A 144,179-nucleotide genomic window follows, 5' to 3' on the forward strand; every position below is an offset into this window, starting at 1 on the left:
CAAACTCCGGGAGTGCAGCGAACTCCAATTCGAGAGGTTTGTTTGCCTCTTCAAAATATCTTAAGGAAAGATGTTTTAACCTTTTTTCCGTTTCTATCCAATATTTTCCCAATCATAAAATGTTGACACAGCGGAGTTTATTTCACTTTTTTAGTTTGAAATTTCAGTACTATTTCACAAATCTTTCCTCAATTCTTTCAGCATATCGGATTTGTTTCGTCCGTCCGTCTCTACGCAGCTCTGGTCTCCGAATCTGACTGCTCTACTGTGAATTTTAATGAAATGTGGTGTTCCGATTTTCTACTAATTTTTGGGAGGGGGTTTAATGTCTCGAGTAGCAAAATTAAACAGTCATCGGAAATGTCAAGTTTTCCGAGTGCTAAAAATGATTGACATGGAACAGATGACCAGATTGGCTCGCTTCGGTGCATGCGAGTGGTGCATTCGCATGCATCAGATCCTTGCAAGTGTGAAATGCAAAGAAATGTCAGCACTTCGAGTATGTCGTGGAGTTCCCAAGCTCAGATGTGAAACTGTTATTCTCGTGAATGATCATTTTTTTCGATGCCAAGAGAATACGATGTAATGCGAATGGCTTTAATAAACGAAACCTGCTCGTTAGAATCAGAGACTCATCACAGACAGACCGCGTCTATAACAAGCGATAAAACAGAGCCCTGAACTTCGGTTCATTCAGCTATCAACGCAAAAAAACAACGGAATTTCTTTCTTTATGATTGGCGGCTGGAAAACAAATTCACTTATCTTTACTGTATTAATACAGGCGCGCGAGCACGTATGCAAACACACGCACACAGTGTTCGATTCAGTATGGAATGCTGGATAGCAGAACTTGAATTTCGTAAAATTTCTATTTGGGATCTCACAAATTGTAAAAATTATTTTGATATAAATTGGACACAGCGTTATTCCCGATGGTCATTACACACCCGGCGAACAATTGCGTAGCGTGCAGTTTGTTCCACGGATGATGCTTCTCCTTAGCACTAACGGGTTATGCCAAGTAACGACATTTTCAGGGGAATGCAAGATGAATTGTTGCGAACGTTAATAAAATTAATTTCAACTTGAAAAAGCGAACTTTTTTTTAAAAGTTTAAATTGGTTTTCTTTTTCAACCTTCGTGTTTGCGAATGTCTTTTTCACAATGCAGGGAATCCCAACAGTTCGCCTTTATTTGCCAATGGCTGCTGCAACAGCAGAAAACAGAACAACTGCAGGCAGCAGAAGCCACGTAGAAGAGCAGCACATGGAGAACTGCTTATTTTGCTCTGCCACCGCACGGTCGATATTCAAAATCGCGTGACCAACAGGAGCAGGCACGGTACATGTTCGCTGTAACGAGGTGGACAGCAGAATATTCAGACTGGCGAGATTTAAACGCAAAACCAAATCTAGTCTCTCTCGACATGATCACGAGGTCTGATAGGGCTAAACGTTCCTCGCCGCGGTGCAGATGTTGATCCGAATCGGGTAATAGAAATTCTCGCGCTTCTAATCCCAATCTTCGAGGAAGCATTTCAAGCGAGGAATCTCGGAAATTTCGATCACAAACGGGCTGGCACGCGCAGTCGGATGTTAAACAACAAAATAAGGTTCCGCCACTTCGCGATGGTAACGTAATTAGCCTCGTAAGGGAAATGGCAGCGGAGGCCGTCCGGTTAATAAACTCTTTCGCGTGTATGCGACGTAGGGTAGAGCTTGCGAAAATAAGAAATATGACACCACCGTCGGTTTACCGAGCGCGCACACAGACGCACAGATGTCTCCGTGTGAAATCGATCCGCACAGTTGGTCAGACGATGACAGGCACCAACGATGCGATGCACGAAGTTGAAATGAAGGCAGTTTCGCCACCTCGATCACTTCACCCCGTCACTTGATCAAAAAAAAAAGTTTTTTTTTGCGAAAGAGGCTTCCGAATTTCTTAGCCACGAAACCGAAATTTTGAAGAAAGGTTCGAGACGAGTATTTCAGATGGCGAATCTTTGTTGTACGAGAAACAGGCGTTGGCGGCAGGGCTTTTCTTCAGGTGATCCCGCCTATTAAGCCATAAATCCTTTCGACGCATTTTCGCATTCGTTTTATAGCAGCAAAAAAGTAAGAAATCCGCTGCCAGAGGAGTATCTATCTTAGGAATAAACGATCTTCTCTCATTAGCTTATTCGGAAACAACTGCTGTTTTCTGTTAATCACATCCCCTTCCGCTGTTTGTCATCTAAGACAGTAAAACAGGATGTTTCGAAATCAATTCTAGCTTATGAGCTAAGCAACGGACTTTAAATGCTCTCATCGTAATTCCCACGCATTTTAGAGATTTGTTTTCTGCGAGATGTTTTTTCTAATGGTAGTTAGAAAAAACGTCTCGCGTCAATTAAATTTAAACCAGCGAGTTAAATATCCTAATGCATCGCATCGTTCAGTGGACTGAACACCAGATTTTCCGAACTCCAGAAAAAAACTGCATCGAAGTTAGGAATCTGATTTTCCAAATCTTTCCAAATTTTGAAGGGGGGGGGGAACTGATTGACAGCTCTCCTATTTTATGAGAGGATTCGGAAAGGCCTTAAAATACAGGAGGGGAGACTAAACTTTGAAGAAATCTGATCGAAAATATCAGAAGTGTAATTTGACCAGACGAACTAGCGGAAACCTGTGGCGAAATGTTTAACGGAAAAACCTCATCGACTTCGGTGGGATTTTCTGTTGCTTATAATCCAACGAAAGCATTTGAGAATGGCATCTGCTGCATCTCACCGAGGGGGCTTTCTGTAACTGTGGAAAGAAGAAATATTTGCTCTCCGATTTCTCTCGCTATCTAATTAAGAAACTTCAACAGTTGTTTGTTTGCAGCGCGAAGGTTTTGAGACCTCGCGGCAGCTCTTGTGACTCGCGTTGTTTTTCCTCTCCTCCGATGACGTATTGATCCGAACATAAATATTTGCTCATTTTAATATTTCGTAAACAGGCGGGCAAGCACGGTTCATCTTCTCCCCCAAGAGAATCTGCATGCTGGAAATTTATCGCGGTGCACGGTCACAACCCCTCCCTTAACAGGCCGTGCAGTTTTCCCGTGAGTCGGCGCAAGAATTTATTATTTATAGAATCTAATGGAAGTACGTCAAGTGAACGCTGAGAAATATTCGAGCAAACAGAGACGTCCGCTAATTTGCTTTTCGGAGCCAAAGCAGCTTCAACGCGAACTAAAAGAGAATTAAAAATGCGAAACAATTGCGACCTGCAGAGAAAAAACGAGAAGTTTTTCCCTGTTTAGCGAATCAACAGGCGCATTTTAATGGCATTATCCAGCGACTTTAAGACAAGCTTGTCACAAAACCTGAAATGTTCGTGCTATCCGCACTCCTCCAGTCATTTTTTCCTTCTTCTTTCACCTATTTAATAAATTAAGTTACGAACTTGAGTTCTCTGCTATTAAACCTGTCACTGAATCAGCGGCTGAACTGAAACAGTGTTTAAAAAACAATTCCCCCCCCCCCCCAAACCTTCCAGCATGTCCACGAACTTAATCTAAAAGAGGACGAGAGAGAGAGAGTTACAGATTAGCCTTACAGCGAGGCTCTCTTTGTGAGGCCAAAATTTCGTAACGTTGTTTCTTTCACCTCTTGGATGATCGAATACGAAACGTGATCATCAAAGAGGAAACAAATACGAACCTTCTTTTTGTCCTCCCCAATACTATTTTCTGGATAAATACATTCTTTCTTTCTTTTTACATTTAAGTGAAGAAGAACAGGGAGGAGAACACTCGTTTTCTCTGAAAAAGCTCTAATAGCGACCCCGAGGGTTTTTATTTATGAATCGCGTCGATCGGATGGGTCATGCAGCATTTGATCGCGACAAATCCGAATCTCTAGTAGGGGGGACGATTCTCATATCTACTTTATCGTCACTTAGCTTCCTTATTTGGGATCATGAAGGAATTCGATCCAAATCGTGTGACGGGACATTTTGACGGCTGTTGGGAAGAAAGAAAATTCAGAATATTGATTTCCTTGGGGCAAAACGCGACTCCACAAAGGGGTTCTTGAACCAACAATTAAGAAAAGGAAGCTCTCAACGAGGTCTGAATTGGGTAAGAAGTTTTTCTCTTGGCAAGTGCAGGTCACGATTTCAAGTCTTAAAAAGGTTATTTTTACGTATTTGAAAGGGCGTCGCTACTGAAGTGGACGTTCAGTTTATTCCACACCCCAAAAGGCCCTCTGCCTTTCAAGGAGAAGAACAAAAATACCTGGAGAAGCTCCGTCAATCCAATTCACGCCACTTCAGTTCATAAACAAGCTTTTAGAAATTAAAATCTTGTCGGACAGTTGGATTTATTTTCGTCTCAAAGCAACGAAAACTGCTTTCTTTAGATTTTAGTAAGCTTCGAGGTGTTGTTTCAAAGCTCCCAAAAATAAGGCTGCTTTTTTTTTAATGCACGCATCGAATCGAGGTTTTGATTTCACAAAGGCTGAGAACGTCTTGCGAAAAAAAAAAATCGAAATTATACTTTAAAAGTGTGCCGGAAGATGGCGAAGAATAAAAGAAAACGCAGTTTTGGAAAGTTCATCCCTCCGACCCGTCAAATGCGAGTTTGTTTGCTGTGCATCTTTTAGTCGAAGAGAGAGAAATCCTTTCAAGCCGTAAAACAAACACCCCCCCCCTCTTGCTGGCTTACGGGTTTCCCCTTCCATCCGAGGAAAGGAGCTCGAGAACACACAAAGATGTCCGGGGCGACGAACTTTGTAATGCGTATTCTATGTACGAGCGATTTCACAAGCCACTGGCCCGCCTGCTTTGTGGAACTTCGGAGATTAGCGGACCGACCCCCAGATACACACACAGCAGCTCTTGGTGGTCGTAACCAATCGCAGATCTCGCAGCTGCCACACTTGCTCGACAGTCAGAAGGGAGCTAAAGGCGAGAGCGCGCTAATTCCCGCACAACTCCCGCCTCAATTATCCCCAGCTTCTTCCCCCCCCCCCCAGCCGTGCCACTGATCCACCCTCCCTCTCTTAGTCCGTGGCGTACAAAGTTTTCTTTCGTTATCCTCTTTCTTCGGCCCACCGCTTTCTTTATTATGCCCGAAATGCACTGCGCGGAGATTATTTTCACCTCGCGAATGTCGCCGAGCAAAATGGGATCGAACGGAAGCTGCGACTACAACACGAAAATCCATCCGATTTTCTAAGAAATAAAACTTAAAATCATCAGAGTGCAGTTTAACCGAGACATCTTTTGATTTACGTCAAAAGATGGACGTCAAATTCTTGAACCCTGCGTCAGATCTCTTCTGGAAGTAGCCCCGCTTTCTTAATCTTCTCCCCTCTAAGAAACAGCAATCGATACGAAGTTATGTCCGCCATTGCAATTAAATTGGGCAAACTTTTCTCATTAGAGCGTCAACACGTGGCATCCACCACGACTTCAAGACAGAATTCTTAAGCCTTCCATGAATGCGATATTCGGGACTTCATCCGAATGGCCGAGATGAACAATCTTCGTTTATTTTTTTCTTTTTCATCCACGTGCAACGTGAACCTACTAATCAAGATTCCAGCAGTTAAGTCATCCAGTAGGAATATTTCTGGACTTGCTCGTCATTTCTTTACACAAATTAATATCGATTTTTCTGCTACTTCTTGGATCTGTTATTATGATTACCTCATCATTTCCAAAAATCTTAATTTTTCTTTTCCCTTTCGTACCCTTTATTCCGTAATTACACTCGCCTTGTTATCGATTCTCTTTCTGTTCGTCATCTTTCTGTTTTGCTTTTCTTTTTTTTTTTAATTTGCTTTCCTATTCATCTTCCGCATCAACGTTTTCATTCTGCGGAAAGAAGCCACAGTCCTAAAGACGATTTATTCTCGAAGATTACTCTTCAGAAAAAAAAAAGATCTTTCTAAATACTCCCGTCGGTCTTTCAAAAGGTTGGACAAATTATTAGTGACACGTGTCAAAAAATGTTAACTTGCTGGCTCGACAGAAGCTAATCCTGGATGACATACGAAAACAGTGTTTACAATTTAATTAGCCTGTTTAAGAGGAGGCCTCCAGATGGCGATTACACTTGCTGGTCAGATTTCTTTAAAAAAAAAACAGAGAAATACTTCATGAATCCTACAGAATTCCTAAGAAGGGGAGGGAGAGAGAAAATCGAGGGGATATACAATTTGGATTAAGAAACGGCCTCATCTTACAGTCATTTTCCATCTACAATTTAGTAGAAGTGAAAGCTGAGAAGTTCGGAGTAGCAAAACTCGACAGTCAGCTGACTTTGGTTTGTCGTGAAGTCTCGCCGAGGAAATGTCACGAGTCGGAATTCAAAGAACACCCTTGAAATTTAATGGAAAATTGAAATGCTCGATGATGAGAGATTCAAAATCAGTTTCGTATAGCGTCGATCGGGTTGAAAATTACAGGCTTTTTAAATACTGTTTTTGTTTTCTGCTAGTTTTAGGGAGTTGAGATTAGCGCGAGCCCCTCCAGATTTCCAAAATGCGGTGTTGGATCTCAGGCGAGCGGAGACTGGCTCGGTTCACGTAGGACGCCAATTAATTTTTCATCGTCTGCCTTAAAACTTACAGATGTAGATTTCGCACAAGCTCCGTGCCGAAAAAACAGAAAGCACCTTCAAACACGACTGTGAAGTGCGGAGGGAAAGAAAAAGGTCCGATCGTAAAATTCGTGTTCGCATTCGATAAGTCGGGGAATGAAATGACGCAGAGGAGAAATCGATAAACAAGGACGATGCTTCCGTAGCGACGCCAACAGGAAATATTAGACAACCTAACTGATATCCCCCCCAACCTCTAGGTGGGGGATTAACCATCAACACGTTTCTTATTACAGACAGGCGCAATAAGCAGGATGACGGCTGAAGAGATGACTGTTCATCGTTTAAAAAGTCCAAAAGAGATTTCTAATTTACAATTCCCCCCCACACACACACACTCAATCGTAGGAAATTCAACGAATTTCTCAGGGGGACAACGTGGCCATTCCCCTTTTATGTTCCTAAGAATTCGTTTCCTTAGCTTGGCCTTAATTCTTGCTCCTTCCTTCATCACAATTCAAGAATGTTGCGAATAAAGCCGTGACGTCCACACCTCAGAGAGCAAAAAGGAATTCCGGTGTGCACGAGACGTCCTCGGAGCGACTTTCCTGTATCTGATGAGAGGCGCTTTTCACGAGCAACGCAGCATTGCTTAAATGCATTTCCATCTGTTAATTGCGTGTGCTCTTATAGCAGGTGGGCTACTTGCAGGATGGAAAACCCTACTTTGCGGGAGGGAAACCCTCTCATGGGACTGGTCAGCTCATCTTGACATGAAAACCTTGTAAAGATTTTACAGACGTAATTGGAACCCAAAACATTTCAGACGTTCTAATCAATTTTGCGCACTCAAAATGTTCTTTCTCGGCGATTGGACGCGTCACGTTTCTGGAAGTCACTTCCAGAGTATCCACGAACAGCGCGGATTACAAGTTTTCGCGAGGTGCTTTGTGAGGAACGAAATGGAATTTAAAGTTATTCCAAGATGTGCTGCTTGAACATAATGAGGATCAAGGTCCAGGAGAATTATCGCAGACCCGCACAACAGTTGAACCGGTTCAAGCCTCAATAGCGAGGTTTAAACCCAGATTTTTCTTGGTGTTCCGGATTGAACCTCAAAAGCGACACTTTGCATGGTTACTGAATGCCGATGACCTTTTGCATTGCACGTGAGTGCTTCTGCTTACAGCATGAAGCGCGCTTCGTTGATCCACAAAGCTGCGAACAGCATCGATGTCCGGAACAAGCGAAAGGCCCGAGTTGCGAGGCTGTTTAAACGCCGGGTTCAGACTTGCTTGAATTGCAAAACGTAACCGAAAATTATTTGGCTCCAGCATCATTTAGGAAAGTCGCCAATCCCTGAACTGCAGAAGATCTCTTACCTCACTTTAAACCCTTATTTCAGCGCGGTTTTCAAGCTCACATTTCTGAGCGTCGAAACTCGAGCAGATTTCGCTTTTCTGATTAATCTTTTCAATTACGATTGCGAACGAAACGTAAATCGCGATCATGCAACCAAAAGAATGAAATCGAAATGCGTTATATGCAACCCCCCTCGCATGCTACTTCCGGCGCATGCGCATTCGTACTCAGTAATCTGTTCATAGTTTGACGTAAAGGCATCAGAAACAGCTGGATACACCGCATCCCAGTCGCATAACGTTACTTCATGCAAACGTCTCAGCTAAGAGTCCTTGCCCTTGTGTAACACCAGTCGGAAGCACCCGAACCAATCGAAGTTGAGGCCAAGCCGAAGTATTGATCAAGTTCCCTCTCGCCATGGACTAACTGCGGCTTTACAATTTTGCTGCCACGCGATATTTCAAAATTTAGAAAGAAGTCTGTTGATTGAAGTTTCATTTCGCGTTTTTCTACCACATCAACTGTTCTCGTCTCTGTTAACTTGGCGAATGATTATTTTGATTCGCATTTAGCGAAACCGAATAAATTAACAGTTTTGCGAATCCTGCAGCAAAAATGTTGTAAACATGCGAAACTTGGAGGAAACTGCTGCACATTTTTTTCGTTAGACAGCTCGGCTATTTCAATTCACTAACTATTTGCACGTTAACAGCGCAATGAGATGCCCTTCTGAGTTTGCGCAGATGATCGTCTTTCGAAATCTATTAGTAACACATCTACGCTTCATCAGCAAACAGGGAACGCCATACATTAGGGGAAAAAAAAAAAAAAATTTCTCTCAAAGGGACTGAATGTTTTTGTGGCTGTTTCGTCAGTCTTCAGATTTTTCTAAGTACTCCAACGCAAGTATTGTCAGAAAATGTCTTTCGTCTTTTCAAATACCCCCCCCCCCTCTGGATTACAGCACAGGGTCTGCTGTTCTTACATCTGCCCACTTAACCATGGAAACTAGTTTTCCATAGCAAGATTAGAACTTCCTTCTGATGCAGACATCCCTTTTGTTGCCTCCCACACGAGAATCGTTTTTGTTTCTATTGAACGTTCCCCAAGGATCGTTTTTCTCGGGCATGTTTCGATGTGTAAATCTCTCTTAAACGAACCTCGGGGTTACTTTTCCCCTATGAAATGAGAAAAAAGTCTTTAGCAAAAAAACAAAATGTGTCGACGATGATGTTATTAGTAAAAATCACTTCTGTTCAATAATAATACTAACTTTTTCTGTCTTTCTGATCAAAATGAGGAGGGTCTAACTACGGTCCGTCAACTAACATGCCCAAGTACTTCTTTCCAACTGATAAAATGTAATTTAAAAATATTTTGATGCACTTAACGGCGATGCACATTTCGCTACTCTTCACAAATATCAACGCTGGAAAAATAAATTGCGTAGATGCGATTTTTGGGGCTCTAGAAAGAACCCTCCTTTGCCCTTAAAGATAGGGAAACATTTCTTAGTACAGTCAGCGTGTCTAGTTGGCCCGATCCAAGAGTCTTCAGCCCCCAACAACCGCACTCTAGGGATGTAGACTCTGCCTTCGCATGGATGTTTAGCGAATGATTCTAGGTCGGAGGTTAATTTCATCCCCCTGTGAAAGACCATACTTCCGGGGGAGGACTGGAATGGCTTCAAAGTTTCACGTTCGGTCTCTCGATCAGGATTAGCTAACTTTAACATACCAAAAATGCGTTTCCAACCTTCCATGGTGGGGATTCACAAAGAAACTTGAAAATCCTGTTCGTGTTTCCTTCTTCTGCGCGACTTTCCAATGCCCGCTCGAAGCGAGCACATTTCATTTAAGATCGCGAATCGTGGCCAGGAATTCAAGTCCGGTATTTCGTTTATGAGAAGACTTCTTTCCTTCGACAGATAAATGCGTCGGAATCGGCGATGCCATCACCTCCGGGTCGAAAACGTCGTTACAGCAAATTAAAGATGGACAAAGTACAGCGAGGAGACGGCAAACACGCCGTCAACATTTTGTTCATCTGTTGCAGCCGCGAGGAAGGGGAGTGTGTGCGCTCGTGATGGACAGCAACACGAACGAAAAACAGACTCGTTAAGGTTACACGCGCAACAACTTAAAGCACCCTCCTGGGAAATATTGAAGGGCAAAAATGAGATCGGAGCATCACACCGGCATTTTATCTTCAGACAGCAGCGAGAAGAACAAGCCCGGAGCAGCTTGTTCCGGGCGACATCTTTCTCTGCGTGTCTTAAAAACCCTCTGAAGGAAAATGAACGAATGGCTTAGCGAATGGATAGACAGAACGTCCTACGAATGGAATCAAATGTCGTTCTTTACATCCATCATCCAGGAAAATGGAATCATTTTTTTACCCAAAACCACCTCCCAGGAACGCATTACAAGCCGCAGCATTCGTTATGGTAATCGCTGCTGTGCGCCCTTGTACAAGGGTCGTCTAATTTCGGAGCACCGTAAGGAGGACGCCGTGGGCTTATTTTGTGGTAGATGCATCCACTAACGATAAAACATTGGAAATGAAACTCAGAAACGTCGCTAATTTTTATTCTCAGAATTTTATTTTGAAGGACTCAAAATAAAATATAGTTTAACTGATGACCGAGTAGAGAGCGCTTCTTCAAATAGTGTGACCAGAAGAACGTCCCTTCTTAGCTCATGCGGTGATGTTAACGATGCCCTTTGGGTCGAGTCTCGATAGATGCAGGGACTGTTAACGGTTTTTCCCTACTGAAGGTGATCCAGCCGGTTTTTCTACCGAAGACTGTTTTTTTTTTTTATTTCGCCCCACAAATATGCGCATACCCTTACTTCACGCGCACACTGTTCTCACAGCCTTAACTTCTCCCGTTAAATGGGGTGTAGAACGAATATTTTCAGATATCAACGCAGCTGCGTTCTTTCCCAGAACCGCGCGTGGAAGATGTCCACTTGGCCATCCTGCGTGATGAAGACAACTGAGCGGGACTCGTAGAGCGGCTTGACACTTCGAAAGCCGTTAATGCTGCAGTGCCATCGCCGATTACCATTCAATACGAAGAGCCACCAATACGCCTGAGTTGTCGCACGCGATGTTTGGCCGCACTTCTGCTTTTGAGAATTCTTTCCGGTTTTAACATTTCAACCGATACAACTCTTGCACTGAATCCAGATCTGGATTAGTAAGTTGATCTACAACACTTTTCGTTGGCAATCACGATTTGGTTTTGTTCGGATCATTTTTGCCCCACTCAGTCGGTAGCTCGAAGATCTTCCACGGCAATTCGATTTCTGTGGAAGATCTTCGAAACACAAATGAGTAAAATATGGAAGAATCTGAGAAAGATCTCTGAAATCACTTAATCGCGACATCAGCAAGAAGCCGAGATTTCTACCAATCCGGTTTGGATATTCATCAAATGAAACTGCTAAGAAAATGACCAACTCGTTCTTCTGGCGATCCTTTTGGATTTTTTTTATTCAACTTTTTCTCTCTCGAGCCGCGAGGCTGCATTTACAAATTTGAGGCGTTCACCAACGATTCGTGCTGAAGTTCGTTCGTCAGCCTCCTAATGACCCTTTCGAACCCATTGATCATCGTAAATCACATTCCAGATGGATCTCGACAAGAAAAAAGCTCATTTCAAGGGAGGGGGAGGACAGAAAAAACGTGCACTCATACCGATCCGACAAGGAAGTAATACGTCACACTCCTGCATCCCCCTCGTAACGACAACCCACGATTCGAGGCGGACATTCGAGAACCCCAGAAACAAATGAACAAGTGAGTCACGTCGTCTGTTTTGTGGATGCTGCGTTACTTTACGACAGCTGTGGACCGCTTGTTGCTTACTAAGTGTCCGGCGACGGGGAGCCGCCGTGAGGGTCATCAGCACGTATCAGCGAACACCGGCAGCTGGAGGGTGATGCGAAAAATGTTCGGGAGAAGGACCAAATGTCGCCAAAAGCAGCTGCTTTTTTATGGCCCTTCTGATCAAGGGGTGCAAATGGCCACGTAACCTCCTCCCTCGCGATAATCCCAGAATTAATAAAAGATGGGAACTTTCGCCTCTTATGACTCCGCTGCCATGACGTCCGGCTATCACCGACTCAAGCAGTAGTATTGGCTCGCAATGTGGCCGATGTTTTTTCATGCCCATTAATTCTGAGTGGTCCCATCAGGTGTCGCATTAAGTTCGAAATTCTTCGCTGGAAAATCACGCCGTTAATGAATTAGCGTGCGAGGAGTGCAAATTGGCATTTTCAAATGCAAGCAAAAAGTCTGCAACGACAGCAGGAAGTAATCAACCGGGGGGGGGGGGTATTCTTTTTACCTGCCCGAGATATTCTTTCTCATCGATTCGACGCAATAATTGCCAAATCTAATTTCAGAATTCTGTCTCGATTTCAGTTCGCTCTCAGAGTTCATCTTAGCGATCGATTTTCAGGCAGAAACGAACTCGTTTTGAGGAAAACAGTTCAAGATGGGTGGAAGAAAATCGGGCGCTCGTTGTAGCCCCTAAAATCGACATTTCTGTGAAGAATCGAAGTTCATGATCTTTTGGGGATGAAACCATCCCCTGAAAATCTGAAATGGAGCTTTATTTGGATTCTTCATAATTTTCTTGATGCGAATCTTAGTTATAAGAAATTACTGAGGGAGTCGCGCGCAGCGGCGGTCCTGCTTCATCTTCGTTGAAAGCGTCGACTCCAGTGAAAACCTCTTCGGGAAAGCATCCACTTCGGTTTGAAACCTTCCTTGCTGCCTCTAACTAGACGGATGGGTTTCCTGTTTCCATGGCGATAACGGGTTCTGCTCGCGTCTGCCTCCAAGTGGTGATCAGCGTGTTCCCGCTGTCATCCGAAAGACAGTCAAGCTGCTGGGCCGAGAGTATTCAGTTGAGTAAATTTGCCTTCGTTTGTGCATCTGTGTGTCCATTGGCTGCTTTTCAAATTGCGAAATCGAAATTTGAAAATTTCAAATTTCCTAATTCACGTGGCATTCACCAGAGGCAAGTTTTAACTTCAACATTCAAATTCGTCAGCGGTGCCTTCGAATTCGACTGCAAATGCGTGGAATCAATTAAAAAATAAAAAATAAATAAATCAAGCTAGAAGTTCAGATTTCTAAAATCAAGTCTTCACGACATTCGACGCTGTGAAACAAAAGCCTGAAATGCGCTAAACGGCGGTTGCTGACCTGAATGCTGTGAAGTGCCTTCGGTAACACTCCGCATTTAAACCCCTCGAAATTTTTTACGCTCATAACAGCCCTTGAAAGGAGTTTTCCCATTCGGCTGGAAGGTGTTGCCTCTCGCGTTTCTTGGGAGCGAAAGCTAATTACGAGCAGCTCATCATCGAGAATGATTCGTCGGAACACGAGAGACGATGTCGCAAAGGCGAACTGATATCCGACTAATACGCTCTGACAACGGACGTCAGCTGAAATGCGATCCATCTGTCTGCTAATGCGAAGGGTGGTCAGGTTGCTCGGCTTTAACTTACTGCCGTCATAATTGGTTACATCACTTAACCAAATGAAAGTGCGCAGAGCATCTCGCGCCAAAAACCAATCCTTCGGTGAATATTCCGTCCTGTTCGGAAAGTCTCGCATTTCCTCGTTTTGTTGCTGAAAATATCACCGAGAGATTAAAAAAGAAAAAAAAAATGTTTTCGAAAGGAGGCCTCGTTTTGTCCATTGCACGAGATCTCGAGCTGCTTTCAGAGAGGTTTACTCAAATGATCGCGTGCCAAGTAATTTTCTGTCGAATCCAACACAATCACGTGACTCTTTGTGAGACCCCTCCCCTCTCCCAAGCCTGAAAAGCGAATAATTCCCCCGGTTTACAAAAGGTGCCGTCGTCAGTTCTGATCTCTTGCTCTGGCGACAACCACCTCGCTTCTGAGACGGCTCTTCACACTTCAGTGTTCGCGTTAGCCGAGGCGTGCGATCGACTCGAGCGCAATAAAAACAGAGCTTTGCTTTCCCCTAAGCTTACATCGGTGTGCTGAGAGCTCGTAATTCCCTTGACGACTGGCTGTCCTTTAATCAGAGAAATCAAGAGGCTGCGTGGGTGTGCGAGACGAAGACCTTCAATAAAAACAGACGTGCTTGGCTCCGAAGACCAATCCCAATCCTTTCCCCAATTCTAACCTGCGAATGTTTGCCGACAAATTTCGCATCTAAAATTAAAAAAAGAAAGGCGCGTTCTGGACTAGTCACCTCGTCGCGTTTATCTCGTTGTGCTCCCAGCATTCCACGCAGCGATTCGAATGTGGATCCAAACGATTCATCGCTGACTCGTGTCATGTGCTGCGTGTTCTCCGGACGTTTTTCAATTTTCAGGAATGAGAGCTGACGCGCCCCCCTTGCCGTGGTGCAACATCGTCTAACCTCAAGGGGAATAACTGATTTAACAAAAAAGTTCGTCGCGTATTATAAGGGATTCGAACTCGGGTCGTTCCAGCAGAAGTATAAATGTTGAAACTCCTGGAGACTGAAGCTGCGGGGGGGTACAAAATTCAATCGGCTATCAAGCCTTGTACGAAGTGTGGATCAGCCAATGAGTCCTCTTCGTTCAAAGCAAGAAATTTAAGATCTGTCGAGGATTTAACTCAACCCACCTGAAAACATCTTGGAAATGCATTCAAGACTAAACGAAACGTGTTCGGAAGTGCTTCTCGATCCGCCCCATGCGCGAGCACTTCGATGCGTTTCCTCGGAGGCGTCGAGGATCGCGGCATGTTAACACCGCTTCATCGCTTTGATCCGATCATTCTTAGGGCTCGGAATTACGTTCCGACTATGCATTCGACCGCGGTTCATTATTCATATTCATTCTCTTCCCTCCCCCACCCCCCCACCCACCGAAACCTGCGCGTTCTGCTTATTGGCGTGCAGTCGGTGGATGTCTGGCGAAGTGGAATTGTCAACAATTGCTGTCATTTGATTAATCGGCTGTCTCGCTGCAGGCAACCGATGGAGATGTTGACACACGAGCAGCGTGGCTTCGCGGGCCTGTTTGTTCAGGACGCCACTGATCGCTTTGTTCCGCTCCGTGCTACAATCCCGTTAACGACAGACGCATCCCATTGTCGTCTTTTCGGAAGGATTTAACCTTATTTTCAGTGTTGTCCTATCGACACCCTCCCCCACTTCACAACGAAGCGAACACCGACTCCGTTGTCAATATCGCGGTGATTTAAAAAATGATTTCAATAAAATGAAACCAACAGAATTAAATTTTCGTAAGAAGCAAAAAAACTGATTTCTCAGGCGCAATTGACATTACTTACTTTTACCCTCGCTAGATGTCGCCTTCTTCCACTGTTGGCAGTAAAGATTGCGTTTTACTGGGAAGCACTTCTTGGGTCATATTTGTGCTTTTTTTTCCCCCCTTGCTACGAGTATTGCTATTTTTATTACTCTGCCAATGACTTCTTACCATGCTAAGAAATAACGAATCCTAATTTACTATTTGATCATCTCAAACATGATTTTGTTAAACTCTAAGAATTTTTAAAAATTGCAAGGAAATGAGGTCGACAGTCTCACAGAAGTGAAATTTCGCAACGAAAGTCTTTTTGCTTAGCGAAAGATTCTCCTTCGCATCAGCGCAATTCTTCTTGTGGACGATTTTCTTTTTCCCATAATTCATGAGGTTGGGACTGAAGCCAACATATTTTGAAAGGGAGTCCGAAATTTCATTCGGCTCCAATCTAAATTATAATAAATAGAGCTAAAAAGGAGGGGGGAAGTTTAATTACCAGTCTTAAACCTAAGACTGTTTTTTTTTCCCTTAGGTCTATGGAGCAAGCTCTGATAACTTTTTACAGTTCAGACTGGATGTCTGGTGGTTTTCTCGATGTCATCGTGCCAGTGACAATCCAATGAGCTCTCACTCGGATGGCGATTCGCTTTGAAATACGAGACAGAATTTAGACAAAGGTTTGATGAACTGAACCCGGTTTCAGTTTTTGCATTCCAGGTGAATCTCATTTGGCCAAAATGTTTCCGCTACCTAAAGGTCCGCCCAAAACTAAAACTGAACGCAGTCTGGTGTACACTTTAAAACAAAATTCAAATCGGTTCCATCGGACTCGAGAGGAATTATCCTTCCAGTAACTACGATCCAATCGGAACCGGTTCCAGTCTAAAGCAGGTTCGAACTATCGATGATTTCGAAGCTTTTCACTCCCTGCGAAGTGAAATTGAAACAAAGTTCCAATAAGATCGGTCCTACCCGAGTCCAGAGAAACCTCCGCCTACGGACGGACCAAATCCACGTAATGGACGCTCGTACATTTTGCGAAACGCTCCTAAAACGAAACCGAGGAATGTTTTAATGCATTTTGCCGAGAACTACACGTCGTTTGTTCGTGCCGTTATTGTGTCGTGAAACGTCTTCGAACTGCGGAGGAAAAGTGTAGTCGTCTCGTGCATCAACTTCAAAAAGAGCGCATCCGAGAAGGTTCCGCTTATCTCGCGCGTACAGCGGTTTTAATAAAAGTCAAAAACGAAGTGCGCGCCGACTTCAGCACGTTTTAAATGTCCGCTTTATAGCAAAGCGCTGCGTGTTTGGGGCCGCGTCAGATTTGGAACGGAGCTTCGATAAAAACAGACAAACAGGGGGCGATTGTCGTTTTTATGGCATCGTGGGGGGGGGCAACAATAAAAGCAGGCAGCTAAACATGTTAACCCTGAGCGAGATCATAGAGGATCTGCCGGATGCAATAAAGACCACTTACGGAAAAGAGTAGGAGAGCGACATCCGAAATTCCCGCGATTATTTCTGGTAATGTTCGCATTCCACACTTGCTGCATCTTCACGAGTAGCTCTGACGCTTTTCTCTCCGAGCCCCTGAATTTTAACGACCGTAATACCATGCAAGCCACTGCTACCCTGGCTGGACAGTGACATCTCACTCGTAATGGCAGGATAAGCGTGTCCCATCTTTCCACAAAATATCGAATTCTGGTTTTGATGAACAATTTTCCCATCCCAAAAATGCTTCTCTGCGGAGACAGTAGCGCCATCTCTCGTTGATGTGTAGCGAACTCGCTAGGATACTTGGACCGAATGATATTCTCGTGGAAATCTTTACATCCCATAACTTTAACGTGTAGACCAGTGGTTTCCAACCCTTTTCCACTCGCGTACCCCTTTTAAACCCAATTCTATAAATTGTGCCCCTTGTTTTTTAAATATATACTAACGCGTTTTGTTCAGTGCCTTCTATCTTGATGTGTAAAATGGTGGAAATGAGTTGGGAAAGGAAAATTACTACACTGAAAGTACAAACCGCAGATTTCATTTTACAAGATTCGTAACACAGAAACAAGGCGAGCTTCGTGTTAATTATTGATAACGGTGATCAAGTATTTAAGAAACTTTAGATTAATCGTTATTAATTATATTTATTTGTGTTTCTGAAAAGTCTGTAGTAATTGGCATACAGATCACTAGCCGATCGAAACACTGTTGGTGAGCTTGCTTTGATGCGCTTAATTTCTTGAAATCGGGATCAAAGATGCAAGATACAGGCTTAAATCAGGACTCGCATTAAGCTTGTTGCGGTCTTATTTTTATGAAGGTGTAAGAAGAAAAAGCTCTCTCCACTAGTTCAGTATTAGTAAATGGCAAGAGGTGTTGAAGTGTCTCCATTCAGTGACGCACTCAGGATTTAATCTTGGGTGGCGGGGAGGGGGAAGGTCTAGAACTCAAGATTTAATCTTGGGGAGGGGGGGGGTCGAGTTAAGTAGACGATTTCAGAATGCATACGACCTATAACTGAGCATCTGCAATGATCGCCAATACATGATACCCTGGATCTCCTCTGGCCCGGCTCGGGCAAACGAAGTAGCGCTCGTTCCTCCCGAGCACTACTTCGCCTTGCGTTCACAGCGGCCGTGATCCCGAGAGCTCGAGGGTATTCCCACCTTATGCGACCGCTAATTCATAAGAAGTATAGAATAGAAGACATAAATAATAATAAAAAAAGAATTTTAATTAGGAAAAGATTTTTGGAAATTTTTCTAGTGCTTTTTTTTCTTTTGGGGGAGCCAGGGCTCCTTGGCCCCCTGCCTGGGTGCGCCAATGTCTCCATTAGCGGATTCAAAACAACCTTTAATTGTTCCATAACTAAGTTTCGTAACAACTCAGTTATAACAACTTTACTTGTTTTTCCGCCATTGCTGATTATTTTTCGTTTGCCCCCTGAACGGGCCAGCACGTATCCCCGGGGGTTACGCGTACTACCGGTTGGGAACAGATGGTGTAGACCAATCAAAAATAAAATTAGTGGTTACAATTATGAAAGCATTAACTGTGACGTTAAAGTATCGATGGGACGATTATTTGGTGTCCAAGGCAACTGGCTCAGTAATGAGACAACTCCGAATGCGTCTCTCCAGCTACAGTCTCAATTCGCAGTGGCGTCCTTCGTCCCTTTTACGATTGCAGGAACGTGAGAAGTAAATATAGCTGGCCAGTAGTGTCAATTAGACGTGTCATTTGCGCTTGCTTTCAAAATTGAGTCAGCGGTTACTTTAGTCGTTGCTACCCTCAAACGACTGGCTGGAATCCGACCTCGGATTATGCCCTTCCCAGGACAGAGCGAATAACGGCCACTGCGAAGCTTCGTAGCGCAAATACATCAAAAGCAAAAGGAGTTTTTTCACGTGCGTTGTAGGCGAGATGAAAAGGAATTGCCACGTGTTACCTTGAAACGCACCAAGTCGTTTTAGAGAGGAGGGGGGGCTTTCAATTTTATGGTGACAGACTGTCGCCTAAAGAGGTTTGAGCGTCAGTATTAACCGAAACGTATACAATTTTCATTGATTTTGCTGAGTATTGAGAACCAGTGCCGACGGACAAGGAAAAAACAAAATACGGTTTGATGAGAATGAGCGGTGCGTAGTAGCTGCAGCAGAGAATCCTTTATTGTGGAATCATCTGTGGAAGAAAGGATGGCTGCTGACAGGTAAACATGTCCACTTTCTCGCGACAGTGCGAACGAGGAGGTTGCGATTTTATTTGGGACCAAAGAGGACGGTGCTTTTGAATTTCAGGATGTGCAAGTAATGAGGACAGCGTTTTTGTTTTGAAAAAAATCTGAATGTTGCTATGGCGAAACATTACACAGACCGTGCTCTAACAAAGAACGTGCAAATCGCTTTCGCGACCTTTCTCTTGTTCATGAAAATGAATGTTCAAATAAATCGGCTATAAATTTAAAAAAAAAAACAATTTTCAGCTCAAGATGCCTCTCTGGAAAGAAACCGAAATAAACAATTCCACCATCCATTAAATTTTAAGAAAGGGCACAAGCTAAGCGATGCGAAGGTTCCTATTCAAACCCTTCAATTTGTCAGGTTCGTTCGTTTTGTTTTTATTAGAAACGACCCAGCAATTTGGGTCATCGCTAAAGCTCGTGTTTAGGAATAAAAACTGCTGAAATATTCCAAAACACGCATTTCTACTTTTTTTTTTTTTTTTGAGTACGAAACCACAAAAATCTGATTGGACTAAAGTGAAATCAAATAAAATCACTTCCGGAATACAAAAGTGCCTCAAGATTTCAGTGAAAATATACGACAATTGCGCATTTCTTTTGACATTTCACAGCATGACGTCTCGTGGGTTCGCTTCTTCACTCCCACTGGTCGCTAACATGAAGTCGAACTCTTCACAAATCCAGCGCTGATAGCAGGACAAGCGGCATCGCGCTAAGCAAACAACCAGCTTGTTCAGACACTAAAGAAGATCCGAATGACTGACTTCTGAGCAGGGTTGCTATGCTTATTGGGGATTACTCATCTCAGACGGAAACCCCTCATAGTTCCTCTAAGCAGAGGACATCGTCGATACCTGCTGAGCTCCGTGGTTTCTCGAAATATGGAGACGAAGCGAGAGATGGTTCGGTGGGGAGGAGTCTGATGGAGTTTCTCGGTTGGATTCCACGTCACTCAAGTTTTCTTCCTTGCTACGGGAAACGATTTGAACCACCAACAGAATCCGAAGAGAAGAGAACAGAAGAAAGGATCCGACAGGCTAAGAAAATTGGAATTTTCAAAAACTGAGGATGGCGATTAAATCGCCTCTCTCAATGTGGGGGGGGGGGTTCCTCAGTACAACTGACAAGCGCTATTGGAACGAAGGACAGAAAATTAACGAATACAAATAAACAAACAAACTGAGATATTGTCTTTCCTAGCACTCGCTATCTTTCAAAAAGAGACAGAGAAAGAGATCATTCTCATCTGGAACTCAAAGTCTCGAAGCTTGTCCTGAGAACTTTCCATCACCATACATGCAAATAATAGAACAAGTTCCGTACTGCTTATAGTATCGAAAAGCTTTGAGATTGCATCGCGTGTTCCATTTTTGGCAGCTTCGCGACCTCACCTTCCATTTCCTTCAATTCCCACCAGGAGCTCCTCTGCCATCAACCAGATTGACTCACCATCCGATGCGTGCAGCTTGAAATCTTAACATTAGAAAACCTGGCTCCTCTTCCTGCGACAAAAGGGAGCCAACCTGAATATTTATTCAAGCATCACGTGGAAATTTTCATTTTCTCGTGGTTTTCTGTTATACTTTATCAAATATTTGAAATGGCTTCAAAAAAAACATTTCTAATAATCATTATTATTCAATAAGCGTATTCTAATAATTTCTAGATTGTCTATTAACCCGCGCTGCTGAGCAGACATTGCGGCTCTATTTGCAACCAAAAGAAAGAGGGGGGGCGAGGGGTTAAGAGAAACTTTCCCTTACAATTTAATGGTACTTTCGATCTGAACTTGACGCGAAACAATTTGATCAGCGTGGCTCCACAGAAAGGAAACTACATCATCGCACGAGGAAAAACACGTGAGGTGTGCTAAAGCACGTCTCTTACGGAAGACGCGTTAAAATTAGATCCGCTGCAGTCATTTAAGCGGACAGTTTTGCAAGTAATTCTCATCTCGGTTCGCTAAACGAAATGTAGCCCGAACACCCCTTGAGGGCACATCTCTGGAAATCGATGATGATAACAGCGCAAACATCTTCATTTCGCCGAGTAACGTTTTTTTTTTTTTTTTTTTTTCAGCAGCAAATGGCAGAAGGGTTTGCCACCTCGGACCGCAAGATTCGCCAGAGGGATCGCATCAGCGAGCGTCTAAGAAAGCGATGAGCTCCACGAGAACGCTTCCTCCATCGACACGAGATGAAAATAAGAACGGACATTGAGTGACCCAATCAGCGCGCAGGCGAGTTCTCCCAAGTAAACAAATCGTTTAATACGAAAAATGAGTCTCGAAAATGTTTTAATCGAGAAAAATATTCCCACGAAACAAACGTTTGTTTGAATAGTTCGGGATTTCTCGATGCCCCTTTCCTTCAAGTTTTTAAAGATTAAGTGCAACGTCCCTGAGGTCTGCAGGCGGCACGCAAGTTCTATCCTGCCATTCCTTAAACTCATTCACGCGGACGCCTCTTTCCAGAGACGCATTCCGCGAACCCACTCTCGACGCAGTTCTCTTATTTCTGACTCCCCCACTTCCAAGGAAGACTCTTCGTTGCAAGACTCGGTGAAAACCCCAATCATCGGCATATTTGCACGTTCTCCAAAAAGAAGTCAAAACCTGGCCCAAAGAATAATTTTAGTTTGTGCAGCGCAAACTAAAGCTAAGCGTTGCTGCTTCTTTTGGTTATTCCATGAAAAGCGAAAAACTGAACCAAAAAGATTCATCGAAGCTCGTTTAAAGCAACGAAAACCACTTTTGAAACCAACACTTGTCAAGACTTGAAGAAAATTTTTTATATTCCTTAACACGTGTTAATATTCGCTAAAGACATTAAAATTAAAAGGAAACGCAACCGACCTCCTCCGTCCGATGTATGCAAACGGCCGAGTTTTGTATGTTTTCTATCGGTCGGATGCATCGAGCAAAATTCATTTCGAAAATATGCGCGTTTGTCTCTTTAAAATAGTACGCAACTTACGGGGAACAAACGCTGTCCTCGGCATTCTGAGCCAAATCAACTCGGTCAGCGTTTCTAAACGGCAGACAAATTCTACAGCAACCAAATGTTTATGAAGAGACCGCTGATTTGGGCGAATACAAGAAGCGGCATTTGAATCGAAGGAAGTCTCGCCTCGAAAACGTGTGCATCGCTGTGGACACTAGAGGACGCTCTAGTCGTTGACAAATGAGGAAATAATTTAGCCGATTTTTATCAAATTTACTAGCGGAAAGTAAATGTTTCGAAAATTTTAATACAATTTCCTCGTATCATGAATAATTCATCGCGGGTCTCTCGCACAGAGCGTGAGAGACCGCGTTTACAATGCACCGATTATGGGGTGTTTTCGTAAAGTAGTTTTGAGGAAGATTATTGTGTGGTATATCGCTTTCTAAAATTCATTCTCTTCCAGGCCCGGCGATATTTCTCTTCAATAAAATTCCAAATTTGGACTCCCATAAGAAAATAGCCCTTTCGCGGCGCGGAGCTCACAACCGTAATGAGTTTTCTTCTGTGGCCCGCAATAAAACAATAAAAATAAATAAAACAAAAACGGCTCGAAAACAAACGCGCACGTTTGCTATCGCAGAGCGAAGAATTTCAACGAGATAGCGGCGCTTAGTTTTAAAACGTGTTTAAGGAGGGAAGCGTTTAAAAAAACTCAGTTCGATGCATTTGCCCCAAACTCAATTACCTCCGTAATTTCGCTGTGGAGAACTCGGTTTTGAGATGTTGTCTTAAAATGACGACGTTTTCGCGAGTGCGAGAAATTTTTAAAAATATTTAGCCCATCTCGGGTTGGCGATCTAACGATTTCAGGCTGATGAGATTTTCTAAACGAAATATCCTAATTTTTTCCTTCTCGAATTTCACCTCCGCCATTTCCGATATTCGTAAAACGGTCGAGAAGAGCGCACAAAACTGTTTCACCTTAAGACCTAGAAATAAAGCAAAATGCGTCTCATTTAGCGAAGTCGCCAACACGTCTGGCGACTCGAAACACCGGAAATGTTTACGCGCGTCCAGAGAGTTCATTCCATGCGAGATGACCCCCGCGTACAAAAAGGGACTAAAATAGCTAACGCCTCCTTACGGGTGCAACTGGCCCCACAGCTCCTGGAAGACGAGAGAAACGGGCTATCTAAGGAGGGCACAAACAGGAAACAGGCCCTGCCTGATGGCTTTCGTTGGCGTACATCCACGATTCATTACGGAGCCAAAGTCGCGTCGTTATCTGGTTTGCTGCACACGACACCACACCGAGAGGGCAATATCGCAAGTGGCGAGTTTATTTGCGGATGTACTGGAGTGACATTTCTCAACCATCGAAGAAAGACGAACCAGCGATGTTGGAGAATCGGAAACAAACACTTTAGAATTACTTCTGAAAGCTGTTCATACTTCCACGCAAAAAAAGAAAAGAGAAAAACTATTCTTCTAATAACATTGCAGGATAACAGCAATGTTATTAGTAGAATAGTTTGTGTGCCATCGGGGGTCTATTTTACGTAGCACGCGAGTGTGCAGACAACACGGTCGTACAGCATTTATAACATTGCGAGGATTTCAGTCGGCAACGAAAGAAAAAAAAGCCAGCGAGAAATCAGGTCAACAAGACTTATCGTTGCATTAATCCGTTCTCTTTAGCTACAAGTGAGCCACTTTGTTCTGGTGGCTGTCAGACACACACCATTTACCAGGAGGGTCAAATTACATTTGCCATGACAACAGCACCTGTCAGCAATAATAGTTGCTCGTTTGTTGCCAGATGCACTTATAATTGTGCAGGTAAGAGATCCGATAGCGATGTCGCTTCAGATCAATACCTTCTTATTCCCGGAGTCGGGAAAAGAAGGGGGAACACGAAATGACAAAACAGCTCGATAAGTGTTGGTGACATTAGCGTTGCTGCTTCAGGTACCGAAGCAGGATAAGTGGTGCGTGCTGGCGTTTGGAAATTCGCCAATATAAGAACTCCTCGCAGATTGGCGACGTGTGCAAAAAAGCACGAGGAAGTTACAGCGCAGAATGAAAACGCGATTACGATTTTATATTTCGCGTTGCTAGGTTTCAAGAAATGTTACCTGAACGGGAATGTCGTCCCCTATTTGCGGGCTCAAAATACCGAAGTCGCTTCCTTATCAGCCATCTTGAACTGAAAAGCATCTCGGAACGGCGTTCTTCCTACTGGCTTTCTTTTAATTCAAAGGGCAGCTTTGTGTTCTTCTTCTTGATCGGGTTCCGGTTTGTTTGCTTGGCAGAATGGTGACGTCACTGGGGTGAAAGGTCCCTTCTTGGATATAAACTCGTCTCGTGTGCACACTTCGAAAAGATAAGAAAGGGATCGCATCAGAACATTTCTAATTTAAGAAATGCTGCGAGGAATCGACTTGCAAGAAATGAACAGGCGCGTTCTGAGAAGGTATCGCTGAATTTGTAGGAACAATCTTAAGAAAGATGGATCCAAAGAGCCAGTTGTCTGAAAGAGGAAATTTTCGAGGTGAAAATTTCGCAACTTAAATGAGCAGCGCAAGATGGACGAACACGCGAAGGCGACTTAAGAACAGAATTGTTCGAAATGGTTGAGATTGAAAAAATTAAAACAATGGAGGAAGGAGAAGAAACTCGCAGCACGTGGAGAGACAGAAATCATTCTGCATTTAGTTGTCACAGAACTTCAACCCCCAACGTATTTTTCTTCGTGCAAAAGAAATAAATTTCTCGTCAGCGTTTTACAAACTTCCGTCCGTAATGTTTGAAGAACGCCGTTTACGCTCTTCGGACATTCATGGGATCGAAAAGGAGAACGTGGAAAGATTGCAAGTCAAACGAACTCCTAGAATGGTTTTCGTCTAGGAATTGAGGGATGCGAATAAAGAGACGAAGCCGTTAGCCGAAGAACGAACAGCGCAGATGCTTATTGGCTGACCCCCCCCCCCCAGAAGAAAGCAACTTCTGCAGGATTTTGAGAAAAGTCTCACGAGAAGTTTGGCAAGGGAGGAGCAGCTTCGATCCACCCGACCCTTCGTTGAGGGCACAGAAATATGCCGTAATTACTCCTGCGTAGGAGATTTCCAGGGAATGCTCGAGTTGGACTCGTTTTATTCGGTCAAGCTCGATCCAACCTGCGCATATCTCGAATGCGACATTCGAGATATGCTCGAGCTTGACCTTCGTGCGTCACTTACGCATCTAATGGGTCACCGCGACAAGCGTTTCTTGTGCTGTCGTTATCCTTTGATGCGATCTTTCTCGAAAGGTCCTCCTTCCCTTACGTGCTAGAGCCCCCCCCCCCCCCCACAAGCAGTTGCTGTTACGTTATAGAAGTCAAGCAGGTCATCTCAAGAGCACTCTTGGCGCGAGCAGCCTCACGAGGAAGCAGCAACGACAAAAGAAATTAAATAACAGCAACGTTACGAGCTGGTCGAGTTTACAGTTCGTGCACGAAGTGAGCGCACTTCCGGTCCCGTTTCCAAGAAAGAAATTTTTCCTTTGTCTTCCTTTATTAAATGCGCATCTCATTTTCCAACTGCTTCACCGACTGAAGATTCGAACAATTATTCCCTTTCAGTAGCAAAGTTCGCGATGGTTTTTTTTTTTTTTGGTGGAAGAAGAACGCGGATGGCATTCGGCTGATCCTACAAGCAGATGCGAGATTAATGATCATCCTCATGAATAAAGTGAGGATAAATTTCACTTCGGGCTCCGTCTCAAGAAAACGAAGCGACATGGAATGCGACTAATGTACCTTCTCCGCCAGGGCTGATACGTGCACCCCCCTGTCCACATAACCAATTTGATAACACGACAAAAATAAATCTTTTTCTTTAAGCTTCGTTTCTAACTGCCTTAAGAAGTGCGGCTCTTCAGCTCGGGGGAGGCAGGAAAACAGTTTTTCCTTCTTATTTATGCAATTAGGAAAGTTTTAATTTTTTCTGGGCCGACTGAAAATAGGAGCAGCCGCTGTTCTTTGCCCGAGAGTTACGTTAAAAAAACCGATTAGTTTGCAATCGCGACTTCATTCTCCTGCCTTTAAGTTGCGCCGAGAATTGTGTTGCGAGGGCCCAATCAGAGCACACACACACACTCAGACGAGACGAAACTTGAACAAGGCAATTGAGGTCTAGTGTTATAGGTTCGAATCCCGCTGCAGGTGGCCAGGTTAGCTAATCATTAGGTAGACGGATCCAAGCCTGCAGAAGTGGAACCCTTAATGAACGGAGATTCGTAGGCGAAAGAGCTCAACTGCTTATCGACTACTAAACTTGCGAACTGGTTTTAATTTATTTTCTCCAACGCGCGTGATTGCTTTCTACGAAGTTTCGAGTCGCTAGTGCAGAACTTGTAGCCCGGTCTTATAGCTAGAACCTAATGCGTTGGGTACAATCCAGTTCCCATGAGAAATTCGCATCTTTGAAGAATCCTCGTGGTGGGCCTTTCGTTGCTTTCAGACTTGGTGCAGAATCTTGAAGACTTCCATTCCTTGAAGCCTTTCTTCTACCAGTTGGAAATCCCGTCCCTGATCCTCGCCTTTCGTGTCAATTAAGTGTATAGACGCGCTGTTTCGTTGAAGAATCCCGCGAGTCTTAATGTACCCATTTCTCTCGATAATTCAAAAAAGTGTAAAAAACCCGAGTGTTTGAGATTCCCCCACGAAAGTTCCCTCCAGGGTTTTGCATTTCGTTGGCGTTCCTTACTGCCCCCGTTTTGTGTTATTCGGGTCTTCGGTCTACTCTTCTGCTAACCTCAGATGGTTTGCAACGCAGAGTATGGGGAGAGTTCAATTTGCTTAACGTTAGGGTGCGAACGAGTTCGATGTTATTGAAACTGTTTCAACCCGCGATTACGATGGAATCTTATCTTCTTCGAAGAGAGGAGTCTCGGAACCCATTCGGAAGAGGATTAATCGAAAGTAATCGTTGAACAAATATTACGTGTACAGCTTATTTTGACAACCGGAAAGTTATCTTCTCTTTCCTTGGTGGTCCCCCCCCCCCGTGTCTAAACGATTTTCCAGAAAGGCAAAAGAAAAGACGTTTGTTTAAATTCGCACGAGTTTTAAAGTCTATGACGTCAGTAAAACACGCAGCGAATCATCAACAGGAATGACAAGAGGCCTTCCTTTTTGATCTTGCCGAGGGAATTTCTCCCAAATCGGAGTTGAAAACAAAATGAAGTTCCTTCCCAAAGGGGAGTGGACGACGCCATTTTAGCCTTAACTATCTGAAGATGGATGGGGATGCGATCTCCACTCAGCCGTCACAATGGTATCAATGATTTAGGGCATCCGGGAAGAGGCATTTAGACATTGGCAGTCAACTTGATCGTTACTGTGAATTAACTCGCGAAGGGAAATCCCAACTTGCTTGTGCAAACATGAACTAACCCAAGAGCAGACTGAAGTTAGCCTTAAAAAGTTCCTCCGGTCTGCAACCAGAATCGAAAGAAAACTCGGTCTGAATGGCATGTTTTTGCTCATCGGTAAGAAGTCATTGTAATGGCGATCTTTTCGTCTTTTGAGGTTTCCTTCGTTCAGAAGCAGCGGATGTTACAATTGAGGTCACAAACCCTCACAGATTGTCATCGAGTTCGAATGCTTCCAAAACATTTTCGCATTTTTCTGGTTGAAAGTCGAGTTAAGAATGCGAGCAACTTCTTAAACATTGATCAGATTACCGGCTTTTAACAAGCGCGTAGAAAAGCATACTGGAGCGGATCCCGCGAGAATGATAAAGAGAGATCCTCGCAAAACATTCTCTCTCTCTGGTGCAATTTCAAATTCAACACTTGAGCGCGCTCTAGTGGGGATTGTCGAATTAACGAAGACATTTGTAAAGTCGAGCCAATTAGGAAGTTCTCCTCTGGGACTTCTCCGCAGCAGAACCGACCGAGCTATTGCAAGCGAGGCTCGCCAATTAAATCCTGCGGCTTCTGCAGATTGGTTCAGATACGGAGAGGATTTTTGGACATTAACTACGAATTGCGCAGTTTCCCAGAAGCGGAGGCAGTAATGCCAGCTTTTAGTCAAGTCTCGAGCTAATGGAACATACCCGTGTACTCGTCGCTTTCGCTTCCTAATTTCTCTCCTTGCACGCTAATCAGATGTCGCAGCCAAGAATGTCGAGCATTCAAAATCGGTTAGCCAAGAATCGCTTTTACGGCGAGCTGCGTCATTAAAGTGCGACTTTTAATATTTGCCGATTCGAGGGAGGATTTACGGAAGGGGCTCTCGGAGAAAGCGGAGTTTTATCTTTGCGTTACGAAACGGGAGGTGACTCGAAAAAGAAACTTCAAAGTCGAGGGCATTTTGTCATCAGGATGTTCTCGCGTGTCCAGCTTTGTTCCGAAACAAAAGGAAATAACGACTTGGGGATTCTCGGTGAGGATTTCGTTTCTTAAACGAAAGCGCCGCATTAAAAATTCGAAGCTTTAGCTAATCAGCATCGGTGATTAACCTTTCGTGTTTCTGAATCTCGTTCCCTCGTGTGAAGCGTCGGTTGGAAAGATCTCAAAATGGCCTCCTTCCGCTCCACCCCACGGTAGAGGGCGCTTCAGCCAGCGAGACGCCCGAAGTCCTTAAGAGCTGCACGATAAAAACAGAAGGAACTGTTCGGGCATCGCCTTTTAGGATGAGGGAGGAAGAATCTCTTTCTAATAATTTTGTTCTGCTTTCGAGGCTATCAATTACCTCCTCGGCAGGGATGCTTTCTGCGAGGGAAGATCCGTCGATAATCTTGCCATGCAAGCGATGATTCGGGCAAATGTTTTAAATTAGATCACGAGGACTTCACCGCTCACAAAAACGGACCTTTTTTTAACGTTTAAAGCCAATAACGAGCACGCATTTAATCACGTGCAGCGTGTCTCCGAAGTCCCGCAGTAATGAAGTTGCAAAATTAAACCGGCGCACGTGAAAATCGTGATAAATGGAGAGTTTAATCGAGTATCGGAAAATCTTTTTCCATAAAGGGAGGATTCGTTTGGAATTAAAAGCGGTAATTGTGCCGGAGATCGACCGAATGGAAGCGGGTTGAATTACGAGATGGAACCAATAAATCTTTGTCACGCCTTTCGCTGTTCTTCCCGGGTGAAACAACAGCTTCCAGTTACATCAACGTCGCCCGCACCTTGCGCAGGTTACACGGCAAACCTGCACACGGAGGTTCCTTCCCTTAAAAGTTCGTAATCCCACCGAAGTCTCGTTAGCATGTTCGCCCCGACGCCGGTTCGGGAGTGATCTTAAGATGCGAGATGGGTTTCCAGAAATCCGCTCTGCCCGACTTATGCATGCTGCCAGCCGACGATAAAGGTTTTCAGTTTCGCATGCGGAAACCGCAGCGTCGATTTTCACACGAGCGAAAAGATGCATTCTCGTGCAGCGAATATTAATCCACGAGTTTGGACGCGATGCTTACCCCCTCTTGATGGCGTTCGCTCTCCCCCGTAACCCGTCAACTCTCGAGCAGCTTCTGGCCCGACTCATAACGAGGGAGGGCGTGTGGTGGGTTTTGGGGTGCAGGTGGCGGTAAAATATTTCTGGCTTGATGACCATCGTTCGCTGCATCTGCAATAGATGGAAGGGGGGGGGGGGCGAGGGAGAAACAGAAATGCGGTTTTACAGAAGGATTTCGCTCGGAACCAACCGACATTCACAAAAGGATTCGTGGAGAGAAAATTAATTCAAATATTCGTTTATTTATCTTCAGTATTCGTCAGTTTGGTACGCTGCCGCAGTCCTCAAGCCATTTATTTCTCCGCACAATCACGAATTACGTTTTGAGAAAACGTACCGTGGGAAGAATAAAAGTTCCGCCTCTTTTTCGTGCTGTTTAAAACGCATTCGTCGAGACTTTTCCATTTTCTTAACAATAAGAATTTATTGGCCACTCCCTCCCGTCAACATTAGGCGAAAGAACATCACCGGATGATCGCTGCGCTTTGAAAAGCGCCGACGCCTTCATCGACAGAAAAAAATAGCAAATATTATCGAAATTTGCAGGTCAGCCAAATCTCTTTTTTTTTTTTTTTTTTTGGGCCTATATTTCTACCTTAGAAAGGAGGTACACATTTTGAGAAAATGTAAGAAAGACTTCAGACAATTATTCTTAAACAATATTAGAATCTTGGTTTTAAAAAATGGATGTTCAGTCCTCTGTTGTGATTGCATTTCTCATTTCTCTGAATGTGTGACGACCTTATAGTGAAGCGGACGATAAATGCCGAGAATACGATTTGCCGAATACCAGGAATAGAACGCTATCAAAATAATTAAAAAGTGCGCTTCGTTAAACAGAGCACTAACTCAACTTAAAAAAAGCTTTTATCCTGAACGAAGACAATAAAAGACCGCCTTCGTTCGTCCGAAAGATAAGCGGAGTGGAAGAGAAAACCTCCGGTAGCTTTTCTTGCTCGTACGCCAGGAATAGTCTTCGGGTGGACGTTAAAGGAAGATAACGAACGCTGAAAAGTAGCCTGAACACACACACCGCCGGGCCACTCAGGATATAGGGACGCGTGACGTCAAAGCTCCGCTTGAGCGGGTTTTTGAGAGGAACTTTGATCGTCTCTAACAAGGGTGGTCGCCCTCTAGCGAGAGAAAAAACTGGGGAAATGCTTCGATGTCCTTTAATTGCGTAATCCGCATTTCAGTATCGAAAAGCCAGCAATCGTGAAATTATCCCCGTTTTGATTCTTTCTATGCATTGGTATAAAATCGCTTTGGCAATGTTTCGCGAAACCTCAAACGGGAAGTGACGTCATCACTTCTCTTTCGAGGGCATTTTAATAACGTCCGAAAGGCATCTCCATTTGTTCACCTCATTTATGCAGACGTGGTTTCATCTCCTTAGGCTTCATCCGAATTATTTCGGATGAACCCATTCGACTTTATCCGAATTATTTCCCTCGTTGAAAAAGTCATTACGCACGAGTGCTCGTTCTTCGGAATCTCCCTTTAATTGCGTCTAAGCAATAACCAATTCGCCCCCCCCCCCTCTGCTGCTCGGTTTGGTCCCCGTCGAGCAAGAGAGCTGATGGCGCAAACAGACGATCCGAAGAGCCAACGGAGGAACTCATTTCGGTGGTTTTGCAGTAGACGAAAGTCCCATCAGAGCTCTTGAAATTGGGAGCACGTTTGTCGCTGAGGGGCCCCCACCTAGCTCACGAACTTCCCCAATCCACCGGGGCCTGGTTTGGTTACGTAGAACCGTGAAATTAAAAACTTCCTCCTTGAAAGATATAAACCGACAGATTCCTCCCTTCTGCGAACAAAAATATTTTGGGGGTATTTAAGTTGGAATCATCCAAGAGATTAACAATAGCGAATGTCACTGACGGACGCATTTTTCAGCCCATCCTCGTAGTTTAGTCGATTGGAGCAAGCAATTTGGGTTTTTCCTCGCTTACACGAAATTCATGTTCTAAATCCTGCAAAATCGACTGTAGAACACGCGTAAGCAAATGAAATGCAGGCGTTTCCAACTAAGCCAGAAAGTATTCGATTTCATTTGTGATTAGTGGGTCAAAATCGATTCGTGTCTGCTTCTTCGAAATGAGAGCTCATTTCTTCGGGGAATCTCTCTCGCACGCACGCACACACACGCGTACAAAGCCTGCGAATATCCGCTTGCCAATGAATGAATGACCTCCAACGAAACACGGAAGGGGGACGACGTTAATTCCCGCTAACCTCAAACGCTTAATTAGAATGAGCCCATAAAATTGCGTGCGTGGGAGGACACTCGAGCGAGAGGCTCTCGTGGTCCTGGCTACTCCCAATCTTAGCTCGTGATCTTCGAACACGTTGCCATAGCAGCGCTTCGGCACGAAACTTATGACGTCTTGACAGCCGCCATCGCCTTGCAGTGGAACCTTTTGGGTCAAGTGCTCGGGCAAAATTTTCGTTTTCATTTTCGTTTTAGCTTTACTCTATTAGCGCGGAGCTTATCCGCTGCACGTGCGATTCTGCATGCGAATGGTGTCGGAAATGAAATAATCGATTCCATCCGGAATGTATGAGAACACCTCGGTCATTATACGGCTCGTCTTCCCTCTCATTCCGAAGCCGTATTACATGAACTGCATTGTCTCTGGACGACGATACGACTCCTCTCCCCGTCCTTTCATAAAACTCAGCTTTTAACCTTCGGTTAGCATTCACGATAACGCCGAAGTGCCAGACTGGGTTCGTACATGTTTGCATTCGATTTCGTTGTTGCATTTTTGGCCCCTTCAGTATTCTTTACAAGATTCCCCACCCCCCAAAAAAGGCACTGTGTGGAGGAGGAATACAAACTTAATTTCAGCGAGCACTCGTAGATCAAAATATTTCGCTCCGTTGAAAGCAGTCATTACTTCCAATTGGCTCCAGTCAGCCTAAGGGAAGTTTCCGTATTAAATTACGGTAATTAAAATAACTAAAAGCAGTTTTATTTTTCCCCGTGTGGTGTTCCGTCTGCATCGAGCGAAGCTACAGGAGTTTCACTCACTAGATGGCGCTACTGGTATTTGTAATTAAAGCGGTACGAATCGTCTGGGGAATAAACTTTCATCGCGGCGTCAGCCTCTCCCATTTTGTTCGTCATTATGGCTGCGCGCGCTCACACACACGCGCATGCCACCTGGGGAGAATATGTCGATATTAATAGACTTTAATCACCGGCCAACTTCCTGCATTAACTTCCAACGCTTCGCTGACCTTGCCATCACGAAGCGGGTCACAGTCCATACATCATCTCCGCCGTGTCATCCTCCGTCCAGGTGCAACGGTTCACTTGATGGCTACCGACATGCTTCTCTGATCTGACGTCTCGGGTTTTTTTCCCTTCCGCGCAGACTTGCACGAGACTGAAGCACACAGCGACACGCGCGTACATCACCGGACTGCGCTCTCGTTCCAACCTCATGCAAATGTGATTAAAACATTTTCTCTCCGCTTTTTTTTCCTATTCCTACGAGAGGGGGGGGGGACCGGTGCCAACTGCTTTCCTGAAGCCCTCCTAGTTAGCAAAAACGCAACAAGCTTCCTCCCCCTCTTGCTCGTGATATCGTCTTCCTTGTAAGCTTCCTAAATACTGCAGACTCGATTTGACCCCGCAGTGCGAGCCGCCAATATTTTACGGTAATTGTGGAGAGCGCGGACAAATCCCACTTCAAGAAGATCGAAAGAATTATCAGCTATGAATTATGCAAAGCGTGATGAAGAAACTCGCACGGATGAAGGACGCTGAAAAACGCAGCGGTGGATGAGCGAATGGAGAAAAAGAAAGGGGGGGGGATCGCCGTTGAAATCGATTTTAGATCTGCGGCCGATGAAGCAAAAAGAAAACAAAAAACTCTCCTCTTTCGAATGAGCGAGTTTTGTTTTTTCAACGTCCTCGGGTTTACTGGGAATGTAAATGGACCAAATGCAATTCGATTGCAAGAAATCATGTCGAGGGACGTCCGTGTTTACGATCCCCCTTGTTCATTCCCGAGTCAGTGATCCTTTTGTTCCACCCTGATCTGTCAGTCCATCAACCGAGGCTTTGATTTGCTGATCCTTAAAAGCAGAGGATCACTTAGTGGTTCACCAGAATTGAGCGTAAAGAATTTGGTCGGTGGATAGTTTCCCGAAAATGTTCATGCAGCCTTAGAACACACACAGGTTACCGAGGCCACCAAAACAAAAGTGCAAAATGCCCTCCCATACCAGCGATGCGCTTTCCAGTCTAATTACAATCGTATGTTTCCGTATTTATCTAATGATATGCCGAATATTTCTTTCGCTTTTCAGTAATGAGTCATCAATAATAAAGTTCAGTAATCGATAAACTATTCGCACAACCCCCGTTGAGGAAATTTCGCCTCAACTCGATTGCAGGCGAAATGCCAGCAACCTCTCTTAAATGTTGTCAGGTACGTCCAGATGGAGAGTTGAATCCCTGCTCCAAAAGTCGTAACCGCTTAGTTTGGTTGCCATAATTAGATGGCCATAAAGAATGCATGCATTGCACGTCTGCATCTCATTGCATGCCCGAAATCCCCATTGCAAGAAATGGACGCAGATGAGTCGGTAGAACACCAAAGGGTGGGGTGGAGATTAGAAGAGTGAGCGATCCTGTTAAGAAAGACGAGGGCTTTCAGCATCGAATGGTAGCAACTTCAGCTTGATGAAGACAATTCTCTCGACACAGACCAACCGCGGAGAAATGACGTGTGGGCGTCGCCAAGTTCGTTAAATAGACATTCGATCGCTATCAAAAAGAGCTATTCGTAGAATCCACATCACTGGGGTGCGCAATACTCGTAGAGCAGCCTCAAATCGGAAACCTTACTTAATACAATACCGAAATTTAACCAAAATAATTACGATTGGAAAGCATCCTCCTGCACGTGAGGCTTTTAAACAGACCCATCTGAATGCTAAAACGTAAAATGTACAAAGCGGCATGAGAGCGGGATCCTGGCGTCAAAGTTACAGATTCTGGCTTGCATAGGTTGCTTCGTGGTCCCCCCCCCCCGCACCTCCAAATTAAATCTGATGGCGCATCCGCGTCTAAATTAATTGTGGACTCGCAACATTACGTTATTGACTCTCGAAGCGGCATCGGCGAAAAGTAAATGGATTGAGTCAACAGCAGGGGGATTTCTCAGCGCTGCCGCTGGAGAGAAGGTTTCCGTGCGTCGCACCTCCCAAAATGCAATCTTCCTCCCCTCTCCGATTAGTATCGGTGAATCCTGCGATGTTTCTGGACTTCCTTAAGGCTTTCTCGGAACCGCGCGTGGTACTAATTAATCACGGATTGATCGCCGCTGATGTCCCGGGCGAGCCGCTAGAAACAGAGAAAGCAATCTCGGTTTCATTCGAGGCGCTTTTAACTGAGCGGGATTAGGCTTAACAGCCGTTTCGACATTCGACGAAGGTGGACGATTCCTAAAAAGAGTTCCATTTTATGAAAGTGCTTCCCAAGGACGTCCTGTTGGGACATTCTTAGCTGAGGGCGAGATGATGAAAAGGGACCCCCCCCCATGTTGACTTGCTGGAAGGCTCTCCGAATGAAATAGCGTCTTCCAAAGTACGAATCGCTAATCCAGCTTGAATGCAGTTTCTGATATTCAGACTCGGTCTTTCCTGAAGTGTTGTTGAGCTCTTTGGCGATCCGAGCGCGTTTCGTAGATGCGAAATGCCCGGCAGACAAGTCTTTGAGGTTCAGTGCGGTTTCGTTTTTCTCCTCATTCGGATTCGATAAAGTCGATCGCAATGGGATGCGTTCCTTACGAGGTTAAGAGCTTGAAAAGCCTTCAAAGATTCAACTGGAGATTGGAATATAAAAAAAAAATCAACAATTTCTTCAAATGTTTCCTTCGTTGACGATTTAAACCGCGATGGGAATCCTCTCCCGAAGAAGAGTCTGGATTCGGTTTCTGCTTCGTCCTGATAAATTCAGCTTCTCGAAACAACTACTCAGACTTATTCGGGCAAACATCTTAAGTAGTCCATCCATTCTGAAGTTGCGATTTTTTTGTATACTAAGTCAATTTCGAAAGTTAGTTTCAACGGCAAAATCTTCGCCCGTTTGGTCGTAAGATTTCAGGCTGTTGTTTCACATTTTCGACGCGCTTAACTTTTTATTAGATGTGTCACAACTGGAAATGCGATTTTGAAAAATCTGAAATTTAAGAGTTGCAAACTGAAAATGTAAACATTTTATTGTTTACAGGGAGGAACGCCATCGTTTTCTAAATATTTATTTGTGCCGAATGAAAATCCACGTTTCCAAATCAAGAGAAAAGCTGTGTGCAAGTGTAGACTGAAGTCTCTAAATCCTTCCTACTAACTACGTCGATAACTCATTTGTGACAAAAATGGTGCGTTTTTGAATAAGTGCAGCTCCTATAGAAAAGTTCGTGACATTTAGCACTTCTGCAATACTTGGAAACAGCAGTATTTCGGCTCATACTTTTATTCGGCCTTGTGACGTTCGTACAGCTCTATCAGATGCGAATCAATTGAGGAAAACGTTAAGACTCGACCGAAACTCCAGGAGGAAGTCGCACCACGATCGTCTCTTCGTATATGGCGATGCTTTGCCCGATATCTAATCTTGCATTTAATCTGCGCGAGCCAGTTTAATTAAAACTGGTCGAGTGTTCGCGTACAAAGGCTATCATCACGAGCGCCACAACAGCGCGTGTCGCTACAGACACCTGGTCGTCTCCGATATGACTAATCTCTAACCTGTACACACACGAAAAAACCTACTCCAACGGCGACCTCCATTCCGGATCAGGAATGGCACGCCGACAGCACGGCCCTGAATCATTGATCACAGGGACTTAAATTATGTTGCATTGTACAGGCAGGCCCGAGTAGCCACGCGTGCTTGCGTGTTCGGAGCCTTGTTTGTGTGCACAAGGAAATAAGTCCATAATAAATGAAGCCACCTCGAACCGAGTTTACCTTTCAATGAAGGGGGATTGTTATGCAAAACACAAGTCATCTCTTCGCCCCAAATTTCTCTCTCGGCACACAAATTCCATTGTAAAATCCAAATGGAGAGACTAAACAAGCAGCGCGCGCGCACACACACACACTTTATTATTGCGATTTCTAAACGTTACAAATATGAAATATTCATCCCGAGTTGTTGCCATAGAAACTGGCGTCGCTTTTCCGACTTCGTGTTAGTCTCGAAAACCACCGTGAATGGACTGTTAAACGAAGAGTTTTATTTGTGGCCGTAAGAAGAGACGATTGTTGAATCAAATAAGCCCACAACACACGAGAGAGAGAGAAGCACTGCAGGAAGCAGCAAAAATCATAAAGAATGGGCAAAGAGAAAAATGTCTCTTTCCATGCAAAAGCACGCGACAAAAAAAAAAAAAAAAAAAAAAAAAAAAAGGAATCCTCGTGGGTTGGTTTGTTGTGGTTTTAGCGATACTTGAAGATGCACAAGTCACAGCTCATAATATAACAGCGGTGAAATTCATTACGAACACACTTTAACGAGATCATCAGTAATTACGGTCCCGTATCATATGGGAAATGGCTGCGACAAGTTTATTTTTTTTTTTGGGGGGGGGGTTCTTCCTTTCTGTAAGGATTTGTGCGTTTCAGTAAGAAGTTCGGAGTGCGATGAAAATTCTTTTTCGTTGTTTGACGAGTGGGATTACTCGTACGACTTTTACACGAGGGGTTCCCCTCGGATGAGCTTGAAATCGGAGGCACTTTTAAGAAGATGCTGCTCTACTCGAACACGAATTACGAGGGGTATTCAAATTCCTAATTACGAATTAGAAATTTCCTCATAACGAAATCGCCGGGACGGTTCGACCTTTGCAGATTGGCAAAACTTCGTGTACGAAAAGAAGGGCGGGATTGTTTAAGAAACTTGAATAGGGGATGGTTATTTCCATAGACCTGCCCTCTTCGTCAACTCTACTGTTTTCTTCCCCCCTCCACAATCAGCTCTTTCCTTTCAAAAAATAAGAGGTCGGGGGGGGGGGGGGCTGAAATATCTGCGCAGATCCAAACTCGAAGCACCGTTAAAGACGCAGAGTTTAAGATCTTTAATTACGTTTCCACGCAGAACCTTCCCCACACGACATTTAATAGCATCGGAAGACGTCATTCACGGTAAGTTTTATATGATGACAGCCGCACGACCCCCTTTTATGAGCGTGTGAATCGCACTCCCTTGAATAAATCGTGCAGCCAAACGTGCTAAAAATCTTGCGAACTGTGAAGAGATTGTAAAAGACGGCAGAATAGGAAAGCTTTCGCTCCAAAATTTATTCGTTGGTCTTGTAAAGAAAAAAGAAAAGTGTTCCGTTTAGTGACGACCTAATTAGGTTGGGAAGGTTGCTCTCCCTTTACGATATTTTGAATAATATTTTATGCCACGGCGAGCGATTTTGTTGTCTTCCCCAGACCGCTGCTGCCAACGATAATCGTTATTTCTAACGAGAACGAAATTATAAATAAATAGAAATGCAATAAAACTTTGCGCTAATGCACGCGACTGAGCTGTTTCATCTGCTCGCTGCAGTTGTCAAGCGGCAAAAAACATTTCGCTGCAACTGGAATTACTTGTACTGCCCTCTAAGGACGGAATCGATAACGTATCGTCGCTGTCGGTTTAGCTTGCATCGCATTTAACTTGCTCATCCGGATTAGTTGGAATTATCAACGAGGACAATTATTTTCTGCTCACCCAAATCACCTTCGATGATTTTGAGACGCTCCACTTCTCCTTCCCGAAAAGACGATTTGTTGGTTGAAATGTGAAGAAAGGAGTTTGTTTTCTTGCGATACACACACGGGTATTTAAATGCACCAATATTCCGATGAGCGAATACTTTATTTGGGGGTTTAACAGAATTTTGGAGCGATCTGTCCAATTCTCGTCTGACACGCGCGTCTAAAAACGTTTCTCCTGACGATTCTTTCTCTGAAGATAATTCAATTCGAGGATGTAAATGATTAATTTCACGTAGAAAAGGATGGGGCTCCCAATTCTCGGCCATGGAACGTGAAGAAGATCCTTTCTTTTCTGGAATGTACTTTGGCTGAGCATCGTACTGGCGATGCGATTCAATGGGACAACACCAACTTCGAGATAGTCAATTGACGCGTTTATTCGAAGAAAGGCTGCCGAAGCCTCACTCTCGGAGAGTCTAAAATTCTGGGGAAAACATTCTCAGTGGGAGTCGGTGTTTCTTAAATAACTCGATCCTCGCTGCTGCATCCCCGCTTGTTTTGGATTCCACTAAAACGCGTCGTTGCTCGAGAATGAACGAAAATGGAACTCTTACTGAGTTCCATCTTCATTCATTGCAGCTTCCTGAAAAATGAAATGGTGTGGAAAAGAAGGAGGGAAGATTAAAAATGTCGCGCGTTAATATAACGAGGAGTCTGAGCATTTATTTCGGCTCAACGCATTTTAATTTGCGCACATTCAGCCCGAGATAAGATGACGAGGTCTTCTCCTTCCCGAAAAGACGATTTGTTGGTTGAAATGTGAAGAAAGGAGTTTGTTTTCTTGCGATACACACACGGGTATTTAAATGCACCAATATTCCGATGAGCGAATACTTTATTTGGGGGTTTAACAGATGTGGTACCGCCTGAAGTCCCGTCCGAACAGAAATGCCACCGTCTATAAAAGTAATCATTCGCAAAGGGTGCTTGCTCTGCACGCGAATTTCCGGACAGCCGATTGTTTCATCATCTGCTTTGCAGCCGAGCACTGCAAAAGAAACCAAACAGAAAAAGGTCATTTCGACCATACAAGTGCTCGCGTTGTGCAGAGAAGAAACCTTTACAGAGGTAGATTTCTTTCCCCCCGCCGATATCAAAAGGTCAGTCAGCCCTTCAGCTCTGGATTAGAGCCAAGTTAAGAGCTTTCACTTAGCAGATGGGAAAGAAGTGCCGCGACAGAAAATAGCCCCGTTTAACTATGGATGCGATGCGATGCACTGAACGCTTTCGCTCTCGAGGAACAGCTGGCGTAATTACGTCATGACCTGCAAGCAGAATCGAAACGAGACTTCTCGCTCCTTCCTCACCCTCCCCCCCCCCCCCGCTTCACGTCGCCATGCAGCTCAGGAATTTACTACTTCTAATTAAAAGATATGCAAAGAGCCCGGTAATTAAATTTTTGATGATCTTTCATCTCCGTGCTGCTTTGCGGGGGTGACTATGCGTAATTATATTTTCGTGTGGCACAGCGCGCGCGCACACACACGCACTATTAAAAGTGCGATTTGCTTCGTCCGATGTCTGTGGCTAATCACCAAGCGCTTCTGCACAGAGCTTAATGAAATTAGGGCGCAAAGAGAAAGATACCTGCAAACATTCGGCGCGATGACTGTTGACTGGCACGTGTGGAGCAGCAAATTTCTTGGGCCGTGGCTAAGTGACAGTTCTAAGCTGGCCTTCGACAGAAACAGAGCAAGTTCCAATAGGGCAGAGGAGAGGAGGCAGACGGAGGAGAGCTAAAATGCAGCACCTCGAAAGAAGAATTCAAGTTGAAAAATGAAGGGATTCAAATAATAGAAACGTTATGCGCTAAAAACGGAACAAATGCTGGAGGAAGGCAGAACTTGACCTGATCAGCTATTATGAAGCCATAAAGAATGACTTGTCTGCGAATTGCACAAAATGTTGCGTTGATAGCGCCACCGTAAACGCAGCGAGTGCGAATGGAGACTCCTTCAAAAAGGTAATCGGAAGTGTACACTCGGATGACCTTCGGATCGAGTTGCGTTGACTATTCAAAGTGCGAACATCCGTAAAGGGAACATTTCTGCTTTTTATAGCGCAGATATTTTTCCCGACTTGCTTTTTCCGAGGCAGACAAGAAGTGCGCAATTGCGAGTCAACATTAATGGAACCAAACAGGGAAAAGTGGACACACTCGATTAGAGGCAATCAGAGATCGTCTTAAGTAGTCCGGCCCGGCACGAGTTTGTATCTTAAATGCATTTTAATTCCTAACATTTCGGAAATGTGGCTCGTGATGCAGAAGATTTCAGCTTTGGTTTTTTTTAATAAAAATAAAAAGAGCATCACGCGAATGGAGTGTGCACTGCACGTGCAGATTTACAAAATTAGATCGGAATGCGCTTTTCTTAAGACAACGAAATCAGAAGAACATCGCGTTTTATATTTGGGTCATTAAAATATCGAGTCAATGTCGGCAGACGATACTGAACCCATGTTCCGTATGATCTGCCGTATGTCAGTGATGCTCGAACGCTACTGACATACGGTTCTATTTCTCAATATTTTTTTTTTAAAAAAGTGAACTGTTGTTAAGGATGTGAAATATTTTTAAAACCGCCCGTCGTTCGCTCCTTCTGCGGACATGAAAACGAAATCAAGTGCAGGAGGTGAACGACCGGACGTTTTACTTCAAAACCGAACTTCCCTCGTCGAGGAAATTTTATTTTCGAAGCAACGCCTCAAATTCGCAATTCCTATTCATAAAAAGGAGTAGTCGGACTGTGTCACTTACTCGAGGATCAAAGTTTAAACCATTACGGGAGAAAGATCGGATTTCCAGAAGCGCTATTGATTTGCGTGTCATCTCGCTGACCTTAACACACAACCGCATTTTCCCCGATGAGCTTTCTTTTCGGATAATGGATAGACGGACTACTCTATCAAGATTGAAAAAAGAAATGTTTTAGGAGAAGAAAAGTCACAGGAAGATAAGATGTTCTAAACTAAATATATCAACCGAGAATTCACCCCGCGAGTAACACGAGATACGGCAGAAAGGAACTTGGCACGCTGCCATGTCTGTTAAACCTGATCAATGACCTTCCCATTCAAACCGCTGCACAACAGAAATTACCTCAATCCGAAAAAAGATTGGATAAGTTTTGGCGAGTTCCCCGGGGGAGGTGCGAAAATGAAATATTCCCGAATAATTTAGCCGCGGTGAACACTTTTACTTTACGATATAATACAGCGGCATCCCGCAAATGCAATCTCGGCCACTTTTCATCAAGCAAGGAAAGCTTTTTTCCCCAAATCATTGTAATGCAGGTCGGTGCGTTCACCTGCGTGTGTTCGCAGTATTCTCGGCCAGGATATCGATTATGGATTTGCAGATCAGTGCGGAGTCATTTGCTGGAGGAATGGGCACTACTTTTATGTGAACCCCCCCCCATCGAAGTTTGAAGGGTGGTGGCCGTTACTGTTGTGGGGGAGGCCATTCTCGAACCTTTTCCTGGAGAAAAAGGTGGAACCGTCCTGGAGCCACTTCAGTCCTCCTATAAGCAGAGTGGTCTCGCTACGGAGATAAAATTCACTTCGCAAATATCCCTTCCTGTTGTGTAATTCGAATCGACGGCATGTTGGTTCGATAGCAGATACACCAATCACTTGGCCATCACCAGTCAGTCAAAATTACCTTTTTTTTCGTCCGTCGCTACGAAGCAGCAGTGTTCTTGTACGGTGATGGCCTGAACATTACCCCTGGTTCTTGCTGCATACTCAACTTACCCTTTCAATGAAATTATCGATTTCAATGGAAGCGAGAACAAGTAGTACTCAAAAAAAAAAAAAAAAAAACGTTTTTTTTGCAAGCCAGATGAAGCAAATTTACGCAGATGAAGTCAGTTTGTGCGGATAAATCAATTTAGAAATATCGAGTTGTGGAGATCTTTAAAAACAGCCAAAATGAGCCTTTTTGGGGGGAGCATTTAGTGACGATTCATTTCTATCTTTATTCAATAATTAAAATTACTTTAAGAAGATTCGAAACGATCCCATAAAAAATTGCGCCAATTTCTATTATGAATTATTTAACGTAAGCAAGCAAGCATTTTATTTTTCTCGAGCGATTTTGCTGCTCGAGTGGGAGCCATCCCGTTTTCAAAAGGGTATTTTAGATCGACGCAGTTCCCCTGAAGAAAACAGCAAGTTCATGAAAAAGGCAGAGAACATAAAAACCTTCGATCTTCCAAAAAGGTTATCGCGTCTGTTTTAATTAGGAGCTCTTTTGTCTGTGTGTGTGTGTGTTGAGAGAGAGAAACATTAATTACATGCTGACTTATGCTGGTGCGACTCGCAAAAGCAAATGGCGAGCTGCAATGACACAGTAAACAAAGTCCCTCGGGGCCTGTTTACCAGCGCGATCATTATTACTGCAGGCGCACGCACGTGCCAGTGCGTTCCACTTGCGACGCTTCTTCTTCGTCCGACGACGAATTCTTCTTTTTGCTCATCACCACAGGGCTCGTTTCACCTCCTCCCCCCACACCCTCACGCTATGCGAGATGTTTGCGCGTTTCTTCCGCTTGTTTAACTGCTTTATTCACAATGGACGAACATTGAAAAAAAAAATCCGTAGACGGTTTGGCGAGCAATTTTTGTTTGCCCGCAGCGATGAAAAGAAATAGTTTCTGATTTCACGTGGAGAGCTCAACTCCTGAGTGGAAGTAAAAAAAAAAATAAAAAATAATAAAACTTCATTAAACTTGCCCTTGGGGTGGGGAAACGTTTGTTTCGTGTGCAATTCGTCTTATTACTGAGAATAAACTCCTCTCGAAGAAGTCGCGTAAGATTAACTCGTACAAAGGAATCTCGATTAAGTGCATTCCAGTATTTTTGTTGCAAATCCGCTCATCAAAACCCCCGTTCCTTGGGCCACACCAACGAGCTTGTTTTTAGCATTGAAATTGTAAGTTTCGCAGTACAGCATGCGACTGACTTCCCAAATAGCCTCAGAGCTGTGCAGAGAAGCTACCTTGCTGTGATTTCGCAATTCAGCTTTTCCTTCAGCAGCAGCTGGTCAGCCTTACTTAATTGCGACCAGACTGTGTTAATTAGCAAATGTAGGCGTGGTCCAATTTCGAGTATCTGCTGTGCCTACTTATTTTTGGGTGGAGGTGTACCTTGCGTTGTGCAACTCAGCAAAGGGATTCAAATCTACTTATCGATCTGTTGTGTTTTTATGCTTTCAGTTTTTCCGTTTTCACTGTTCCAAAATGGCAATACAATAAAGAAGTGTCCTTCACTTTCATAATTGATTGCAAGTAAACTGTTAGAGAACCACCAACAAGTGTCGTCATTGCCTTTTGAATAACTTGTAGAAAGAAAATACCTGCGTGTAATGCGTTGTGTTTACAACTTTGAAAACATGCTTGACAGCTGTTTAGTGCACGGCCCTGTTCTGGGTTTGTCTCGTATTTCTCCATCGCAAATGACGAAAGCAATCTTCACCGCTCGCTGGAAATGTTTGACGCCTACGCTTCATTCATACGGCGATTACAGGAAATTCCACTCCTCCTTTCAATCGCACGTCAGTTGGTAAAAGTGGAGTTTGAGTATCGAACTATTTTGCCTTTGCCAGCACCTTTTGCCGTATTTCCTTAATATATTAATATCGATCGTAATCTTTGGTGCTGCATAAATTTACTAAAAACGAACCTTTGCTGTACAAACCCTGCCACCCTGGATCTGACTGCGTACTTGAAATGCTCTGCTGCTCGTTCCCTCCAGGAGCGAGCTGAGCATCGTTAAAGTTCTTCGGAAATGAATCCCCACACCAATGCCCGATTTACGTCTTCAAACGCACCACAGAAATCCCGCAAGATGAAAAACGTTGTTTAACAGTGTAACAAATGGCCACCTTCCTCGCCGATTGAGACGGGGGGGGGCAACGAAGCTCTTTACAGTTCGTTTCAAAACATCGACTCGCATATTTCGCGCAGTCTGGAGAACCTGTCCTGGTAAGGAAAACGCTGCGGTGGCGAACTCACTCCATCGACGCCGTGCAGACAATCGTCATACCCCTTGCAAATCATGTGCGCATTCCTCTGGAGAGTTTCGTCTCCTCCGGGAGCAATGAGAGCAAGTTGCTAATCGTGTCCGATGTTGTCCGTCGTAACGAGCTGCACGAGGACAGAGGGGGAAGTGGCCATTTCGCGTGAACACCCTTCGGTATCGATGCAAATCTAATTAATAAGCCACGAAACCGAGCGCGGTAATTGATGTGTTTACCCCTCGGCAGGTCACCAATCCCTGCCCTTTCGAAGAAGAAAGATCCATTCCGAGAAAGAAAGGGTCGAATCGTTCGTTTCGTTTTTCCTGCACCGAACACGCACAAAGATGAACTTCGTAAGGTTTCGATATACTCTCGGAAGGGTCGCAGTCGGGAAATAAAATTATCGAGACATTATTTCTACGTCGTCTACGGAAATAGAAAAGTGAGGAGAACAAGTTGCTACAAAACTCCTTAATCTTGGAATATTATGCCAAAATCCTGGACGAAGTTGGTGTCTCAAGAAAGCCAAGATTGAGAACATCTGGAAGCATCTCAACAAATAACTTGACGGTTGGTCGAAGATAAATCATTTAGAAGTAGTTTTCTGCGAAAAGGCACGACGCTGCGCAGAATTAACTTAAGCTTCAGCGATAAGATGGCGCTCAAACAAATTAAGAGAGATTGGTCCACCTGCGTCGCTCTTCCGAAACAGACACCAGGTGTCGCACAGGTTGATAAACGGAAAATGTTATTCGAACATTACTCCGAGATTGCGTTCTGCCGAAGCTACTTAAACCGGTGCGAGGGCATTAAGAAAGCAGAAAAGTGGAATGCGAACGTGGACTGCCTCCCAGCACGTGCAGTCTTTCCCTGGGAGAATTTTAATTTAAAACTTTCCATAGCCTCGAAGCCAACCTAATTTTTGACATGAACAGAAACAAAAAATTGTCGCTATCTTACAAAAACACTTCGCCTAGAATTGTTTCCTTAGCAGTTCGTAGAAACAAATTAAGTTCTCGAAGAAGATCTTTAAAAATATTAAGTTATTACATTAACGACTAATCACGCTATGCTGGCGAATCCATCATCACCTAATAGTGTTGACACGAGCTCTGTGCAGGTAGTCGCGAAAAATTCGGAACTAGCATCAGTTATAATAAACTTTATTACATAAAAATATGAAATGCCTCAAAATAATCGGTTAGATGAGGAATTTATGAAAGTGATGCAGACAGCAAATCGCGATATCACAAAAGAGTTATGAAAAAGGATCTCTACACACGCCGGATAGCAGAGGAGGTAAAAATATGAAAAGGACACGAGAAAAGCTCTGTTACAAGCGTAGGAAGATCCGACAATTTGATGTTTGAACACGACTTTAAAAATTGCGCTACACCCAAAGGGAAGAATAAAGCAAGCAAAAGAATCTCTTTCTTAAATTAATAAGAAATTATCTCTTAAAGAAATTTTTCTTGTATGAATGATAAAAGTAAAGAACGGGGTTTGGTCAACATGATTATCGGTAATTGCTAAGTAGAAAACACGTGATTCCCAAACGGCAATACGTCACCAATGGGCGTCACGAAATGAACAACCACTTTACGAAGTATGGTGGTTGCGATTTCGATTCTATAGAGAGGATGAAGCACGTGAGTCACCTGTAATTCCATGTATCTTAATTTAAAAGAAATCTTTTGAACACGGGAAATTCATAGAACAATTCAAGGTTGCTTCAGTTACTTCGCTATTTCAAGGAGGCAACAGAAATGAAATCAAAAATTACTGACCAATCAGTAATTTTTGATTTCAAGGGTTATTGAAATCCTAATAAAAAAACCCGATTAAATAGCTACCTAAATACCACATCTTTCTACGCATCTAAATCAACACAGTTTAGATTCAGATTCAATACCGAAAAAAAGCATTAGTGTATACCGAAACGATATTCGAGGATTTAGAAAATCGGAGTAACCATTATATTTAAAACTAAGTGACTTAGCAATAATGGACTTAAAATTAATACCGAGAAAACGAGATACTTCACGTTAACAGATAAGCCAAGTACAATAGAACCATAAAATTGCGTGCAACGAAATGTAGTGATATCCACCATTGTAACTGCAGCTTAGTGGAAAAAAACAAAATCAGGCAAGTATTTGGGCCTCCACATCGATACTAACCAGAGATGGAACTTCCATATCTCATTTTTAAATAAATAAGTTGAAGATCGTAATTAACAGAATATATTGGGTTAAAAAAATCTGATGCTACATTCTTAAGATGCTTATGCTATTCCTGGGTAAATTCCTCACTGCATATGGTATCGCCTATTGGGGTGGAGATTACTGCAACAATCTGCTTCCTTTGATACGAAGACAAAAGAGAACAATTAGAGTCATTTCCGACTTCACATACGCAACCAATGACCTGTTTGCCATTAGAGAACTTCTATGTTTGTTGATTAACACTGGAGAGTTTCTGTACTGCATATAATGCAGCCTGTGGTTTATTCTGTGAACGGAACTTGCTTCGTTCCCAAATGAAATCAAATCTATAACCTCAGAGTATGTGTTCAGAAAAAGATCGAGGGACTACCTCGTGTTGACTTTCATTTTAAGCGTATGTTATAAGATATAACTTACCTATCGTGTCCAATTATGATATTCTATTATTACAACGAGTACAACTCGTATGTACGATGTTAACCGAGTCCTTAGAGATACCGTCACTGGATTTTGGAGTGAGTGTATCGCGCAAAGTCAATTTTCTAGTATCCAGTATGGCTACGTCCTTTGGTTACACATAAAATAAATAAAATATTGCAAAAACTCACCAACTTATTTTAAACATTTGTGCAGACCATGTAAATTATGATAATGCATTTCACCCTATTTGTGTATGCGAGGAAAATATTTTTTTAATTTGTTTATACCAATCAGCTCAAAATAAATATAAAAACCAATAGAAAATGTTGAAAGTATATTTGAATTGCATGTTCAGAAAATATTACGTGTAATATTTTATGTGCGATGAGAACAATAAACTTTATCATTGTCAAATTAACGACTTATCTCCTTAAAAAAATTGTTTATTTCTTCTCAATCATTAAACGAAAAAGCGAAGATTGGGTTGAGGATGGGACATTTGCTTGCCTAATCCTCGAAGTTATTGGAAATTATTAATAATAATAAAAAAGAAAGAGTCGTACAAGCAGCGGTGCGTCTTTCGGTGGAAGCGCTTCAAGGAAGAATAATTTGGTTGTAAGCTAGCAGATATCCCCGAAGACGCCCCCGTCGTAAATTGGAAACATCCGCGTTAGCGATGACTAACTTGACACCAGGGTTTAGCTTCTCCTCGTGCTATTTACCCAACATGGAAGGAACTCCCCAAGGACGCCCATCGACGTCATCTTAAGCAAGCGATGAACTCTGAAGTGGAGAAACTTTATCGTCTTTAATAGTCCCTTTATTGACAACCGCAGCGATGTCAGCAAGCGGAAGAGTCTCTCGATAATACAATCGATCTCGGGACAAACTTTGAGGCTGCAGACACGCGCGCGCACGCACACACATCAAATCGTTACTTTAATCGGCATTAAATGGGAATGGCGACACGAACGAGACTCATGTTGACGGCAATTTGTTTCGGAAGAAAATGAGCGCATCGCCGTCACTCGTCAACGACACAGAAGTGAAAACGCCGTCCGTTCTGAAAACCGAAGTGGATTTTCAGAATCGGTTTGACATCGCCCTCAATGACCTTTTTTTCGGCTTCCTGCACTCACTTCTGAACAGTGCAGAACGATGAACGCGATTAAAATCGCTCACGATTTACCCCACCCCGCCTGCTGATGGACTTCGTCGTTTGGTGTTTGTGGACCTTCGGCCTTTATTGCGAGGCAATTCTGCAAGAAAAGTGCGATTTGAACGATAGAAATTGCAGAACGGCATAAAAAGGAATGAACGAATGTAAAAACGTGATGGCAACAAATGCACCACTTTCATTGGAACTTGGTATCAATTTATGAAGACCGCGCAAAATGGCAGTTTCCATGAAGTGTACTCCCCCCCCTCCGATTGGCAATGAATCGGACTGAAATCACTTACAGCAGTCAAAGTCAGAAAATTTCCCTGTGGGTCAAAAGGAGAGAATTTGGAAAACCAAAACTCGTCGGTGGAGAAGTCTTCCAACAGATATTCTATCACAGATGCAAAAACAGCTTAAGTTTTTTATGGATGAATTTGGCGGTGTTGATATCGATTGAATTTATGAAAATGAGAGTAGCAAGGGAAAAAAAAACTACACAGAAAAGTTATTCTAATCTGGTGCTAACAGATGGCGCCACATTTGCTGTTACAATTTTGTATGTTTACCACAAAGTCAAAATAGGAAATCATAATTACGTTTCTTGGCAAAAACAGACGTGTTGCTGTAAGGATGCATTTGGAAGGAGGTCGCGGCGTGCGCGTTCAACGAGGAAAAGTCACAAGCGGAGGCTTTTTTTAACCGATGTGAAACCAGCCGGCCAGAAATGTCAAGAATCTTTCCTTTTTTATTTAATTCACGCAAAAGAGTTTCTTTCTTTGTGAGAAATCTGATCGCCAAGTATTCCGATTCGATTCCCCTCCCCTTCAAGGACCCCTCTGGTAGCGAATCCGATCGGCTGCGGGATTTCAAACCGTTTAAATCTTAAATTCCCCGCGCCCAAAAACAGAAATTAGCGCAGTCGTAACGAGACGAGCTTTAATGAACTTCGAAGGCCTCCACCATCCAACGCCGTTCCTGCGTCCATCTTTCACCAGCAGATGGCGTTTCTTTAAGCCGAATCGGAAGGGACTTTAAGAGATGCTAACAATAATCGTCCCTAACGGAGCGCCATTAGCGGAGGATGAATATTATCGTTCTGCCATCTGCACGCGCGCGCGGGACTTCATTACCGCGACGTGAGATCGTGTTGCCTTAGTTACCTTCGTGTATTGTTAGAAGTGTCGCGTGCTCCAACAACGAAGAAGGCACCCAACGATGCTCGCCGATTATTCCATTAATGTTTTATTCGCCGTAGGACGGCTTAGAGGAACGTGCGCAGGGTATTAGAAATTTTGAGGCATTTTAACTAACGGGGGCGCTCATCAGAGAGAAGAGTAAGTTACTGAATGCGTTTGTCAGAATTTAAAAAGCATCGCACTAAAGACAACTTTGAAACGCGGGTTATTAAGAATATTTTCTTCACGTCGTTCTTAAGTATGTGAATGAAACCGATCCCCTGATTAGACTGACGGTCGTTTAAAATCTTCGAAATTATATTTTGTTTAAAAAAAAAAAAAAAAAAGGACATGTGACCTGTTGAAGTGAGGGGGGAGGCTATTTTGAATTGTAGGGAGCACCTTTATGGGAGGCTGAATGTCTTATCTTTTGTCTGGACGGGAGGCTTTTCGTCCCTTAGTGGGTGCACCAAAAGAAAAACCTTTTTTCGACTGCAAACGGAATTCAACCCACCCTGACCGAATCTCGAACTCAAAATGGAAAACCGGTTTCGCTCCTCGTTGGAAAAGAACGCAAAAGGAAGCCTCTCGGAAGCGAAATCGCTGCGAGTTTCTACACATTCGGGATACGAAGACTTCTGCGACCCCTTATTCCTACCGTCCTTCCCCATGCGTCCGATAAAATAAGCACAGAACCACTTCGATGCACTTGGGTTAATCCAGAAAGCCAAGAAGTCCGGGGGGACTTCGTTACTCTTTCCGCACAGAAATCGTTCGTGAAAGAGCTCCTCCCCTCAGCGAAGTCTTTTTCGAGTGTTCTTAGATTCGAGCAACAACACGTCCAACACGGTAAAAAAGACGTCTCTAACGCGCGTGAATAAAACGCTCCGTCATCTTCATCCAAGACGAGCAGAGCATTACATTTTCAACCGCCGATGGTCTTTAAGGCTTCAAGCAGACAGCGAAGTCCCTCTCGAGTTGGACGGAACGAATTCCGCATGAGTGCACTGGCGAAGCACGCGAGCTTTTCTTCTAGAAAGTGAAGTTTAGAACTTCTTAGCAAATCCAATGTCATACGTTTTACGTGAATGCGACCCAAATCTATAAAGAATCGATGAACGAAGAGTTAAATCCGCCGGAAATTGCTCGACAAACAAACGCTTTTTTTTATTGTTCCTAACGTAATTCACGCGCGATTAACTCATTCCAGTATTTAGGTTTTATTAGGAAAACTAAAGAAATTCAAACACGAGCACCTGAGAGGCGTTTTCCCTTCAGCCAGGCTGAAGCGAGGATTCAATCCAGTTTCGCTGGAATGAATGCGCATTTTAAACTTAGAGCATCGGCGGAATTCGGATTGAATTCAAGGTCGCCGATCCCAATTAGAAATCCAACGCGAGAGAAACGCAACGTTAACACAAATCTATACAAACCTGGCCGAACGACCTCCGGATCTATACTATTCCGTTTCCTAACAGCGTCATCATGGCTGATGGTGAGCGACTCAAGAGAAGCACGCCAACCTCTGTTCATTCCTTTCAAGAAGCGGGGAATCCTTTTTTGCGCGCTCGCTCCAAAGATGTGACCTCGTACCAAGCACGGAATTCAAGTGCTTTATACCGAACTCAACGTAATTTACGCGTGTACTTTCCGTAAGAAATACTTCAAGATTCCCCCGCACTCACCAAAGAAAGGGTGGCGAGACCACCACGCCGGGCGATGACTTTTACGAACATCAACGCTGGCATTGGGATTTGAATCCACAAACTGATGCCGATTGGACGAAAAATAAAATAATAAAACCCCTCACTCAGCTAGTCGAGTGGCAGATTATACTTGATGACGAGGAGGACGAAGCTCACTTCAGAAGAAGAAAAAAACTCAGCTGACTAAGCCCGCTCACTTTCTCTGGGGTGAACGCACTTAAATTTCGAATCGCAAGCTCGGTTTTGAGTTGCGCTTAACAAGGCCCTTCTTATCTCATTAAGAGCATCGATGAAACGCCACGCGAAGGCACAATCGGGGTTTGATGTTACAGTTAGGGAGAGGAACGCGAAAACTCTTCCCACGGATCCTGTCCACTCCCCCATCGGAGCGTTATTACCGGGAACTTGCTGAAACAAGAGACGGGGGCCAGGTAACGGCAGCAGTTCGACTTTAAGGATGCTTCCGATTGCTCGGTAAATAATGGCTGCAGAAGTTCCTCCTTCGTTCACTCCATTACTTCTTGCCGGTCGATGCGGGCGACAGAAAAATGAGGGTTGCAGCCATCTTGGCTGCGATCTTGCATCGGGGATGCACTGCGTTAATTTTAAAGTTAATGAGCGGCAATTAAAACGTGACGTCACCGACTCTGTACATTACTGGCGAGCCAGTCTTTAAAGGAGGCGCAGAAAAAAAACGCACGCGCGGTGGAAGTAGCAGCCGAGGCAATTAGTCCCGATTAGGTCTAATTAATATCACTCGCGCTGGAGATCCGATTAAAAAGTCGCAGAAAGTTCGGACGGCGAAGAATCGCTCATTAATTTCATAAGGAATTCGAAATAAGCGGACGAAGCCAACACCACCGAATTTGGAGCGGAATTTCGATTCGCCTGTCGATGTAATTACTCGATCCTTCTCGAATTCGGATGACAAAGAGTCTTCAGATTTTTTGCATTTATGCCTTTCATCAACTAACTCCTTCAAAATATTTTTTTTTTTACTTCTGTTAACAAGATGTCTCCATTTCGATTCTGTTTTCATCTTCATCAGAAAAAAGCAGTCCTGGAAATTTCCCCTTATTGTTGAAAGGAAGAGGAATTGAGAAATGTTTGGCCCCCCACTTTAGGTGGTCATTCACGTTTTGTTTCCATATAAGTGGGTCTAATTACTCGACGTTACTGGTTTTATTTCATTTCAATTTTTTTCCCCGTAAAGATGCGGAGGCACCTTTTTGCTATAGTAACTCAATAAGGCAACTTGTGGAGAATGTTTCCAAGCAACATTTCCTAGTGTTCCCTTGGTTTAAAAATGGGAATTGCTATCCAATATTCTTAGCTGCATCCATTATGGAAGATGCGCTTCTATTTGAGTTAAAAAGAAAAAAGTTCCGCTTAAAAACGAGAAACCTTCAATACCGAAACTTGATTTTGGGAAACACTAGAACAATTTGTTTTTCCAAATTAAAACTTTTTTTTTTTTTTTTTGAGAAGACACTCGTGTGTTAAGCTTTCGTTCATGGGTTGACCAGCATTTTCATTTAGGTGGTCTGCAAAGTCGGCAAGAAAATGGACAGGAAATCATCTAGTGTCGCCTAACATGCGGGTTTCTCCGCCATGGCAATGCTCCCGCTCACTATCGCGTCGCATGCGAAGGAATTTCTGGACGACTTTTACACGAAACGAATGCGCCACCGAACAGGACATTTCATGTCACCGCCAGCTCAAAATCTCTCCTTGCAGAGTTCGTTTATGAAATGCGAAGGTTTAAGGACGCAGCGAATATTGGGGGCGATGTGTCGAGTCTGAAAGTAACCACTTGATGGAACCAACTGCAGATAAGAGGGCTATTTTTGTGGGGGGAGGGGGGGCGTCTTAGAGAAAAAGATTGCGTTATCGATGATGCTTCACTGCACGTTCCCATTTCAGCACGCACTTTACTCGCAACATCTTGGTGCTGCCTCGAGAAATGCTGCGCTGCGAGACAGAAAGGAGATGAACCGGAGCGGAGTTGGTGCATCCGCATTGCGAAATAAATGAGTCCGCTCGTTTTGGTGCGTCGAAGACTTCCCAAAACGGGAAGAACAAAAAACTGCCGCGGTGTCAAGTCGCACTCTTCGTATCCCTTCATTCGTTTCTGCCGCTTTATAAACTAGGCTAGTCTGGGGGGTGTTTGGGAGCTGCTAAATCCCTCGAGAAACCTCCATTTGGTTTGAGTAACAAAATGAGCTGCATACACTACGCTGCAAAAGTTATTCACGCGTTCTGAAATGCAAGTGGCCTGGCACAGCAAGGCAAGGAGAACGCATGGAAATGCGCCCGAACTGAACTCTTGTGGGTGGGTGAAGTTAATTTGGGAACGAACCGAATTCGTGGTTGTTTTTTGAAATGGCGACCTTCGACCAGTTCTTGGTGCTCGAGTAGGGGATCCGAGGTCAATTGTGCTTTGATATCATTAGAAGAATGGTAAAAAGCCAACCACGGAGTAACAGTGGGGTTGTCTCCTTGCGGATCCCTCGCGATTCCCATTGAATAGACAGCATACAATTGGGAGTTGAATTCTTCGAATCCGACTCCAAACTGATGGAGTGATAACCGCGAACCATTCCGATGGCGGCAGAAGCTTTGGAAACGGCATATGCACAATAGTTCATATTCGAAACTCGACCCGGTTATGGCAATGAATGGTGGCGCTGAAACGCACCACCATTCATTGCCATTCTTTGTTCGTTGCGGCACCAAGAAATGGTTTGCAGCGATTGGAATGATTTTGGCTTTTGTTTGGACATAAAAAGCCTTCTGAACAAGCTTGGAGCGAAAAGGGTTTGAGCAGGTTTTGATCTTTAAGAATATCCGAGATAAACTTCGGCAACGGAATATCAGAGCCTGTAACCTCAGGTGTGTGTAGTCATGAAAGGGATGGATCAGGGAAAGAAAACCCGGATGAAAATGAACTGCGTCTGCTGCGCCTTACTTCGTTCGGACGCACTGGATCAGCATGAGACGAGTACTTGAAGAATTTCAACCCCGTTTGCACACGATTATGGTTTAAGGAGTCCTCAAAAAAGGGTTCAGCTGGCTTAAAAGGACCAAACTGTCTTTCGAGGCTTCTTCGCCCCATCGATGCGTTCGCATTTCTTCTGCTTTCTGAATTTCGGGCGTCAATAAAAACGCTAACCGAAGTGCGATGAACAAAAATGCTTAAGTTGTGCAAAGGCAAAGAAGGTCACGAGAGAGGGCGGCTTCTACCAAAGATAAGATTCAAACCCATAAATGGTGGTCCTCGTGTTCTGACGGTGTTTTTGGAAAGCTCTCCGAATGAAGATTTCGCGAACAGAGAGAACCGCGAAGAACGACAGTTCAAGTGGTGACGATAGTTATTACAATAAGAATTCCCGTTGTGATGTGATCAGCTAATTGTCTTTTTTTTTACAGTGACGCTTGGAGACGTCATGTGTTCCAATCGTCGCTTCGCTACGGCTTTGTTCCTCTTTTCTCTGCAAACCAAAAATTAATGCTTTCGCTAACACGTGTCAGCTGTCAATCGTTTCCTTAAGCCCATCTTCTGGTGAAACTTTATGGTCAAGTCATCCTCACACCTTGGCCAAGAGCACATTACGGTCAGCGGGAACCAACCTACTGCACACATACGAATCGGGTGGTGTATGCGATTCCGCTGTTGAAAAGCAGTTTTAGTTGTTAATATTCCAACCCCAAACCGTTGGGATCCCATCGGGAATTTGATGTACCAGATGGGCTGAGGATCACATCGCTCGGGGGGGACCGGAAACTGAACTTTAAGCTATTTCAGACCGACAGTACCACCCCCCCCCCCCCCCACCCCCCCCCCCCCCCACCCCCCCCCCCCCCCACCCCCCCCCCCCCCCACCCCCCCCCCCCCCCACCCCCCCCCCCCCCCACCCCCCCCCCCCCCCACCCCCCCCCCCCCCCACCCCCCCCCCCCCCCACCCCCCCCCCCCCCCACCCCCCCCCCCCCCCACCCCCCCCCCCCCCCACCCCCCCCCCCCCCCACCCCCCCCCCCCCCCACCCCCCCCCCCCCCCACCCCCCCCCCCCCCCACCCCCCCCCCCCCCCACCCCCCCCCCCCCCCACCCCCCCCCCCCCCCACCCCCCCCCCCCCCCACCCCCCCCCCCCCCCACCCCCCCCCCCCCCCACCCCCCCCCCCCCCCACCCCCCCCCCCCCCCACCCCCCCCCCCCCCCACCCCCCCCCCCCCCCACCCCCCCCCCCCCCCACCCCCCCCCCCCCCCACCCCCCCCCCCCCCCACCCCCCCCCCCCCCCACCCCCCCCCCCCCCCACATCTTGTGTTGCCACCAAGGGGTCTGTTTCTTTCATAGCCTACCTCTGATGCAGATCCACCTCCTTCGTTCCATCCATCTCGCTCGGGATCTTCTTGTCAACTTCATTGGAAAGCCCTGCTTTGATGAAGTCATCTGTTCCTTCGCCACCCCACTCACTTTTCAGAAATGCCAGAATGGAGCAGGTTGCGCTGCTGCTTATCGTGCCTTCGCTCACTCAGTTCGGTATTTCGACTGTGAGATGGTCTTTCCTTCTGAATGTAAAAGTTTCTGTTTTCATCTCGCTCTGTTGTTAAGCACGTTTCCCCGCCTCCGATTAGTGTTCGACGTAAAAGTCTTCATTTGGACTTTCTTTTCAGGAGTCTCCAAAGTGTCCACGATTGGTCTTTTCCAGTGCTCTGTTGATGCAAAAGACGCTGTTCATGTTGACTCTTAGATGGCGGTAATTATGACAAGTGGGTAACTTAGCAACCAGGTTGGTTTGGATCCTCAAAATGCACGCATATTTAGCCATTAACGGTTGAACCTGGGTCGGGGAGAGAGCATTTCCTCGATTATATTTGAAAACTCGACGAATGCACCTGCAGTGAAGGTACCTTGCTGAGGATGCGATCATTGGCGTAGTTGTGTCGCGAGTGTGCATATTTTTGTGGTATGCAAAAGCCGCATTGGAAGCGAAATCGGGACAATAAAACAAAAAGACAAACAAAGATTAACAACAGCAGAAATGAAGTTTATGAGAAAAACTGCAAAGTATACAAAAGAAACGAAGATATTATGAAAGAATTAAACCAAGAACCAGTAATTGAAAAAATTAAAAAAAATATAAACATGAATGGATGGAACACGTTGAAAGAATGAAAACAGAAAGATTACCCAAACAAGCCTTAAAGTACAAGCCATTAGGAAAAAGAAAACCAGGACGTCCTCTTAAACGATTCAACGATGACTTCTAAGGCCGGAACAGGCCATGCTAGGCCTAAATCCTTGACAGGCATGATGATGATGCATTGCACCCCAGAGTTCATTTCGATGTCTCATCTATTTAGAGACCGACAGCAGTTCTTTATAATATTTTTCGACCAACTGGAGTGTGCGAATGTGGTCGAAGCCGAGTTCCTGATACTCCCCTGCGATGTTTGAAGCGTACGTGTTTAATTTTTTTCCAGATCAGCGTAAATTGCATCTCATAGTTGCAAGAGCCCACCAGAGAGAGACTCTCAAGCCACTGGTAATCATGAAGGTCTCATTGAAAAAAAAAAAAACACTGGCTGGATTGCAATCTTTTTTTTTTTACCTTGATACTATGGATAAGTTCGTAAATTTCGGTCAATGGTTTCTTAAAGAAACTGGTTAAGACAAATTTCTACATGAGTTCTGTTGCAATTTTTATTTTCATCAGTCGCCTTTCTTTTAGTGTCCTCATAGCATTTTCCAGTTCAATCAGAGTTTATTTCCTTCTAAGCGTTGCTGCAAGATTTCCACCTGATTTTGTCCGATATATTACCGGAATTTCTCCCTAGGAACTAAGACCTTTCATTAGTTCGTAAAGAAGACACATTTCTTTAATATGACTCTTAGTGGATAACACACTCTAAAAAAGGGGGGGGGGGTACGAAACAATGAAAATATCTCCCCCAAAAAAGAGAAACGAAAGTAATATTAATAAAAACTTAGTTTCAAAGAAGCACACCTTGAACAACCAGGAAGGTCTTGGTAAGCAACGTCTACTCCTCGGGACACTGAAACAGCAAGACCAGTACGAGCGTGCATGCAAAGAAATGGAAGAGAAACGTCTGCGGCTCACGGAATAAAAACAGTAAGAATAAGTGCATGTTCATCTTACGCATTGATAAAGTACGAATGCTAATCACAAAAACAGACACTTAACCCAAAATAAACAGAAAATCATCACCCCCCCCCTAGAAAAACAGAGGGAGAGAACTGCAGACACATTTCCAGAAACACTCAAAATGCCGCCTTCATTAAAAGTAAAATAAAATGGACTCCTAAACGAAAACAAGCAAAAATAGCTGTAAAAATAATAGTAAAATAAAACTATGAATAACAAATCACCATTTCTAACATAAACGGTAAACATAAAGCAAACAACATCGTTTCCGGTGACGTCATCCACGTGACAGTCCTTTTAAGTTCATGAAATTTATCTTTGACATCGTTCTCCTCATCTTCTGTTAGCGCAGAACCCTTAAGAACCGAAACATCGAATAAATGCCCACAAATATCTACGGGGGGGGGGAGTTTCTACGCATGTTATCCTGCACCGTAAAACCCCGCCATTTATTTCCAGGCCTGTCGTACGTTCCACTACAGAATATTATTATTACGTGACACCTCCAAGGAGTTCTGCGGGTTTTCGTGATCAGATTTCTTTCGTAGCTAAGATCCGATTGTTGTAATTTGCTTTGCGTCATCGACCCGCGTTGAAAGAAAACTTAATTCCGGCTCGAAGTCGTCCATTTCCGACCGGTTGTGAGCAGTCCGATTTGTGAACCGAGTGAGAGAGAGAGAGAGATTTAACTGGTGGGGATCCTCGACAATAAACGAGCAGTCAGCTCCCCACATGGAGGACGAGGGTGTCTTTCGCTCTCTCTTAGTCCGTTCCGTTCCCGAGATATTCAACTGCAGCAGTTTCATCCAAGTTTTCGATTCCTGGAGCTTTTTTCCCAAGTTTTCTCTGACGTTGAAATTCGCATCCGTCCGTGAATGTTACGAAATGCGAATGTTGGCTTTCTTTAGCGAATATTGGGGGGGAGGGGGGGCGAACATGCACTAAATTCCATTTAGTGGTGAAATCAAAGGATGAGTTACTGTTGGGAATGCTGTGGGCACTTTCGGTTTAGTCCGAGGCATCTCTCGCGAAGCGAAAATTTCGTTCTGATAAATGAAGCGGAAGAGCGAATTCCCTTCGTCGGTCAGCTCGGAAAATCGGTCAAATAACCGACACACTCGGACAGCGCAGAATTAGCTAAGTGGGGTTTGTGAAAGGAATTTTTTTTTTATTAATCTCGCGCACGACGAGCTGCAAACGAACAGTGCAGTAGAAGAGTCTCGCGATTCAAACAGTCCGTAAAAAGAGAGAAACTCGACCCCCATCTTTCCTGCTCGCTTTCTTTAAAAATTTAGGAAATCTCTCGGCAGAAAGTTGGGCTGAGCCGCTTCGTGCAGAAAGAGCGGGGAAGGCCATTTATTCGCGAAATCTGGTTCCGTGAAGCAATGGCCAAACTACATCCGCCAGGGAATCTTAAATCCCCTTTCCCGTCTGACGCTTCTTATGCACCCCTGATACATCGACGAGGCGTTTGTGCTGGCAGCTTTTAAACGTTATCGCGTCGAATCGCTTGTCCGCAGTTCTAATGTCTGCAAGCATTTGTGAGTGCGACTGCGCTCACAAAACCGCCTCAGCTAAGCCGGATTTCTTCCTTGGGGTTGATTTCAAATTTCTTCTCAATCCGGAAACGAATCGACAACAAACCGAGCAGCGTGAGGGGGCAGGAAAACAATAAGATAGACAGAAAGAACAACTAGGGGAATATATATATATATAGGAAATTTGATTGGGGGGGGGGGGGGGGATCGTGGTATCCAAAAGGCATTTTCATGTTAAAGGGTAAACTTCGCGTGCGGTATCCTGTTTTCCTAAAGAGCGTGTTTCACTAGAAACGACACACACACGCGCAATGGTTTGAATGAGATGCCAACGCAGCATCTCTCACGCGGCGTAAGCCACATGTCGAGGGATGACAATGTAGCAAATGAAACGAGTCAACTGAAAGTGTGATGAGGTCAGAAATGTGTGGAGTTAGGCAACCTCGAATGCTATTAGCATAATTTGGCGGCAGTAGCGGAGTGCCACCGAAGGGTGGAACTGAAAAACGATTTCGGTCCCTTAACTGCACTGGGATACCGTTTTGGGAATATTCCACAACAACCACCACTGCGAGGACTTTCGCCTAAAAGAGAGATTTACACGAGCGGCTTCATACTGAAGGCGAAAACATTTTGAAAGAAAAATAATGAGAACTGAATTCCTCAGAAGAGGTTTCCACCAACGAATGTGCCAGTTGGTGTCGAAGACTGATAGAAGAATGAATCGTACACCCTAATAGGAAAAAAAAAAAAAACATTTTACTACTTGAGGAAGTATTGAGGCTGGGAATCGTTGACCATGTTTAGAACTCGTCCTGCAGAGCGTGTTCACCACGTGCCTGCTGCGTACCAGCATCGGAGGTAGGCGGATGGACCTCGTGTTGTTCTAGGATTGCTTGTAGCTGTTGGGGTCGAAAGGGTTTACGAGTCTTCCTTCCTCCCAAAAAGCTTCCGGTCGAAAATCAATGCGCGAAGCCGCAATCTGGCAAGACACGCGCTTTTAATTGAGCCCAAATGTCGTTCTTCCCTCGGCTGTTTTTTCCACCGGAGCTGACGGAAGCCGCTTTGTTGAGACGGGATGGAAAGAAACAATTTTGCAAGTAAGAAGAGCCACAGGAGGAAATGAATGGCGCATTTTACGGGGGTTGGGGAAGGAACGGACACACGGAAAAACTTTCTTGTTCCGCGATGGCTTCGGAATGTTGGAAAAAAGTTTAATTTTTTCTTTGTGAAAGGCGGGCGGAGGTTAATTTGTGGAACATTCGGAGTAATTACAACTGAACGGTGTTGCGAGTTCAAAAAAAATGGGGAGGTCGCGTTTCGCGTATCTGTTTCGTCGGATCGACTGCAGTGGCTATTACCCACCGAATGCTAGTCGGGGGTGCATCGCTGTTTGCGGGAGGGATTTTTTTCCCTCCACGTGCTCCGACCTTCCCTTCGAGAGTAAGCACTCTGAGTGCAGCGCAGCATAAGCGCGTGGGATTATTCGCTCGCGACTTACCTCCTGCTTAAAGGTCGAGTAATAACTAAACGCTCCCGAAGTTGATTTGTAGTTCACAGATACGCCACGTTCGAAGAATTCAACTCCGATATTCATCGAAAGCGGCCCTCTTTGAGGCTGCTTGAATGCAAATCGACAAACAAATTTCGGGAACCCCCAGATTTTTTTTTTTTTTTTTTAAATTATTCTTCCTCCTTTCCAGCTGAAGTTCGTTTTAAACTTCCCGGAGGTTCCCAAATCAGTAAATCACAACGTACGTGACTTGTGTTATTGGCTTTGCTATTCGCCAGAGGACTTAAGGAAAATGCTGCCCACCTGCCTCTACCTAGCAGATGCGCATTCGCCACGACTGACAAATCGGAGCCGACTCTTTCTAAGGAAAGAGTTCAATGCGAATTCAGTTCGACGGTTTAAGAAACGTTTTTTTTTTCAGTGCGTATTTACAGCCGAAGCGGATTATCTGGTCTCTGACGTAAGCGGAGGTCCCCCCCCGCAGTACAAACAAATAACTGCCGTGGTGATTCTAAACCTAGGGCACACCTCCTCTGCTCTTTTTGTGATCTCGTAACGAGTCGACGCCTCACTCCGGAGCGCCATCTTCTGTTCCGAAAGAAAATCTGCGAGGTTGAACGGATCAAAACTTTTGTCCTCCCAAGTTCGATGAAGGTGTCGTCCAGGCTCCTACGAGGGCGAAAGAGCTTTTCATCCTGTGCCAGCCAGAACACACCCGGTTAACACGGAAACTGATCTCGCCCCCTCCGAACTCAACCGTTCCACATTCCTTCCTTCCTTCGCGAACACTAATCCAGACAAAGCTCGGTTTCTGAAGATGCTGTCGGTCTTTGCTTCTTCGTTTCTTTCGGGGGTTCTTTCCCGGAGAAGTCTTTAATCCGCCGTTTATGATTTCGGTGAAACATGTTGTTCCTCTTCGGCAACTTCTGTTCGCGGCTCCTCGAGATATGCGCGCGGTAATCAGCTTCTAATGCGTCGCTTTTTGGCATTCTGTGCGGAGCACAATTGCCGTAAGATTGGCAATCTTACGGCAATTGTGTTCTTAATTCATTTCGCATCACACCCGCGACCGCTCTGTGTATTTGATATGTGCACGCGCATTCAAAAATTTCTGTTTTGTCTTCTCTTAATCCAATTTCATTTCCGCCGTTCTGTTTGCTGTCGCTTGCTCTCCGTCACACTTTTGTCCAACGTGAGCCCCCCCCCCCCCCCGCATCATAATCGCGCATCCGAATCGAGATCGCCGTCTATTATCGAGCCGCCTCTGCTTTTGGCAGCAGATGCATTCCGAGCTTTACATTTCTCAATCCGTCACAGTCGGCATCGCTCTTTCGAAGCATCCTTCTTCTCCGAGGGAGGGGGGCTTTTATTCTCCGTGTAGATAAACAGCGGGATCGATGCTGTTCTGCATTCGCTTAATTCTGTCGTTGTAAATAATTTAAACGGGACTCTCTTTCCATCGGAAGAAAGTTACGAACACCCTTATGAGCGCGGCTGATCAAATATTTACTTCGTCACTCCGCCATAAGCAGTCAACGAATTGAGGCCGATCAGCGTCTCTTCATTCGCCAACTCTTTAATCGCACTTCGGCTCTTCAATTAATCTTCGATTCTGTTCTTTTCAATGCCCCTCGGCTCCATTTATATTCGTTCCATCCATCCCCGAAGCATTTTCGTTCCACTTCTCCCATAATTTTGCCCCCCCCCTGCTCCTGCATGCATTAAGATCTCGCTTATTTTATTTATTTGCGCCATCTTTTCTCTCGGCGTGTTGTTTCTTCCTTCATTTCAGTTCTGCATTTTTAATGTGTTTGCGTTGTTATCCGGGGGGGGGCACTTGTTTCCTTGGTAGCTGCTTCGCTTTTAATGCATTTTTTATTTCTTCTCTTTTTCTCTCTCGCAGTTTCTCCTTAACTCGATCGAGCGCAGTGCACTCTCCTTCCCAAACCTTCTCTCTCTCTCTGGAACAGCCACGTGTGTCTTTCCTCCTCCCTCCCCTTCGTTTTTTTTTTTGGCGCAATTTACTCCCCATTAGACGCGTATGAATTTCGTACTGCGTACATCATCGTGTTTTCAATTGGATAACACGCGCGATGATCGGCGGTGTTCGCGTCGAGAATTTTTCTAGAGAAATAAAATCTGCTCAACTTTATACGGGTGGAAAAGACGCACGTGCAACCTTGCACTGGTGCGAATTCCTCGCCGTAAACAAGAGGCAATATTTCTTCGAGTCGCGGGACGATATGACACGAAACGAAAGAGAAAATTGCCTTTTCGGAACGTCGTATGGCCTCCGTCATTAATTACGGAGCCCATTAAAAATTGATTAGCAGAAAATTCACCTAAAGGGGGGGGGAGCAAACGTCGAGGGAACACTCGCAGACAGGAGAGTAAGAAGGAATACAAAACTCTTGATTCATCTTTCTCTCCTTCCTTTCAGCAATTTTCGCAGGTAACCGAAAAGATTTTTTTTTTTTTTTTGCGGAAGAATCGAATTTTTACGGGGGAAGTCTCCTTTATGGCGTTTGAAATGTCGCAGAAAGTGGTAGGAGTGCTTGCACGACGGCTCACTCAACTCCCGCGTGGCAGAACATTTCGCAGCCACACTCCATTTGACGGATTAAAAGAGGGTGGAAATATCAATTAGCCGTAAAGGGTTGCGACTTGGATGACGGATATCTTCCGTTTCCGCAAAAAAAGTGTCGCCTTCCTTTCTAAAGACAAAAGAAAGGAACTGCTCTTATTACACAATCCTCTTCGCTTGTTTCTGTGCGTAAAACACGCAAAGCTTTTTTTTTTCTTTTTTTTTTTCTTGTGGATGCGACACAAACTAAGATGAAGCCAAAACAGCGATGAATGGTTTCGGATTGGAAGTGCTTGGCGGCGTATTTTTTCCGATGTTCTTCCTGCGAATGGCAAAATCTGTTATTGTGGGTTGCAATAAAAAAATTATCCAGCGCGAGTACTTCGTTTCTCTAAATACGTGCTCACGTGGCACTAGTTTCCACGCCCCCTCCTCTGATTAGTGCGAAAACTGGTGCGATTTTATTTCCTCGCATTTTTGGTGGTGAAATCAGCACGACACCCGGAACGAACCTCAAAAGACAGGCATTTTACTCCTCACCTCTTTCTCGCTATAAGATCGCGAACGGAGCGCATTTTTGAGCCCGACAACCCCAGTCGAGCAGCTTATCTCAATAGCGTTGACTTCTTATCGTGTATGCTTTAGAAACGATGCAGAGAAAGAGAGAGAAAACATATTTCGTGAATAGCAATCCAAGGAAGCCTCGCAAGAAGGCACAGTGCCTGTGACCTAGTATATGTCAAAACCTAAACCATTCTACAAATTTTGATGAAATTTAGTGTGCGAAAATTGACTAAATTTCACTGAGAAAGATTAAGTTCTTACACAGATCACTTTATTAAAAGTTTGTGAGTGCGCGCGCGCATCAAATAGAGTATCGAACACTGCGTAAAACAGCAATAAATGGAACCGCAGATCACAACCGAGAGAGCTGCCGTTTTTCGTTCAGATGCGGGGTGACCGAGGCCAATCTGTTATGTGCAACAAATCTAAAAAGCGAACGCGAACGATAAACACACCTCAGATGCAAAATGCAAGTACTCGACGCTGGTCGGTTTATTATTCCAAAGTAATTCTTGTCGAGTGAGATTATCCCCCTAACGAGGCCTTATTGTTTTATTTATTTTTCATTTCGGCAACCCGAAACGAAAGCGCCCTCCTGCAGTGTCTATCTTGTTGCCCTGTCCCCACCCCCCAGGATTCGATTGCTGACTTTTTGAGGATTCCACGGCACCATTGAAAGAATTCTCCTGCTTTTCGTCAATTATTAGGGAGGACGCGTTACTTTGGTGCTGATTCGCGATTTCAGTGGTTTTTCGTTAGCTCGACTTTTCATTGGATGAATTTTGGGAAAAGGATCAAAGTTCGGCACGTCAAGGTCACAACGTTCCATGTTCTAGAGCAGTGCTTCCCAAACTTCTGGATGTCAGGGCCCCCCCTTTGCAAAAATTAAAATATTTCATGGCCCCCCTCGAAAAAAAATCGTAATAGATATATTATTATAATATTTATTGTATTTATATTCAATACAAAACATACACAGCGAATATTGCAAAAATCAAATGCATATATTACATTTTTTGCCTCTTACCGTTTGGTTCTGAAGATGATGCGGGCTGTTCTGGTAAAATATGAAATACTGTCCTTTTTTTTTTTTTTAAGTCTGTTTCTGCTTCTTCTGATTGTTCGCGGGATTTTTTTTTTAATTTTTTATCAACCACTTATCCATCTCAGGGTTAAATTTTTTAACGTAGAATAGATCAAATAATATCACCACTTGCCGATACTGGCACACCACAGACTGATAACATGAAATTAGTGAATATTACCTGACTAAGGGAATCCTCGGACCAGGAACATTTTTCACTTTTGTGACTTTTCTCCTTTTACGGTAATTAAGCCTAACGCGAAACAGACAGCAAAGGCAGTCTGTTTATTAAAACGTGCATATGATTGGTGCGGTAGTAACAAAAGATCGCGCAACCGAAAGATAAAAGCATAGCTGACAATTGAGTTGAAATGCTAACTCTCTTCAACCGAATTCCATATGTGAAACTGCCATAACATTCATTATATATATATATATATATATATATATATATATATATTACTTAGTCTTAACATTTTTACGAATTTTAACACGTTCGGTTGAATTTTATTGCTGCCTTGGGAAATCGAACTCACACACATCTAATTAATAACAATAGTTTTTAGTTAGATACTGTGTTTGCCCATGCAACATATGGTTTTGTTTCAGTCTATACAGCATAGTTTCTGTATGAGGGGACATGTGATTCATTAATTAGTGTGTTTTTATCCCAGTTGTCTCTAATTGCACTATTTGTTGAGAAATATATTACACAGACTCCTCATACCTTATTCACTGGCATAATAAAAGTACTTGTTTTTATTGCCTCTGCAGTATAGTGGCTGTTAGGGAGAGGTGTTGTTTACCACTGGAAGCGAGTTACTGTCTCCCCACATGAACTTGTTTAAGCCTTTTTTCATTTGTGAAGTATATGCGAAACTTTTATTGGTAACAGAAAACTAGCTCGGATGACAGTGATAATATAAAACGAGTTTTGATATGTATATAAAGTCAATATCAACAGTCCCTGATGCGTAATGAAAGGGACAGGAAGATTTGGAGCTTCCCTGGAGAGCATTCGAAGTAAATACAATTAACCACTGCTTTGAAATGAAACATATGAATAAGTAATATTTACTAATAATATTCGTTAAGCGCCGAAATACGCAGGAAGCAAAGTTTGTGAACCAACACCAATGTGTGAATTTTTCCATTAAAATATAAAAAATAACAAAAAAGAAATAATAAAAGTTAAATACGTTTCTTTTAAAATAAAAAAATACACTTAGTCTTAAAACATTTTAAATTTGTTTTCATTATTTCACGCCCCCCCTCAACAAAACCTACGGCCTCCAAGGGGGCCGCGGCCCACAGTTTGGGAAGCCTGTTCTAGAGCAAAGTTTTTGGACCAGGCAGCAATGAAGTTTAAAAATACAAAACAAAAATTAATAAAAAAAAAAAAAAGGGATTAGTGTAAACTAGAGACTGTCGAGTTAGATCGCGTGTGGAGAGAGCGCAGTGTTAATATTCTCCCTAAGGGAACGTTCTTTAATATTTGCGTGTTCCTTGTTGTTTTTTCCACGTGGCCTAGAAGCGTGCAAATACCCGAGAGGTGTAAAATGCTTCTTATTGTACATTTGCCGCACATCGTAATATCTTTGCATTTGGTTCCCAGCCAATGTCTAAATGATTTCGAATCGAAATTCGAGTTTTCAGTGTAATACGATGGATTCCTCCCCAAGTTAGAACTCCTCGTTGATGCAGCGTGCTTTGAATCCACGCAGGATAGCTTTAAACACGTTAAACTTTAAGAATCTCTTTAAGTAATAATTGTCCGTTCATTTAACGTAATCCCCACTTTAATTGCGACATCGGTGAAGTGCGGTTTCCAGCTTAAATTACTCTCAATTGTTAATCCCGAGTAAGTTTGACTTTTTCTATTTTCATGCAGCTGAAATTTGAATTTGTTCCTCAATTTCAATCACGTAGGAATAAAAGTAATGAGAAGTTAGTTTGAGACATTCGGACTAAAGTGTGTTGGACTGGAACCAGTTTGTTACTTTTAACATTCACCGTGCTTAGCTGTTCGGCTGTGTCCGAAACAAACTTAGGACGGGATCATCTTCACGAGCGTTCATCTTTTGCTGTTTAGTTTTAAGATCGCGGAAGTCCTCGAAATAAAATTGGTCCCGAGACAGATGCTTGTGGTACACCTCAATCTTACGTTCGAAACTTGCTGTTGCTGCTGGTTCTTTTTACAGTCCGAGATGGAGCATTCAAATAATCTTTAAAGCGACATCTCGTGTTCAAATGACTTTTTTTATTTAAATTTCAGGAGCGTTGTGTTATCAAAGACTCGTTTATGGACATCTGAAAAACTGCTGCTAGCGATTCTACAGAGGATGAAACCGCCTGTATTGCTATTTATCCGGCCAGAAGACCCACTTGATAACTATTCATGGAGAGAACTGTTTTCTGAGAGATTCTCAATTGCTGTAAGTAGTCACTTCATTTTTTTCCCAATAATTTGATTTCTTTTGCCCTGTTTTTCATGAGATGAATGCGAAATGAGGTTTTTAGTGGTGGTGAGATAATACTGCAGTCAAAAGTAAAATATTCGTTTTTCAAAATGCATTTTTTTAAAAAAAGCAACCAATCCTGGTGGGAACATCTTTCATTTCTAATTTCGATGCGGGTAGAAAATGCACTTCTTCTCGTTGAATTGGAGTCGGTCGTTTTATTTTGCGCATATTTCGAAAAGAATCTCGAGTTACGAATGTTGCCTGTGGGGTGGTGTAGAAAACTCCAACAGGACTTTCTCATTCATCTCATCACAGAAGCAGTTTCGATAAAACATGACGAATGTTTGGTAAAACGTATTGCCGTCAATATGTACAGAGACATGGAGTGACACAGCGCGATATGTCCTTTATTAACATTAGGGAAGTGGCAAATGGGTGAAATTTTCAGGACGATGGATCAAAATATATGATTAGGTAGTTTTTAAAATGTAAGTTCATAAAAAATAAAGGTAAACACGCCATGAAAGCGAGAAAACGAATACACGTTTGATGAGGGCAGGGTACACAGTGCGACCGATATTTCTGTCTCTGGACGTATGGTTATTTGATGACATCGATCATTAGGCTGTGGAGTTGAGTTTCGAGGTGTAGATTCAGCTGGTAACGGGAACATTTCTGAAGATGTTCCTTCCGATTTTTAAACACGCAATTTTTTTTATTTTATTTTGTGGGTTTGAAATATACTTCAATGTCACATCACGAAATTAAGTGCTCGGTCTTTTTAAATGTGCAGTCCGATGAGACAGATTTTGTACTGTCGGCTAATTTATTATGAATTTTTGGCTGCATGTTGGAAGGATTTGTGGGACGTCTGTGTTGGCTTTGGGAACTGACACGTTCCTCCCACAGGCCAAATTCATTGTGTGGGGAATCTTTTGATGTTTCACTGACGTAAACAGCAGTAATGCTAAGATATCCAGGATGGTGGAAGTTCTTCTTCGGGGGAGTATGACGCATGAAGGATGCGAGCATTGTCCTTTTCGTTTTCTTTTTGATTCTTAGTGCGGTTCTCTAATAATCCCCACCTCGGCAAGTGATGCCATACTGGAGCGAGAAATTTTCCGAAGACTAGCACAGGCAGTTCAGGAATACTACACTTCAAAAAATAATAGATTCTGTTGTTGATGACGTATCGTATTTTTGTTTGCCAAAAAGGCAACATGGGAATTCCACTTCGGGTTGCTGTTGATATTTAAACCTAAATATCTTATCGATTGATTATTAATCGATACACTAGCTTGCCATCGCAGCGGAACTCGTGCCATTTTCTTAATAGATTGCGATCTAGCTCATTTTCAGCTGAAGAACTGTGCGCCTGTTTTTTCTCGTCTGACTTCATTTCGAGGCCATCCTTTTGAAGTCGTTTGTTGAATTCCTGATTTCTTTGCTTTTCTTCTAATATTTCCTTCGTTGCAAATCGGAGCGGTGTCACCAGCAAAGGACGGCATTTTGCTAAATAAGGTGCAGCCACCCACGTCATTTACTTACCAATTCAAAACAGAACCGGTCCCAATGCCGATACGCCATTTTTCACTGTTTAGCTAAATGCTGTTTAAACCAATCATTCGCAACACCTCTTCGCGTGCCCCTCAGGGCACACTGAGGGAAAGGAGGACTTACCAGGAATGATTCTTCGAATCCAAGTCTGCAGTTGGGTGGCACAGGATAATGTTGTCGGCCTGCGCTTCTTTTGGTCCTACAGGCGGGACTGCGTTTCAGTGTGAAGTAAAAAAATAATTAAGTGCGTAGGGCAGTTGTGGACCGGCACTCATTCGTGACCAAAAGAGAAGTCGGAACATCCATTCCGACCCAGCCAGTCGCTTGGAGAGCGAATACTCGAACCACTAAGCCAAGCAGGTGGCCCTCCCCCCACTAATTCATCGAGCGCGATTCTTTCGAATTTGAGTCGGATTCCCAAATCTCTGATTGCGGCGTCTTTTTGCAATTTGGATGATTTTCTTTTGCTTTGTTTGGAGCCGAATGTTTGTCTTTTCCACATTTAATTTTTGGGGCTGCTTTGGATATCACCGATTGTGCGCGAGTTTCATCTGTTTTGCCAGAAAATTTTGATTTTTTTTTAAATTTCTGTAAATAACAATTGTCGGTTCTCGTGTATAAAGTTACTCGAGTAATCATTTCGAGTGGCCTGTTTGTGTTTTATAAGGTCACGAGGGCTTTTTGCTTTATGACAACAGAGTTTGTCTGGTGGGATATCTCGGCTTGTCGGGGAAAGAGAGAAGATGGCATAAAGAAACGAAGTTGTGTTCTGATTATGACGAATGTCTGTATGTCGATGGAATTCAACATGTTGATGCGATCTTCTGCGCATGACTGTGTCAGTGAGTTTCCGATTATTTTTTGCTCGTGTCAAGTTTACGGTTCGTTGTTACTGGAACAATAGACCGAAATATTTATTGGGGTAGACGAGGTGCAGCGTGTTGTCTCCTACTACGACTGGCCGCTCTGCTATGCGATCGCTGATGCCACGAATTTTGTTTCGGGTTAGTTGAAGTGAATTAAACTAATATCACGCAACCATGCACAGCCACGTGAATTTCGAACCCTTCTTTTTATATTTACAATTTATGCATCCTCCTCCCCCCCCCTAGGGTTTGAACAGCGATTTTAACCTTCCATCGACACCGATATGCACTATCCGTCGCCGTTTTTATTTAAATGATTGTTTGTTTAATTAAATTTCGGTCAGATTTAGGGTGCAGAGGGTCAGCGTTGCTCCTCATCTCTCCGACGGGTAACTCCTTTGACAGCAAAGAATTTTCGGAGCAAGCTTGAACGATCCGGAAATGGGCGTGCGGCGGGATTCTGAACGCCGGAATAAAATTCAGGAAAAATGAGTTGCAGACATCGATGTCATTTGGTAGGCAAAGCATGGCGAGCTCGGCTCGCTTCCATCTTGGTAATCTGTTGACATTAGCGGATGCTGGTGAATATTAACAACTGCATCCTTCTTTCTTTCTCGTGGCGCGAGATTCATTTAATCCCCGGCAACCTTCACGTCACGGGCAAGTTCATTGTTGTTGCCTTTCGTTTTTCCTCCCCCCCCCCCACTGGATGAAGACTCTTTCTACGCCAACGAAGTAAAGGCGCCCCCCACCACGAAAAGCAATAATGGAAGTTGGCGAATGTGCTGCTAAAGTGGCTCCCCCATCGCGTCCGGGTGATGACTCCGCCGTGGCAAGCGGCAAATGCGCCCACCTTATTTCAGAGGTTCATATTTCTTTCTAAGTCGAGCTGTTGTCTTAATCTGTCTGTTCATCCATCAGAGGGAGTCGACATCGAAACGCTTTTGTGTTGCTGTTTGTGGTCTCGGAGCGACGCGTTGAAACAGCTGAGGATTTGGCAAAATTTGTTTATTACTCGGCTGTTTTGCCAAACTGGAAACTGCCGCTGAGAAAACATCTTTCAGTCGCGTTCTTGACTGATTGCGTATTAAAAAATAAAATAAAATAAAAAAGGCGTTCATTTTCGTTTAGATTTGCTCTTTGCATTTGTCACAATGAAATGTTTCTCCGTAATGGAGTTTTTTCCATTCTTAAGGAATTACAATTAGAAGCGCTTCAGTAGCGGAGAAGAGAGCGTCTCCGCCCTCCAACCAACAGGCCGTACATCTGTAATCCACCGTAATTTCCCTGGGTTTAGGTGGGAAGAGAATTTCATCGCCCGGTGTGAGACTGCCATTATCCTGCGTGCGGGAGGTCTGAAATGGCGTGAAAAAAATCGATTTGCTGCGAATGTGGTTGGTATTACAAGCGAGTGTTTGCTTTGTTCTCCCGCGAGTGTTTGCTTTGTTCTCCCGCGAGTGATGTTTTGTTTCGATGCTTTCGGGAGCTGTGAAAATCGAATAAACCCCCATTTTGCAAATCGAAAACATGCCGCTTTAATTGATGAAAGCTGTTGTGGCATTCCTGAAGCTGTTTTCTAATGCTTATTGAAGGCTCGTATACAAAAGCTTAGATGGTTGCCCTGGAAGCCGAATCTCATATTCATGTAGTGTTCGTAAGTTTTTTTTTAACAGTTTATTCACATCACTTATACAAGATATTCCACTTGTATAATTCGGTGTACAATATTTCACAATACAATTCAATGTACAGCGCAGTATTATAGAATAAACTATTCAAGTATTACTATCATGTTGTGTTGTTACTGGCACTTATTCTGGCTATTATTTTGTTACAGTTAATAAAAAGTTTTCTCGCATGTGCAAGTAGAGTAGAATACGTTTCGGATAGTTTTCGGTTTATAATAATAAGTTACTGGTTTTAGTGATAAAGTAAGTTAGTTTGTGTATTAATGTGTGACCAAGGGCCGTAGCCATAATGGTTGCTAGAGAATTAAATTAGCTCAAAAACAGTCACTGAGAATCCAGGGACCGCATCTACGAGGGCTCCCTTACCAGTTATAATAATGTACATGCTAACATACAGATATATAATCTCTCTCTCTCTCTCTCTCTGTTATCTACACCAAAATAAATAATTGAATTCTGTATTTGCTAAAATGATCCTTGTTGGCAATTTTAATATTTTTCAGTTGCTATGATGAGCAATCTCATCCCACGCATTTGACTGTTTTCATTGAGCTTCTCCTCGTGCAACCCCCAGTTTTTAATGAGATCATTTCCTTCCGTGAATTTTATACACGACCATTTGTTTGCTTCAACTCTGTCAGTCCCGTTTTTCACGGATTACCGAAACAAATTCGGAGATGTTTGCATTTCAGCCGACGTCAGGAGAGAGAGAGAGAGAGAGAAGGATCGCCACAAATAAACACGTGTTGTCTTGATAAATTATGGATAATCGCCCTTCACAATTCCTTCACTCTGATAACCCGTTTTTACCCTTCGCTACCAATTGCACGTTCTCTCTCTCCCGTCTCATCCTCTTGCGTCAGGGATGCAGCGAGCGGTTTAATCGCAGTTGCTAAGATAATGTAGCATCCTTCGTCAGCTTTATCGTTTGTTTGTTTATGCCAGGAAGATGTCCATCGTAATGAGTTTTTATTCGATTCTACATCTTAGTATATTTTTAATGCGCGTTCATTTTTATTTCTTTTAATGTTTTTATTTCTGTCCTCATTATTTTTTCCTTTCGCTCACTCGGAGAGCGCGTGTGTGTGTACGTCTTCCGGCAAGCTTTAGGAAACGAAATTTGTGCGCATTCATTCCTATTTGTATCTTTTTAATCAAAAACCTAATCTTGCGACGGTGTTTTTTTTTCTTTTTCTTCTTCCCCATAGTAATGATGTTTTCGCGGTGCCTCCATCTGTTCGCGGCGCTCATCATCACTCGTGCCATTTTCCATAATTCCGCACATTTCCTTAACGAGGGCTTGAAGCACTGCAAACGCGGCCTTCCTTAATGACCGGACCAATTTCCTGTTTAAAATAATCGCTACGAGAACTGCTTCGTCCGATTGCAAAACCCCTCGGTTGTTATTTCTGTTTTTGTCGTTGAATATGCGAACATCCGAACCGCGGAGTTGTCAACTCTCCGGGCAGTTTGTTAAACAACTCCCCGAGGAATGCAAAAGCAGCGCGTGCTTCTATTTTGTTGTTAGTCCGCGTCGCATCTGCAGCCGGGTGGAGCTCGATTACAATTAGAAATAAGCAGCGGCATCGCAAATGAACTGCCGTCATCGATGTCAATCCACTGGCAAACCCGTTTCGCGATGTAACCTCGTTACCGAATGCCACGCACTAATTTCTGATGTCAGACGATCTAAATTCTTCGGCGCTTTCTTGTCCTCGTAGCGAAGAGTACGTCGATGTTATTCCGACTGCGTTCGACGGAATCTCTTCGGTCTTTGTTTGTTTATAGAAATCGTGTGGTTACCCTGACGGAACTATTTTTAATCGTACGGTGACTTGGAAACTACGCAGTACCCAAGTCCATAGTTTTTCCCCGTGCAGTGACGACGTCGGAGTTCAAAACTGCAGCCACGAGCGATGAAACGGAATTCAGTTTAATTATCTTCAACCCTTCTTCATCTCGCGAGACGGGGAGACTTAATCAAACCCGAGAGCCCCTGACGGACTTGCGAGGATGCCGAGCCTCGTCATACCCTTTATTAGAAGTCAGCAATATTCGAGCTGCTTTGTTTTTCTTCTTACCTCGGCGTTATGCATGATTAATATAATTAAATAAAATCTTCCCCCCCCCCCCATGCGCACGCACTCTCGCTCACTGCATTCCTGCAGCTTTCGGGAGAAACACTTTTTTAACTTTCGGCAGATGCAATCACCCCACCGGAGATCGTGGCTCCCAATTTTTTTTTTTTTCTCCCGCTTTCACTAAGCCATTATGGGGGGAGTGCCAGGCGCAGGATTTCTCGGGATTTGATGAACTTGTTTCGGAATCAATAATGCAGATGGGCTTCTGGCACAAATAGAATTCTTGGAGAGCACAAACGTCCGTCCCGAGATGAATTTCGCCTCCTTTCTGTCCCTTCCTCCGCTCATTACCGCTGATAAGCTGTACATCAAACGCGCTTCCAACTGTCTTCCTGTCAAAACAACTGCGTAACGAGACGCAGAAAAACGGCAAGGCTCGCGACGAGACGTTAATTGTTAGCACACGTGTTCACTTTCGGACTTTTTTCTTGCAGCCGCGGAGGTGGATTACGAATGTTTTAAAGCGGCAAACAGAACAGAACGGAATATGAATGTGCTGTACAGCAGACCCGCCGAACTAACGTCGGTGTCTTACTTAACTTCGTTTAAATTTTTTTCGGAATGTGGCCGCATCACACCAGAGTGCTTTTTTATTTCATTTAAGAAAAGGATCGTTTCGTTGGAATTCAGTTGATGGAAATGTTCTGATAGCTAAGCAGTTGTGGGCAATCTAATTTCGGTTCGATGAGGTTTTTTTACTATCTTAGCTTGGGGTGTGTACTTTGGACACCACCAAGTAACAAAGCTGTTTTCAGGATGTTTTTCGAGACATTTGTTGATCCAAATAATTAAAATACTAAGGTGACTGCAGCATTTATAATCGCAACTCGCTATTCTTCGCCCCCCCCCCGGCTACTAAAATCCTTAAATTCAGACTCCGTTTTTGCGTTCTGTTTTGTTTGCCGCTTTAAAACATTCGTAATCCACCTCCGCGGCTGCAAGAAAAAAAAACCCCCAACGCTGCTCTTAGCAGCGTGTATTCTCGTGGCGTTTTGAAGGTGAAAACCCCGAGTTTCCGGTAGAAAAAGCTTGAGTATGAGATACCAGCTTACGTCCTTGATAGAGAACGGATTACGGATCTCATTGCACCATCTTCTCTGCCCCCCCACAGATATCCACACCCTCATTTTCATAGCAACCCCATTCCGTGTTCGATCGGCAGGTTAGAAGGTCGCCTCCTTTTTTTCCTTTCCACTTCGGAGAAGTCACAAAATCTCGAAATAGGCGACCCTACCGTAAAGCGTTATTTCGCCGCGTTTTCACCTCGAAAAGTTCGCGTGACGTCCATTGTGTGTGTGCGCGCGTGCACTTTCGTGTTCAGTATCGATCGTGGTGAGTCATCAACACGTGACTTTCCGTGCATCACTGCAGGTTTGTGTAATCGCTCACCAGATGGAACTCGCGCGTTGTCAACCCACAGGAGTCGAATCTCTTTCTTTATTAAAAAAAAAACCTCTTCGCTTCGAGATAAGACCGAATTAAATGGTCCTGTTTCGACCCCTCAAGAATTATCATCAAATCAATGACCGCCAATATCGATCCACAGTATTATCGCCCACCCCTGGACGAAACGCTTGTAGAAATCTGTGCTGTTGCATTTCCACGGCATCTGAGAAGCCTCGACGGCTTCTCGGGAAATTCCTCGCTTTTTATTGGATTTCTGTCCGATTCGATCCGTGTGTGTAATGATGTTCCCTCATCGGATCGTGCAGGCATTCGTCAGAGCTCGGTTATTTTAACCACCCTCTTCATATACATAAACGACCTTCTCAGCTGACATCCGTTTCGCCGATGATCTCCACTCGTACAATAAACCTCTGGCAGAGTTCAAACATCTTCCGCATCAAGATTATCCACAACAAGTGTCTTAGACGCTGATCTCCATACTCTTCTTTCTTCCGTGAGGTGATCTTCAATGCTCCCAAAACAGTTTTCTTCTTTCTCAAGAGAAAAAAATCCTTTTAGTTCTTCTCCCCTCACAGCTTCCCTGTCAAGACGAGTCTGTTCTCGGATTGGCTGTCACTCGTAGCCTTTCCTGCCTCACTTCTGCAGCACATCCTCAGCTAATACAGAATTTTTTGTCTTTTTTTGCTCAAGACGTTGCTTTTCATCTGTCCTATTACTTACTCTGTACTCAAGTCCCCCCCCCCTCCCCACTTTGGAATACTGTTCTCACATTTGACATGATGCGCCTAAAAACTTCTCTATAAATTCTTGATGCTCTTAAGAACGGGACATTTTGAGCAACTTCTTCCACAGACTATCTTCAGGCAGTCTCACAGAAGGTTAGAAAAGATCTTTCTCGTTATCCTTTCTGCAGATATTTCCATTGGAATTTCTCAGCAGGATTGGCATCCATCATCTCCTCCCCTCTGCTCAACCTGAGCAACAGATGCTCAGCATCCTGTTACGGATGAACGTCTACCTTACTGAACCTGCTGCTCTCATTCATCTTTCATTCTTTCTGCATCAGTTCTGCGGATAAGGCTTCTCAGGGGTATTCACCAAAGGCTACAATCCCCAGCTGTTCAAGAGAAATATTAAGAAAGACCTCCAGAAATCAGGGGCTCGTGGAGGGCGACTGCATACCACGCTCACCAGCTATCATACTTGCTTTTGAATTCATTCACGCTGATTGCACAGCATCCAACATCAATCCATTCCAATCACGCACCACCTTATGAAAAAAAAATCTAGATCTCGTTCCTTTCTTGACGGCATTCATTCTCAGCTTCCCTTTCTCCACCCTCCATAAAATGAAACATTCCATCTGCTGGAATGTCAACAAGTTACTTTGCTCTGGACCAAAGGCCCACACATGGCATCGGTTCGCTTTAGGCCTTGTGGCTTCTCGTGTGTTGGATATGAAAACGACATTTGTGGTTTTGTCTGAGAGAAATGTGAAGATCGACCACTCTGTTCTTAATTCCGACATGGAAAACAAGATGCATAGAACTGTCAGCTACCAACTGTAAATAAGACGTAGAATGCTATACATCCGTGAGAAAGCATCTCTTTTGTCCTCGGCCGACTAGAGTCTTGCTGCATTTCAACGTTTGTTCGTCCACTAATTTATCGACAGACATCACAAGTCCGTACAAGAGGTGAGAAGCGACCATCGAAATCGCGCATTCTGGAGTGAACATTTGCAGGAGAAATGGCAAAGCGGAATGCTTCAAAGGCCAATGCAGTGTCGCCACCTTCAAAGAAGAAACCAAAACAGATTACGGAATGTACAAAGAGAGTCATGTGTTCAAAATAATAATAAAATACTGATTGGATCGCTTTGCTATTTACCTTGTCTGGAATAGTAGCTGCTCCGCTTTTAGCAATATCCTCAGTAATTTTGCAACGTGTCCGATGTAAATTTAACGCACGCCTGAGCTAATATTGACACTTTCCACTAATACGCGTTAAGTGCATCTCAATAACGCCGATAAGCCAACGCATCTGCTTCATCGGATTGAGAGCACTGGATGGATTGTGCCTTGCTCGGATCAGCTGGTTTCTCTCTGCGAAACTAACTCGCTCTCAAACGAGAATTTAGCGCTTATTTCGATTAACAGCATCCTGAATTGAAGTCAGGATATCATTAGGAAGAACATGCGCCCTTCAGTCGGGAAAAACCCTGGTTCGAGTTCTCTCCAGAACTCAGGGACCCTGTAAAATGGCTTTCCATCTGATCGGAGTTCGGCTACCTGATGATACGCTACGCCATTTAGCCTTCGCTGCCTTCTCGTTAAGCTAAACCAAATTGAGAGTAAAGCGGATCTGTACGTTGCATGAACATTTTGACTGGTGTGTGTGTGCGTGTGCGTGTTTGATCATCTCAAACATTCACGGCGGTGTTCACAGGCACCATAAGGTCATAAGAAGAAGCAAACCCCTCTAGTGCATCTAAACTGATTTTTCTGGAGCATGTAATACGTTAATTATGGTTTAGAAGCAATTTTTCCCGGAGTTAGCCGATGCCATAAGGGGGTTGCAGGGTTTTTTCCTCCCGGAAAATCTGTTTTTTTAGCCTGCATAAAGGAAGATGGGCCAAGAGAACACACGCAATTTACAGACAACAAATACTATTGTGGTGGGAGGTAGATGGTAGGGGTCTCGTTGTGTAGTTGGAGGGTGAAGTATGGCGGGTGGTCAGTTGTCGTGAAGTAGTGCGGCCTCCCAAGATGAGTCGAACTCCATGGCGGCGTCACGTAATTATAATACTAATTTCGGTTGAGATTTCAATTTTTGTTCAGACAAAAGCGATGAACCCTTTCACGAAAAGTGCTGCTGGTTTCCAGGAGGTACCTTCTTCTATCCGCAGCTTTCAGATGAAATAAGAAAAAATTGCATTTGTAGAATCTCCTCATAACCAGCCTTAGAACAGGCGCTTGATTGCTCTAATAAGAGTAGATCTCGTAAACCAGAAAATTTAAACTCTGCGAATCATTCAGAAAGTTAACTCATTTTTACTTATTAGATGAAAGCCGCTGACTTCGAGTCGCGTTGGTCCCCTATGGAAATGACTGCGTTTGAACAGACAACACTTAATGGGAGAATCCCGTTCTCTGCCACGTTCTTTTTTTTCCAACCAAAGAAAAAGCTTCTCTTTTTATTATGTTTGATATGAAATCGAAGTGGAAACAAAAAAAAGCTATTTGGAGGTTGTGCGGATGTTTCGGTGGGGTTTATTACTGTTGTCTGCGCCGATAGAATGTCCTGAATGAGAAATCGCATCCGCAGACCACACGGGCTTTCTCGATCTCATTTCCAAAGACGCCTCCAGCATCGTGTTTGCAGCAGCCTGGTTCCGGGTAGCGGCACAGCGCGCTACAAATGATAGGGTTTCGGTGAATCATTACAGTTTTTCGAGGCTCTCTTTTTTTCTGGTTTGCGTCTCGTGCATTGTGTTAGAAAAATGGAGCAACGCCGAAACGTGTTTGCAGCGCGCACCATCGAGAGACATTTCGTATAACTAAAACCCAGATGCGCTATTCCCTGTCGTATCACCTCCAAAGAGAACGACTCCCCCCCTCGGTCCCAGGAGCCGATCGGGTTTCCACGTAATGAACAGGAGCTTCCCGGGGCTCGTGTGTTTCAGATAACGGGGAAAGGGGAGGGCGTTCGTTTGACATTCTCTCGCAGGCTCCACTTGAGAATTCCCGTTCACTTTCTTTCCGCAGAGGGAGTCTCCGCACCGAAGCGCACTCTTCTTCTGAGCCAACGAGACGATAAAATCGCAAACAACACGTGATTCTGTTTTTGATGTTTACAAGGAATTTTTTCCCTTAGTACGCTGAGGGGTAATTATATGCACGAGAGAGATTTTGGAGTGCTATTTGCTTGAAAGAAACCTCGCAGATCCTGAACTGCTCAGCGTTTATGAATTTAAAACAAAAAAAAGTCGAGGACTGTCGATGGCATTTTTTCCCAGTGGGAAGCACATTTTGTCTGCCGGAAAAACAGTTGCGGCGATGCAAACCGGATTGATGGTTGGAGACAAAACGGACACCGGATAAAATGAAGCGGAGATAGATCCCTTTACGCATGAAAGGGTACGCACGAGGACAACAGAATACCGAAATTAATTATTAACCAGTTAATGTCCGATTTTGTTTTCTCTTTTTGGAGTGTCGGAAATGAAGAATGCGACGATTGGGCGGCAATTTGAGGGTCGCGAAACACATTTGGTCGATAACGAGAAGTTCGTTTTGATTCTGAACGAGCGGACTTAAAAGCGGTCGAGTGTGGTGAGGTAACCCGTTTAACCAGAACCAGTTACGTTGCATGGTTTATCGTGACGGCATTCATGACGCGAAGTCTTTTAAATAATCTTTCCGAAGTGTCAACTTGGTTAAATCGTGAAATTAAAACACCATTTCATGACTCAGTTCGCCGAGTGGTTCCGTGCGTTTGTTCGTGATTCGCATCGGGACTCCAAAAGGGAGAAAGCAAACAGGGTTGACATATGCCAGAACAGAACTGTCTCCCACTCACGCGGTGATCAATTTTCACGGCAAAAACAGCGCAGTCAGATCAAAGTCTTCTGCACGTGACGGGATGGTGATATCAACTCGTAACGCGCATTTAATGTACGCGACAGCGGTGTTGGTTACGCAAGCAGACTCCATGATTTTTAAGTCCCGATGTAATTAGGAATTAAATGCGCGATTTACTGCCTCACCGATGCGCATGTGCAGAAGATTAATTGCATCGGCCTGGCAACGTCAGAATTCAATGCCACGAAGAGGGAAAAAATCGGTCTAATTATCAAATCTAATCCAATCTAAGAAACGCTTTCACTCGATGCGAATGCAAAAACAAGAAATAAATGATCAGACCAACCAAACCCTTTCTTGGTGGCATTGAGAGCATCGGCTTCGTCAGGGATGTCGCAGTACTTCGCTCTCCTTAAAAACTGAAAGTTGTCGCTTGTTTAGCTGAGGATGGCGTTTCATGAAATGTGCACGAAAAGAATTTGAATTGGGGGGGGTTCAAAACACGGGAGGGGTGACAGGATAAAAGTGGACCTCACTTGATTCGTTACGTTTCATCACATCACAGGGTGATGTGGGAAGAAAATGAAGGCGGCGCTCGCTCGCTCCTCTTTGTCGACTAAAATTTGGAAGGAGGATTCGGCGAGAAGAAAACGCAAAAATATTTGAAGAATTTCACCAAGAAATTTTATTTCTGCAAAAATGGATGCGTGCGATGTCTTCATTCTTTTCCCTGGCCTGGCTGATAGCGGAAGGTACTCCTCGTGATTTTGTGAGAGAGCGCACACTCCGACGGTTTCCCGTATTTGAGCTACGAAAAACTTGAGAGGGAAGTTCCTTCGTGTTCTTCTCTAACATCGACAGTTGACCGGAAGTCCTTGGCAGCGTTTCTCATTGCAAAGAGAGCGGAGGGAGGCTCTGAACTTGTATGGTATCTTCTGTAGGGGGGGGGGGGGCAATACGGGGAACGTCAAATATTTTGGAGAATTTTCGTATTTCGTGGCTAAATTGCCTGCCGGATCAGCACTGAGAAGATATTTCCTTTTTCTTCTGCGTTTCGGTTTGTATTCGGAGGAGAGGGGGGGGGCAATCATGAAAGTGTGCGTTCACAGTGCTGTTGCCACGGAAAAGTTCTTTACGTGTGGATCCGATATATGATGAGCGTTAAGAGAAAATGAGAAAAAAGATCTGAAAGAGAAACTTAATATTCTCGGTGTCACTGAGAATACCGCGATTTGTGTTCGATGGATGGAAAGGATTGTTTGGTTTTTAGTATTTTCGTGCGAATCTCACATTTACTGCGGTCTCTTTTCATTAAGCGTAATAAAAATGAATAAAACCGTTGAGTTTCTGCTCGGGATGAATTTTTCGACCGTTAACAATTAAGAAACATAAATATTCGCATTTAATGTGGAATCGACAGAAATTTAGGGATCCGACAGAGGCGGAACATTACAAGTGCTGCACCAGTGAGAATATTTGCATTAATATTCGTTGGGAAAGTTTGGGATTTACGGCTGAAGCAACCCGAGGCGATGAGGCCAACTGCATGATGTCTCTGAGTTCCGTGTGTTTCTTTTCCCCTTCTCTCATTCCCAATCGTTTCCCTCTCGATCAGAATCGCTTTCAGAGATACGTACAGACTTCAGTTGCATCCACACCCTCCGCTTTAACCACCGATCCCTTTTAGGTGCCCCCCCCCTCATCAAACGCATCCACACAACCACCACGTTTGTCTGTCCGTGAGCGAGCTATTCGTCGGCCCTCGCTTGCTAGCTGGTTTCGACTAGCGGATCGAATGGAATCGACTTTCGTGTCCTTCCAAGGACTATTTGCAGGATTGGCGAAGTGACAGCTGCCCTATCCGGATGAAGGATTCAGGTTTTAGGATGCGGCTTGAAAGTGTCTACTCGAGTGAAGTTTGAATTAAACCGGAGACTTTTATTGGCCCGATTAGGATAATTCCTGGCTGAACTGATGAAGCTCACCTCAAACGTTGTCGATTCGTTTCCACAAAAGCAGAAGTGATAAGAGTTAATTCCTCTCCGCAGCTTATTTTCAATTCCTGACCCCGATGTAATGTCCTTTTTCATTTGGTTTCGTTTTGCTAGTTCACGCATTTCTTATTCATCACTCGACGCAGTTCCGATCTCCGACTATTTTCGGCTCCACTGTTAACACTTCAGCTGTTTTAAGTAGGACGAGATTTTTGTCAGCATCTTGTCTAAAATAGAATTTCAACCAGCAAATTGAAGCAATGAAACTTTTTCGGGTCTGCTATGTGGGGACAGCTCCGTGAACATCACGCTTCTTTCTCTTTTTCGTATTTTGGAGCAAAAATTGTTTGCAGCACAAAAACGACTTCAATTGCAGGCGAATGAATGTTATCGCTACGCAAAAATGCCGACGAACAAAAAAATCCATCTTTTTTTTTATATCTTCCTTTACTCGCTTATTAAATAAAGCATCGGAGTGTTAAGTGGCGACCTCCGTGACCAAATTAGTTTCCCGCTTTCAGGAAAAAAAGGCCTTGGTAAAGCTGCAAATACTTGCGGGGTTGTTTTGCAGTGAAATGCTTTTCTCTTTCGCTCAATACTGAAATTAGCGACTTAACTATTTCAGTGGAGTCCACGAAAGTGCGTTAAAACCTCGAGTCCTGGAGTTGAGAAGCGTCGTGTTATTAGTTGGTTCCACTTGAAATCGATTTCCTTTCGGTCGCAGTGATCCGAACCGCGTGCTTGTTGTTGCTGTATCTTTTCCAATATGGGGATTGCGTCAGTTTTTTCCCTCGCGTTGAAAGCCTTCTCGCGTGGTAATTACCTGTCTCTGTCCTGGAGGATTCGGTGGCAGAATGTCTCGATCGCACTGTGAAACGGCCATCGTGAGGGTTGTTATCGTCTGTTAGCGAATAATAATTGCGTTTCGGAGGAGTAATATTTTATACCAGCTGCAAATGTAGGCTAATGATCCTTAATATTACGAAACCACGAGTCAAATGGGCCTCCGCCGTCTCGGCACTTCCAATCGATCACTGTTCCAGATGGTCTGATAGTCGGGATGGATCCGGCCCGTTCACGTCTTCGGCGGTAGAAGTGAAGGGTCGCCACGCGTCGGTTTGTTTTTGATGTGAGGCCGGGACATGCAACCTGAAACGATGACTGGAATTGAGGAGGGGGGGTTGAGAAGAAGAATTTCGCAAGAAAAGAGACCGATAAGATGGAGGAGCATCGGATGAAAAAAGAAGAAAGAAAGATGCGACAATTCGGATATTTTTTTGCATTTCTTCCCCCTCGACACGTGAATATCGCTTGCTTTGGCAACAAAAATTCGTTGGAGGGAAACCCCTCTGTGTGTGTGTATCACTTAGCTGCTGTGTCGTTTATCGCTTCTTTCTTTTCTCCCCGCTCTGATCGTCCCCCCCCCCCGTTGTATGATGTGTTACTCTCTCACCCGCGTGAGTAACACATCATACAACGATCGCAAGTCTTTCATACGACACACCCACCGGCGCATTATTTTTCACCGTGTGACTGCCGACGCTCTTTTCGTTTCGTTTTTGTACGTTGCTTTGCGAAAACATACGTACGCAGAGAGAGAGAAAGAATCAGTCGAATGTCTTTATTTCGAGAAGTTGCTCTTCCTTCTCATTTTCTTCTACGCCTCCGCATCTCGTACGAAGATCGCAAGTAGCCCGAACATTAGAAAGCCTTAAAATCATTTTTTTTTTTTTTTCAAATCGAAGTCTGTTCTTTTGTCCTCAGTACGAAGATCAGGACACCGACACTGGCTGCGGCTATTCTTGTGTTAACCCCAGCGAGGGTTTTTTTATAAACTCAAAAAAGGCTGCTTAACGAAACCGCTGCGCTACTCGCGTTCTAATTTTTCGGAGAATCGGTAATTGCGACGACCACAAAAAAGTGGTCTTTTTTTAAGGAAATGCCTCTCTTAGCGTCGGTGCCCGTTTGCACTCCGGGAATTAGCCACCACCTGATCTCTTTGTGGTCTTCTTTCCTCGATATTCTTCCCACGCATTTAATTGGGATTAAAAAAAGATTAAATAGCGAAGCCTCATTCGGCGAAAGCAACAATTAATCAAAGTGGTTAACTCGCTGCACGTGAATGACGTAAGCAAAATGAATATTTGAATAGAAAGCATCGATACTTCGTGATGAGTATCTCGTCACATGATCAGAGCGAATACACCCAACGAACCGATATATGACAGTAGAAAGAAATGAACAGAGTGCTTCTTTACTCTTCGCCCAGTCACGTGATACTATTAAGAACCGCGCGAACTGAGAGAGAGAGCAGTCGTTAACACAGTTATAAGCAAACATCGCTAGAGGGTCGAGGGCCACAAGGCTCGTTACGAGATGAGATATGCATGGCGCAGAAAGGATTTTTAAAGGGAAAAAAAAGCAGTGCATTGGATAGAAATTGGTAAGGCTTGCCAGATAAATCAGCCTGGGAATACACTGTGTGTGTACGCGTGCGTGTGTGGTATTGCAATCATGTTTAGTTTTTGACACCAATAAAAAAAGAATGTTCGGGTAAAAATACAAAAAAAAAACTGTTTCTATAAGCATTGTGGATTCACATTTCACACGGAATTGAAATATTACAAAGGAAGACCACACGGTTGTGAACGATCCAAACTGAGACATCTTGGATTCTCCTAAATAGTCCATCAGATACCAAAAGAATTTCCATTCCTTGCGTAAGTTACTTCTGGATGATCTCGAGAGTTATTTCTAAACTTATTGAATTCCAAACAACTTTTGAGCAGTAAACAAGACTTGCTTTCGGCTGAAGACAAACTTGGCTCGCCCGAGAGTGCACGAGTTCCTTGTTCCTGCAATCTCTCTTATTTTGGCAGCCTGGTTCTCCCGTAGACATCCAACGGTCAGAACATGCAGATGACATCCGTTTTTCCAAGCTAAGAAATCTTACCATTCTACTGAGCCGCAGGATCCTATGAGACAACACGCATCCTCTTCGCACAGCCTTCTAAAAGTCGAGACCCTCTTCAAAGAATGCCGTGGAGTTCTTCGCAGCGAAGCCAATCTTAAGCGGAATAAAAATTCCCAGAATAATAGGAAAGAGCGACTGCGAACTCTCGCATGTTGGAAATGAATGTTGGATTAATCGGGGCCTTCCAGTTAAAAGTTGAGATGGCCTGTCTTGTGCCACGAGGTGGAGGGTTTTCGTCTCTGGAAAACGGGCAAATCGTCCCCTTGAGCACACACCGACATCAAATAGTTAGAGGGATGCAGCAGAGGCATCCAAGGTCGGATGGATATGAATAATCTTTTCATGCCCTACTTTGGCAGGTTTTTGCATATGTGGTTGTGTTCTTCTTTCTATTCGTGTAAGTGCACATCTGTTTATGCCTTTATTTGCATTCCCAGGTTGATTTACTCGTCTTATTTACACTTTCAATTCGCCGAATGATCTTTTACTGTCTCAACATGCAAATAATCAGTTTTATTTCATTCTTAATTTCGCAATTTTTCTTTTTACGGCTTCTCTGTGCCACAAGCTTTTCGTTCTTCCTTTTCCCTTCAGTTTATTATTATTAAAGACTGTTAATCCTCGATCCCACCGAGGGTTCCTAATATGCGACAGGCGGGAGACCTGCATAACGCGGGCACCCTGTAACCTCTGTTCGTTCCTTTCTTGCTTCGTGTGACGAGCCTTGTGCGCACTCACTCTGACGTGCTCATCCCGAAATATTGGGGTTTACGTTGAATTCCTTTTTTTCGTGGCGTGATTTATGTGTGGACCGAGTTAATCGCATTGACGAATAACTTTTAACAATCCGAAAGCATATTTCGAATACAGCAGATGATATTTGAAAAGTAGCTCTTTCAGAATCGGTGTTGTCGATAAAAAAAAAAAAAATATTCGCGGAATAAATCTGCCTTGTTTGTTTATTTCGCACTCGACTAAGATAACGTGCGTTTTAAGATCTTTATCGTGACTTCACCCAGTGCGTAAGAAAATTGGATTCATCCTGTCACAAAGGTAATGCGAGACCAGTTCTGTCCTTGTAGTGGTTAGTGTGGGCGCTGTCTCCTTTGCCAGAGGTCGTGCGTCAAGTTTCGTGTACGAGGCCAGACTCGAGCAGCGTCGCTCAGGACGAAGCATCCCTGTAGGTTAATTTCGATATTCATGAGAATGGCAGCACGTGCGTGTCCTTGCGCGGGTGTATGTGACAGTTCATCTTCATTTAACTCTTTCCCACGCCGTAGTTCATCTTGATGGGATCAATAAAGCCAGCGCCGGGACTGTCGGTGGCGTTTGCTCTGACAGTAGCCTGACATATTACGAAATATGGTTATATAAATGGAAATTGGCGGTGTCGCTATTCGAAGAACGTGGCAGCTCAGACACTTCAGAATTATTATTAAGCCCTTCATCTACCCCCCCCCCCCATGCAGTTTAGTGTTTGGGTATTTCTTTCCGTCCTATCATCTTTCATCTCCGCTTTGTCTGCCATCCTGCCCTTTGTGCGTGCTTTAACTTTTCTATTATGATCCGAAGCCCATTTGTACCGAGTGTGACAGTTTTGCATTCGAGGACGCACAAAACGACAATTCCCGTATTTCGGGAAAAGTATCGTCTTTCCTACCTCGCCAATATCTGCGATCGCGTCAAATGAATAAACAAATCAGTTCATCTGAAACACGAACCAAAATCACGATCTCACTTCCCCTAAACAGATTCGTCCCATTTTTGGTCATTGCACATCCCGACTAAACACATAAAGTAACTTAGTTAAAATTTGCCCCCCCCCCTGCACAAAACTCCCTCCGGCTGTCCTTTTTTACGTCGAAACGGTTCCTTGTAAATCGTTTCAAATACCGATGGAAACATCCCTCGGATTCCCATGCAATCGAGCGACTCGACTCATCGCACTAATTGTTCGTTGTGTGGATGCAAATTGAGAAAAAGATGTTAAATGTCCTTGTGAGCATGCGCATCAATTCAGTGCATTCTCCGTAACAATAAATGAATAATTCTGCAAAAATGTCTTCTCGGGGAAGAAGTGGTCGAACTTCAGAGTTTGACTCTTTCGGTGAAAATATTTTAAATCCCCACGAATTTGATTCTGCTCCGGTAAGGAAGATATTTCGACCTGCTCGGAGCAACTGCAGCACAGCTTATAAGTTGCGCTGTGTATTGAAGAGATAACCGCAGCTCGATTTTCAAATGGGGCACGCTGACATCCCTACCCCTTTCGATTTTTCTTCTTCTAACGGCAACATGACAGCAGCTTCCTTAATCTGCAGTTTTTGCACACTGAAAACACGACGGTGATGTTAATCAGCCCTGAAAGTACTCGGGGAATGCCGCACTCCTCGGAGTTCCTCAAATACGTTGTGTGGAGCACGTGCAATTCATAAGTCTCTCTCTGTAAATGGCAATTGTCATAAGCGCTTCACCGACGATTATTTCTTGGACGCATTCATTTTCCCACTTGGAGGAACTTTCGAGATATTTACCTTCTGGCTCTAAAATGAACGTCTCCCCCTGCATGGAGAGTTTTCTGATCTCGTTACAAATAAGATGCTCAGATGATTCGCGTGTTTTATTAAAACCGCTCGAGAAATTAAGCCACGAAGTTCCGTGATCCCCCTCGGACACACACTGAGCGTGGATGAGCGTTTTCCTTCGCGTGGATGATGTAGCTGAATAAAGAGATGGAGGGAACTCTTGGGATGAGATTGACCAACTGCTTCTGTTTCCCGTGAACATCAGGAATCCAAGTGAGACGAGTCGAATTGTAGCCACCCTCCTCTCGCATTTCGTTCTGCATTGGAACTGCTGACAGCGAAAGGAATTCGTTGCGGAGCCGTCACATTTCCGATGGCTGTAACGAGCATCACAGAGCAGATTTCTGACGTCGTCTCTCACTTTGGCGAGTTGTGAAGCTGCTCCTTGGTAAGATGCGAGTCGTCATTAATACTTCAGTGTGCCTTCGTCTATTTGTGCTAACAGAAACCTGATACGGGTTGTTCTCGGGGGTCAACGATTAGCGAACGACCGTTTTCCAGGAAGAACATCCCCTTCTCGTGGAAGCTTTCCTCGCGTTTGTTTTCGATTGTAATAATAATTATTAAAGTACTTTACTTTTTTCTTTCTTTTTGAAGTGTTGCGCGATGCAAGAGATTATACTTCGCTGATCGGCGAGTTCCGAACTAGAAAAAAAAAAAATTCCTTTTTCGCGATAAAAGACGAATTCGGAATGAACAAAAGAGTTCCGCAAAGACATCATCGTAATGCGAATTATTTTCTTTCTATCAGAAAAACCGGGAAAGAAGTAATTAAGACTTGTTTGTAAGAAAAGCTTACGCTGGTATTTTTGCCATCAAAACGTGCGTTTCTGTTAGCGTTGCGTCTATCAAGAAAGGCTCCTCATTACACTTGACAACGCGAGCTTAAATTTTGCTGGCGTTGAATTGGCCACCCGAAACGAGAACTTCAAGTTTGAACAAATTATGCGAATTCGCTTTTGGCACCGGTTTTAGGGTTATTTCACAGTCGAGAACTACTTTGATGCGATATCGCTTAGGATGAGGGGGGGGGATTAGTATAAAGATAATACTGAGCTGCATTGCACAGTGTGCGGAAGCTGGTGTGTTTGTGCAAAGTTCGGTAAATTTGAAAACGTAGTCGTCCATCCTCGTTGGATGGGAGGTGGCAGAAGACCTGACGCTGTCTTTAAAATAATCCGAAATGGTTTCCATGCGAAGAATCACAGGGGTGAATAACATTTGAGCTGAAAGCTTACTCGACAACGTGAATCGATGATGCAACATTCCTGGGAGTGGACAATTTCAGCCGAAGGCACCTCAAAATGGGCACGCGAGCTACTTGAGGAACGAGAAGAGACTGACTGACGTCATTCAGCTTTTTTATGGACTTCGAACAAAATTCAAAAAAAAAAAAAAAAAAAAGTTTGCGATGTTATGGAATATGCGAGGCAACACTTAATCGGCTGCCTTATCACTTCATCGGAGTGCACTGCATTTTAGCGGAGAAAATGAACCGAATCCGTCCTAGAAAAAAGGTACGGCAAGCTGATTTTCCCGAAATGTAATTGCTGCTCGCAGTCTTCGAAAGTGCTCAAACTCGTTAGGGCACTTCCGGTAAGAAGCCGTCTTTTGACGAACTTTTCCGTCTTCCATCATACCCGAATCCCAATCCTCTTGAACTATTTTTAAAATATTTGGGGAAGTGCTTGTAACTACGATTGTTCCCCCACATCGGACTGCCCTCCCTGAACCATTCGAAAAACAAACTCGGGGCGTGTTTGGAGGCAGTGAAAACAAAACAGTTTTGCGCGGAGATGTTCTAAACTCGCCACTGATCTCTCTCCCCCCACCCCCTTGGATTATGAACCATCGGTTGCTTGTTCTTCGTACCAAAGTATTTTAATCCTTCGCTCTTTCCAAATCGAATGTTAAAAGAAATCGAATTGGATTAAGTAAACAATACTTCTGTCAGTGGAGATGCCTTCTTGGTCGCTCCATTAGCAGAATCTCGTTTCTTCGATCAGTGGTTCCAAACCCTTTTAAACCCCTTTCTATAAATTGTTTTAAACACTTTTGTTCAGTGCCTATCTTAATGTAAAATAGTTGACTTGTTTTTCCGCATTACTGATTATTTTTCGTGTACCACCGGTTGGTGGTACACGTAATATGGAAATGCCATATTACGTGGGTTTTCGTTCTCATTGGAAGAATTCGGTGAATATGCATTTCCGTTACGTGTTGCTCGGTCGATTTACCTCAAGTAACTCGCATTTTTGGATAAACACATAGCCCAGATGAATACGTGGCACAAGTTAAACAGCATTCACAAGTTTACATGTTAAAATTACGCGGGATAAAATTACACTGCCAAAATTACACAGGGAAGAAATTGCATATGGATAAAAATACACTAAGAAAAAATCACACAAATTTGAATATTCACACCGAAGTTTTTTACTTTAGAGGTTTTAAATTTTTATGATGAATTTCATATTTATTTTCAGCTAAGAGTTCAGTTAATTTTTTAATACTTTATAAGACCTACCTGTTGACTTTAATTCGATTAAAATATTATCGGTATTTTGTGGTCAAATTAAACACATAAACTTTCTTAATATTGCAAAAATTACTTTTATTTAAAAAATAATAAAAAACAAACACTAAGTCATATAAGCTACACAACGTAAAAAAATCCAATCGTCTATTAGAGTCGTCATTTTGTACAGTATTTGAAATACGTTGTTTTAACGAAATGCACCTACGACGTCCTGGGTTTCGTTGACCAGTTAAATGCTGCAAATAGTTTGTGTGTTGTAAAGATAATTCTTTAACAATGTTATCCAAAAATTTCCAAACAGTTGGATGGGAACACTGAAAGAGAGACGGAAGTCCATAGTGCCATCCTTCGATACAATTTGTAGTTCTAGCTATACGGTTGGTTGCAGAGTGCCCATGGTTCCCAGTAGAAATATTGAAGAGGTTGTCTATAAGTGCCGTTCCTGAGCTGTCGACCTCGAATATATGTACGTTCGAAGTAAAGGAGAACTAGCTCGATTTGTTCATTATATTCGTCTAAATTAGAGATCAGATGAGCAACTTCTAAAAATGTTTCTAACACTTCTTCTGGCAAACGTGCAAGTGATTGTAACATTTTAACGTGTACTGCAAATGACTGATTGGATTCGTATAGAGATTTTAGTCCACATTCATTTACTTTGCGTATAATAGATTGTGATAAGTGGAAAAAGCAGCCACCAATTTCGATGTTTTCAAACACGGCACGGAAAGCATTCATTGCTGCTGTTTCAAAATCGGTCAAATTTTTTCGTGGTCGAGCTTGAGGAAGTTTCTCCAGTAACATGTTCAGCATCTTCGCTATATTTCGTCCTTTTTCCCTGGTAGAAGAGCCAGTAGACAAGGAAAAGCGACGCCTGAATCATATTGGACATGGATAATGAATAACTGATAATATATTTCTGGAACCACTTTAAATGTACCATCTGCTAAATGTACCAAAAATCGTTAACTACAAGTTGATCTAGAAGTGTCTTGTGATGACCAATTAGTATTATACGTTGTGGATCTTCTGCCCCTGAATCATGAATACTCCATTTAGAGTATTTCTCTGGTATTTCAAAGTTTTTGTCATCTGGATTTGACGGAACGTTTCAGATTGTTTTAGCTTTGGATCTGTTTAATCGCCTCGTCACGGAGCTCTTCTTCGGTAGGCACATTTTTAATCCGTCTGATACAGTCACTAAACTGTTAGCTATAATTGCACAGCCGTTGCGCCTAGATTCGACATTTTTCTTTTCATTTGATTTGCAAGTCGATGAGCTTCAGATTCAAAAGTCCTATTAATATGACAGTGTTCTGAAGACTCGTGGATAATCTTGTCGTCTCTGGTATTGGGCAGCGATCGACAATGTAAAGTTCTAAACTTTGCACAACGCCAATGAATAGTTCCGATAGCAGTTTCACGGTGACGAACAAACTCAAATTCTTTGTAAATTATAATTTGACCACCTTTATTACTAACGCCGTACTCAAAATCAGCCATGGGTAAATTAAAAATTAATTTTAAAAAATTAATCACGAAATTTATTAACTCGCACGTTATGCACTAGTTGGATTACGAGTCACTAAACTAGAACTGAAGAATGTAAGACAAAAATTACTTGCATACCTTCGCCCAAACAATTCTTAGAAATTCTTGAGCAGCTCGTGGTGATTAACAATTGTCGATTGGTTTTACCTTAGGAAATGATTCCTTGTAAATCTGAGGTAAGTACTAATTAGGGTAGCTAATCGCTACATCATTTTGAGTTTCCAACTCGACCACCTCCCTAATCCCCTTGCCCAAATCTGCACTGGTGATTTACCCCTTGCTGGTTATAAATTTTTGGTAAATTTTATGTGCAATTTCTCACTTCTGTATTTTTCCTTTTAATTTTTTTCTTTGTGTAATTTCGTCCTCGTGTAATTTTTGCAGTGCAATTTTATCCCGTGTAATTTTGTCCTGACACGATATCACTCAATACCGTAATTTGATCACAATACTTACAGACAGCCGAAGGTGCGTTACGGCTCCATTACTTTTTTCTCGCACAAAACAAGCGAATGCAGTTAAGAATGTCTCATAACCACAGTTACTTCGGCCGTAATTGGAATCAAACGCAACTTAAAGCTATTATAAAGGTTGCTTGCAATGTTGATGGCGTTTAAATTTCCTTCGAGGCTTTGCTTGGTCGCTAAATGGTCGACCGTTCACGCAAAAGATGAAACGCCTTTATCAAGGTCACACTAACTTGGATGGCGCGCTTCGTGATAAAAAAAAAATCGTTCACATGTTGCAACGTTCTACAATAATGGCCGAACATCTAAAGAGTTCTCACGTTCCCGATGACCACAAACTTTTCAGATCTTGAAGGTTCTTTTTTGATAAAATTCAGAAAGTCGAATTCTCCATTCACGATCCTCATTCATCTGTAGTATGCAATGGGATATTGTTTTCATTTGTGGAAATTATGGAGACAACTACAGTGTTTGAATAAAAACTTGAGTTTAATATAACTAAAATCTACATTCGACCTTTATGTCAAGGTCATCTTCTGGAGCATACAGCTATACACAGAAAACAAGCTACACCACAATCAAACTGGTTTGTTAAATACACTGACCAACCGCTACAATTGTTGGCCTGACCTCTGGTGAAAAAAAAAATAATAAAATAAATAAAAAATAAAAAATAAAAAATTATACATCAACGCTAGAGTCCTATTATTAGTGTTTTTTGTTGGTTGTAGAAATACATTGGGCGCAACAACTATCTATATACATATATTAACATCATGATTATACATGTACATTCAGCCAGTTGGTATGGAATGGTTTCTAATATTAGCTGAAGATTGGCTAGAGTCCTGACTTATGCTGGATCTTATATATTAGGTGGGCTGCATGTGTGCCATCCAGATCTTTGGAATTTTCATGCCATCTTTGTTGTTGATATTTGGGTGGTTTATCAGGATTTCGCAGGCTTCCTTAAATTTCCTTTCGTACCAGGTTTTTGTGCGGTGTAAAGAGCGGGTGCTTTTCCAGTTGATTTGGTGTAAGGTGTTGAGTGAATGGTCTGAGAGGCCTGCTTCACCATAATGGTTATATTTAATGTGTCTAATGTGTTCTTTCTTGCATACACGGATTGTCCGTCCTGTTTCACCAATGTACGGTAAGTTACAGGTGCAGCGGATGCAATAGACTCAAGGATGTGCCAATGGGAGGAGAGGATCCTTAGAGGAGCTGAATATGGTTTAAGTTTAGTAGGTGGTTTAAGGGTGGCATTGAGGTTATAATGTTGTAGGATTCTGTTGATTGTTTCTGATAATCCTTTAATGTATGGGATGGCTATGGTTTTACTGTAATCTAGATTCGTTTTTGTTGTTGTTTTATGGAGTATTTTATTAATAGTATTTTTGTTATAGCCATTATTGATGAATGTGTCGCTGATGATTTTCAGTTCTTGTTTCAAGGCTTGCTGGTTACAGCAAATTGTTGTAGCTCTGTTTTTAAGGGTGTTAACGACTCCATATTTTTATGAGTCATTTCGGCCAGTGTGTGTCGGTTTTCGGTAGACTCCCTGAAAGAAGACGTGTGACTAGGAACGGGAGCGAATTTTGGTTTTCGATTTCGATGGTAAATTGTATGCGTTCGTGTTGTTTGTTCAGGTGGCTAAGGAATGTGTTTAGCGTTTGTCGCCTGTGCGGCCAGATTGCGAACACGTCGTCCACGTATCTAAGCCAGATGTCGGTCTTAGCGTGGCGGAATCAAGAGCCCTTTGCTCAAAGGTTTTCATGTAGAAGTTAGCGATTGGGGAGCGGATAGTGGTGAGCCCATGGCTGTACCTTCTTTTTGTAGGTAAAATTTGCTTTGCCACACGAAGTAACTGGGCTGTAGTATGTGGGCAAAAAGTGTATCTGGCGGGAATTTGTTCTGTAGTAGGAGAATTGTGTCATTGATGGGGACATTAGTGAAAAGGGCAGAAACGTCGAAACTGACCAATAAGTCGTCTTTGTCGAGTGTTATGTTTTTAATTTTGTTTATAAAGTGTTGTGTGTTTTTTTTTTACGTAGGAGGGGGAATGACCTACCAACTCCTTGAGTGTTGCCGCTAATTTCTTGGCTAAGTGGTAATTGGGACTGTCTATTCCTTCCACGATTGATCGAAGGGGCACATTTTGATTTTGTTTGTATTTTCGGAATCCCATATTTTCTGGGGTGCAGGCATAGTGGGGTTTGAGTTTTTTAACCGTGTCTGGTGGCCAAGAAGTGACGGACTTGAGTAGTTTCTCTGTTTTATCCTTTTTGTTGGGTTATAATTTACCATTTTATGTGTTGTTATCGGCTACTAGTTGATTCATTTGAAGTACGTAAGTTGATCTGTCAAGGACGACAGTGGCATTGCCTTTATCCGCTTTTGTTGTTGTTATGTTTTGTTTGGCTTTTAATGATTTAATTGCTGCTAATTCTGTTTTTGTGAGGTTGATCTGTATGGTTTTCTTGGTGTTCAGGACATTACTAGTTTCTAGTCGTATTTTATCTGCTATATTGTTAGGTAGGGACCTGATGCCTCTTGACATAAAGAATGACATAGAAGATGACCTTACATAAAGGTCGAAACGTCGAATGTAGATTTTAGTTATATTAAACTAAAGTTTTTATTCAAACGCGGTAGTTGTCTCCATAATTTTCAAAAATGCATTCGGATCACCGTGTAAGCCTAAAAGAAATTGTTTTGTTTCCCTCCTTCACCGCCCCCTCCGAAATGGATGCAACATCCACGAACCATGTTGGAAGCTTAATGCGGTCAAAGAACACTGCAAACGGGTTAAAAAGAATACTTAAATCTTCCGATATTTCATCTTCTCCGTCACAGAGACATCCGAGATGAGTCCTCCCGGCATTTAAGCCTCACCCCACGGATTCACGGACCGCATTTAATCACAAATGCGAACGCCTTATTAATACAGCTCGTGACGATGCCTTAAGAAAAGGACTCGTTTTTAAGGTGAACATTTCCAGGGCATGAGAGTTGAAGCGACTGCTTTCTTTTTCATTCAAAATAAGTCCGCAGGGTCGGAAATGAAAAGATAATTCTAAAAGAGCGCATTTAATTACGGGGGTTAAGTGGTAAACTGGGATCGATTTCGTTAAATGTTTGTAAAGAATCGACTTAATGGACGAGACAACGTGTTTCAGTGGACTCGGTAAACATCTTTCCGAATACGCCACAAGACGTTCGTTCCTAAATTACTCCATTTAATAAATAAATAAAAATCCCATTTTCACTGCCAGCTTGCGAAAGCAACTCCGCATGGGGATGTTTTCTCGTAACACAATACGGGATTAAAAAGTTGCGAGTAACGTGCTGTTAAGTGCGCCGTTACACTCGCTCAAACCATCACTTTGAAGCTGCGCGAGTCCACGAGGGAAGGCGATTTGTTTTTCTCGATTTCTTTTCGATGAGTGCGAGAACTTAATTTTGAAAAGGAATTCCGTCTTTGATTATGGCAAGAGTCGGTGCGGTGCGAGACCATCCCTGCTCTACGAAGTCATTTCTAAGACAGTTGAGGATTTTAAAGTCGTTTCTCATCCCCACCCATTTAAGCAGCTCTGAATGCTGCAAACGGGGGTGTTTGAAGAAAGTGAGGGGGGGGGGGGTGTTTGTCAATTCCTGCTGTGCATAGTCCTCGATCTCATTTCTGATCGGTTTAAAGCGTCGACATCGCGCGCGCGCGCACACACGGGCGATGAATGCTTAAAGAATGCCAAAAAAGCAGAAAACGTCTTCCCGACTTGTTTTTTGATCGGACGCACGATGAACGCCGGTGTCCAGACACCTTTCATCCACCAATTTATCTGCGAAGTCTCCTCCGCAGCAATTGCATACCGCGCTTTGAAACTGACGGACTCTGCTCGTGCGTAAATTCAATCTTTTTTTTTCTTCTGACAAGAGTTGTTGGGAAGCCACAAGAAGATGGAGACCACGGACTCGTCCTGATCAAGTCGAGTAATAATCTTCTGGTGCACCCATCATTTTAGAGGGGGGATTTCGGTTCACGTTCTTCTACGCTGCCTCAACTTGACAAACTCATTCCGTGTGCTCGGTTTTAAAATCGCAGTCGGCCTACGTAGAAGAAGTTCAAGGAAAAAGGAAAGATCCCGAGGGGGGGGGGGGGACAATTATCAGAGAAAGTAACGACTTAACTTATTCGAACTCCTTCCTTTACTTCTCGAACTGAACAGGTTTCAGGATTGATACTCGACTGTCTACGTCTGGTCTGGCTTGGGGTTGCGGATGACACGAAATGTGGCGATGAATTACAAGACTGCAAAAATGAAAATCAAAAACGTTTCAAGGGCTCTTCAATGCTCTTCCGCAATCCGAAATGTCAATGAAACGCGCCTTCTGCTGTTTGTTTTCGCGTCGGTTAGAGAGGCTTCGTTCAAATCTGCTTCCTTCCAGCTGGGAGGGCCAACTGAAGCCGCATCGGACTCGATTTCGTGGCGTGTAAATGCCGCCCGTGCCAAAATGGAAAATATCACGCAAATGCCTCTCGTTACATTCTCGGTTTTTAAAGCCGAATCCAGAGGTGTTCGTGTGACCTACTCCAGGTCGTTAATTCTCGACCAATGTTCAGTCGGTTTACAGTTTAAAGAGGCCAAAGAATGACCAGCCGTCCACCGCTGGTCTGAATTTTCAAAGCAACTTCGCACGTCTTACGGAAGGACCTTCGAGAGTTCAAAATTCCTTTTTCGCCGTTACGTCGGATCTTTTGGTTTGTGTTGCGCTTCACCGCACTGATTACAAAGTGGGGTTGAAAAGCGCTGCGAAATCAGAAGGGTTGATCTAAGATGTCGTTCTTGGGACTCAGACGAATGCGACAGATGGACGTCTGCAGACGTCCCGACAGGAGAAACGCGTGTGAAGCAGCCGGAGTGTTTTGGTGTTCGCCACGTTAATTATCTTCGACTGCCCCGTCAAAAAGACGGAAGGCAACCCAAGAAAATGCGCGCGTGTTAATTTGTCTCGTTCTCCTTGCGTCGTTATGATTACCTTAATTATTTTTGCACGCGCATTAAAGGCGAATTATTTTGACACCTTCAGCAACGCAATTTCCAAATGACCGCCGATGATCGCAAGGTTTTCGTCATTAGGACTTAATTTCGGTAATTTCGATAGACTGCCGACAATTCATCGTCTCCGCCTGATCGGTGCTTCTATCGAGCCACTAGCGACAAGACTCCGTTTTGCACGCAACAAGAAATAAGCGAGATTAAACCGTCCAAGTAATTTCCAGTCCGCCAATGGAAACCATCTGTTCGGCTCGCATTAAAGAATGACCTTTAATGAGCGATAAACAGCGGTCTTCCTTGGCGCGTCATTTTGTGAACAAATTTTACGAAATAATTCCCCCCCCCTCCCCTCCTTCCCCGCAAAGACTTCCCTGACAAGGCGGCTAGAAAATGGTGATTTGCGTTTTCGGATTAACGTCTGAAAATGACTTCTTCGACAGTTGTTTATTTGCAACGTAATTTTCGCATGTCGCTCCGTCTGGCGTCTTTTTACGAAAACATGAAATAAACGAGTTCAAAATCACAAATATCTCTTTACGAAGGAAACGAGCAATTTAGAAATATTCCGAAAAGAAATGCGGTGAATTAATTTCTAATATTTAAAAAATTGTTTCGCTCATCGCCTTCATATGAGAGAGCAGTCACGTGATTCGTGGCTGAATTTTCCGTCTCGTTTTTTCCTAAATTTCCGTGGCATCCTGTGAAGTGATGACGCCCATTTGTGCGTTCTCGTCTCGGAGATCTAAATGTTTGACAGAAGTCGCGCGATTGTTTCCATGACAACAGGATCTGTTCAAGTGTTTTTTTTTTGGGGGGGGGGTGTAAATCGTATGGCTGTTTTAGTTAGTCGCTTTTCGTATTTCCTCACTGCGTAGGCCTTTATAGAGGGAGTCGTTCCACGTGAATCCAACATTCTGGCGTGGCTTCCCTCCCTCATTATTAGCAAAAAACCCAACTCTTGAGTTGCAGCGTCTTTTAAGCGTTTCTGGTCCTCCCCACCTTCAGATACTCGCCCCCCTACTGTTACTCAAGACGTGAACGTGTCAAATGAATGCATTTACGAAGAAGATGCGTATACGAGGTGATTACTGAGCGTCTTTCCTCGATGATCTGCTAAATGAGACGAATTCGAATCCGCTTTTGGCGAGTGTGGAAATGCAACAAGAATGGAAGGCGACGAATTTCGCGGTTTGTGAGAAATACTTTTCCCACTCGTCTTGACACAAAGATTTTAAGCAGCAACACCCACGCAAGTGCACCTCGGTGAATGTGATTCCATAATTCAAACGAACCACAGCCCCCCCCCCCTGTGTGTGATAGAGGGGATGACTAAACCGTAATATTCGTGGTTTCGTATCTTCATCAAACTGAGGATGTCTGATGCGGCACAGTCACGTGATGGCGCAGTGTTAATGCACGCAAGCGAAGCTCCTCTGCTTTGTCTGCTTTGCCTTTGGACTTCCCGCAACACGAACGTCTTTTGAAACGAGAACAGAGCTAACGAGACCAGGATGCTGAGAAACGGCGGCGAAGATGGACAAAGACCCAATTAATTTGCAGAACATCGAGAGGCGGCCTTTTGGTCGAAATGCGCTAACGAAAACTTGGGGTTGTGTCGTAATTGCATCGTCTCCTCACTTGGGGAATGCTTTTATCTTTCAAAAATGAACCCGAACCACGTGCTTCGTGGAAAGGACAACCCTCCTCGGCGTTGCTGCAGACATCCTTCCCGCGCCACTTAGCGATGCAAAGGGAAGAGGCTGGACGGGATCCCTTTCTCTCTCGATGTGATGCACGCACACACTCATTTCGCTCGTCAAGTAATAATTGGAAACACTTTTGCCGACGTGCACGGGAGGCTTCTTCCGCATTAATATTAGCGCGATTGGAACGACTCCCGATTTATTAAGGAGACCAAAAAACGTCAACCTTCCTTCTCACGTCAGCATCTCAGTTAAGACGGCTTCTCAATATCCCTCGGGTTGAACATTATTGGGAATTTCTTAAAGAGGGAGAAAGGGTGTCTGGGTTTGCGTTTTCCCGGAAGGATGAGTATCGAACGTAGAGCCTCGTTGATTTACGGATATGTTTTTGCTCCGGCGTGTACTGAGCTGATATATTGCAAGATCTTCACCGTATTGCGAAGCGCAAAAGACTGCTCGAGTTCACAATGCGCTGTGGCCTCCATTCAAATGGTTAACCAAGTGTTCCTCTCTCTTTTTCTCTCAGCATTTAATTCTTCTACATTTGGACATTTTTCGTTCTCTCTGAAGCAATTCCGTAGCTCAGTTGGTAGCGATAAGTTTTTGATATGGAAAACAAATTTCATGAGGACTTTTCGCGTAGTGAAGACTGGTCTCAATCTGCTTTGGGTCCTCCCCCAGCACCAATTTCGGGTGAACACTGGGAATGGAATTGCATCCTCTTGTTAGCTGCGACCATTGTTTCGATGACCGACTCATCCCTCCATCTGACGCTGAATTAATCGTTCTTAAGTGCACAAAAGAAAGGATTTTTGTTGAAAAAACCGAGCAGTAAGCAAGTGGGGGGAGAAATCGTGCAACTAATCGTCTGGTGGTTTCATTTGCATAATCGAAACAAAACCAACTTTCATCCCAACTACTTTTATTCTCTTTTTGTGCTCGATCGAGCCCGATGTGCTACACACACACACACACACACACACACACACACACACACACACACACACACACACACACGCAGTACTCTATCAGGCTAGTGTAGCTTTTCCGGACGTGTTAGACAAACGGATGCTCTTCGCACAATTTGTGAAGAAACTGGGCACGGCACTAGCGAAGCCAGTGATGACCGCCCACTCACTCACTCACTCGCTCGTTTTGACAGACAGAAAAGTGAATTCTCTTCCCACTTTCGCAATATTTCCCTCGCGCCATCCATTCTGTAACAGCTCTCCATACAATAATTAAAACCGTTCGAGTGACAGAAAGAGAGAGGCGCGATGAAATAGCGATTGCAAAAAACCTCGAAATTCAATTCAATCACTCAACTCCCATCCGCAAGGCGGGGCGTTCAGCCGTCTTTTTCCGATGGAAAATCACGAAGCCCTTCACTTCCTGGTTATATTTACTGAGGGAATCGTTGCTTGGAAGAAGTTTTTCGTGCTTGTTTGTCGGGACTGCTTTGCATTAATTTTTGTTAATTACACGAACCACCTTTTCGGGAATACCAATCGCTTCCTCGCTGCACCAGGGGGAGCCAGGAGGGTGTTTCTTTATTTTAAATTTCGAATTTTCCAAGTAGGAGCGTTTTTTTTTTAAATCGCCTTCGATTGCAGAATTTTGATTACTCCGAAGAACGTCAATCGTGTTAGCCGCTTTCTGATTTATCGGGGGTGCTTCGCGTAATTAAAAGAATTCTGTCTCGCCTTAAATGCTCTCAGTGTCGACGGGTAAACGGCGAGGCACTCGCGGAGTCAAACATCGCAACAAAAAGGATCCATTTTTTTTTTAAACATTTATTTGAAGGAAACTTCTCTGGGTTTATAATTTGATTGGAATTCTGGGAAGCGCTCGTGGCCAGGAGAGCGCATTCGAGACTCCTGCTGTTTGTAATAATGCCTTAATTCGAAGCAGGTTTGCACCGTTCCCAAATCTGCCATTCGCGTCGGATTGGCGATCTGGAAAAGACTTGCTTCGTTCGTGATTTCCCTCTTTTTCGCAGGTTTCTTCGCTCAACGCGTGTTTCCAATTCCAGCGGCGCTGCTGCTGTTCCGATCCGATCGAATCGAATTTCCGTTAGGAAGAAGTGTGCACTCGTGCGTGTCGCTTTCAGATGTCTGCCCGATTATCAAAATCCAAGATGCACACACTCGTTGCATTACGAACGAAGTGAAATTTGAGTTTAAGGCGGGTCACGAGCTCCGCCTCGTTATTGGCTTCTAATTTTCGATTCAGTTTCATCTGCATACCGTTCCTTCTCATGTACGAACCTTGATTTACGACGAACGAACTCTTCAGGAATTACCCCGCATATCTTATGCTCAAACCGTGGACGTTTTTAAAAATGTCGAGTCGCAATGAAAATTCCGCATTCTCGCTTCTAATTTTCTCCGACTTAAATCTTGCCGAGCGCAGTTGAAGGAAGTTGCAAGACGCTGCTAGTTACGAACCGAATTGTTCATTTAAAATCTCTCGTGCATTACTGGGCGTAATCACAACGATGCTTCACAGACTAGTAATCCCAACGAACTGTCTTAATCTAAACGAAGTAAAATCCCAGCACACAACCCCCCCCCCTTCCTCCTTCAACGCACATTTAATTTGCTTCACTATTAGAATTTCCAGCCTCGAGCATCTCGAAATACTTCGATTATTTTTTTTTTTGTTTCGTCCGATCGTCTCCTGATTCCCCTGGAATCGATAGCTCGTCTTGTGGTAAACAAACAATCCGCCTTCGCTTTTCCGGACTCGAATGCAGAAGCCGCAAGCGATATTTCTAAATGTAATAATGCCGACTAGAAGTTCAATTGGAACCGGCAGTAGATCAATGAAGAGACTTGATTCGCATCAACTGGATTTTTGTGTAATCCATTTAGGCAACACGCGCCTTTCTCTCTCTCCCTGTAATAACTGAGGCAAGCATCGGAATAAGATCTCGTCAAGCAGGGTCCTGATGTTGTGTGCAGTTCTCGTTTCACTAACTAATGGCTGATGACAGCGCTGATCAATAGAGTTCGTACGCGTAGCTCCCACCTCGCGCAATGCACCAAACGTCGACTGCACTGCTCCAGTTTCATTCAGTGTGCTACTAAGGGTGCACTTTGCTGAAAGACTTCTTTTCTTCACGCCGATTACACGACCAGGTTTAGTTACTGCTTATGAAGTGCATTTCCGAAGGGAAAAATTGCATTCTTCGTTGAGCCGAGCATTGGCTTAGCTTATTGAGAAAGCAGCAGAAGAAGTCAATAGAAGTGCAAGCACCTCGATTTCAATAAATGTGCGAACCTGTCCTGCGCAATACTGGATGTGCTGTCTTCCGGTAAGAAAGGATATTTTCTCGGCGGATAACGCTGATGGTACGTAATCGTCTCCGCTTTATTGCCAGCGGTGCGTTTGTCCACTTCCGAATTTATGTCCACATACCTTGCAGGTCGCAAGTGCCCTTCCGTTGGACATCCGTGGCCTTTTCGCAATGGAATTCTCAACTTCAGAGTGACCTTTTAGATTCGAGTCCTTCTCCTCTCACGCTGACCTTTCTGCACAACCGATAGAGAAAGAGCGACAATTTCGGACGGCCATCGCATCACCCTCAAACGCGAACCTCATTAAAATCCCAACCGTTCAAAAATACGAATTTCTGCAATCTCTTTGAAACCGAGAGCGTCTGCGATGGGCACTTATTTCTGCTGAGGGACCATCCTCAAATCGTGCCGCACTTTTCCCAGGATGACTTGCGTTCCGCACACCCATCTAATTTGTTACAGGGCTTGCTCTCCTTCTAGGAAATTCATGCGGTTTAAGATTTCCAGATCACTTATTTTGAGTTCTGTACTTTCAGCCGAAGGTTGAGGTGAGGTCAGCGTTTCGCACTCCTACGAGAGGTGCGGAAGAAACCGTGTCAATTGAATATTCCATTCGTTGCATTCGGCTTCACTTAAGTTAGATTGTTCCAGCGTGCAGGTGGTAAAAGCGGACAGTCTCGGTTCAAATGTAATCGGAGCGATTGAGTATTTCATGAATAGCATCTTTTTTTTTGGGGGGGGGGAATGTTTTGAATATGAGGGGAAGATATGGCAGCCGAATAATTCGAAGGTGTGCTGCAGCGTTTTTTCTGTGATCTGGATGAAAAGAGGTATTCCTTCTCCTTAGAGAGAGGGCGTGTTTTTGGAAGAGTGGGTGGTAAAAAAAAAGGGAAACCTCTCCCTGAAGAAACCTTTGTTGTTTTTAACGTGTGTGGTGGTTCCCAGTGCATGATCCGAGTTTTCCTGGGAAAAACCTGAAGAACGAAATCCTTTCCTTCTTCTGAGGACGAAATTCTGATCGGTTGAGGAACGCAGACTAATCCCACCAGCAGTTTCCGTTGCACCTCGTTCGTCTGCTTGTCGTAGTTGGACCACACACCACCGAACGATCGGGTTAAAAGAAATCCATGAGAATATCGAAGAAATCAAACAAGAGCTAAGCGTCTTCGGTAATGGAAGAATGGATGGGAAGAAGATCGTTGCGTCCTGTGTGACACCACACTGAGGGGTTTCGTGTCGATGAAAAAAAAAGGACTTCTGGTTGCTTTTTTTTTTTTTTTTTTTTTTGTAGAGATCAAACGAAACTTTCTTCCTGTTCTAAGGTGGAGTAATCCACAAAATTTGTGGAGTGCTTCCAATCCCAGTTTTCCCACATTTTTCTCACTTGGTCTGTAATCCCAATCCGAAAGTGTCCCTCTGAACATTCCCTAGTTATTTGTGTTTGCGACATTCTCCGTGATGTCAGACTTTCTCTCTGCACTATTTGGAGCGTATCTTAAGTTTTAAGACTGGGTTGCAATTAGATTAAATCGCCAATCCCGCCGAGATCAGTAAGGATTCCATCAAAGTGCGTAATCTCTCTCTCGAAAGATATTTTGATTCGCCGCTGCATTTTCTGTCTTCTGCCACAAATTCCGACGATCTCTGTTTCCAGTTTCGTTAACCAGGAAATAGAGAACTCGCCTACGTACGTTTTTTTTTTTTTTTAAGTGCACATCCCACCCACAATCTGTTGCAAACCTAACCGATAACACTGTTATCGTGGGTGAAATAACGAGGATCCCTGCTCAAGCGACATGGAACTTTTCAAGCAACTTCAAGCTTGAAATGTGACACCGAGAATGTTCTCCACTCGCAAAACAGCCGTGTGGTGTGGAAGCAACCCACAGCCTCTCACTTTGAGAGCGGATACGCTAACTGCCAGCCCGACAAATGTGCCGTCCATTAGTTCAACGAGGACGAAATAAATAAATGTTGTTATCTTACTTTCAAGCAATGAATTTGTCATAACAGGAAGACAAGAGGGGTGTCGCAATTCACGAAAAGGCTGAAGCCACAAGTTGGAATTTACAACTAATAAATTTTGCGCTGAGGCTGCTGAGGTATTCAACACGGAGTGTGTGTGTGCGGGGGGGGGTCCTACCTTTATTGGCTCATTCTAATTCTTCGCTTAGTTTGTGGGACGAGCATCCCTTTGGTTGCTGCTACTCTCCCGAGTGCTGCATCCAAGCTAAAGCAGCAAAATTCACCTAAGCGGAATTAAGCTGTAAACACGGAGAGGTTACATGGATGCTTAAGTCAGAGCCTCATCCCGTCTAGTGTGGAACGGTTACCTTAGCTGTAACAATTTTATTGCGCGCTTCCTCCAAACCAAGTCCCCAGCTTGAATAACAGATAGAACGAGGCAAATAATGCAGCGTTTAAAGCGCTCCAAAATGAGTCTTTTTCGTCTCAAAAATTAAACACTGAACGGCTTGCTCTTAATTCTGCGATACTTTTTGCGCCGAAACAACCAAGGAATATCGCCCTCGAGGCGGATAACAGCAACGTGGCTGCATCTCAGTGCTCGGGTTGTTATGTATAATCAAAAACGTTTGAGTACTCGATAAGCCATTCGCCCGATTAACTTGGGTTCGACTTGTTCACAAAATCACGAGATTCTTAAATGAGCAGACAATATGGGACTTTCAGATTAGCCGATTTCCTGTCTTCCGGATTCAGGGATCACCAAATATTTACAACCAAGATAACCCATAGCGACCCATTGTTGTTTATAGCAAATGTACTGACGTCTTATGACACTGAAGACGAAATATTAAAAAGCCAATTATACCGCTGAATTTACGGTTACGAATACTCCGCGGGTTTTCATTCTCTATGTAAGAAAGCGAAGGTGTCGGATTATTTTTGTGACAACACGTGAATTCCACTGTCTGGTGTGGGATCAACTGACTCTCTGCTTATTGGAGGCCTGAAGTGATTGCGGAAACAGATCATCCCTAGAGCTGGGCTTCTGCGTTATCTCACCCTAGCCTACCCCCCGTACGAATGTGGAGCACACAAAACTCGGGAGTGACAACTCCGCAAACGGTAGCAACTGCGACAGTCGACTTGCATGCAGGGTTGTTGAGCAAAGTTGTGTACTCGCCGAAAGCTGGAAACAATAAAATGAAGATCGCTGCTTATTTCTGTTCTCGTCAGCAGTTGGTCAAACACACCGCACTTCCGGTGCCATCGTGCAAAAGAGCAGAAAACCCTTTTTTAAACCAAAGCACATTTCGGTTCTACTAAGACGAAGCCCAGCGAAGGAAAGCAAAAGTCAGAGTTGGAATTCCTTAATTTTCTGACAGCGTCGAATTAGGAAATACCTTTCGGGGCCCGCGTGAGAGCATTCGGGAACATTCGTTTTCCGTCGTGTTTACTCGCGAGCGATCCTCCTGGTGATTAGTGACCGTGCGAGGAACCTGCCTGCGTCTATTACTGGCTTCTGTCACGCGGGCGGTCGCGACGCATCCTCCTTGGGACTTCTTTTCAGGCGGTATGAAATCTCCATGCGCGCGCTCGCGGCGTAAAAAATATCACGAAAGGAGAAAGGTTCGAGAGATTAACATCGATCAAAACAAACGGGAAGCGGGTTAAATGGGAGCTAACACCGCTCCGCCGAAATGGTTCGCCTTCGGTGTTTGACAAAACACCACCAGAAAGGTCACCGACGGAGATTCCGCGCAGGAAAACATTCGCGATTATAAATCTTCCGCGCGACTATCTCGAGTAGCCGCTAGGAAACGGTGGGCACGAGGATTACCTTCTTCCTTATGGGGAAGTTGGTGTCTGCAGTCTCGACTCGCGAATGAATCCTTCGCGCCGCGATTTCTGCAGATATTGCAAGCACGGGATGAACACGGAACCAACCTTGCATTTGTCGCGGTCGCCCTTGCCCAAGGGAAGCAGCCGAACAAAATTACGAAAGGAGTGGACTACAATTAGGGTTCAGTTTCACGAATGTCTTCTGCGTGGAGTTTCTATCTTCAGAACATTAACAGGCTCCTTCTCAACCGTCGTCTAGGAGACAACCTCAAGCTGACTGTGGTGATACCAAATACACGCCTTTTGAGTGTTGCGGCGGATCTTAAAGAGAAAAGTCAACGAATGAAATTTGCATTTTCAAAAGTTAATTTGAGCAGAGAATTCCTTCTTCAAAAACTCTCGTCCAATCCACGAACAAATTTCTCAAGTGACGTGTTGTCAGATTGTTTTTCTAAATTCGAGGCCGCGTATGAATTCAAGATGGAAGCCTCATCGTTTGCGACTCGTAATCTAAACCATCCCATTGTAGGACGAATATTAAATGCTAAGAACAGAAAACTTGGAACGAACTTGCTTGGTGAGTCGCTCTCCAATGGTCGTTTCCCAAAACGGCAGAAACTGATTCATTCGGCGTTTAATTGCTCAGGCAATTAGACCTTTCAGTCCTTCGTAATCACTCTCTCATTGCGCGTTACGCCTGTTTTTTTTTTAACCTTAGTAAAGAGCTAATCAGGGTCTATCGATGCTCTTTGAACATCGCCCAAATGAATTGGAAGGTGGTCATATGGACTGTCCCAATTCATATTCTGCATTTCCATTGATATGCAGGAGGGAAGACTGTGAAGGAAAGAAAGTTACTCTCATGTCCGTATTTACACTTCTATAGTGCAAACGAATACACTTCCCAATGGTAATTGGCCAGTAATGGCCAACAACAAAGGACCAACTACCTTCCACGATGCCTCTTTCGCTGATGCGGCAGTCCTCACTCCCTCCTGGCAACATACTCCGAATTCCTCACCATGACAAAAATCAGCCCCTCGCCTTCCTGCTGACGGAACATTCAACTTACGAGCGACCTCTGGTTCCTCCCTCTTCGACCATCTATTTGAAACGAAGATTCGCATCTTCATCCGTCTGTCTTATGAAACGCCCGCGTCAAACTCTGTCACCTCTCCGCAACCTTCATTCCCTTAATCGATGCTGCAGTCAAAGTTTCGGTCCCGAAACGAACCAATCCTTCGCCTTTAAACCCGCTTCCATATTTCTTCGTCCTTTAACCCACGAAGTCCAAATGAGGTCCAATTAACGCAATTTTTACATAACGGACTTTGAGCCCATACCTTAAGAGCATAATCACTGGGTTATGAGCAAACCGAATTTTTCTCTTAAAAAAAAAAGATTATTTTTACCGCTAAGAGAAATTCTTGCTTGCATGAATGAAAGCAAATTAAATATAAAAAAGGGATTTCTTGGCGTCCTCTTTTGATTTTGAAACAAACGTCGGGAGAGTTTCGGACTGTTTTTCGAAATGTATTCTAGATGTGAGCCGTTTAACAAATAAAAATCAAACCCCACGAATCGTTGGTCGTCGGCAATAAATGAAGCGCCCTCTCGACAGAGTGTGAAAAATTAACTGAAACGGGTCCTGCGACCGCCGCTTTGAAAGCGCGTGCTTATTGAAATGGATGTTTTCAGGAAGGGGCCTTTTTAAGATTTGAGACAAGAATGCGCTCGCAATGAATATTTTAATTCGCTAACGTATACTTGCGGGGTGCTGCTAAATTATTGGCGTTCTGGTAAGCGTTTCTGTTCACTTCGCTCGTGTTTATTTCAGAGCAAGACGAGGAAATAAATTTATTATACGAGTGAACTCCTTCCCTCCCGAAGAAGGAAGCCTTCGCACGCGAGTCTTCTTTAACTTCGCGTCCGCTATTCCCTCGGCTTCCCCGTCTTACTCGCTGCACATCTACGTATCCATCCGTTTCTTGTTTCTCGTGTCATTCCTAATATTCAGCGCCCCCTTCTCGGAGCTGCCACTTTTCTTATTCGCTTTCGCCGTCCTTCTGTCTTTTCTTTCCGTGTTGGGCTCTGATTCCTGGTTCCGCTGAACAGAAGCGGCAGTAATTACGTACACAGGCGGACAGACGGTCAAGATTGATGAGAAATTAAGCAGAAGACGGACAGACACCTAAGATGTGACAAGACACTGCGAGTAATTATACAAATTGATTGATTTACGGCTCCTTCCATTAAGTGCGCGGACGAGGAAGCAATCTGATTACGGCGAGAACAAAAACAGGTGTCAGACCTCGAGACGGACGAGAAACACACACAACGAAACCTTCGACTTCGCTCCGAACGTTTTTAATTACGGTGCAGCGTTGGTTCTGCCGAAACTAATTATGAGTCCGCGTTAGCGTTGAGTTTTACGAGTTACTTAAATCCCGTTTTGCAAACAGCCTCTTTGAAGGTTTAGCAGACTTAATGTTAGGTTCGAGTGCGGGAGAGAACGAAGGAGAGACTTCAAAAAGACCTACGTTAAGAGATTAAACCCGTGATATGTTGAAGTGCTCTCATCACGAGAGATGTTAATTCGGCACTGACGAATACCAAGCCTCGTTGCCGTCTTAGAATTAAAACAAATAAATGGAGCGTCGCATAAATTGATCCGGAGTGGGCTCGAGAGCGGCACTACAAGCAACAAATTCATTTTTGTAATCAAATCGAAGCATAAGATGAGTGCCAAGATGGCAGAAGAATAAAAATTGGAGTTAAAAAACGAAACAAAAAAAACGCATCGTTGAAATTGAAGAATGTTGAACCCAACTAAAGAGGCGGGAAGTGCTTCTTGCGTGATGGTAACAGCACGTTTATGAACCTCGATTTTTGTTCTCTGTCCCTCCCCCCCCCCCCCCTCCGAGCGTGCAAGTGATATTTTAAAGAAACGGAACCACAGCTACACAAGACACGCTCCTCTCTTCTGAGGTCATCCTGGATCAATCCCACATGTCTTGTGCGCGACAAAGAGAAAAGGACGATTATGACACAAAATTATCGTCAAGTTTGCAATCGCATCTCCATGGGAGATTCCGCACTCGGAGCAGATAATTTTCAAGTAGTGCCGATTGCTTCTTTTTAGACAGCTCATGTTATCCTCTCCAAAATGCGGCATTGCTCCGCCTGTCTCTGTACGCACACGTCGGCCCTACTTGATCGGAATCTTTTAACTTTTTTTTAAAAAAGGCGTTTCAAGTATTGACAGAAATTTTCAGCCTTTTTCAGTTTTGGACTCGAGTCGCATCGCTCGCCCTCTTGGACTAAAATGAAAACACCCCACGTGAACTTTTTTGTCTTAACTTTTCTTGACTGTGATATCCGAATTGCTTGTTCTGAGGAGACAACTGGAGGGTTCACTGCAGTACGATAAATTCCTCCTCGACTTAGGACTCCATATTGCAGCATTTGAATCAGGCAGAATATAATATTTAAAATTAACTACTCAAAGAGTAAAATTGATTAACACAATCCTCGCTTTGTTTACGACATCGGTGATGTGCGGTTTACAACTTAAATTACGACAATTTTATAATCCCAAATAATTATTACGTCGACTGATGACATAATTTGTTGTTCCAAAGTGCTGGTTAACAAGTTCGTTTTATTTCACTTGTATTTCGCGAGTTAAAATTTAGTTTCTGAGCCATTTTATGTGAACGGGGGACCAAATTGTTTTCCCTCTTAAAAGATCAGCACTCGCCATGGTTTGCATTTTTTCTGCAGTCTCAAAAAAAAATGAGGATTATATCATCCGCGAAAGCATTTATTTTACTGTTTGGTTTTAGATCACCGAATTCGCTGATGTAATCTAGTTGGTCTCAGGACAGATCCCCGAGGTGTTTGTGAACGGCCATATCTGTTATTTTTACAGTTCGAGACCTAGCCTAGCATTGAAGTCAGTTTTGCTCATTTACGGAAGACCTGGCGATCATTTTTATTAGCTACAAAAGCTGCTAATATTAGTTTATAGTCACGTGGGAGATGCTAAATTAGGTTTTAAAACCCAGCGAAGCATTCATCGCTCAGCTTTGGTCCGAACCCAGACTGCTCATTTGAAAGAAGCGATTTTTTTCTAAAAATGTTATTTAGCCCGAGTTTTGCCAATATTTTTGGCATTTTCGAAAATTCCGATTGGAGAGAGATTGGTGTGTAATTTTTAAACCATTTTTTGGTTCCGCTTTTATAAACGCTGCAGTCTCCTTAAAAATCCGAGGGAAGGTGTCGTCGATAAGTTAAAAATGTACAGCAAGGGTTCCTAATAAGACGTGCATTCGGTCTTTGATGGCATCGCATTCTGTTGTTTTAGGTTAGTTGCGATTTTGTTTTCACAAGTGGGGGGGGGGCGGGGAGATATCCGCATTTTGATCAGTTCTTTCCACAACCTTTCACGCGGTTGATTTTTTAACATTTTTAAGAGGGTTTCGTTGACTGCGGCAAAATGATTACTGAATTCTTCAGCCGGCCTTCTGTCTCCGTTTTCTCATTTCTCACCAGAGTGCGAAGTACAGAAAGGGTTTCTTCTTCCTTTTACGTATTAGGCTTCTAAGATATTCCACTACGATTCAAAACAGGAAAGTCGGTTAATTCCATTCCAGGAGTGTCTGTAGATGCGTCTGTTCACGGACCGGTCTGCCTGTTCTGGGGAAGAAAACCCCGAGTTTCCGGGTGGAGAAAAACCCTCCCTCCGTATATGAGACCAGCTAACTCACCTTTCGTTGAAAAAGTGCTAATAAAGGTCACTGACGGGATTCGAACCTCCAGGTCTTTCCAAGCGAAAGGCATCGTCAAAACTGACGGAGCTACAAAGGCTCTTAGAAAGGTATCTTTGTCGATTAAATCGAAGGCTCCGTAGTTTAGTCGGTTTTGACGAAGCCTTTCGCTTGGAAAGACCTGGGTTCGATTCCCGTCAGTGACGTCAGGAACCTTTATCAGGGCTTTTCAACTGCAGATGAGTTAGTTGGTGTCGTACCGATGCGGGAGAGATTTTCATCCCGCAAAGTAGGCACCATTAGAACAGGGGCACTGCCCTGGCCTCACAGCCTGAGATGCAAACCGATTCGATTAATTCGTTCCCACGTGATCTGCTGCTGGGATGTCGTTGGCATTTTAGGAATTCATATCTGCAGTATTCGTTTTTACTTTCTTTTCATTTATAACGTTTTATATTTCTATAGAACTTGAACCCGAGTTCATGATATTGCGTATTTTTTATACTTTTCATACCATTTTCACATAACGTGTGGGGGGTCTCCTGGGTAATCCGGCGCTTATTTCTTTCATTTCGCCTATTTTCAGAACCGAGTCTTGCATCTCCAGGCTTAATATCTCCGTCAATTTATGATACGAGTCGTCAGTGTTTGTTTCCGTCATTAACCCTTCCCAAGAGAGGGTGCTCCAGCCATTTGTCACTACAGCATAGCCGGCTGTCATCGAGCTGCACTCTCATTTGATTCCGTGGAAAGTGGTCTGCGACAGGTTGACGAAGAACAGTCTCGTGAATTTTGTTTATTCTTCCAAATGCACGATCAGCCAGTGAATCGTCTCCTCGGGACCTTAACGTCCTGTTCGAGTCCACACAGCAATTAAATCTAAATCATCTGGAGAGGAGTCGCCGTTCCTCAGTATCCCCAGCTAAGAGACCCCTCCCCTCTAAAACACTCTCCGGTTCTTCTCTCAAGTTACTCTCGGTCACAGTGCAATTGCCATTTATATGAACATTGTGATCCAAGTCTACATTTCCACGCTTTTCCTTGTCATGTTACTAAGATTATTAACGGAATTTCCAATAAAGACTCCTTCAGGTTTGTTCTGGTCTGATGTTTTATGCAAACCCGCTTAAACGTACACATCAACGTCTCCATCTTGAACTTAGATTTCTCTTTCTATCAAGACATCTCACCGATAGTTCAAACGGCCGAGAAGTAATTCTCTTTTATCTCGAATACTTGTTGCAAAATATTTCGGGTGTCCGAGGATAAACGTTTCTTAATTCTACTCGCAAAGACTGTACTGTATGCTTGTTAATAGTGACGTCAGAGCGATTCTTATTCTCGTCCGCCATTACTGTTCACAAGGTCAGTTTTTACTCTCGCTCTTTTCTCCGAGTTCACACAGGTCACTAGATCAGCCCTACTTTCGTGTATCGTCCCTTATCAAAAAGTTTCCCCTCTTCCACACGGAGATATTTGTAACGTAAGTAGTAGTGTAGTCACTTCTGACAAGATCAAGATAAGGGATCGTGACGTGATTGGTTGATAAATTGATGACGTCATTGTGTGTGTGACTACACGTTGTAAGGCTCTAAATAGAAGGTACGCTTACCTGCCACCATTTTGGATCTAGGGTCGCCCACAGTCGCATTCGTTCGAGCTCTTGATTTTTTTTGACTTTATAGCGAAATGGGAGGTTGTTCTGCTCCAAAGCAAGTAAAAGGAAAAATGTACATGGCAGATTGATTTTAAAGAATGCCGATGGTAGGGAGGTAACTGAATCAGTTGAGATAGTTGAGTTACTGAGTGAGCACTTTGCAAAAGTATATCATCCAGGTGGTGACATTGCAGAAACGAATAAACCAGTAGATTATACGGGAATTGTGGTTAATGAAGTGGATTTGAGTAGTCTATTGCATAACCTCAATGTCAATACATCTGTGGGATTGGATGGTATACCAGCTCGTGTTGTACGAGAAGCAGCTAATGAATTGTCAGTACCCTTGACCATTTTGTTTAATTTGAGTCTCGGGTCTGGGTTAGTCCCGAGGGGGTAGAAAGAGGGGAAAATAGTTCCACTGCATAAAGGTGGTTCCAAGACTGCTGTTGTAAATTACCGACCGATTAGCATATCAGGAATCATTGTCAAGGTCTTAGAGAAATTAGGCAAGAAAAGAATACAGGATTGGATAGATGAAAATGGGATATTGTATGGGGGACAACATGGTTTTGTGAAGGGTAGATCATGCCTCAGTAACTTGCTCACGTTTTATAACACAGTGACGGCTGAACTGGATAGGGGTAATGGGTTTACAGTGATACTACTGGACCTTGCCAAGGCCTTTGATAATATACCACATGGAACCCTAATCAGTAAACTGGAGCAGATGGGTATAGATATAGGGTTGATGAGATGGATAAGAGGGTGGTTGAAGGAGAGATATCAAAGAGTGGTTTATTCAGGAGTGGAGTCTAAAAGACGTCTTGTGACTAGTGGAGTGCCACAGGGCTCTGTTCTTGGACCACTGCTTTTCAATTTGTTCATCAATGATATTGGAAAGGATCTGAGAGGAAGTGTTCACTTGTTTGCTGATGATGCAAAGTTGGGTAGAGCAATTGTGAGTGCACAAGATGTCAAAATTTTACAGGATGATTTGGATAGTTTGGAGGACTGGGCTAGGAAAAATGGATGTCAATTTAATGTGGCAAAGTGTAAGGTTATGCACTTTGGGGTGAAAAGAATAGCAGCAGTATATCGCATTGGTGGAATCATACTCCAGGAGATTGATGAGGCCAGGGATTTGGGAGTGTTGGTGGATAGGGAGTTGAAGTTTAGGGGGCACATTGCAAAAGTAACTAAAACAGCTCACCAAATCACTTGGCTTCTGAAAAATACTTTAACATGCAGAGACGAACAAGTTGTTGTTCCTCTGTATCGAGCCTTGATAAGACCCCATCTGGACTTCTGTGCCCAGCTATGGGCACCAGAGTTTCTTCGTGATGGGGAGGAAGTGGAGAGGGTCCAGAGACGAGTGACCAAGATGATAGCAGGTCTGTGGAATGAACCTTATGAGAATAGGTTGAAGAATTGTGGGTTGCAGAAATTGGACGATAGGCGAAGGAGGGGTGATATGATTGATACATTCAAATTACTGAAGGGTTTTTATAAGATTGATCCAGAAGATATTTTTGAAAATATGACTGGTGGTGGGAAGACTAGGGGCCATGCATGGAAGCTGGGCAAGAGCGTGGTTGACAAGGGTGTTAGAGCTAGGTTCTTTACTTGGAGAGTGGTAAATGAGTGGAATAAGCTTCCAGAGTCTGTTGTGGGTGCTACGACCGTGAATGAGTTCAAGGCAAGGTGTGATAGATACTGTGTGAATGTTGAATAGTTGTTCTTGACATGATGTTAGGGCCTCCCTCGATGAGTCTGTCGACTCCTTGGAGTTTCCCGGAACAATAATAATAATAATAATAAATTGTATGTGTGTGTGTGTGTATGTATATATATATATATATATATATATATATATATAAACATAGATTATCATTGTAACATTAAGATAGTTACAAGTCATGTCTAGTTTTGTTTTATTTTATTATATTATATGACACATCCGTGGAATCCCAGGACTTTCAGTTCCGTATTTTAAAGTACGGATTTAGACAATGTATAATTTCTAAAATTAATAACAGTATTTTATCAAAATCGCTAATTCATATAAAGTAGTACAACCAATAATAAAGGACATGGGAAGTCTTTTCTTTAAGAATTCACGAAAAATGAATGTGAATGTTATACAGCCACTTCTATTTACTGATAAATGATACGAGCTTTAACCACCGAGATAACATAAAAATGGCGGCAAGTATGGGGGGGGGGGGGATCTGTGTAATAGAATAACAGTATTTCCAATATGTACTGTATGCAAGTTCATAAGATTTTTCCTATGAACTTGCATAAGGAATCGTGTCATAATTGGTGGAGTAGTTTTAACCGGATAGGGTCAATCGGGGGAGGGCCGTCAGTCCTGGATGTGTGTTATAAAATGTAGATAAGTGTTTTGTTCGCGTACGGAATTTGTGGGTAATTGGTTACAGGTAAGGATGAGTGTCGTGATTGGTGGAACACTATGATCAAAATAGGTGTAGGATGAATGGGGGAAGCGATATTAGTGTCGTGGATGTGTGTTGTTATCAGATGAAGAGAAGTGACGTAATTTGTTAGTTGTAAATAAGTGACGTTATTGTTTTGAATGGAAAAGGAAGATTATTAGTGGATAAGGATTTGTGTTGTGATTAGTGGGACACTCTGAACAAAATAGGGGTAGGTTGAATGGGAGAAGCGACGTCACGGTCATGGATGTGTGTTATGAGTTGTAGATAAGTAAATAGTTTGCGTATGGCATTATGGGTGATGGATAGTGATAAGATAGAGTTTGGAATTTCGCTGGGGGCACCCCTTCTGTCAGGGACATCACGTGGTGTGTTTGGTTCGAGTAAAGCATTATGGGTGATGTTTCGAGATAAGGAATCGTGACTTCCTGTTTGGAAATTTCTGGGGAACGTATGTCTCTGTGACATCACGTGGCGGTTTGGTTTGCCTATGGAATTATGGGCGATCTTTTGAGATAAAATATCTTTTTATTTCCCAGGGTGACACACACACACACAATTAATTATATGCTGGTGTTCCCTCAAACATACTTTTTTTTTCATAACTCATCCATATTTTATTCTGTATTCTAATTTCATTCATTACTCATCCGAATATTTTGATTTGTCTAAAATTTAAGATCTTAAAGTTCAATTAATAAATAAATTGTGTGAATTCAAAAGTGATCTTACTTAAATACGCATAACACATCAACGACACGATTTGTTCATTTAAGTTTACGCATTTTTTTTCACAGATATTTTTTACAACGTAATATGCACAAATAAGAATTTACAGACATCACCAATGTAGGGGTGCTTAAGGCTCAAAGCTGTATAACTGAGAGGAGACCTCCACATAGCCTTTAAAGGAATGCGGAGAACCGACCAGGGCTTCTGACCTAATGTCCAATCCTCACCTTCTCGTGGTGCACCCTGTTGGGTATCTACCTGGATAGTGAACGAACGAGGATGGGCTGGCAATTTGGGATTTAGCTGACCAAACTCTATTCTTATTGGTTAAACCAAAATAAAAAATGATGGTACAACATGACAAAATTTCATGCCGGCTGGGGCGTCGCCCGGTTCAACAAGGCCCCCGGTGTTTTCGCCAGGGAACCAAGGCGAACAGCGAAAAGTCAGCTACTGGAACAAATCTGAAAACAAACCCCAACTCAACATCACCAGAGTTAAAGATCGGTATTATCAACGTAAGAAGCCTGAATGGCAAAGAAATGGAGCTAGCCGAGGAATTAGATAAGTACCATATCGACATAATAGGGGTGACTGAAACAAAAAAGACCAAAACTGATGAGATCTTTCTGAGCAATAAATACAAAATGTTATATTCAGGCAATGACAATCAAGGAAAAGAAGGAGTAGCCATAGTATTCAACACGAAATATGAGGCTAATCTTCTTGAATGGCAGTCAGTCTCAAGTAGAGTAATGTGGGCAAATATGAGAATGGGGAACTGGACAATGAGACTTATTTGTGCCTATGGTCCCACAGAAGGTTCTACTGAGGTAGAAGTGGAGGAATTTTTTGACGCTTTAGAAAACGCAACTGACACAATGAAAAAGGAAAAGTTGGTCCTTGTTGGGGATCTAAATAGCAGAGTAGGAAATGATTGTGAGACATATAAAAATATTTTGGGAAAATTCGGAGAAAAGAGCAAAGCTAATAATAATGGCAACTATCTGTTGGATTTCTGCTCAGGACATGGACTGGTTATTACTAACACCATGTTCCAACATAAAAATGGGCACAAATTAACATGGAGAGAAGAGGCTAGGAATAAGAAAAGTCTCATTGACTATGTTATTGTTGATAGTGATGTTTTCTCCCTGGTGCAGGACACCAGAGTGTACAGAGGATTTGAAATTGGAAGTGATCACTATTTAGTCTTGAGCAGGATAAGATTGAATTTCATACTGAAAAGAATAACATGTAAGAAAGTTTTAAAGCGAATAAAAGTTGAGCATCTCTCAGATGAGAACTGTAGACTAAAATACAGAAAGATTATTGAAAAGAAAATGAAAGAGTTTGAGAACAGGAATCAAACCTTGGAGATTCAGTGGCAAACTCTGAAGAAAACATTGATTCTGCCATAGAGGCATGTGGTGAGGTTGTGTGCAAGGATAAAAAAAATCAGAACTCCCTGGTGGACACAGGAAGTTAAAGAGGCAGTGAAGGAAAAGAAGAAAGCATATCAAAAGTTCATGGCAAATAAATCAGCTTTTACTCTTACAGAATACAGAGACAAATGTAAGAAAGCTAAACAGTGTGTAAAACTAGCTAAACAAAAGTCATGTGAGGACTTTGGCAAGAATATAGAAAATAAATATCAAGAAGGTGGCAAAATATTCTGGAGGTTGTTGAAGAAGCTTAGGAATGGAGGAAAGAGTGCTGTAAAAGGAGTTAGAGATGATAAAGGTGACATGAAAACAGGAGAAAAAGATATCCTTGAAGTATGGAGTAATTACTTTGAAAAACTGATAAATGAAACAAGCAGTGATGACATCACAGTGATAAAAAAAACACTGACCAGGCATGCAGTCAGGAATACATATCCATACATGAAGTAGAAAAAGCCATCAAAGGCTTGAAATGTGGAAAGGCAGCAGGAGTAGATGATATTCGACCAGAAATGCTGAAGTATGGTGGTATAAAAGTCTTACAGTGGCTGCACTGCATAGTTCAGAAGGCCTGGACAGAGGGACGAATTCCCGATGATTGGAGTAGAGCTCTCATAATACCCATATATAAAAAAGGAAATAAAACTGAATGTGAGAATTACAGAAGTATTTTCCTACTGAGTGTTCCTGGCAAGATCTATGCAAGTATACTTGAGAAACGGTTGAGAAGAATTGTGGAAGAAAAGCTTGGTGAAGAACAAGCTGGATTCAGGACAAATAGAGGCTGTCAGGATCAGATCTTCACTTTACGACAAATAGTCGAGAAAGCATGGGAATATAACAAAGATTTGTATTTAAATTTTGTCCATTTGGAAAAGGCATATGACAAGGTGCCAAGAGAGAAGCTATTCAACATGCTACAGTGATAGGGTGTCAATGGGGCATTATATCAAGCAATACTTAGTCTTTTTTTGAGTTGTAAGTCAGCAGTTAGAATTGAAGGAAGTACAGGAAGATGGTTTAATGTTACATCTGGTGTGAGACAAGAATGTACATTATCCCCTCTGTTATTCATTATCTATATGGATCACATTATGAAGGAAAGTGGTATTAAACATGATATCAAAATTGGAGATGTTAATGTCAGCTCTTTGCTTTATGCGGATGATGTTATACTTCTAAATAAATCCGCTACAAGTCTGCAAGATTCTCTGACTAAATTGAATAGCTGTTGTAATAGGTATGGTATGAAGGTCAGCAATAAAAAGACAAAGACAATGAAAATAGGCAGAATCATTGAAAATGTCAACTGTGTTGTGAATGGAGAACCTGTGGAACAATAAAACATTTCAGTTACTTAGGCACGATTTTAACTGAAGATGGTAAATTAAATATAGAAATAGACAACAGAATCAGCAAAGCTGGTATGGTGGGAAGTCAATTGAATAAATTCATATGGAATAAGAGAGAAATTAGTCGGAACACTAAATTAGCTGTATACAAGACAGGGTTCAAACCAGTTTTAACTTATGGATCTGAGAGCTGGGTCAGAAGTAAAACACTTGACCAAAGACTAGAGACTGCAGATATGAGAGTACTGAGAAAGATTAGAGGCGTGAACAGATGGCATCAATGGCAATATCATATTAAAAATGAGGATATTAGGAAAGAACTTGACATTCTCAGCATCAAGGAATGCGTTAGCAGAGCTAATCTCAGGAAAGATTAGCAAAACAAGTGTTCTCTGCCAGGTTAGCAGGAAAACTACCCAGAGGAAGACCAAGATATAGGTGGATTGATACGGTACAAAGTGCCTTAGACGATAGAAATATCAGATCTGATAATGTTGGAGTCTTGACAAGTAACAGACTGATTTGGAGGAAAATTGTAGATAGGAAGTTAGTAATGATGTAAATTTTTCATGTAGTACTGTCATATCCTGTACACCCCTTGTGGGTACATGGCAGGAATTTGATGATGATCACCAATGTATGTGGCGTGTCTCTTTTCGTAACATTTCTCTGATGAGACACGTGCGATTGGATGATATTGATACTGCTTCTCATTGGAAAAGTCAGCAGATTACTATAATCCTAATACAGTACATAGTTTTGGGAGTATCAAAGCTTTACAGAAACATAGAAATTTGCCACATGAATGCATGAAAAGTGGGTTAGCAACACAGCCTACTTATGAGAGACATAAACCCATATGGATTATTACTTTTGCATGTAGTCTAGAAATTCTAATGTTAATTTAAATTACTTCGTCTTTCCAGAATTTGGCATCCAATAGATATTCCAAATTGTTGATTTTAACCATATATTCACAGCACAAAACACAAACGCTGAAAATGCAGTTGACTCGTTTTTCCTTATAGTTACTGTATGTTTCGTTAATTTCTTTCGCATTTTGTCTCGTACTATGTTTTCCTTTCCCACGGTTCTTTCCAAAATGACATCATAGAGTTGACGTCTAAGCGCTCTTTTGTTGAGACTATGTGTTACTTCCTGCAGTAATATCTGCCAGCGACCGGTAACTTCGCATCTCTCGATGCAGAGTTTTTGATATGGCTCTCTCTAACTAACAAATTACGTCACTTCTCTTCATCTGATAACAACACACATCCACGACACTAATGTCGCTTCCCCCATTCATCCTACACCTATTTTGATCATAGTGTCCCACCAATCACGACACTCATCCTTACCTGTAACCGATTACCCACAAATTCCGTACGCGAACAAAACACTTATCTACATCTTATAACAACACACATTCAGGACTGACTGCCCTTCCCCCATTGACCTTACCGCTATTTGGTTTAAACTTCCCACTAATCACAACACGATTCCTTATCTCTAACCATCACCCATAATTCTGTACGCGAACAAAACAACGTGACGTCACACACACACACACACGTTCCCAGAAAAATTCCAAACTCATGACATCATGCACACAATAACGTCAAACTACTTATCAAGCAATGACATCTCGATTCCTTATATGCAATCATACCCACAATTCCATACGCGAACAAAACGTGACGTCACACACAATGACGTCATCTTATCAACCAATGACGTCATGATTCCTTATCTTGATCTGGTCAGAAGTGACTACACTACACTACACTACACTACTGACATACTTGTTTGTTGGCAATAAACTGAACAAGCTTTAGATTTCCCGTCAGGAGCCCCTTTAGAAATATTTCGCCATCTCTAGAATGGTCACCTGTTTATCGCTTGAGCGTGTCAACACTCGACCTTTTCATAATGATCGGTGTTGCTCTGTTTTTCTGCCCACTGGGAGCACGACCTCAGTATCGTCTTCATAGTTGATTTTTGTTTTATGTGCAAATTTTCTTTGATAATTCTTGCATTTTTTCTCGTGACTCGTGGAGAACACCAACCATTTCCAGGTTTTGAATTTTATTCCCTGTCGGTCCAGGTCATCCACAGTTTCGTGAATTTTTTTTTTCTGTTTCCTACACGGCTCCAAATTTGCGCTTTTAGTTCCTTCATTTCTCATGTCAGGCCAGGAACAATGGACAGAGAGTCGTCGATTTTGTCGGAAGTGTTTCTTCAGAACTTCTTGATCCATTAACGTCGTCTTTTACCTCTTTCATTACGTCCATCAAATCTGCATCGCAAATATTTTTCGCTCTGCGAACTGCATGAGTCATCCGCTGTAGGGACGTTATTGGTCAGCACTGGAATGGCGTCCGTTGCAGGAAAAAGAACCAAAGCCCTAACCAAGCAGGACTTTGTTTTTCGCCAACTTCGTGCTGCCTTTCACAGAGACCGGTGCAGTAAAAATGAGAGCTTTTGCATTTATCTGCACACTTGGTAACAGATGCAGTGTCAATGCACGTCTCTTCGCGCACACCACCATTTCGCTAGGTGGTGTTTCGTGCTAAAGTTAATCCTCTGTTCGCCTCGTATACTAATCAATGGCGACTAACATCAGCTAGGGTTGGCTATTTGCTCGCACTGCTTGCGGTGCTTTACATTCCAGAGCTACGCGTTTCATCTGCTTGCAGAGGACGTGACAAGCTTATTTTAGGATTAATATAAAAGGCTTATGAACTAGTTCACTATTTTAAAAAAACTGCATAATGCGGTGCAATATTTCACATCAGGCAATGCCTAATACAGTGCTTATTTTTTGGGGGGGAGGGGAGTAGGAAAATTTTGACCCGACGAAAGTGCGACCACTTTTGAAGGTGGGATGCCCCTCATGTTGGAACACAAACTTTTCCTTTAGAAATTAAAACTTTTTTTTCTGTGAATCTCACTCACTGCAACCCTGCTATATGCTAGGTGGGGTAACGATCAGATAACCCAGAAACCCCTTTTGGGTTTGGTTATGAGAAGGTTCCATGTTTGGCGTCCGAATGTAGATGTTTTGCATGCCGCTCGGGACTCCAGCAAACAGGGCGATGAAACTCATCTTCCGCTAAAGCCATTCTGAGGGATTACTCCATCCATCCTCTCGGCTAACCAGGCCAGCAGCACGTACACGATGTAGTTTTCACTAAATGAATTGTGTGCTCATTTCCGATTTTCTTCACATTCGAAAGCGCAATCTGCTGCTGGCCACTGTCAGTTCTTGCTGACGCATTGGTTTGGTTTACACACCTCAGACGCAATTAAATGGCCGAAAGTTTCAAATTCGACTAACAAATAGCCGGGATCTGATGAAAGCCAATGAAGGATTTTGCGCGAAAATCGTGGTATGAAATGCAGCTTCAAAAAGCATTTCCATGTAAGATTTTGTTTCCATATTTGGAATTCTCAATTGTTAGTAGTGCAGAAGACAGCCGAATGAAAATCTGGAGCTATTTGAACCTGTCCATTAGTGATTATTGGAAAACCGGGAGCTGGAGTGGATTTCACCTTAAATATTGTTACCTCCCCCTCAGTTCTGAGGACATTCATTTCCCGGGCTTGTTCGCAGTGTCGTAAAACTAAAGACGAGCGAAGATCGGTTAAACGGGGTTTCCAAATGCATGGCCGCTCTGTCTTGTCGAATAACACCTCAACGATTCTCCAGACGCTGTTCTTAAAGCGCACTTCGTTGGTTGGTTTCGGCTCATTAACGAACAGAACGAATAAGACTGATGCATTCGCTTACGGTTCCATGTTCTGTCCGCCGACGCACCTTCCCCAGAAACCGCCCTGCGTCGTCTCTTCTTACGAAACACAGAAGAAAAAAATGAACTTTTTCACATTTCTTCGAACCCTAAAGATGAGATGCCCGTCAGCGATCGTTGGCGCTGTCCACTAAGACTGCGCCGATTGGCAATAGAGTGGGGTCTCTTTCGACCAAGCGACGAATCTCCTGCAGGCGATCGCAGAAGAAGCGAAAGTGACTTCTGTGATTCGCAGGAACTTTTTTCAGAAAATACTCGTCAAACTCCAACGTTGTTTGTCAGCTTCCAAATCATGAAAACTGTCGTCCAAGTGCTGTCGCCCCCCCCCCACCGGGGGGGGGGGCGACAGCACTTGGATTAAACGTTTTTCACTTGACATTATTATTATTATGACACCTCCGAGGAGTCACTACCTTGGATACTTCGCTAAATACATCTCATCCTCTCCAACTACGACGCTGCTACCACCCTAAAAAGAAACGCTCCGCGAAATGCGTGTGTGTTTGTAATAAAAATATTAGCCGCCATCGCGAGTCTTTGACTTTGTGCCAAACGCATCTGAAATCTTCTCGTTCCGATTAGTATTTGAAAACATTTCAAAACGCGACGCATGCAATGAACTCCGGTTGTCCTCCCAATGCATTTACTGCGCGCTATATTTAGTCGCCCTTCAAGGCATGCGCTCTGAAGAGCAGCACAGTCGGGTACTGCATTGCTTCGTTCTCTAGGTGAATATCGATGGGGGGGGGGGGGGAATCGGTCCCCTTGCGAAGCGTGCAGCGCCCTCTCTCTTCTCCTGCCATGTTCCCGAATCTACAAAAATAACACAAAAACCCTCACGTATCGAGAGGCCGTTTGGAATACGGCGGTGCTTCCCAACCGATTTCCGATGCAGTTACTGCTGTTTTAACGTAATTAACTTGTGGTGTCCGCGCTGTCACGGCTTTGAAAGTAGCGCGAGCTCGACTGTCACCGATGTGGCACGTTCCGCCTATTCGGCTGAGCACTGCCGATCTGTGATGAATGCGTTCTGGGGGCTGCTTCGACCTGCAGCAAGGCTCGGCCTCGAGGATATAAACCTGTCAAAGTCGAGTCCGTCGATAAAACTGTCGCACGCACGCAAACAACACACCTCCAAAGTAAAAGGAACGAGGAAAAGAACGATAGTGAAAACCGATCTAGAATTGCAGCAACGACAACAGCGTGGACACGCAGCGCGAGTCGTCTGCGATGCTCGTGTCAGTTCTGCGCGACAAAGGAGCAGACTGATAAAGATGTACCGAAAGTCAAAGATAAGAACCCCTTCCCCTCCCCTCCCCTCCTTTATATCCCGAGTTCGTTGCATCTTTCCGCCTTGACGAAGTTTCCGGTTTTTAAGTGGTTCGTGCCGCCTTAGCTGTCGCTGTCGACCTGCGAAAGCAAAGGCGAACGCGAAACGTCATTACCCGGATGATTTGGGCGAAACATTCTACCTCTCAGTCGGACGTGCACTGGAAATGCGCGGGGGGGGGGAGTCGCTTGTTAAGCATCACGTTCAATGACCGAAGTTGCATCAGTTTCATTTCCCTTTCTTAGGTGGGTCCTACGAGAGCTCCAATCATCCGAAATTCGACCCTCTGTCCAGACCGTCTCGATTAATTATCGGTGTAGCAACTGTGAAAGTTTATGCTTTCACGTGTCACTAGAGTTCGAAGAATAAATGGGGTAGGAGTGAAATAAATGTGTAATCTTATTAAGCAAGAAGTTGGTGAGAAAGGATGATGTGGAAAGAATATCGTGTGCATAAGGATGTCGGGTATGAAAACTATAAGGAACAGACCAGGAAAGTCGACTGTCGTATGGAAAGCTGAGTATGAAAAGAAACTGGCTCTATAAGCTAAAGTCAAGCGCAAAGAATATGAAAGAATCTTCTTCTTCTGCAGCTTCTCCCACTTAAGTGGGGTCACTGTTTGTAATGAGTCTCCTCCACACCTTCCTGTCTTGGGCTGTCACCACATCCAAGTTCTTCATCTTCAAGTCCTCTTCTCCCAGCTCCCTCCATCTCTTCTTTGGCCGCCCACGCTTCCTCCTTCCTTGCACATCCATCTGCATGACCCTTCTTCCCACATATTCGTCCTCCCTCCTCATCACATGACCAAACCATCTCAACCTTGCCTCCTGTATTTTCGCTCCTAAGTTCGTAACTTTCACTGTTCCCCTGACATAGTCATTTCTCAGATGATCCTTTCTGGTCACACCGCACATCCACCTAAGCATTCTCATCTCTGCTACTTCCATCCTGCTGATGTTATTTTTCCTCAGGGCCACAGTTTCTATAGCATATGTCATAGCTGTTCTCACTACTGTCTTGTAGATTTTGCCTTTCAGATTGATCAGCACCCTCTTATCGCATAACACTCCGCCATCTCCCTCCAGTTCCTCCAACCCGCTTGTATCCTGCATCCCACTTCCTTCTCAGCTCCTCCATCTTCTTCCACTGTTGAACCTAAGTATCTAAAGTCTCTCACCTTCCTGATGACATTTCCTTCCAGCTCCAGATCTGTCTCCTGGCCGCCACTGCGCAACACATATACTCTGTCTTACTTCTGCTCAGTCTCATACCTCTCTCTTCCAGTACTTTTCTCCATCTTTCCAGTTTAGTTCCCGCTTCTTCTCTTGAATCTACACACAGCAAGATGTCATCTGCATACAACATTGTCCAAGGCGCATCTTCTCTCACCTCCTCTGTTACCACCTCCATCACAATATTAAACAGAAACGGACTTAATGCTGACCCTCGATGCAAGCCAACTGTTACTTGACAACTTTCTGTCTGTCCCAAACAGGTCCGAACAGAAATGTCTTCACATTTCTGTACATTTCCCGCACCAACCTGACATATTTCTCCGGCACCTTCTTCCTCAGACACCTCCAGACTTCTTGCCTTGGCACTCTATCGTATGCTTTCTCCAGATCAATAAATACCAGGTGTAGCTCCCTTTGTTTCTCTCGATATTTTTCCATCATCTGTCGTAACCCAAAGATAGCATTTGTTGTTGATCTACCAGGCATGAAGCCAAATTATTCCTTTGCAATCTCCACCTCCTCCCTCAATCTACCATCAAGAACCCTTTCTAGGATCTTCATTGTGTGGGACATCAACTTTATTCCTCTGTAATTTTTACAGTCTTGTGCATCCCCTTTACCCTTGTAGATGGGAACAAGAGTACTCTTCCTCCATTCCTCGGGTATATTTTCCTGTTGGCAAACTTTCATGAACAGGTCCCACAGCAGGTCAATTCCCTCTTCCCCCAGTGCCTTCCATGCCTCCACTGGAATTCTGTCGGGGCCCACCGATTTTCCATTCCTCATCCTCCTCTTCATGGCCTCCGTCACTTCCATTCTACTGATGTTCTGCACCATCCCCTCAGAAGGCTGCCCATCTCTTCTGTGAGTCCTTGCATTTTCCTCATTCAAAAGTCCCTCAAAGTATATTTTCCATCTGTTTCTTATGTCCACATACCTCCATAATACTCTTCCTTCAGCATCTTTGATCTGCCTCACATGTAAGATGTCCTTAGCTGCTTTATTTCTACATTTCGCTAGTTGGTAAATTTTTCTCTGTCCTTCCTTTGTTTCTAATTGATCATACAGATCTTGATATGCCATGGCCTTCGCCTGTGCCACAACTCTCTTGGCTTCTTGCTTTCTCTCTTTGTACACCTCTTTGTCCTCTTCCACTCTTGACTCATTCCACTTCTGCTTTGCCTTCCTCTTAGCTGTCACTGCCACTTGTACATCATTATTCCACCACCAACCCTCCTTCTGCTCTCTAATCTTTCCAGATGTCTCACCAAGCACCTCGATTGCACAGCTCAGGATTACTTTTGAATTATGTTTCCACCAATCTTGTACACTTTCCAGTCCATCCGAAATCCTCTCTAACACTCTCTCCCTAAAACGATTCCTCACACTCTCCTCTTTTAAATGAAACCACTTAATTGTCTTCATCCCATGGCATCCATAAGTTCTTATCTTCGATCTTATTTTAAAGTCTGCGCACAGCAGTCGGTGTTGTTGTGCTACCTGATCTGTTGGAATTACTTTACAATTTTTCACACCTTAAGATGTTTTCTTCTAGTCAAAATGTAGTCAATTTGTGAGCTGTTGTTACCACTCCTAAATGTTATCAAATGTTCTTCCCTCTTGTAGAAAAACGAGTTCACAATGGCCAGATCAAACGCCACTGCAAAGAATATGAAAGAATAAATCTTCTAAATGCAGATGGTATAAGAGTAACAGATGCAGGCACGATTGCTCAACTAATGAGCGTCCATTTGGATTAAAGCTATCAATCTGGTGTATGCAGTATCGCACTCACCGCTTCCTCTTCACTGGATGAAGAAGCTCAGGTGTATGAGGAGGAGGCGTTGAACTGTTGCGCGAACTGAATAAGAATTCTGCAATAGGGGCTGATGGGATATCAGAGTTAGACGAGGGGAATGGATACACCATGATACTTTGGATTTTGACAGAATACAGAATGGAAGAGTGTTGCATAAATTGGAGAATATGGGATTGGATTATACAATATTAGTGTGGATAAGAGGATGGCTGATTGACAGATATCAGAAAGTGTTGTATGGGGGATCTGAGTCTGCAAGGTTTAAGGTAACCAGTGGTGTACCACAAGGATCAGTGCTTGGTCCACTGTTATTCGAATGATATTGGGAAGGATTTGACAAGCGACATACAGCTATTTGCTGAAGATGCAAAGATAGGTGCGCTAATCAGGAATGCTGCTGATATGCAGTACTTGCAGAATGATTTGGACAGGCTGGAATCGTGGGAATGGGAAAATGAATGTCAGTAAATGTAAAGTCATTCACTTTGCTGTGATTAGATATTATATTATGTCGTATTATATTGTGAGGATCATTTTCTGCTATGCTAGTAGAAACTGATCGGGTTGGGGATCTTGGGGTTTTAGTAGACAGGTGGTTGAAGTGCATTAGCCATATATCAAAGACTGCAAATACAACTCAAAAGATAATTGCAATGCAGAAACGAACTTTGACATGTATGAATAAGGAAGTTGTTTTGCCTCTTTACAAAGCCTTGATGAGACCTTACTTAGACTATTGTGCGCAGGTTTGGTCTCCTGGTTTCCGATGTGATTCTGATATATTGGAGAGAGTACAAAGGCGAGTGTTAAAAATGATATCAGGATTGTGGAATTCTGATTATGAAGACAGATTGGGAATTTGTAGACACTAGCGGACAGGAGTGCTACGACTGAGCCTTACAAACGTCTAAGGGTCCTGCAGGATTTCAGTAGATGTTTCTCGTTTTATGGAGGGCTGGGGAAAAGAACGAGAAGGCATCCATGGAAATTGAGAATGAAGGGTGTGAGAGCCAGATGTTTCTCTCAGAGGGTGGTGGTGGTGATTGCAATGGATTGCTATTGGATGTTGCGAGTGCAAGCAGTGCGAAAGAATTCAATAATAAGTATGATAACTGGTGCGTGTAGTATGTGGCCTCCCTCGATGAGTCCCCGAGGTCTTTCTTGGCGATGCTATTTCTGATAGCATATAATCTACTCTTGCAGCCATTTCAGGTTTCTGACGGTTTTTCTTCTTTAGCTGGGCGATTTCCCAGCCAGCATGACGTTTCTTCGTCTTGAAACGAACGATGCATACGCTTAAACACCACACACACACGCGATAGTGGAGTTTCACTGCACTATCGTGTGTGCGTGGTGTTCAAGCCAATCCATAATGCAACTTGGTCTGCATACGCTCGAACCACAAGCTCGTCGTTGTTTTTTCTATCTCCAGGTTACACTCGGGTAATTGGATGCAGCACGATAAGTTGAGCGTTGGACTTCGAGTCCAGTCGCTTCTCTGTGTTTCTTGAAGGCCGTGTGGAGGTCCCTTCCGGTGTATGTGGCTTTGAAACTTGCGTGGGGATCACAAATCTCGCTTAAATATTCTTGGGGAACGCTGCTGTCCGCTACATCGTTAAACTTGTTTTAAGCGATTCGTGGGTCTGCGCTTGTTTTACGAAGCTTCCTCCTAAAATTGACACAAACACTTGCGAACTTAGCATTCTGGAATACCCCCCCCCCCCACACGCCCGCCCTTTGTAGCAGCAGCGAGAGACCCAAAACAATGCGAAAACGCGAAGTGAGGTCGTTTCCTGGTGGCATAAATAACGACGGCTTCATACGCGAAACGGCTCGAGTTTGTTTAAAACGAATTTGAACAGGGGTGGTTTGGCTTGATAAACTGTGACGATGCCCAGGAGGTCAACCTTTGGTAAGTATGAAAACCGCTGATTAAAGAACTGCAGTAGCTGTTTAGCAATCCCCCCGCATTCTCGAGATGTTGTGATTTATTTTTGATAGCAAATTGAATTCGTTTAATTCAGTTCCGGAAAAGAGGACTTTCTGACGAGACCAGCGGTTCAGAACTGACGGCCGTCATGCAAGTGAAACCTCAATGAAAGCCGCTAAAAAATTCGGGAGGAGTGTTTTAAATAAAAAGGCAACTTCGATGCCGACGTTCGGATTCTCATCTCGTCACGTGGGAAACATTTCGAGTCTTAAAGGCGAACGCCCAAGTCCGGATATTGATCTGATGGATTCTTTTCGAGATGAAGAAAGTAACGAGTTGACCGTGATTTCGGGGGGAGCGATCCCCGCTTCTTTGAGGAGTTGGTGGATCGTCCATGGCTGGGAATTCACTCAAAAAGGGCATTCGCACTTCATTCGTCAGCGCACAGTTTTGAAAATAAATGCATCATCAAAAAAAAAAAAAAAAGGGGGGGGAGATGGTGGATGTTCTTTTAAATAAAACACGATCGATTCTTGGTTCGAAGAAGTGCGCTGGCCGCCTGTCATTGGCATCACGATACTCCCCGGCTATATTTACCTACTCGTTCAACGTCACGTGCGCTCAGACATCATCTTTTAACATATTGGAAGGGAAGTAATAAGCCTTCTGCCGCTGCCTGTTTAGTCGAGTGGAAAATATTGACGAAAGGACAAGCCTCGTTTCAACGGGGGGGGGGGGGGAAAACTTTAATGGGATGCCGGCGAAGGGCACGATGAGGGGAAATGTCGTCTTTCAAGGGGTCGCATAATCGTGATGGGAATCGGTTATGATTTTTATTAAAAATCTACCTACAGGGAAATATCTCGCCTAAAACGATGTTCCATTATTCTTGAGCGATTTTTCAGATCCCTCTACCCCTCCCCAAGTCTTAATGTCATGGCAGAAATTAGAAACCCGATTTCTCACTTTAATTGAAGGGCTCGTATTTGCCAAGATTATTTAGCGCTCGCAATATTTTGTGTGAAAAAAAAGGTCTTCTTTTCTGATGCGATTTATCTACGAAAAATTAATCTCGGTGGGATTGGCGCTACCACCGTGGTTATCGGAGGCTAGAAGTGGCTCTAAAAAGAGAAATAGAGACCGTGTTCGGTCTTTAAAACAGGTTCCGAATTAATTAATGTAACTTTAGCCACGAAATCCTCCGATGTATTGGATTTCCACCTTTTCACAGGCGGATTTGATGGAATTAAACGAATTCCATCCAAGCTAAGACTGTAAACTCATCGGACTCCTTTTGGTTCAGGCCAGATAATCAGGTTCTCCTGTCCGCACGGTTAGCCTAGTGGCTTTGCTCTTCGCAACCATATGCCTGGGGACACTCTTTCCCCAGGAGCTTAAGGATCTTCCTCAGCCACAGCCAAGTTAGCCGGTTTTGGGCGTGGACAGCAGGGTTTTCCCCCAGTTTATCTGAGGTTTTTCATCCCGCAAGCAGGCAAACCGGTCCCGTAAACACACACGGATACAGTCAGGAATACTTAAGACAACTCCACCAGCCATAGGTCTGAGTTGTCTGCTATGCCGGTCCCGAGCAGCCCGGATAAAAATAGGGGTATTGAGGTGGTGTCATATCTCCTCGTAAAATGGGTCACGGCCGTTGAATCACCATACGAAATGAATGAATCGGGTTCTCTTGTTCCAGAGGCCAAACACTTGGTTTCGAGCCACTTTAAGCCCTCATTTACGCCCCTGGTCTCACATCGGGAGGTGAAAATCATCTGCAACCTAAAGAGGATCGCACACATCCATTCAATCGTACCCGCAGTGGGATTCGAACAGCGGATACGCGATTTCGCTCTGCTAACACACCGGAAATGCAAAACCCGATTTCAATCTCAAAAATCAGTTTGGAATCTCAAACACTTGGAAGTTTTTTCGCATTTTCTAAGGACATTGAGGTGATATCATCGAAGGTGCACGTGCTCGATCCCTCATTTCTGTCTGCGCGATGTCTCCTAATGAGTTTCAGAATTATTTTACTTCAAAATTTGGTCGCGTTTTTTTTATTATTTGCGCTGAATACGAACTGAGGAGGAACAGCGTAACGAAGTTGCGGAGAGTGATGTTTCATCTCGGAAATTGACGGAGTTTTTCGAAATCTTTTTTTTTTTCTTTTTACCTCGCGCGCTCATTTAATCGGAAGTTTTGATGCGCGGCCTTCTTCTCAGATATCCATCCCTGATTGGGAAAGGGGTCTCTTTTTTATGTGGGCTGAAATATCTGTTGTTCATTTCGACTACAGCATCCGCTATTCGCCTCGACATCGCCGAAAACAAACAAAGCCCGACCACACTCTCCATTTTGTAGGCGACGTCAGAAATTCTTTCATTCACGTCCGAAAATGGGTTTCGTTCCATCTCTCTCTCAATGTTGTGGTTCTTAATGCTGCCGAATTCATTAATTTCCCCAAATTAGTCTTTTCCCTGCCATGTTTCCTCTTCGTTTTCTCATCTCTTTTCTGTTCGCAGACGAATTGCAGAGCAAAAAGTTAAGAAGATGCCTTTCTTGTCTTGAAAAGGCAAATGAAGTCAAACATCGGTCACTCCGTAGCGGAATACTCTGCCGAAAAATTCCTAGCTTACAGAAGTCCTTATCTTTTCTCTAGAAGAAAGTTTCGAGTAAAATAACGTCTTTGTCGTTGTTGAGATATTAAACAGGGTAAAAATCGCGCCTCCCTTAATTAAGTGTAAACCTCTTTTTCGCATCTGTTTATTAAAAATAGACAGAAAGTGAGTGGTACGAGATATAAATCGACCTTGTTAAAAATTCATCTTTTTTTAACACCAGGCGGAGCTCTGATCTCTGGAGTATCATATGCAACAAAAACGCGGCAACACAAAAGACGTCGGTGTTTACTAAGAAAGTATTCTTCTGAAACTCGCCACCTGTCGTTAAACAGTGGAACTACACTATCACCCGTCACTCGGGCCGGAAGTGTGATGATTGATGATGTTGCACGCCACCCCTTTGTCGTTTGACCCAAATCAAGTAACCGAAGAGGGAAAATGTATTATGTGACTTAATTAACTATTCTTACATGCCACTCGCCGGAAATGACCCACCGCTTCTTCGACCCCCTCGACTTTTTTTTTTTTCATTCTTCGTAATTTCTTTAAAGGGGTTCCGCTCGGAAGTGGCCATTTGCCTGTTGATCTTCTTACTTTTATTTACACTTCCTACTTCTCTCTGCATTTTTACACATTGTTGCTTTTCCTCTACAGACCCCGTGCGAGTGAGAGAGAGAGAGAGAGAGAGAGGTCTTCCTCGAACTGCGCTGTACCTTCTGTCCATTTAGCGTTCCTTCCTTTTGTTTGAAGTTCGCACTTTCCGTTCGTCCGAATATGACTCTGGAATTTTGCACTTTGTAAAAATGGTTCGTGAAGAGAACAAAGCACGAATAAAATTTCGGCCGTTGCTAGACAGGACGCTCAGGTTAAAGATGCCTTTGGGCTACCCTTGGGCATCAGGATGTCACGGTCGAAGGGGGAATTTGAAGAAGCGGAAAGTTAATGTCAACAGCGGAAAAAATAGTTTAACTTGCACGTGCCATGCACCGAAAGTACAAAATAACAAAAGTCAGTTTGCCAGTTGACTCGTTAATAAGCAGGACGGTGTTTAGTTCATTAAAAATATTTTATCTGTAAATATTTGGCGGGGGGGGGGGGTAAAAGGTGCGAAAACAGCTACTGAACGATCAAGCATTGACAAAGTAACTGTAGAAAGAACGACCCTCCTAAAAAAAGAAATTCACGGAATAAGAAAGCAAATAAATAACTGCTTCACAGATTGCGAAAAGTAAGTTTAATCCAGAGATGAAAAGATCAAACTAACTCGATAAGCCTTAACTGCCAAAACAGATCTCACTACCAACAGGTCAGGTGGTACAAGAACAATTCCAGCCATTCCTGTAGGAATTGCAGATGCTCATCAGCCAGTGTCACCAAGAGCAGTCTCGTCTAATCAAAGCGCTTAAAAGAAATCCAAGCACCTTTGAGAAAACACGTGGAATGTAAAGCAAGTCACGAGACGTTATTCCTTTCCCCAAATCGCCCACTTTTTAATGCCGCTTGTAAATAACGCCCTCGATCTTTAACTATCGTGCGACACACTCACTAAACTTTCGCTGCAGCACTTTACATTGAAGGACATTAGCGTTGCCAACGCTGACAATCCTAATACACTCCTATTACTAGAGGATTATATATGCAGAAGCCTCATCCAAGGCTTTTGGATGAGGACCGCCTGGCATCAGGTTCCTTCAACTCCTGCCTGGATGACCAAAACAAATCATGTGGGATGCTTGAGGAAGTACGGAGGTGATTGACGCTCATCCTGTATCGTCTACATGAACTTTCATATTCTAAGGGAGACAAGCCACCGTCGAACTATCGTCGCATTGCTCTCTCACCTCAGTACTTTCAAAAGTGATGGAGAAGATTATTCACAACCAGCTTCTTGATCACCTGCAGACTCACCAGTTAATTTGCGATCAGCAATATGAATTCCGCCATTCTCGTTCTATAGCCGACCTCCTAACTAATCTCACCCACGTATGAACTCGGGCCATGGAAAGATTTGGAGAAACTCGTGTGATCACTCTCGATATTTCCAAGACATTTCTAAGCCGTGTCTCGCACAGAGGCCTCCTGAACAAACTGCCGTCTTCTGCCCTCCCTTCCACACTCTGTGATTGGATTGCCAGCTTCCTCAAGGGATGGCATCAGATTTCCCCATCAACGCTGGAGAGCCTCGGGGTCTCTTCCTCCATACCAATGACCTCCTTTCTCTGACTTCAAATGCTATTCGCAGCATCGCCGAAAAAAAAAACTCAAGCCTGCCTTATCCTTTACAAACAAAATCCTACCTCGTCCCCTCTTACTTTGGATAAGGTTTCCTTTCCAGATCAACTTTCTCTTCTTGGGTTGACTGCCTCATCCAGCTTATTCTTGCACAAACACATTACTTACATATCCTCCTCAGCGTAAATAAATGTTGGTGTTCTTTTCTGTTCTTAACATTACTTCTCTTCCTCTTAACCGAATTCCTCTTAACTAATTAGTCTCACATCCGTCCAACTTTGGAGTACTGTTCCCATATTTGCGGTGGAGCACCCAAGACCAGAATTAGTGATGATATTCAGAAGAAGGCAATTCGATGACCCTTCCCTCACAGACCGACTCCCTTCAGTCACTTTATCATGGGCACTATGTTTCGGCGCCGTGCTTCTTCTGTACGTACCTCCTCTGAACTGCCCGCTACCCTTCCTCCACTTTCTTCTAAAAGTGGAGGAATATACTTTCCATAACCATGCATGAACCAGAGTAGCCACTGGCCAACACCGTGCACTGTCCGGCGTCGAATTCACCGAACTAACCTCTCGTCAGCTTCCTTCATTCTATCCACTTCTGTTGTTTGGAACACTCTCCCCCATTGTTTCCCCCCACTGAGTACAACCTCCCACCCTTTAAGAAACAAATCAACAGGCTACATAACTCCTTAATTACTTGCCCACACATGCCAATGTAGTGCTATAAGTCTTGGGATCTTTTTTTTGGAGGGGGGGACCACATATGCATGTATGTGTATAAATTGAAGAAATTTAATAACTAGAAGCCAAGACATAACAAAATAAAAAAAAAACCACTTTATTGTTTGAACCGCATGACTGGTTTCGTATTCTTAGAAAACTTCATCGGGTGGTGCATAACATGTTCATCGGGGTTGAATGTCTTGGGTGTAACTTGAAGTGCCGAACTAGAACCAATCTAATCACATTCTTATTCCTGCTCACCCTAACGGTGAAGATTCTTCTCTCCATTTCATCTTCGCACCTAAAAATGTTTTCTGATTTGTTTCAGATCGCTGGATGAATTGTGGAATCCACAGAAATTGCCCTCAATCCAGTCCATCTTAATACCAACCTTGGCTATATCATATTTGGTTGTTGCTTCTCGGTTATCCAACTTTGGCTCACGCGAGACCAGACCCGTGTAAACAGCTCAACAACACCAATGCATGCAGAACGCCCTCAAATGACAGCAAAGTATGTTTATGTAATGTACATTTTTACAGAAGGTCGAAAACTATTTTGACCCATTCTTTCTATAGGCACGTAATGAGGTAGTGGATTGTTGTGGCGGACGTCCCTTGACCTCACTGGACGCTCCAGTTCATCCACCAGATGTTCGCTAGAGTTGAGATCGGGGCTCTGTGGAGGCCACGCAAACGTGGTGACGTTCACGTCCACAAACCAACGCGGCCTTGTGACACGGTGCATTGTCTTGCTAAAAGAGACGACGGGCAGTTCCGGAGAAACGCAACAACGTAGGAATCGTTGCATTGCGCAGAATGTTCGCGTACCTCTCGTTGTTCAATATTTGTGGCACCACAAACGGAGTTCGTCCCCGCCTCAGCTCGATTCCCAACAGGTGGCGACTTCAAAGCTTTGTAAATCTTTCGCGGCGTTGCAATCAAAATTCTGAAACGAGGCCTTAATCGCAGGAAGTACCTCCTTCGTTTTATTCTTATGAAGCGGGGGTGGGGGAAGGAGGAATGGAACTTCCAGGAATAACAAAAACCACTTGGGCTCAAATTCTCAGTCAGTTCTCTCCTGGTGAGGGAGTGCATTCCTTCGTATTAAAGATCCGACGGCGTCATTTCTGATCAGTCGTGATTTTCTTGCTGCTTCTTTCTATGCAGATTTCTTGCAACAACAACAACGGGGGCCCCGCAATCATTTCGTTAATATTTATGGGTCTGAATGGGATGGGGAAATGGAAAAGAGACGAGGGGAGGGTAATTTGGACGCTAGCGTTTTTTCCTGTAATCATTAGAAAAGTGGAAGTAAATCGAACGTCGGTAGGTGTGCGATTTACTAATTAGAATGGAATTAGCGTGAGGGGATTAATGGGGGGGGGGGGTGCCTTTGTCTGTATTGGGAAACAGACGTCGTTGTTATAAGATTACGTGGTAGTTCATGGCAATGACGCCCGTTGGAAACGTCATTTTGGTTGTTCTGCCTAAAGAAAGCAAAGACGATTATTTTTTTCATTTCGCTGAGGACGAATAGAGAGATGGGACAAGCACGAAAGGTTCAACTCGGTAGGAGGTCGCGCTTAAAGGAAACGGAAGGAAGGGAAATGAACATCGAAAAACCGAAGTGTGGTTGGAGAGAGAGAAGGTTTCGCCCAAGATGAAAAGCAAAGAACGGAGGTTGGTTAACACAAAGCAGAAAAGAGGAGAATTCCCAGAGGGCAATGACGTCACCGTTGTACTTAACGAAATAAACAACCACTTAACTAAGTAGTTGTTCATTTCAACTACCACTACAAGAACAACTACTTGTGATTTTGGTCCTGCAGAGAGAAGATGAAGGACGTGAGTCACATTCTGTAGATTAAGATTCCATGCATCTAAATTGAGGAAATGAGGAAAAGAGTGTAATAATCGGATTAAAAAAAAGGGGGGAGGAATGTGATCAAATTATATATACCTTAGCTTACGTATTATAAGTAAACATAAATTAAAGCTCATTACACTTATCATGAATAATTATCCTGAAAAGGGGAGTTTAGAGAATATTGAAAGGCTGCTTCAGTTCTCCCGTTATTTCAAGGAGGGAAGAACAGAAAGGAAATTACAGACTGATTATCTACAATCTTAAAGGTTATTGAAAACGATTAAATAATTTCTCAATTCCATATCCTTTTACGCACGTAATCCATACGGATTCAGATCCGGACTTAATGCGGATAAAGCATTATCGGAATTCCCTAAAACAGTTTATAGAGAGATAAAGGAATGCACACACACACACACACAGCAGACGTTTTTCTTGTATATCTAAGGCGTTCGACCGTGTTCATCCATGACCTACTGAAAATGTCTACACTAGTACGGCATTAGAGGAGTTACTAAAGACTGGTTCAAATCCTATCTGAATAATAGAAAACAACAGACCAGCTACGGCACATTCAATAGCGAAAGAAACATAATAAAATACGAAGTCCCACATGATTCGGTACTAGGACCCATTCTATTTTTAGTCTATGTTAATGACCTGTGTAAATACAAACTTTTTGGCAAAATGATATCGTTCGCCGATACGGCATTAGTACACACTGAAACGACCCTTGAGGATCTAGAAAAGGGACCATTAACCAGGCTATGTTGAAGTTAAATAAGTGGCTTAGCAATAACGGACTTAAAATTAATCCCGAGAAAACGAGATACTTCACGTTAACAGATAAGCCAAGTACAATAGAACCATAAAATTGCGTGCAACGAAATGTAGTGATATCCACCATTGTAACTGCAGCTTAGTGGAAAAAAACAAAATCAGGCAAGTATTTGGGCCTCCACATCGATACTAACCAGAGATGGAACTTCCATATCTCATTTTTAAACAAATAAGTTGAAGATCGTAATTAACAGAATATATTGGGTTAAAAAAATCTGATGCTACATTCTTAAGATGCTTATGCTATTCCTGGGTAAATTCCTCACTGCATATGGTATCGCCTGTTGGGGTGGAGATTACTACAACAATCCTTTGATACGAATGACGTGTTGCAATGACCTGTTTGCTATTAGAGAAATTCCATCTTTGCTGATCATGTGTGAGGAATAACACTGGACAGTTTTTGTACTGTATATAATGTAGTCTGTGGTTTACGCTGTGACCGGAACTTGCTTCGAGTTCCCAAGGCAAACAAAGAAACTTTTCCCAAATCCTTTGAATAACTAGCAACAGCAGCTACGATGAAATAAAGTCAGCAACCTCAGAATATGTTTTCAGAAAAAGACTGAGAGACTACTTCACTGTAACTCATATGTGTAATTATGACACCGAGTACATACCATGTTGCGTGAGCCCTCGCTTGACTTGTAGTGACTGCATCGCCCCTAAATTTAATTTTTCTAGTGACCAGTATGGCCCTTGGTTACGGTTCTTTATGTTTCCTTTTCCTGTTCGCAAGTATCATACGCATATATATCGCAAGTGCCTTTTTCTAAACACGTCAGTCTTTGCATTACTGTTCAAGTAGTGCATTATATTTTAATATTTTTTTTCTATATTTCATCATCACTTGTATTGCTGTAAAAAAAAGTATTTGAAAATGTTATCATTTGCACCACCTCTTCAGTCTTAATCAATTTCACTCTGCAAGCTGAAACCTTTATAAAGAGGTTTAGGGGATTATGGTGGGAAACGGTGAAAGGGTTTTGTAGATCTGGTGGAAATCGGGCCCAAAATCCACTGGAACAGTTCAAAAATATATTTTGCATAAGAATCGGATGAAAACGTAGGCGAGATGGCGATAAGTTGGAGAAAGGTCACCTACATAAGTGGTGAAAGTAAATTAAAACACCTTTTTTGTGAAAAACCGAAAAAAAAAAAAAGAAATGCCAGAGGGTTGAAAAAGGGAAACGAAGGGGCTTCAGGAATGGAAAATGTGAAGGAGCATGACTGAAGACGGATGGAATTCGAGCGGTTGGCATTTTCAGATCCGCATGGAGAATGCCTGAAGACAGTGCGACGGAAGTGATTGCTGTGACCCCACTTGGACTCACAAAGTGGGGTCAAAGGATGCGGATTTTTATGTGGTTGTGCGAAGACCTAAGAAAGAATGGTGTGAATAAGAAACAGTGGAAGAAACTTCAACAGGGCGACAGCTGATTTCGCTTTTTTAACTCGGGAAAGGAAGCGAATTGGTTTAGAAACAAATTATTTCAGGCGTTTCCATATTTGGAAATGTTTTGTGTTTTGGAATGTAAAACCCTTTGGATGTTTGTAAGCCATAAAAGAACAAGTGTGAATGGAGTTATTTCAGCGAACTCCTCCCCCCCCCCCTTCTACAATCGTTTCCAGGCATTTTAAATCTCAATTTTTATCATCGTAATAAAATTCCCGATGTGTACCTTCGGGGGGGGGGGGGGTTACAGGACAATTATGATAGTACTACATGAAAAATTTACATCATTACTAACTTTCTATCTACAATTCTCCTCCAAATCAGTCTGTTACCTGTTAAGACTTGAACTTCTTATATTTCTATCTTCTAGGGCACTTTGTACCGTATCAATCCACCTAAATCTTGGTCTTCCTCTGGGTCGTTTTCCTGCCAACCTGGCAGAGAACACTTGTTTTGCTAATCTTTCCTCTCCCATTCTGTTTAAGTGACCATACCACCTGAGATTAGCTCTGCTAACACATTCTGGATGCTGACAATGTTAAGTTCTTTCCTAATATACTCACTTTTTCTAATATGTGATTCTGCCATTGATGCCATCTGTTCACGCCTCTAATCTTTCTCAGGACTCTCATATCTGCGGTCTCTAGTCTTTGGTCAAGTGTTTTACTTCTGACCCAGCTCTCAGATCCATAAGTTAAAACTGGTTTGAACACGGTCCTGTATACAGCTAATTTAGTGTTCCGACTGATTTCGCTCTTATTCCATATGAATTTATTCAATTGACTTCCCACGATACCAGCTTTGCTGATTCTGTTGTCTATTTCCATATTTCATTTAATCTCAATTTTATTGTTCGCGATTTCGACGTCGTGATTCGAAGTGTGAGTGGTGATGAAATTCACTCGAATTTCGCTTTATCTTTCTTAAAACCTCTTTTACAAAAGCCAGTACAAACGATTTAGTGAAATGCTTCACTCTGTTTTTCATTCTCTCTAATTCCTGGTCAGTGGGTTGCGTTCTGGAAAAGTTACTGTAAAAAAAGCAATCGTAGCGAAATACTCGAAATCCCATTTTCGAATTCGTGTTGGGCTCGAATTAACCGACGAGATTTAGAGGGGAAACGTTCAAAAGAAAATGTTCGCTGCAACCGTGAAGACGATTTATTTCGGATCGGGCCAGAAGCGAAGTCGCTAAATTAAAAAATTACTAAAAAATTCTGATCGCGGTGTGGATTTACGCCGAAGTGACGTGAGAATAAGGGAAACGTGGGCCAGGAGAGGATGCTCGCCCGGCGTCCCAAAAATAAAGATCAATTAGCAATAAAAGACGGATCGATAGAAGAAATAAAAAGAAAGCGAGGCGCACAGATGGCCGCGAAAGTCGCAACAGGACGGCAGTGAACACGCGAAGGGCAAAAGGTCGAGGGATGGCCATAAAAAGCATTGGATTCGAAATGTCTCGTTGTGGCCGAAGGTGGCAACGGGAAGGGTGAAAACAAACGGAATTCCTGCGTGCGAAGATTTCTTGAACCAATTAAGCGGCTCGTGCCGGAAGAGTTTGGTTTACTTTTCATTTCGTGAGAATGTCGATGATATTTAGTAGCACGAGGTGGAGTGAGTGGGACGGATGGAGAAGAATTTCAGGAGAGCAGATGCGTCCCAGCAATAAGGAGCTTCAAGGCGTCCGAAAAGTCGCCCAAATTTCCTTCTTAATACAAAATAAGAAACATCGCACGACCTTTCGATAGCGCGCAGTTTTCTTGCGAACTCTGTCGACTCGACGCATTTCGGAAAGAAATTAAAAGGCGTTCTTAGGTGTAGTTTTCCGAGTGAAAAATTAGTTTCTTCACTCTTTCCTTAACAAAGCATTGATTGACCAATCAACGTTGCAGGAAAAGTGGAACCGGAAAGTTGGACACCAACCAATACCTGTGATGTTACAGATGATAATTTCCCTCTTTTGGGTTTTTTTTTTCCCCGAAAGTGCGTTAACTCTCCTCGTCCTTCTGGATGTCGGCTCCCCTTCTACGAACCGTGTTCTGCTTCAGTGAAGATTTCAAGGCGTCAATCTCGGAAAGGTAAGAATGTTCGAGGCGGTTCAGCAGAACTCGAAATTCGACTGCCGAATTGAAGCGATTCCTTCGTTCTCGCTTTGAGGAGGTGGTTCTTGGTGAACTTGCCTTTTCATTTCGTGTGGGCGTTTCAAATATCCCCCCCCCACTTTGGTGATCACAAATAAAACATCGGAGCTCATTTTCCAGTTCTCTTCGTTTGGTTTGCTGAGGACCGCCTCCAATATTTCCAGCAGCGGTGATTGCTCTGCTGAGGAAGCGAAAAGCTAAAGTTCAGATGGCAAATTTCTATCCGATGTCGAGCTCTGCGCTTTCAAATTCGCCTTTGAGGCGCGGACGTTCCCTCATCGAGGAACAGGGGGATGGGGAGGGGACAGAACGAATGAGATGCTCGCCAATGTACTCTTTCGATGACCAGAAAGTGCGAAGCTCGTGACTCTGTATATTCTAAGGCTTTAAATTTTTGTTTTGTCCGCTCTGTCTCTCCAAACGATGAAATAAATAAGCAAGGAAGCCATTCCGAGTTGACTCATCGGCTGCATCGCTCAATTTGGTTCTGCGTATTCGCTTGTCCTCCACCTTGCAATGGAACCGAAGTGCGTCGTCGATTTTGTGAGCTTAAACATTTCCCAGCTGTGCCGCCACAATGGCGAACACGTGCGATCATTAAACTACCTAGCTCTGCGTGGAGGACGACGAAAATCTTATCATCTCCTCTGGCAAGCGGGTATTTTTTTTATGGCGAGATTCGAACCCGCAGCCTTCCTTGGGGTGGAGAGCAAATACGCCAACTACTCGGCGAACAAGGCTTTCCAGAGTTGAATCGCATCATCGACGAATGCACGTTTCTTCGTTCTGGTAATTCAGAACGGTTCGCTGAGGATCTCCTTTTAACTCGCTCAAATCACCTTGCGCACCAGAAATGCGATTTTTGGCGTTTCCCACTTTTGGTGATTCGCGTTTTCCCTTTTTCATCTTCGCAAAACAAAAGAGTGAACCGCTTGCTATGTGGATGTTCCTGGATGTATTTCGAGACCTAACGAGATCCTCGCGGTGGCGATAACACTGCTAGCAAATCAGAAAACCAGTGGACCTCATTTTGAATGTTACTAAGACATTAAACACGCGCATTTGCTTAGAAGATGCATCGAAATCTGACCCTTCGTAACAACTTCTCTCATCAGCAAACAAAACGTGTCGTTTCCTTTTATTCTCCCCGCATTCCGTGCTTCCGGTAATATTTTGTTTCAGCGCGGGTCAAAACGACTTTGTCGTGCGAAAAATATTTCCAAAAGCGATGTTCGGTGTCATCCGCATATTTTCTTACGATGAAATTCGCCACGTGCATGCATCCATCCCTGCATGAGCTGGTGTTGATCCAAGAAACGTTTTGCAAACAAATCTGATGTTGCAGTCACCAAGGTCCGTCAAGTACGAATCTGAACGCTTTCCAAGTTTGTATTCAATTTCTGAAAGACGTTTTTATGAAAGTTCGCTTCTCTGGAAAAAGAAGACATTTTGTCAATTCGCCAAATGTGGTGATTTCTCTCTCTCTCTCTCTCTCTCTCTCTCTCTCTCTCTCTCTCTCGTTGCTACTTAGTTTTGTCTTTATTTCTCGCAAGGAACGTAAAAACCTTAAGCAGTTCGAATTAATCCTATTGTCGTGGCAATGGACATTTGCCATACTTTCAAAATGTCATGGTCACACGCGCAATCCGAGTGGCCTACAAACCCCAAAATTTTCCGCTGAGTGTGTTTACAAGATTTCTTTTCCGTTAGAGGAAAAGAAATCTCAGATTTGCCTTGCGGAGACCAAAAAATATTCACTCGAAGGCGAATTTCCGCGTTCACCTTGTCTCGGTTGTTTTCTTCGTGTATGTCGTCAGAAATCCAAAGAGGCGTTGCACGGATGCTTCTGTAATACTTGGCTCGTGCAAAAAGACAGCGAATGGGGGTTGCTGCACATCGCCATCTGACTTAAAGTGATTTCGGCGATTACGTAACTTCGCCTTGGCAGTTCGTCGTCCTCCTCCTTCCACGGGAGAGCCCTTCAGACTATTTTTGACCCCGTTAGTCACGCCACTTTACAAGAACGCATAAATAAACGATACTGCGGCCACGAAGCGACACTCGGTTGGTTGCGGGATGAAGTCAGCTGGGTTAAAGCAGTTCCTCGGAGGGAAGAAGAAAAATCGGAGGAGCTCGAATTATAAGAAAACGTGCTAGAAGGGATTCCGAGCATCGCTGCTTCAAGAGAAGAAAAATCTTCGAGGCTCGTGAGAGAAACGCCTTCAACGATTCGTTCGAAATAAAATGTGTGACGACACACCTCGTGAGAGAGTATGTGCGCGCCGTAACCGATGATGAACGTCGAACAACGCGCTCAGTTAAGTCGTACTACGTGACCCAAGTTCGCTTCGTTGTGTAATTTCAACCCCAATCTTTCTTTGTGGGGGGGGGGGAATTCACAACAGAAACAATGTTTGGACGCCACACTTTTTTTCAGTTTCTCGGAGTGTGGTCGAGTTTACTCAGGATTAGAAATTGAGCAGCGCTCCCAACGGCGAAATGACACCCCCCCCCCCCTCACGGTCTGATTCAACTCAGTTCGCAATTTCAAAAAAATCTCTCGAAGTGGCGAACAGAAACCCCGAAGTGGTGTAGCGAAGTTTCCCAGTCTGCTTCCAAGAAGGCCTCGCGACGACTCCAGAGCTTCGGTGATCTGCCGACAACTTTTCATGATACCCGACGATTATGCTGAAGGTGGGTTTAGTAGAAACGCTCCTAACAATATTGAAGAGGTCATTACGAGGAGGCTGAAGTCGGCAATACCGTACGTATGAAGACGATAAAAGAAAGGGGAAGCGAGCAGAAGAACAATAGGAGCCCGTTTCGGGTGTGAATATATCAACCTGGAAGGGGAGAGAGACGCCGTGGATTCGGGGTTAATATCCCGGCGAAAAGAGTTGCGATAACGGCCGCTGGTGCCGACCTAAGTGGCTCTAAAGAAATATCGGCCATCAGAAAAGAAGTTTAAAATATTATTTTATGTCGCCGACTTCGGCCTGCGAGATTTATGGGTGGACGCACGAAATGCTCCAGTTTTATACGGACCGCAGATGTCGCAGGAAACGCCACGGTCTTTTTCCATTGTGCCAATGTCGTGACTCTTGGCTTATTTTTTATTTTTTATTTTTTTAATTTTGTTCGTCTTGATGTGAGGCAAAGAGACGCTCTCCATACATGCGCGCAGGGGGAGAGGGAAAGAAAGAGAGAGGGCATTGCATGATGTAGATGACAATGAGACAGATCCACAAGGGTATAGTGAAGGCCACATTCACCCGCGTGTGCGCGCGCACACACAAAGAGAGAGAGAGAGAGAGAGAGCAGACAAAATGGAAACTAAAAAAAAATCTTGAGGAGGTAATAAGGGGGGGGGGATAACTACAGGAAAAGATGAGAATAGTGAAAAGACATCGGAAGAAATTGAAAGGTCAAAAGGCATCGACAGAAGAAATAACGAAGCAAAACGTTCAGAGGAGCAGACGTGAATACTTCGGATTAAAATACTCGTTTTCGCTGTAATGCTGTCGTACTACGCATCCGCTTCGCGTTACATCCTCCGACGGCGTTTTCTTTTCTCTTCAAGTGCGCAATTCTAGAAGCGTCCTTCCATTTTGGCACGATGCCATGTCGTCGAGGTCAATTTACATCACAATTAGTTCTCGTTGCCACCGCTAGGTGTCCAAATACGAACATCCGGCAGTACAAATGGAAATACACGGTGATATCGGTCTTCACAACGGCCGACCTCACGAGCATCTACTACTGTAGATGGTCGACGACATACCCCCCCCCCCCCTCCTCAACGCGCATTAGCGTAGCCTTCGGTATTTGAAGTACTCGAGTTTTGTAAGAAGGGGAGTTTGTTTGCGTCGGTGAAGAGTGGCATTTGCCTTCCGGTTTCCCACACAAAGAACTAATGCTGCAGCAGCGCCCTCGCGCGAAAACCAACACACGCCTCTAAAGAGGATAAATGGACTGTAATGACGTTTTAATAAAGATATGCGCCGCAGTCATTAGCATTATTGATAGCTTTGTGAGCCACCAAAAAATCGGAACGGGCTTAAAAAGTAAAGTGCTTTATTTGATGCCGTATAAAACTTTAATCACGTTAAAAAAGGACGAGGTTTCTCGGGTCATTGGCTCTTGGGGTTTGTTGCTAATGTTGTAATACGAGGTTGCCGAATTTCTTTCGGGAACTTTCGCCCTTGTGCTGACCCGAAAGAAAAAGTTAAATGGGACGCGTACAACCAACTTCTAAAAACGGTTGTCCCCGATGCGTGATCGCCTGCTTTAAATGGATTATCGGGCTTCGAAGTAATCATTTTGGTGACGTCAACTTTGTGCTGAAACTGTTCACCCTCATCGAGGCTTTGTCTTCTCTGGGGCCGCATTTGCCGACCGTTTAGCAGCGGATTTTTTTGCTTAAAACAAAAAATCGGAACAGAAAAAGGCGCGCAAATTCAATCCTGGCGAGTCGACACCTAGAAGTTCCTCCCCGCAGTTCTCAGTTGCTTGCGGATTTGCTTGATCCGTACGACCGATCCTTGCAGGAAATCGTCTTCTCTAAGACTCGAGTGGGAAAGCTAAGTGAGGGACATTTTTGCATAAAAACAATTTAAAAAATGCTTAAGTATGAAAGATTTTTCTTGGATAAAAATGCTGCCGTAAGAGCGAATTTTAATCAACTCGAGCGAGACTTCATTT

This window comes from Typopeltis vanoorti, chromosome 22, assembly GCF_054136105.1.
Source record: "Typopeltis vanoorti isolate ZY-2024b chromosome 22, IOZ_Tvanoo_1.0, whole genome shotgun sequence".
In the NCBI taxonomy this organism is placed as follows: domain Eukaryota; kingdom Metazoa; phylum Arthropoda; class Arachnida; order Uropygi; family Thelyphonidae; genus Typopeltis; species Typopeltis vanoorti.